Consider the following 144179-nt stretch of genomic DNA (forward strand, 5'->3'; position numbering starts at 1 on the left):
TAGATAGTACCTTAAACTGACCTTTAGAAAAGCATTCCTAGGTAACACACAATAAAGTGAACTGTTGGAAATTTCCTGTCTGAAACGCAAAAAAAATATGCTGGTCTCCAGTAGCTTCAAATCATTATTAAAAAAACACTCTGCAATTTTGTAAAACAGGGATAGCATTATCATTTAGCGTCATCTTTTTCAGCTTGTAGAAGGCAACGTTTAGAGAATGCAGATCCAGTTGAGTGGCTGGCTCAGAGGCAAAAGCACAATCTGTACCCTCCTGCTTATAGCAATAATCAATTCGAGATTGCCCATACCACATCCAAGCACTAAGGATCAGCGATCGCTTGTCAGTCATTACACACAGGAGAAAATGCGTATTCTCCGAGAGGACACTTGCATTTTAACATTATTCTTTCATCAGGAACACATCCTAACAGCCTCTTGGTTTTTCAATAGTTATTGCCTGTGTTCTGCAAAAAACACCCTGTCTCATTTAGGCAAACCTGCATTATGCACTAATAGAACAAATTATTAGTTTGATAAAATTATATTAAGCTGAGTAAGTCTAATCAATTTTTACAGCACATACAAAATCCACAGCATTCAAAAACATCATCATAATCTTGATATAAATTAAGATCCACAACTCTGTGCCATATGTGCTCAACTCACCAGTTTAAATAAGTTGAGTTCTATACAAGGATGAGACTCTTCCAAATTCTTCTCCTTCCTTGCATTTAAAAAAAAGTGCAGAGCTAGACATAACAGTGTCCTAAGGGGGAAGGTTTAAAAAAAACATGACAGAAACCTGCAGATCCTGTATCAAAAATAAATACTTAATTCTCATAAATATTCGCTTCCTAAACCTGTTCCAAAATTCACCAGAATTCATATTAGCTTTTTCTTGAGTTTAGACAGTGTGTTTAAAGGATTGTAGAATAGCTACCCAAGGAAATTAGTAAAATCCTGTTGTTTTAAAATGTAAAGCTGGATTTAAGTAGTGGAATCTGATTGCATACAACTCTTAACCTAGCCATTAAAAGTTAAAGAAAAGCCAGTGGGCATTTAAAATATTGCATTTCTCTCCTTCCCACAAGCACAACCCACAGCATGCCTACCAGCTCAGTGACCACTATCTCGGGGAGTGCTGCTTCCCAAGGTGTCCTTCCTGTGTGGGATTCTCCTCCTGCAAGCGCTTGTTCGCCCCCAATCCGCAGCTGTCTTTCGGCTGGCTGCTTTACACATCAGTGAGGCTCATGACCTCACATATGGCCACTTTCCTCTTTGACACTTTGACATCATCGTTCAAAGACTGGTGTTATCATGGCAGGTGCTTGAAAGCTGTAACAAAGAAACTGTATGTTTTTGCATTTTGAGATGAACTTTTACTAAACACGTTGCAACCAGTCAGCTCCTAGTCTGTGGAAATCAACTGTTCATGTTCTGGGAAAGGCAAAGGATTTGTGGTCAGTTACTGTACAAATCACGGAGAAGGAAAAAGCATCTATAGCTTGTTGCTGAAGCTAGCAGCAAGCACAATTAGAGATGAATGAAAGCAGCGATACAAAACAAGAATGATCAAAGAATGGTATCAAGTAAAAGGAAAAGTAAAATATGTCTTTACTTTTTTAGAGAAAAAAAAATGTATTCATAATACATTCAGCCCTCAGGCTGCTGGCAAGATGCCCCTACGAAAAGATTATATATTACTGAAAGCAACAGACTGGGAAATACAAATCTTAGCAATAAATACTGCACAGGCAACAACAGGCGAGCTCCCTTACAAGCCTACCCACCTTCGTAACAGACCAAGTAACTGTGACCAGTCACCTCCTGCCTCCAGCTGCCACCTGCAGAAGGAGAAATAGTTCGTGCTCCTGCTGCAACTCACACGAGCTCCAAGGATACAGCTGTGAGGTGCTGACCAGGTCTTGAAAAGCGACCAGCATCCAGAAGCCCCGATGAGGCGGATACCATCGCCTAAGCCCAAGACTGACTCTCCACACCCTCTCCTAGTGGCGCATGAATCTGCAGGTAAGGAGCTGACTATCTGATTACCAGGAAATCTCTAAATCTAGACTTTTTGTTCTGTGAATGCCCCGAACTACTGCCACTGGGTGATGGCAGCTGAGCAACCCCAGGCCTGTTGCGTGCTGAAACCCTGAGTTTGCTCTAGCAGGTGTGTTGCTACCATGTACTCGCTGCACCAAATTTAGCCTAAAACACAGCGGCAATGGCCATTTCCCTTTGAAGACAGAGATGAGGTGCCCACCATAAAATGAATTAAATTTTTGCCAGGCGCCAGAAGCAACAACATCACCAAAAAGCAAAAGAGAGTGGTTCGGATGCTACTGCCAGGCTCAGAGGACCGAACCAGCAGCTCCAGCTGCCCCGGGGATGCCCCGAGGCCCGGGGGGCCCATCGCCGAGCCCTGGGGAGCGCTGCGGCCGCGGAGGCACGCGCGGGGCAGCAGCTCGCCGCTCAGCCAGTGCCGCCAGGGCCGCGCCAGCCCGCGCCTCTTCAGTGACCCCCAGCCTCCTCCAGAGCCCGCCCGACCCGCGGCAGCTCAGCCTTCTAGTCTAGGGCCGATGGCGAGCAGAGGAGGTAAAGCAGGATACGGGAACGTAGCTGCTCGATTTCACGTTGAATGAGGAAGAGGTCCGCCACTGCTCCAACCCAGACTTCCTCTCCAAGCATGTCTCCCCCAATATTTTGGATTACATTTTCAATCAATTAAATCGACGACTGCATTTAAAAAATTGACTAACAGCTTTACCGGAGGCCTACAGTATAAAGTACGCCCTCCTAGTTAAGTCATGCTACTGTTTCCAGTTTTATTATTTTCAAAATATTAACGATTTGTATTAAGCTGAGAAAAGGATCAAGCTGCTAAAATAATTTTAAATACTTATTTTAAAAGGTAGCTGATGAAATTGATGCCACCTACCTTTCTTTTCTTTAAATCGAATTTGTGGGGAAAACATGATAAAAGGAGATTTCCTACAAAGAGTCTTCGGGAATTGTTCTGGCTCTTTCAAACGCAGTTTTAATGTTAAAATGTGTAAGGTATTCTGGCACGATTCAAATTTAACCTACACAAATTCTTGCTAAAATTAACCTCAGGAGTTATTATCAAGAACACAAACATTAATTTAGAAAAACAGCATTGACATATTTAGATTTTCAAAGTTATGTTTAGAAGCACAAGATATCCAAGCTCTACAAGGTATGCAAAACCATATTCATTCACAACCATGTTATTTCTAACAAGAATTGGTAACATAATTGTAAAATTGTGTTTTGAGATGAACGTTTAGCAAACATTCCTGCATTTAAGACCAAAATATATTTGCAAAAATATTTTCATTAAATTATATTCAAATTAATAATTAAAACATTTTCAGACATACGTTGTATTAGTCAAATTATTTTCAGGCACGCTGATACCAAAAGGAAGAAAGAAATATACATACAATGACTGATCGTCCTATTGCTCTTCACTGTTTTTACTACTTCATTTCTGAGTGCTGTCATGTACCTAGACATATAGGAGCTATGAAATGCACTTACAATTTATTGCCTATAATTAATTACACTCACGATCATTTACAAGGAAATAATTGTACCTATAAATGGAGACCTTTTAAAAAGAACTGCATATAACTTCAAAATTATATGCTTCGCTGAACACTTTCACTGTTTTACTTTCACTGAAAAGTTTCTTGTTCAAATAGTGAATTCTATGACTGGGCCTGTCCCAGGTCTCCGAGAGCTCCGACTTGAAACTTGCTGAAGAAGCTGCATTCTTCAATAACGCAATGTTAGCAACTCCCATGATTTTGTTGTGAGTCTTGAAACGTCTGTTGATTTTCTTAAAAGCCTCAGAACTTGGAACGAAGAGATTATGTGAAAAATTGAGCTTTCTTTTAACAAAATAAACATCCAACATCACAGTTCTGGAGAAAAGGATGAAAATGATTCTTGTGAAATCTTAGGGACTCAAAATGCAAAAGACAAAACATTTTCATGATAATGTTTAGGCTGATTGCTTGATTTTGTGGCCTATTTCATATTTTCAATTATGAACATTAATAATACTGTATTATTAATTATATTAATAGTGGAGGTTTATACAAAACATTAAACACTTAAAAATTTTGGCTTTATATATTCAGGCAAAACATAAAGCAAAGCAAAAAAGCAGTCATCCATCAGAATCAGAAGAATCCTTACAGGTTAGCAGAGCGGAATTTCTTCTGCATCCATATTAATAACCAGATGCAAATTCCATTGCTTATGCAAGTCACTGTGAAACAGAGAGATGATTAAATATAGGGAGGTGTTTGTTTAGGTGGATTTGTTCAGGAGAAAACAAAATGGCAGTTAGTATCAAATCCCCTTGTTCAAAAGAGTGAATTTGCTATTTTTTTCACATCTCCATGGACTGGGACAACAAAAAATCCCCTAAAGCAGGAAATCTGTTTCCCAAAGCTTTTTTTTTTTGTTCTTTTTTTTTTCCTTTTTTTTTTTTTTTTAATCTAAGGCTTCCATTTATTTTAAAACGTGATTTCTAACTTCCCTGGTGCAAAAACCTAGACAATGTCAACCCACACACTGTTGTCTTGTTGAGTCTGTAAACAGACAGAATTAAACAATAGTATTGCTAAGTGAGAACTTTCTCCATTCATCTTAATGGACTGTTAATTATGACCACTTAAATGCCCACAGTGTTAACCACTTCACTGCTGACTGGATTTCACCAAAAAGTGCAGTTTATATACTTTGATTTATTCAAATATAGGTAGATGTAAAACTCATAGTCAATATATATTTAAATGGACTAAACAATTAATAAAGCTGTGAATACAGATTATACAGCCAGTTGAAAAATCTAATAATCATCTTCTGAAGCTTCTTCTTATTCTTTTTAAGGATTTGGGCAAAGTAGTGTTTTCAGCGTCAATAATAAAGCGTTGTTGTTTGTAGGGTCCTAGAGATTAAAATAGAATGGTGTTGATTTTGTAGTATTTTCTTCGATCAGCAGAAAGGCCAGTAAAGTGTAGTTAACTAATTAATATTGCACATCTTAAGTGGTTTGGCAATATATAATGTTAGGATATTATTACGGCTAGCTGATTTTTTTTAATTTCAGAAATTTCTAAAGAGCTATATGAGAAACCAAACAGAATTCAGCTTAAAAAGTCCAGTAAATCTTACAAAAATTTCTGATAGCTTTTAATTACTCCTGCCTATAAGCAGATGCTATTAATGGAATTAACAGACAGAGTTACAAATGGAATCACTCCTCTGGACAGAAGTAGTACAGAAGCATTTGTTTTGGGAAAAAAAATCATAGTGGTTTTAAAATAATTAAATGGAATATACCAATGTTTGGAGTACAGTCCTGACAGGAAATACATTTTTAATATTTTATGTACCACATAAATAATAATTTCCAAAACTATTTGAATCAAATTAATTTTGTACCACTAATTTATACTTTTCAAAACCTCTAGGGCTAGCTTCTTCTCTCTTGAGCAAACGTATTTGGTGTTACATACATGGCCTTAAGATTTCATGACCTCTCTGTTTCCCCACACTCCCACTGGCTTCAGCGGCTTTTTTAAGGGATGCAATACAGCCAAAAGGGATGGAGGCCGTTTTTTCTGTCCACACCACAGGTTTTCAGTGCTGCCTTCAGTCAGACCCTATGCTGACTGCTTCCTGCTTGCGCAGACCCCAGACTGGGGACAGGTAGTAACACAATGCTTGCCCGTATTTTCATTTTAATACCTGTAATACAGCAACCACCTGCAAAGGTATGCTGCACTCTGGCTAGCAAAGGGAAAGGCAAGTGTTTGTAACATTTAAAATATGCAAACCTATGTTACATACTTTGTGATGATCCCAGTCTGTGCTAGTGGTTACAACCACTGCAATTACACTGCTCTTGGCCACCATTATAATGAAGATACTCATTTTTCCAGTGTTACTGTTGTTTCCAGAGGACATAAAACAGCCAACACACCAACATATTGTCTAATGGTTAAAAACCAACAACACATCTGCCAAGAAAAGCAGCTCTGAACACAAAACAATTTTTCAAAACCCTTAGAAGCCCCAAATTGTTTGCGCTCAAGCGTGTGGTCAATTTTCTCGGTTTAAGCTCTTTAAGGTAGCGATATATTTTTTTAAATAATAAGTAGTTTTAAAAGAGCAGTCAAGCCCATGCGGTCAGTATGCAATGTTAGCAAGAACGCAGTATGTGGGCCAGCGCATCGGGTCTACCACCACTCGGGAGACCCCCCTGATAGTTACCATAGAGATAGTAGGAGCCACAAAGAGCTTCGATCACATTACTGGCTGGGAGGGGGTCAATTTGTATGCGCGAGCCCTGCTGGGATTGAAAGAATGCAGAGGAGGACAGGAAAGATAATAGAGAGAAAAATAAGTGAAGAGTGAATACAAGAAAAGAGGGGAAAAAGAAGAAAGAAAAAGGAGAGAAGAGAGGGAGGGAAGAAACAAAGCGAGTCAGGGATCTCGGACGCCAAAGCCAGCAGAGAGACCACGGGAAAATGAAGAGAGAAGGAGGAGAGAGAAAGCGAGTGAGAAAATTCATCTTGCAAGAGACGGCGCTCTTGTCACTCACTGACAGGAAACGCTGCCTCCAGAAGAGCTAATTCACAGGCATTGAGAGCGGGCAGGAACAGCAGGGATGCCGGCACCACCTGACCTGCGCTGCAAAAACTCATCACGAAACGCACTGAACAGCAGCAAAGAAAGGCAATGGCCTCGCAGGCGGAAAGGTGCTTTTGTTGCACTACGCTGGTGGGTTAACAGGCGGCTGTATGCCGGGCACCGACGAAGCGCTCGCCACAAAAGCCAGCAGGTCTCGCTCTTCTTGGGGCTCATCAGGCAACAGTATTAAAAGCTTGGGGCTTGACGGGTTCTGCCTCTGACATCTGTGGATCCCTGATGCTCGAGGGGCTGCTCTTCCTTCTGCGTTTGGCAACCGATTCGGGTCTCTGGGAAAGCCAAGCCAGCCTCCGATTCCTCAGCTTGTGTGGGCTCGCCCACACTTCTTGATACCTTATTTTATATGCTCTCAAAGATACGGACAGACCTTTCTAAACTAATATGACATCTAGGTCCCTGCTTCAAAAAGGCCAAAGAGAACAATCTGAATTGTTGTCTAAAACAGCAGACTATCCAAAATCCCAAACCCCAGAAACACTCGCTGGTAGGGATGCACAAGGACTGCTGTATCATTCCAAAACACTGTTGTTCCTCCGTGGATTAGTAATGCCATGGCCAAAACCTGCTCATCTTTCAAAAGAATTTGAACAAACTCAGAGAGAGAGAGACAACAGGATTCAACTCATAACCATTAATGCTTAAAGAATGAAATGTGATTTTGTGGCATGTTCAGTGGGTCCTATGCCTCCCAAAAGGTAAAGGTGACAAGGAAAGTCCCGCTTTGGGGGTGTCAGCTATGCTGCAGCTTCTCCCGGTGCTTTGGCAGCAGACCTCCACGTGTGCCCAGGACAGGCAGAGCTTTGCAATCTTGCTCTGCTACTCAGATTCAGTATTCTCATTTCAATATTTATGCAGATCTCCTTCCAGCGCTAGAAGAAATAACCCCAAAGCTAGCAGAGTAGAAAACTGAGGTTGCAAACAGCAGCTTAATGGCTGAGTTACAAGTGATTTTTTCCTCAAGAGAATGATGATCTGCTTTTTTCTAAAATGCACCTCTTCTTCCTATAGGAAGTATCACAGTATTCCTCACCTTCAGGACTAGTCCATTCAGCTCCCTGAGACTAAGATAAAGTCTCCAAAATTTTCTCAAAGAGAAACAGATTCAAGTATGTTCACTGAAAAACAGCATAGATTTTGGAGAGCAACATTACTCACAACTTCCCTGCTGCACTATCATGTGTTCAGGGTATTACATAGACAAGACTAGAACTGACTATGCAGGGTTTTTTTATTATTATTATTAATTAATATTACTTTTGTATCATTCCACTTTTCAAGCCAACTGTCAAAACAACCATAAATTAGATTTGCCCCTCATATATTACCGCCAAAGTCAGCGGAGTTACCCTGAGTTCAACAGACTCGACCTCAAGTTAAAAGCACACAGATGTCTGAGTAACAGTAAAATTACTGATGTTTTAAAAGCCTCTAGAAATGCTGTAAAGCAGCATTTCCATGTATAACAGTTGTCACAATTTTAAGAAAAACGCATTATGCTTTTAGCTAAAAAAGCCCTCCAAAGCAACACAAAGAAAACCGAAAACAATTTTATTCAGGAATACAGTCTTAACATAAATGTGTAAACTATAGCAGGAAAATTGCATTTATAAAATTAGAAAGTGCCTTTGTAGGAAAACCTTAAGTCTCTTATGCATAATCCAAGCTCCCACAATCTCCTGTGCATTAGAACTACTTTTTCCCTTGCAATTTAGAATACAGAAACATTTGTAAAAGAGACAGCACCGACCCAGCCACAGATAGATGGAAAGATTTCAATTTGTTTCCAGCCCCCTGCCTCTTCACTTGCTGCCACACATGTTGTGGATCCTCCATTAAAGAAGCCTAGCAGCTTCCCTCCAATCCCAGCCCAGCCCCAATAGCCTCATCTAAGACTGCTGAAGTCATTAAGAATTTTATGAACAACTACTAGACAGATGAGTCTCCATTTCCACATCCCTTACAATTTTTTCCACTACAAAAAACATTCCAAAAGCTGGGTAATAGGCCCCAAATGGTTCTTTTAGCACTAATGTGAACTGGAAACTAAAAAAATCCTGTCCAACAGGTAATTTGTACAAGTCTCTTAAATCTTGAAAACTGGGCTATTCATTTTCTAATAATAAATCTTTACTGCAACTAATCTTATCTTCTTTCCACAATAAACTCCTAATTACTACCTTTCCAGCCAGCATATCTGTGATTTTAAAGTGTGTGACAGTAGTAAAAGAAAGTGCTAGGTCTTATGCCCAAAAAAAGGAAATATTTTGGTTAGGCATACAGAAGAGCCTTGTTTTTTAAGCTATGAAAAAAATTATATAACAGAACAAGTTACAAACTGGGAGTGAACTATTCATAACAGAGAAGTCAAGGCCAGTTGTGGCTGTTTCTGCATCCGACAGGCTGACCTCTGTGAGGAAGCTCCACCTTCTTCTTCAAGAGACGTAGATTGTCCAAAAGCAAATGAAAAAAACAAGTACTTTTCCTCTTTCATTTTAACTTAAAGCCGGTCAAAACCAGAATGCATTACCAAATACTAAAGCCAAATGAACAAAACTTTTTTTGCAAATATTCGTCTAAATACAAAATTCTGTACATCATTAATTACTTGCTTTATCTCCCATTTATTTTCAAAGTACCTAAGGGCCACCAACCATGTGAGGCCCAACAGTACCAAGCACAGTGTGTTTAATGGCACAGAACTTTTTTGTATCACTTCCACTCTGCTGATGCTAAGCAAATTATGGAAAATATTTAAGATAACTTTTGAGCTTCAGAATATTTATTTTGCCCAAGAAAAAACAATGTCAAATAAACTATGTCTCCTAGTAAAACTGAAGATCTGAATTGTGAATAGCAGCTACTTGTAACTGCCTATTCTCATCGAGCTATAGAACAAGAAATATTTAGAGAAATAATTCGGCAAGTAATCTAAACAATAAATGTCTGAAAAAATCAGAAATGTTTGCAGGTAATCTGTGAACAGAAAGGAGACCAAAACTGATCTCTGTAGGTTTTCTACCATTTTACCACACCACTTCACAATGACCTTTTTAGCAGTATCACCAATTTAACTACATTGATTTCTGAACAGACCTGGTTACAAACAGCCCTCAGCTTGTCGAACCAGCGATTCCTTACCAATACACGCACCATTCTGTTAAGCACTTAGGAGCTGTTTGCAGAGCCTGGTGCGGAAATGACCCAACAAGAAAACAAAATAATCAGACTACCCTGGCCATCCAGAATAATATATGAAACTGCTAATTCCTAAGGCTGCAGTTTCTTGCAAGCAGCCAGATTCTCCTTGCCCTTCTGGAAGTGGGGCTGGCAGTATTCCTGCACCCTTCGCTCTGCCTGTTTACCTGTGCGTAGCATGGCACAGTCCAGTTCTCACGTTTTATCACCAAAGCTTATGATGATGGTAAAGGAATGTAATATCTAAGAGAGGAAAAAAGTCTGAGCTTTTCTCATATAACAATGCTTTAGGTATATTCAATACATATTTATGAATAAAGCTTTATTTTACCAAAAATATTAATCCGCTTCTCTTTTCCTGTGAACACATTTATTTCAGGCAAATACATCTTCTGAGTCATCAATAAATTGACATTTGTAACTCACCTGCTTTGATCATATTTCTTTGTCCTTTGCATTTTACAAGCAAATTAAAAAGGTGTCTCTCTAGTCCTTCTTTGCAACACGTTTCATCTCTGGAATCCTACATTCCTTTCCCACATAAACCGGAGTTTTATGACATTTAAATGCAGTTCCTTAAGCTTTCAACAAATTTGATATGGCTTTCCTCTCTGGGCCCTACAGCAATCGCAAAATTCACAGGATTATTTAATCTAGTTGAGATCTTCCTGTTCCTTAGATAATACTAGCAATCTGAGCTAACAAAGTGTTGTTTTCATTCCTAGCATAAGAGATGTCCTTTAAGAAGTCAGTGTCAGCTTTTCAAGGCTATTGTTTCCAGTGTATATTTTTTTTTCTTACAAACCCAAATTTTTTATTTTTGCCTCTGATGGAGCTTGTCATTTGAATTTTAGTAATTTTGCTCTCTCTGCTTTTCAAAAATATTATTCTGTTGAGATTTCTACATTATAAAATGACTAGTAAGCTGCTTGACTTTATGGTGCCTTCTGATCCAAATGATCTCAAGAAATGCTGTACAGACATCATCACTCCTATGAAACAGATGATAAATACATATTTATGTATCAAGTCATAGGGGAAAGGATGGCACTGAGAAATTAAAGAATAAATGTTCAGATACACAAAGTAAATCTGTATTAAGGTATTGAAATAACCAGGAATTGTGTATGCAGCATGTGAAAATACAATAAAATTTAGAAACTTTTCTAAGAATAATACAGTTCCTAACAAGAACCTTATCATTAGCACCTAGGATTAGATATTTTGCCCAAATTGATATTTATCAGTAAATGAATAAAATCAAGCAGTTCCGCCTTGCAATTCTATCTCTTAATTTTTAGTTAATGCTCTCCAGCCATCTCTGCATTATTCTTATTAGTTGTCTTTGGCTTTTTTTTAATCAGAGTTGTTTCTGCTGAGCTTATCCGCAGAAGGAGTAGGTCCAAAGTAAGCGAACAGCAAAAAGAAAATAAATAAATAACCACATGGAGCAAGCCTGAGCCTGTGTATCTGAACCACTGACTTATTGTTTCTGCTTTTACCACACACACCCCTTCGTTGTTTGTTGGGGTTTTAATGATTTATTTTAAAATATGTAAAGGCCCGACCAGCATTAATGGCCTTAAAATTCTTAGTTTTAAAAAAAGCTATTTTGCAGTTATATGAAAACAAAGTGTCTGAAACCAGCATGTTGCATTTGTTTTCACCATCAGTCTGTTAAAAAAAAGGCAGCTGTTAATCCATTTCAGTAAAAGTGGAAAAAATCCTGCGGACTTTCTAAGCCTAATTTCAGCCTAGAGTGATTTTTATGGCCAATGAATCTTTAGACTAATAGTTCATATCATGAATACACAACTAACTCTCAACCCAGGGCCCGATCCAATTTCCAGGATAATCAGCAGGAATATCTCCCGTGACTTCAGTGACAGTAACAATGCAGCATAGCACTAAAAATAAAAAAATCTTTACAAACGTATTCTTGGTGAATACAGACCAATTGTTTATGTTGAATGAGCTCTAAAAGTGTTTTTACAGTACTACATGTGACTTATATTGATGCAAACAAATCAATATAAATCGTGGGTAAAAAAAGCACCCTCACTTAGAGAGGTACTAAATTTCCAGCCCACAGTGTTCCTGTTATGATTATTTATTACCACTGCGCGCAGATGAAAGGCTGGGGTGTTCCTTCCCCTTTCATTGCTTCGTGCCAGCTGAGTTCTGCGAGAGGGACGGTGTTGGAGAGGGAAGGCTACAGTAACGTTAACTATGCTGTTTCCCTCCAACATCCATTTTGTTCCAAAGAAACACTTGCCAGAGATTAAAATATTCAAGATGGCTGTTTTCTGCACCCTTTCTGCGAGCTCGTTTTCCCTGTTTCAGAGATCCCAGACCCGCATCCTTACCGAGAGCGAAAATACCCCATCCCACACCTAACCTGCCTCTCAGGCCATTAAATACTGGCGAAAGTTCCGGGGGGGGGGGGTGCTTAAACCCCGCCGCGCGCCCGGGTCAGGCACGGAGCCCCCTCGGGGCGCTGTGTCGGTGGGACGCCCCTCGCCTGCCCCGACCCGCGAGGCAGAGCCCGCGCAGGACGCGCGCGCCGCACCGCCACCCGCGGGGCGGGGCGGGGCGGGACGGGACGGGGCGGCGCGGCGCGGCGCGGCGCGGCCCCGGCGGCAGCGCCCGCGGCGGGCGGCGGCGGCTCCGCGGCTCCGGCGCGCGCACCTGGGCTTCCGCGCGGGCACCGCCGCCGCCGCCGAGCAGCTGCGGGGCGGGACGCGGCGGGCCATGGCCGCGGCCCCTCGCCCCCCGCGCCGCCGCCCCGCGCCGCCCTGCCCGCGCCCGGGGCGCCGCGGAGCCGGCGGCGGCGCGGCCGGGCCCTCCCGGCTGCCGAGCGCGGCGCGCCTCGCCCGCGCTGCTCCGTCGCGGGGGACGCGGGGGCCTGTTGCTTGGTTGGGGTTTTTCTCCAGCCCCCCCGGCAATTAGCCGAGTCAGAACAAACAGGGAGGTCAGGTTGGGGCGCGGGGCCCCGCAGCCACCCCCTGCCCTGCCCGTCCTCCGCCCCGCTCCGCTCCCCCCGGCGCTCCCGAGGGAGCAGCGCGGCAGGAACCAGCGCGCCCGGCCCGAGACGCGAGGGCAGCGCCGCCGCCGCGCAGCGCCGCCCCTGCGCGCTGCCCGCCGCCGCCGCCGCGCAGCGCCGCGCAGCGCAGCGCAGCGCGGAGGCTTCGCGCGGGGCCGGGGCGAGCGGAGCTGCCGCGGCAGCGGCGGGAGGGACGAGCCCTCGCGGGCGGCGGGCGCGGAGCTCCTGCCCGGCCACGGCGGTACCCGCTCTCCCTGCCCTCGGCTTCGGGGGCGGCTGCCCGGCCCGAGCCGCCGCTCTGTCCTCAGCCCAGTATCCGCGTCTGAACGCCAGCGCGAACAAAGAGCCGCCGCGCATCGCCTATTATTCTTATTTTCACATGTATTAATCGTACTGTGCACACAAACACCAGACTGTCTTGTTCTGACGGTTGTGTAATTCTTGTTTCTTTCGACCATTTCAACAGCATCTCTTAAATCTCCAGCTGCTTTACAAATTGATTGGTTTGGACAGATAAATATTAATGCTGGAATTCAGCTCGGTGTTTGTTAAGAGGTCTCTTTGAATGTGTCAACTTTTTCCTAAAAGTATAAAATTATGTAATCCCTTATTATACTAAACAGTATTTCCCCTAGATTGAATATAGATAAATGGATTAATTTAAGAATCAGACTGTATACATTACACAGCTATTAAAAGCTTTTCTCATGGCTGATAACTGAAATCTTCACTGACCTCTTTAAAAGAAATAAAAGAAAAAAAACACATTTGACTTAATACAAAACCTCGATTCCCTGTTTTCTCCCAAAAATGTATCAGGTTTCCCCTTTTCTGCAACCTTAATTGTAATTAGTTAGCGAGCAGATGGGATGAGGCGCTTTTCATGCACAGTCTTTCCACTTCTACAAAATGAGTTTATCAAGCACTGCCTGAACGTCTCTTTATATTATTGAACATAGGATGTGGCACTTGAAAAAGCGTCCTTCTGTATAGGTAACTCTCGAGCACAATGTGTATACTGTGTCTATTCTAACACTTTTGTGTGTGCACATTTACACAACACCATGCAACAACTGGAAGAAGCGTTAACAATCCTCGTGGTCAACAGTAATCACCTCTATAAAATCCATCCTGGGACTCGATAAAGAAAGTAAGACTGCTTTATGATTCCACAATCGGTTGTCTTTCCTCCCGCAGTATCAGTTTTGTAAATTTTAGCTCCTAAAATGCTACTAGCTTTCTAGCCATTGCTGCTTTACCCTTTTTTTTTTTTTTTGGGGGGGGGGGTTGTTACTATTAACTTTTAATGTCTACATGGTAGTGAGGCAATGCAAACAGAGACAGATACAGATTTTTTAATTTCTATCCTGCTACCATGCTTTTGCTAGCTGCAGCGAATGTAATGCTACCGGGTTTGATCCTTTTACTGCAAACAACATGTAAATAGCAAGAAAGAGATTTATTTAAATGACTCTGGTTAAAATAAAATTCCACTGTTTTGCAGGAAACATTTATGGGTTAAGTATTGGTAACGATACTAGGTGGGTCCTGCACTGAGCTACACCTACCCTGATGCTGGGCACTAGCTGCCCATTTTTCAAAATGTTTTACTGAAATGTAAAAGATTCAGATTATACAAAAATATGTCAGTGAACTGCTGCAGATACAACACGTTAACGATTTAGGGTTTATTACTTTAAAACGATTCTTCAGTATTTGTAAATAAATGTCTTTTCCCCTGTATCTTAGCTAGCAAGGGCCATATCTTGTCATCAATGGTAAATCAATGGCATAGCCTGACCTTTAAGAGGGCTATATCCTTTATTTAAAACAGGCGAGTTGAAAAGAGAGATCTGTGAAATACAACTTCACTGGGACAGGAGGGATTTTTAATATGAATTCTGTTTTCTATAAACTGTAAATAGATCCTAGCCGACTTTGCACGAGTTGGTCTGGAAGGCAGCCGTATTTTACACGACTGAAATGCTCATTTGAATCAGGTCACGGGCTCAGATATGGTGAAGGTGCCAACTTCTAATTGATACGTTTAGGCGAAGCTCCCAACGTAATTGCTTTTAACATTCATTTATGCAAAGCGGCTTCGCGCGGGCAGGGAGAGCCCGGAGAGGCAGCGCAGCCGGGAGCAGGAAACGGGCCTGAAAAGCCCTGCTGCTGCCGGCGCCAGGGGGGCCGCCCGCGGCCGCGCAGCGCAGTGCCGGGGCGCTCCGCGGCCAACCTGCCTGCAACCATCCAAGCAGCTGGAAGGGGGGGTGGCTCGCCTTTCCTATCGACTCCCTTACGTAAGATTGCTCCTTGGCGTCGTTTCCTCCCAACGATTTTAGCAGCAGTTGTGAAGGCTGTAAAATTGTGCTGCCTTCGTCCATCAGGAAGAGAGAGAGAGAGAAAGTTGTTTGTGCGTTTTAACTTCCAGGCTAATGAACAGTGACGATAACAACGATAATCACATAAAACAGTAATTACAATAATCTTTTTTGCAAATGGCCTTCCCCCCTGCCCCCCCGGAGCCTCGGCTCCAACCCCGGTTATCCGATGGTAATAGCTCAAGTAGCAGAGTGCCATAAAGCCATTGCCTCCTGAAGCAAATCCTAATTACTCCGCATCATCATTAATTATTGTTATGCAGTTCGAGTAAGATATTTGCCTTTGCATCTTCCGCTGCCGGAGGAAGGGGTAAACAAACTCCCAGGGACACCCCCTCGCAAGCCTCAGTTCAGAGCCGGCCACGGGGGACCAAAAGCAAGCTGCGGGGCTCACCGCTAAAGCGGCCCCTTTTCGCCTGCCCGGCGCGGGGGTCGGGTGACAAAACCCGGCCCTGGGGAGACGTGGGGCCCGGGGTGCCCACGGCACTGGGGAAACGAGCACCAGCGGCGAGGCATGAGGGCGGCGGGAGGCGGGACCCTCCCCCGCCAGCGGCGCAGCGCGCCCGGCCGCTCCCTCGCCGGGGCAGGGAGGGAGGGCCACGACCCCGCGGTGCCCGGGCCGGGGGAGGGCGGCGCACGCTGGGAACCACCTCGCCCCGCAAGCGCAGGGGCGTCGCAAGCGGCGAGATCGCTCACTGCCGGGGCGAGGCGCGGGCTGGAGCTGCTCCGCTGCAGCTGGGCCGCCGCTGCGGCGGCTCCCCTCGGGGGCCCCCCGCTCAGAAACACAAGGCGTCTGCACAGCCGCCAGCGCTAATCTCACATCCTCCCCCCGGCGCACACACAAAACGACGGCGGCTGCGAGGGGAAGTGGGGGAGCTAAAAGAAAGACCCGTCCCTGGGTGGGCTCGAACCACCAACCTTTCGGTTAACAGCCGAACGCGCTAACCGATTGCGCCACAGAGACTCCCATTAACAGTTCTCTCCACAGTGCAATTCACGTCCTCCCGCCTCGCCGCTGCATCCAGTGGCTAACTAAAACCTTAGGAGCTCTAGCTCAGCTAACTATGGGCCAAAATATAGCAAAACTAAACACATACAAAACATGACTCTTAAGTATTATCTGAATCTTCCAAATGTCATGGGAGGGGGGAGAAAATAGTGTAAGTGGCAGATTTTCTTCTCGCCACCCGATCTCAAAGATTAATTCCCAATTATTCATCGCTCATGGCAACTCATTTTCTGTGAAATAAATTCACAAATCAAAGAGTTAAAATAGCTTCTTCATGAGTGTTACTAATTCATCCATTATACATACAAGCCAAAATGTAATTCCCAAATATCACTCCAAAATTGCTCTATTAATGTATTTCAAAGTAATTTTAATTGACTGCAGGAAACTACTAGATTATTAAAACAGGCAGCATCTTACTGCATATATGTAGGTAAGTTATGTTTACTTTTCTAAGACTCTGACAACAGCAATGAAGAAAAGTTAACACTCCCATTACTTTACCAAAATTTACTTCAAATATTATTTTACAATGAACAAAGTTTTCACATTCAAACGTGAGCAAATATTCTCCCCTTTTCTGTCACAGACTATATCGTCTGAATCTTTCCGGAAGTCTTACATCAGCTGCTTCATTTTTTTTCCTTATAATTCCATGAAGCTTTACATGATGGCACTGCTGTCCACTAAAAGCTGTAACCTTTAGAGTCAAGCAGGCACATTATATCCATTATACAAGATGGGTGCTAACTCCTTTCCAAGCAGATACCAGTTACCACTGAGTTTCTGGCAGCCCAGGACTAAGAAGTTTCAACTCATCCCTGAAACCAAAGAGTCTTCACTGATATGAGTAAGAGCAAGAGCTTCTTATTCCAGCTCTCATATTCTGTATGTTACCTTGGTCAGGTTACCCACTCAGTAACTTTAGCTTGACCATGTAACATCCACACCTCAGCATTTCCAATTTTTTCCATATTCTTTCAGATTAAAAAAAGCTATCTAAATGTCAGTATTATCACATTACTACTCAAATCTTTACTGCGTATCCTTGGTACCCTTCGGAACAGCATCTTTTAAAAGGTGGAAGAGAAAGAAAAGATACTCAGACCCTCAACAGTAATTAAAATAATGTTTTAAAATGTTTTTTAGGGCATCATGCTCATGGTGGCATGCTTTCCTGCCTGGACTGCTGCTGTTCTCAGATTCAGGAGAATCAATCCGCAGGAACCCCTTCTATTTTCTTTGCGTAGAAGGACAGACAAACAGTTCTGTGCAGCATTCAAGTCTTATTTTATGCACAAGCAACATGGGCATTCAGTGGAAATACCAAGGAACTATGTTGAACAAAGGTCTGACCTGTAGACCAGGATAGTATTAAACATTTTACTTTATACACGTGAGTAGTCCCATTAGTATTAACACATGTAAACTGTTTCCAAAATCTGCATCTAGAGGCTACATCTAAAAAGGGATTTAGATATGTTGATACTGAGCAAAATAAGATCTAACTTTTAGGTTTCTGAGAGCAACACAGGAACTGGCATTAGACAACCAAAGCTGTGTATTCAATGCACAGGGACAGTGGCAGCGCAGCAGGTGAGGGTGCAGTGTCACATGCACCTTTCTTGTCAGCATTCTTCCTCAGCAAATCTTGGAGCCTTTCATTTAAAGTCTTATGAGGTATAAAAGAAAATAAAAAGAATATGCACGACAGTGAGTATTCTCTCTTCAGCTTGAAACCCACAGAGCAGAACAGGAAAAGAACTGAACATGGACAGCTTTGGATGACTACTAAAGCCCTAACCAATGAGCTATCACACAGAAGAGCAACAGTATCTATCACTACTCTGTAAATGGAAAAGATATAGCTATCTACCCTTAGGAGAAGGTTTCTGACTGCATTTTCAGAACAAAGGAGGAGGTCAAGTGATGTTAAAGGCACTCAGAGACCAGAAAGGTATGATACTTCAGACGAACCTTCATACCCACCAGTTCTTTATCGTTCCTTTCTAGGCAGCTTTCTCCCTTGATATGCTGTTTCTTGTGGATCACATCTGTAGTTGCTTAATTATTTCAGTATCTAGTATATGGGATCTAAATACCAAACTAGGGTTGGTATTTTATTATGGATTATTTATTTTTATAAAAATATTAATATATATATATTTATATTATATAGAAATATAGCACATGTTTAATTGTATAGTATATAATATTTAAATCCATTTCATATTTTATATTTAAATATTATTTTTATATTGTACAATCTTATTACTTGGGGATTCATGAATGTAAAAGTTCATTGCCATAGGACATCCAGGTCCTCCTTCAGCTACAGGCCTTGGTTCCTGCATGTCAGAGACAGCTAATATAGGGTAAAGGGAGAAACTGGATATTGGTTAGGAGTGTTATAAACATAACATGCACTCATCCTCTGCTCAGAAAAGTAAGTCCAGATATTCACCCAGAACAGTTCCACAAATCATTTCAACAAGCTATAACAGAAATAAAAGAAATTTTCCTCTTGCATTAACTCATTTACTCATTAACTATTATATTTCTATAGTAGCTCACAAGAAAGGATATTTTACCCCTACAAACACATGCTCCTACATTATCTATCATTCTATGCATCACTTTTTGTAAACTGTCAGCTTTCAATTTACAACTCAGCCTAAACTACAAAGATGCCTAGTCACTAAACGTTTCAGAATAGCTACTCAGTCTCTTCCCAGATATATTTTTACTTGCTTCTTTTGGAACTGAAGTCTGCAAATGCACAGCTTAAAACCAAAAGATTTCTTGTATCTTCCTCTGAAATAAATGATTTTAGTCCTTACCAGAACTAGGATATTAAATAAATGGATAACTAACAATCCAACATTGCTATTAAAATTATTAAAAGCAGAGTCATCACTAAGATTTCTATGACAAAAGTTTATTTTTTATGGAGCTGCAAGCAACAAACTATGGAAAATATTCCAGAAAAAAGACTGAAGAGGTAGATTGGAAGAACCAGGTATAGACAGTTTTTCTTGATCAGTTTTAAGATTTTTATTCTTTTCATTCCTCCAATAAAATGCATTTAGAGTTTTTATTATTCAGTTCTTTGTATAAAGCTTTACTGCTTTTTAAATACAAAGGTGGCTTACTATACTTTTTATGACCTTATTATGTTACTATTCCTATACACTTAACATAGACATACAGAAAACATAGAATGTATCTTATATTCTTGGGTCTGTTAGTAAAGTTGGAAAAGTGCTATGACTGAAAGAATATCTCTGCAAATAGGATCAGCTTACCTTAAAAGTAAAGAACAAGACTGAACAATGGTATTTTATTGACTTCTCCAGTTCAATTAGCTCTGACTTGTCTTATAACGCATGTCACACCAAAAAGGCTATATAACTAGATGAGAAAATCCAGAAATCTTGGGCTGTCGCTAACTGCAGACTGTTGGGTAACCTAAAAAGTCAGCCATTCTCCCAACCTCCATAAGCATGTTTACCAGAAAGGGAAATGGCATGGGCTGCCTGGTTCTGGATCATGAAATGTAGAGTTGCACTTATGTTCCAGAAAGACAAAAAGTTGTTTCAGCTTGACTTATGTCAAAATTACAAAACAGCCATCACTATTATCGCTGATTTGGAATCCAGTCTGCAGCTGTGGCAAAGGACCCAAAAACCAAATAGAGAGGACTACACTTGGAAGTGACCTTCAGATCTCACCTAACACACTATAAAGGGCATTGCAATTCCCTACAATCTAGTTGCTCTGAGTGACTACTGGGAAGTGTACAATCATTATGGCAGTCACTTTAACAGCTTTCACCAAAAAGATTCTTAATTTTAAGACAGCATTTGAAGAAAAAAAGTTAAAAGATAATTTTACTGGCACAAGAAGTGAGCATAACGTCAATGAGAGTAAAGTAATGGTTCTCATATAACACGTATTTCTCTCAAGCAATTAATTTCATCATGGTAAGAAAGGAAGAAGTTTCCTGTTCCTTGCAGGGTTTTTTTAGAATTGCACCTACCAAAAATGCTTAAGTGTTCTTAAAATAATAGTGAGTATCACGAAAATAAAAATGAAACTTATGCAACTGAACTTTGATGGAGTCTCTATGGAACACAGAGGAAAGAAGAAGAATTGTCGGAGTCTGTGTTTCCAGGAGCAGCAGTCTATTTTGATGTTCTCTGAAGTACAGGAATCAGATTCATGTTCTAAACATATGCCCCAGTTTAGGAAAGCAACTGTATTCAGAGCAACATTACAGCATATGTTAACTTCCAGTACAGTCTGATTACTAACACATTCTAGAAGTATTTTCTTAAACGGGATAAACTTAAGAAAAAAGTGAAGGGCAAACTTTATAGCAGACTCAAACCCACAATCCTTTAAATATCTCAAGAAGAATGCAGGTTTTGTATCCTTACCACAATTAATACATCTCTCTGAAATACACTAGTATACTACAGAAAACATCTACTTCAGTTCCAAAAATTATTTTGCAAGTGATCACACTAATCAGCTTTACATCTGTCCAAAGGCCGTAATTCAGCCAGAACACCAATGTTCTGAGTGGGAAAGAACAACCCAGGTAAGCTCTGTGAATCCACTACAGACACTTCCAGACAGGAATCTGGCATGTTCTGCCAGACAGCAATCTCAAGAAACCTGTGCTGACAGGTTTAATAGCAAAGACCATTTCTGGAAGCCTTTTCTTAATCAGACAGTTTCAAAGAGGAGACCAGCACTGAATTCAGTCATTAGTGCTCTTTTGGGGATGCATTTACAGCCTCAAAAGGTTCCTGCACTGCCTCCCAGGAGAGATCACTACAAAAGATGACACACATGATGACAAAGAACCATGGGGACCCAAGAGATTGCAGTTCTTCCAGTTATGTTTAATCAGTAACCTTGAGAAGGTTAGCAAAGTTCTCTAATTCTAGTATTCTATGGCCAAAATGGAGGACTTGGGAGGTTATGATCTCCCATCATGAAAACAAATATGAATTACCAAAGGTTGGCTATGGCACAATTCTAACTCTCTCAAATACTTCTTGTGCAAGGAAGCTTCTTCCAGCATTGTTCTCTGGTTGCCCCTTTTGATGCTAGCAACATCATGCAGAACCCCAGGACACCAGAAATTTTGGTCACCAGAACCTGCAAAAGAAAACCCTCTTTCCTGCAGTTATAAGAGGAATGATTTACAAGAGGTTTAGTTTGTTCCTTAAGAGGATTACATAAGAGACATTGGGAATATTCTTGGTAATATGTAGCAGAGAGAAAATAAGAGATACATCTCTTGCTCTCTCTCTTGATTATAACCACTCAATTTTCTTCATATGGTAATGGGAACTACATCAAAAATTAAAACTGGCGTTTCTCCTAGAATTCAGTTGGAGTGAGAAAAAAATCATGAGGTTTATCATCACCCCAGTTAAAAAAGGGAAAAGAGTATCTCCACTGTTTTATGAAACTTTATGATCGCTCAGCATAGATGGGAATTTATGTGGGAGCTTGAATATTTAAAGAGAGAATCATAAAAGAACAACCTTTAAGTTTGAAAATTAAATATACCTATCCTAATGCCAAATCCTGAGAAGTATGAGATAGAGAAAGATAATGGTATGGAGAGTAAAAGACAAAAAGAAAGGAGACACAGACTAGGAAGAAAAAAAAATTAACAAAGAAGAGTGGGAGAGAAACCATTTGACTGGTTAAGAAACCAGACAAATTAAGTCAGAATTAGCTTGTTTTTCAGATGGGCCATATTCCTGCTGCTTTCAGAGATTTTTACAGTGGAAAGGAACCAACATATTTTGCAGTTTCAACAGCTTGTGGTGAGACTGAAGGCAAAAGGAGACAAGAATGCAGAGGGAACTGACCTCCCTCCAGTCGCTCCTGTCCTAATGGACTATATAATCTCCACTATGGCAAAGGAACAGAGAAGGCACTTAGTGAGTTACTCACAGCTCCCTGTCCCCTCCTCCTCCTCTTGGCCCCCAGCTTCTCAGATCTTTCTATTAAACTTTTAATAGTGGGGACCCCCTCACTCAGGGCAGCACTGCAGTCATTCATTAGTGTCCACCTAGGGAACAAATAACTCCTTAGCTGCACTGTAGGTGTCCAGCTTGCTTTGTGCCTCGAGGGGGATTTGTAATCGAAACAGGGAAGTGCAGGAGCAAAGAGAAAAAATGGCCAGTAATAACCCGTGAACTCGCCTTTCATTCAGGTAACACAGAAGACACATGTTAATGATTTCAGCTTAAGTACCAGGCAGAGAACTAACTGTACACTAACCAGACAGAAAGCACCTGCATGTGCCAATGTAGCCAAGCAGGGACTTCATGGAGAAGGGACAGTGAGAGGTAACTTGCTCAATCTGCAGGGCATTGTTGTGTATCTCATTGTTACTCATTTGCAAAGTCCCTTTTCAGATTTCATCCAAATGGTTCAACAAGCTATGATTTTTCTCAGGTCTTGTGTTTCATCCTTTCTGCACAAGAGTATTTCTGTAACTGAATTAGAAGAACCTATGAATACAGAGACAGACTGTTATGGGCTACGTTATGTAAGACCTTTTTCAGACATGAAGGTTTAAATTGCCAGGAATGTCAAAATAATTTTTAAACACAAATTAATTAAAATATAAACAAAAAATAAATTAGTTTTACTTTCTATAATTTCTGCCCAAAGATATGTGGGTACAAAACCAATCAAACATTCCTCATCTAAACACTCCCCTTCTTTTGTCTCTTTTAGCTTTTTGATGACTACTGGCCCCAAAAGGGAGAGAACGCCATTTGCCCATCTTGCCAGTATCATCAGATGAACACATCAGCTTGCAGCATGTAACAGGCAGAAGACAGCAAGAGAAATATGAGAGAAGAAAGATCTCTTTAACAGAGAAAAGACAACTGTAAATACCTTCGAGGACAATGTTTCCTTTTTCATCCCTAAATATCTGCAATCAATACAGCTTCCGTATTTTGCAGGCTAATCAATAATGCAGTGACAGTGAAAGAGATGTGAGGGTCTTTTTAGCAGCTACAAACTGGCAATGATGCTTTGATGGCTCCTACCAAGGATTTATCATTTATTGGATAATCTCCTGCAGAACACTGTGGGGCCTGAGAATTTAATACATAAAATGGCTATAGGAAGGAAACTGGACAGATGATTACATTTTGTCTTAATGTCCTTATAGCATCATGTACCAAGAAAATCAAAGGTAAAACAAAAGCATGGTACCATGTCTAAAAGTATGAATACAGTATATGAAGACTGTTGTTTGGGCATTTAACAAAGCTAAGCAGGTCTGTAAGAGGTAAGAGTGGGCAAGGGTGTTACAAGGAACCACAATCCTGTTCTTCTGTTGACCTTCCCATGAGGGACTGCAGAGGGATTTTATTATTTTTTAACTATTATTATCAGGCTCTATTACAAACTATTTCAGAGCAACACACAAGCTAAATCTCTCTCCCTTTCCACACACATGCAATTCACTTACTTCAAGAGGGCCATTTCTGTGAATAAAATGAGAACAACTTGCCCCTAAGTAAAGAATCATGTACAGTGCTTAATGAGCGGGAACAAAAGAGGTCAATTTTCTGAAGTTTAATATGTTTTCATCAAAATCCAGACCTTGGCATCTGGCTCAAGTCACCAGAACATTTACTAAGATGTGCCATCTCTGGGGGAAAGGATGCTTCCATTCAGATGTCTCCACTGCTACACAGGACACTGCAGCTCGCACACAGCAGAATCCTCCCAGGAAATGAAATACAGGCTGTGCACGGCAGCATATTCTGACAATACCAAAGCCCTCCTCCTTCTCCTTAGAGGCCGTGATGTAGGGCGCTAATAATTAGCTCAACAGCAGTCAGACAACATGTAAAATCTCATCAGTTCACCTGCCCAGGAACCCTCTAGGCCTGAAAGGACTAAAATTATTCCTTACCACTTCTCCCTTCTCACTTTTCTTTCACTGCATAAAGCCTGTCTACATTTCCTGAGGTTTGTATTGTAATTATTTACTACTTCCAAGTAATTATTATACATATATGCAATTCTACTTTAATAAAAAAGGTATATTAATAAACACATACAACAACATATCCCAATTGCTACTGAAGAGACTTCTGAGCATCCTGCATTACATGTTACTAGTATGTATTTTTCCAAAGAACATATCTAGCATTTTCAGTTTTTCATACAGCCTAGCCATAATTGTGGCATCATTAACTTTTTTGGTTTTTTTCACACTACATGTTAAGACATTGTACATCTGCTCAATTTCCACAAGAAACTACCTAAGTGTAAATACAAAATACAAAAAACATATGATCATGTATGGCTTATCTTTAAGTGTTATAGCCCTTTACAGTCTGCCATTACAACATTAACTAGCTTTTAGAATACTATACTAAGAGCATGTTAACAATTGCTTTTGTTATGCATCCATGCATTCAGTATTTCCAGATTCTCAGATATTTAACCTTTTCTTCTTTGCAGTGTGCCCCCCCCCCCCAAAAAAAAGAGGTACACATGAGTCTATTCATGACTCTGGAAATCTTCATGTTAAATTAAAATAACACAATTGTACAGTTAAAATAGTCAATTCTCAATGAAATAGTCAAGCAACCTTAAAATAACTCATTTTCTGAATTTGTTCCATTTGTTTTTAACATACAATTTGTAAAGCTGGTTCAAAATATTGTGCCAAAAATATCTAGCCAAAACATGACAAAATTAATGATAAAATTAACAACAAAATTATGATCTTTTACAAATCACAGAACCCAGTTCAATGACACGTGCAGATTTACAACAAAGACAGTCTCACAAGACCACAGAACCCTTTAAAAACCAGTATTTCTGCCACCTTTAACAGGCTTTTGCAGCTTGGTAAGTAGAAATCATTCGTATTTCATACAGCCAATAGGCATTAAAGCCCCCCCCCCATATATTTCTCTTAAATTACATAAATTGGAAAATTGTTCATTTCCTCTTCTTCCAGTTCTGTTTTCATGTATGATGAATTTAGAGATGTTTTGATGAAAACGGGCAAGAGATTATGCTACATACAGATAAGCCTGCTGAAAACAATTCAGTGAATTAAAAATTACCACAGACTTCAAATGACCTTTTGTATAAACAATATATTCCCATATTTTTGACATGTCTTAATGATTATTAGAATTTGGATCAATGAAAACAACTGAAGAGTAAAATATTTAGCATTTGTTTTGTATTATTAACAATTTCAGTGTTCTATTTAGAGATGTTTATGATCCCAGTTCTGGAAATCTTACTCAGATGAATAATCCTCCCTTGTGCAAGTATTCCAAGTGAGAGCTGCAGCACTGATTCTTTCATTCTCATATGAACACTAAAACACACAGACAAACGATATGGATTAGCTTAGGTAGTGAATGCCTTGTAACTGGAGTCAATGTGTCTCCGTAGAGCGCTCACCCGATGAGTACAGTACTGCAAGGTTGAATCCAAAGCCCCGACAAGACCCAAGAGCTCTACAATACTTTTGATGTAAGCATATTACCATCAGTATTACACTGTTCGTACTAATTCCTCCCCGAAGACATAAATTTCACTGTCTCCAACAACATCATTATGTGCATAAATACATTTTCAATATTATGCTTCAACTGTTAATTCTAGTAAATACAAAGATCATAGAATGAAATGTATTAAATTTGGGGTTAGCTCTATGATGAGAAGACCTATAGATACATCATTTCCACCCTAAGCCCAGTTTTTAACTAAAATTGGCAAAGTAATGTCCAGGCTAGGAATTTTGTTCTTTATTTGTAAAATATGTTTTGTTCATTTTGATATGAAATAAATGGAGAATTACAACTGTCAATAATACTTTCATGGCTAGCAACTTGTTTGGTTTTGAAAATAAAATTCTGCAAACACATATAAAAATACCTTTCATAAGGATTTTTAAATAACACATGAAATAAGTATGAAGCATCATATAAATAACATTTGAAATAACATGCATTTCCAGTTCATAACAGATACAACTATTGCCAATCTTTCTCATGGGTACGCTTTCTCTTTAGTTCAAATATATTATGGTTTGCATACAAGCACATGGCTCTTCTGAAATTTTAAGGATCCAGCCCTACAAAAACCCATATAACTTTAATCACAGGTACAGTCCAACTCAGCTCCAAAGCTTCTCATCTCAGTAAAGCTATTTACATGTTTGTACAATCAAGCCCTAAAAAAAGGCACATATATACATAGAGAAATAAGATTTGTTTACCTATTTCACAATGTGGCATTTTATATTGGACAAAGCAACAAAGGAAAGATGACTTATTCTCATGTGTAAACTGAACATACCAACCATCCTACCATTTAATAGATTTATTTTATTAATAGCACATATTTAAAGTCTTCAATACAAGTTTCTTTTGAATGGTGAAAGGCTGGTAAGTTCTTAAAAGATAATAATCAGTACTGCAGCAGTTCTCTGATGGTCTGTAATTACCCAACTGTCCACTATTTGAATGACAGCAGCAAACTACCACTCACTGTTAGTTTATTTTTATTTATAACTTGTACCTTAGGTAAAATTCCATTAATTACAAGGAAAACAAATTGCTTATTCAACACACTTCCCATACAGGTTTATTTTTTTTAATGTATTAGTCTAGCTGAGATATACATGACATTTCAAATGGAGGTTAAACTGAAATAAATAAATGTAATTATGTGAAAGCAAACAGGATTCGATCACATTCATTTCTGTATAGCATTACATTTTCCTCTGGCATGTATCACGAATAAATACTGAACCACAGGAATGCCAGAAGGCTACAGATTTTAAAACTTCCTACTGACTTGAAATTCGACGATATAGCACTGTACTCTTAATTTTATACGATTTGCCTGAGGTAACATCTTGTGTAATTGTTCTTAAAATAATTACCTGTAGAACTGCTTAAAATGGAGGGATGGTAGAAGGTTTGAAGGTCACAGAGTTTCTGCTTTACTAATAAAAAGCTACAGAGGAAGCCCAGGTACTTTGGAGTGGCGGAAACATCAGACATGTCGAAGCTGCAGTTGGCGGCAGGACCGCGCCGACTGCCCCGCGGCGGGGGGCGCCCTCAGCGCCATGCCGCGGCGGAGCCGCCCCCGCCCCGCCTACCCGCTGCTCCTCGGCCCCCCGCGAGTGCGCAGCGCCCGCGGAACGCCCGCCCTTCCCGGCGGAGCCTCGCCCAGCCAGCCCCGGGAGCCCTCCTGCCCTCGACGGCCCAACGGCCGCGCTGCGGCACGCGCCCTGCCCGCGCCGCCTCACCTCACGCCGCTCTTCAGCCCCGCCGCCATTTGCTCCTCCTCCTGTCCTCACAGCACCTGCTCCGCCTGTCGACAGGTCCTTTCCTCGGTGCCCCTCCAGCCGCCATGTGCAGAGCCTGGCGCCCGCCAAGCCTTGCGGGCCGAGCCGTTCGGGGGGGACGCTTCCGCCCCGGCCCCTCCCGCCGGCGCCAAGGCCTCGAGCCGCCGAGGAGAGGAAATGGCGGCGACTGGAAGCGGCCGCTGAGGGGCTTCGGCGGCGGCGGGGCGGCCGCACGGCTGGCCGGGAGGGCAATGCGCCACCCGTTTGTGTCGAATAGTGACATGAAATCAAATACTTTTATATACATATATAATACACACACGCACACGCACACTACATGTATTAAACACCATTTCTTTGTATCTTTCTTACAAAAAAATACCAGTTCGTGTGTATGCAAAACCAGGCTGTTCCTGAGTAGCGCAAAACAAAGTTATCCTGATCTAAGGTCAGAGCAACTTCAAAAGCAATTATTAAAGGATAGGACACGCCAAAATTAATACCTGTAATTTCACAACCTTTTATAAAGGATTTAAATTTCAAAAAAAAAGTTATTTGTAAATGTTTTTGTATGCTTTTCTCATATTCTGCGCTGCTTTAATTTTACTACTGCACAGCAACCCTTATGTGCAGCTCTTTGAAATAAAGAAGAGGAAACAAATCATTGTACACCAGAAACGAGCCGAAGGAGCCACCAAATTTCTGTGCTGCAGACAAGGGATGTCAAACCCTAATCCTGCTTCCACCAGTGGCAAAAGCGGGGTGCCGCAGATCTCAGTGGCAGCAAGGGCAAGCTGTCTGTGGCAGCTGGGCTTCGTAAACCAATTACTTGGTGCGGTGCGGATTCTGGGACAAAATGAGCTCATTGCACTCAGCAGAAATTAAAAAAAAAAAAGTTTTGATGCACCAAACCATTTCAGCTATTTTTAGCTTTTGCTGTAGCACAGGTCTTCTAGAACTTATTTAAAATAATATATACATTTGAAATACAAAATAAGGCTTCATACTGCCAATTTTACACCCTACTGATTTCAACTAAAGTTCTATGCAAGGATCAAAAATTAACATTATTAGTATCTAATCAACAATATTAAAATACACAGCCAAATAACTAACCTCCTATGTGCTGACCAATAAGTAGTCTTGATCATGGTTATTTGAAATAACATAAGGTTGGAGTAATTACAAAAGGAACAAATTTTCTCTAAGCAAGCCAATACCAGGACATGGGCTGCTTACCTCTCCTTTAGGGAAGCACTGACCTTTCTTCCCGCTTTGTTATGAAAGTGTGTGGATCAGCCCGACCTGCCTGATTCGTGCCTCGGGTGGATGTTACCCGTAGGGATGCCAGCAGCAGTTTCCCGCAAGACGGGCTCCTCTCTGCATTTGCAGCAGCGTCTTGTGTACAGGCTAGTCGCAGTCGCAGTCTGGCCCATATAATCCATTAACCCAAACAGAGATCAGGTCCTGGGAGAAGTCTATCCCATTTTTTAAAAATGACTTTGTTGCCAGCATTGTAAATCTAGCAATAAACTGTTGGGAAACTCTATCCTCTCTCACATTTAAAAGAGCTTGGCAGAAATCAGATATTGGGGGATAGAGAGACACAGGGACATCTGTCTCCAAATAGTTTAGGTTGAGCTTTTCTACCTGGAAATAAGAATGTATTTTGTACTTTTGAATATTTATATAAATTGTATTTTTATAATGTTATTTTTACCATTATTTCTATACACTATATTTCTGTATGGTCACTTGGTCACTTCCATGTTACATGTCTTGCAGTTAGTAAGAACAAAAGAAGAACTACAAAGCAACAATACTCAAAATAATTTTAAGAACTGAAGCTGGAAACATACAAGATAAATGAACAGTCCTTCATTGGTAACAACAGCAAATTTGAAGGCAGGGAGCATGAGCTATGTTTTGCTTTCCTTACATTTATAAAGCAGTATGATTGATGTCATGTGAATGGGGAGAAAAGGATTTAAATCTACTGTTCTTTTTGTAAGTATATTTTATGTAGATAGACTAATTCAAAACCAGTCATCTTTACCTTTATAATAAAGTTCTAGTATGCAGGAGCTCTAGCCTTTCTTTTCTCCAGTCACATGAACCTTGTCAGGGTTACAGTTACATATACCCTGTCATATGGCACAAGGGTCAGTATCTACCACTTTCAGTGGTGTAACAGTGCTGTTACAATATTCAAGCACCAAAAGTTGCAGATCAGAAGTTGAAAATTTTGAGGCATTTATGAGTGAGAACAGAGGTTTCTAATTTGAAATGTGTGTGACCTTAATAGAGCATTTGGGGGTTCAGACTGCTCTGATGTATTTGCCTAGTACTAAAAGTTTACAATACTCCCTTACCTTCCAGTTGCAGAACTACAGATTGATTTAGCTTATCTGTAAATTTTAAAGAATATGATAGATCTCTGATAAAAGCAAAATTTCATGACTATTTGAACCAGTACCATGCAAAAGTCTTCCTTAATGCAAAAGCAGAATGAAAAGAACCTTCATCTAAACCCCTAATTCCAGTCATAAATTAGCATTTTTACATGTTTATATTTATTCAGAAAGCCCTATAAATCAGAATGATTCTATACTTGTCAATGATAACTTTGTTTATGTAAAATAATCTTATAACAGGACACCAGAATAATCTGTCTTAATCAAAGACAGATTTATATCCATACTGTCCACTCATTCAGGCTGTAAGAAACACATAAAAATGTAGATATGGCATTGTTATAAGACTTGCATACACATTTGCCTTCTTTATGTATGATGTAATCATGAAAACATCATCTGCTCCTGCTCCCATTGAAATCAGTGACACACTGTCATTTACATCACTCATAATTGGACCAGAACCTCTTAATCATAAAAGAGATATCAAAAATCGTGTCCAGCTTTTGAAAGATCCTTACAAATAGGTATCATATATATGGCTAACTCTGAATTCCACAATGTATATCACTTTTTTCTGCATAATTAACCCATCAGATTAGAAAAAAACTCAGAAAGTATGAACATACACAGGATTATCTAAAATAATCCATAATTAATGCTTAAAATAATACAACTCAGAAACCTGGAGCATCTAGCAAATTTTATCAGTAAATTACTTAATAAATGGCAGTATTAAATAGAAATGGAAGACCGGCATGCTGCAATATATCCCATTTTCTCTGGTGGGAGTTAGTATCTTACTGTTGAGCAGTATTTGGAGCAAAACACAGGTGCACTCTCTCTGAAGCCAAAACTGAAGCCAACCTACAATAATATAATTACAAAAAACAGTTTGGCCAAATATAATCAAATCTTCAACCCTTATCCAGAAAAAATATCCATGATACACATGATGATGTTGTTGATGGCTCTGAGTCTTAACATTTCATCAGCCCTTTTAATTGAAGCAATATTAATAAATGAACTGACAAGGAAACATTGAAGAAACAACATAATATATTTTAATAGCAATATTATATAATTCAATGCAAAAGTTTAATACATATAGCATAGTTATCTAGTTATGTTTTTGTACCAGCATCAATGCATTATAGAAGGTAAAGTCAAGAGCAACTTGAATTCTGTATATGGGTTCTGCTTCAAATAAAAAGTCAAATTTTATTCAAAGTATAAAAAACAACAGTATAGTTTTACTGAGGCAGAATAGTGCCATAACTCAAGAAAATTAATGCCATGAGCAATTTTTCCTCTCATTTTGACTGCAACAGTCAACAAAATAAATGAAGAACAACAAAAGAGAATCAGTGCAAAGGCCTAGAGAGTAACTCCCATTTTTTAAGCTATTAATTTTGTGGTTGGTGTCAAAGGCAATGACAGTAAGCACTGAATAAATACAAAACTTCTTTGGGATTGCTATTTTTTTCAAGATGAAAAATGCACTGGCTTGGAATGTTTATTTGAACCAGCTGCATGGTATTACTATAGAGAGTCAGGAAGTTAATATATTCTTTGGAAGTCCAGTATCATAATAAGTTATTCTAGCAGCCATACAGAATGAAGAGAGGACATACAATGTGATTTGGCTGCCCAAGTGCAGACGCTGCATATCCACTCCTAAATTCAAGCTACACAGCAGCTATAGGCTATCAGCCCTGGGTCCTGCAATAAGTAGAAGAGTGGGGGGTAGAAAGATGGGAGAACTCGAATCAATATTGACACTTACTAATACATGTAATGGGACTGATCCTCTCTAAGATCAACAGGATGAAATCCTCTGACATCCCTCATGGGACAGGATCAGGCTCACCATGTACTACGCTTCTTTTAACTCATTACAGTATTTTATTCTGGGCATTTGTCCCCTGCATTTTATGCAACCATGACCAATGTCCTTACTGGTATAATGCTGGCGATATAGCAAGATGTTGTGATATGAAGCACTGGAAAGTCAAAGAAATCTCTGTTTTGACAGAAATTTCCATGACAAACTAATGTGGAGGGTTGTGGGGTAGGAAGGGATTCCCCTCAGATATTCTGGTTAAGAATGGCCATGAAATCTGTTTATAGTCTGAATCTCTCTCATAAAACCATTAATGGTGAAATCCTTCATACCACTACAATCAATCTCTCTGTAACTGTTTAATAGCTATGCTGAGGCAAATCAAATTGTTCTCATAATCAAGGATAAAATACAACACATTTTGCAATCTATCAAGTAGAAGACCACTTACTGGTACTATTAGTATCTAAAAATGAACTGCCATGCTTCAGTAATATTAATTTTATGATATGATGTTTAAAGCAAATTAATTTAAAGTTACTGCTGAATTTCAAGGCTAGATGTGTATTCTTACGGAAAGATAATGCAGGAATGTAAGTTATGACACTGCAACATGTAGGCATAATAGGGTAAGTTAAAGTTACCATACAGATGTTTTGATTTTAAGACTGCATTCCCTTACCCTGGCTAATATTGTCACAATCTTCTGGTTGCCTAAATATGGATTATTGTTATCAGCCATATCCTATCATCCTTAGGCAACTTTCCCAAAAAGGCAAAGGGGAATTTTCTTTGAGTGACAGATGTAGAATAGTGACAGATGCAGAATTCACCATTATTTATCCTTTCTCTGCCATGTAAAGTACATTATAGAACAGCTATGGAACTTCTTTCTAAATAAGGGCAAAAGCCTCTTCTCCAAAATCCTACTTTTACCTAATTTTTCCATCTTCATAGAGCAGTATAGACATTAACAATCAGCTGAAATCTAAGAATGAGTAAAGATTTTGTCTGAATTTATTTATACCTTAAAATGTCTTACACTTTAAACTAGTGCACCTTTACTTTCTTTAAATTATATAAACAGTTTATTTTCCAAGATGTCAACATGAGCTATAACATAGCTTTGTTAATTTAAATAGTCTATCTGTTAAATATATAAAAATGCAAAATGAAGTTATTTGCTAGTATAATTGGCACAGCTACATAAATCCCAAGCAGCTTTACCAGCTTGCGCTAAAAGATATTTTGGCCCATAATATTAGTCTAATACATTTTTCCATAAATAATAGTTTAGGTGAACAAGTACTCTGGTATGTGCTTACATTTCTAAACAAGTATTATCTACCTGATATGACAACTCTTTTTAAGTTATTCAGGTATTGTGCTACACTCACAGACTATTTAAAAACTGTACTAGATAACACTCTTTTGGGCACAGTACAACATATTCTAAATTCTGCCCATTTTTTTCAAAGTACTGTAATGATAATATATACTGTAACACCTATACAATTATATTAGGTTACTATCATAAAATGGATGTTTGACTCCCTTTCTGCATGCAAAATCCTCATGGCATTATTCCAGCAGCGAATGGCACTGTGATTCTAATGATGTGCCTGGATGGTGGGAAGCACAAAGAAGGACCTTACCTACCTCCGCGCCGGCCCAGCAGGGCCAGCACAACTATCCCAGCCCAAGGAGCTTGGTAACTTTGGTGGCACAAGCAATTTATAACATTGGGAAGTTCCAACGTACAAGTAGTAAAACTTACCAGTCACCCAACCCCAGCATTGTTCTTTTCTCCTGCTTTACAGCCACATTCAAGAAATTCTGGACTTCCTGCGAAATGATGGGCTCCAGTTGTACTCTGTCCCAAGAGATGCGGGGGAAAACAGACCAATCCCACTGTTAATGGCTTCTTTGCACTTAGGATCAGGCCAGGGGCTGGGAAATGAAGGCCACTGTGAAACAGGGCAGAGGAGAAAGGTTTCTGCCAGTTCTCCCTGATGCTGGGAGAACTCCACAGATGAATGCACTCTTTTTAGCATACAGCATGAGAGAAAATCCTACCACAGAACCTCCCAGGGTTTCCAGTCTCTTAAATGGGCTTTGCCTCAGAGAGGATGCCTTGACAGGAGCAGATGTGATAACAAATGACCTTTACAATTGCACCCTGAGAGCTGTTGACTATTTCCTGAAAGCTGTTCATCCTCCTAGCTCCTGACTTCAGTTTGGAAACCTTGATACCCTGGCATACAACTAAAAACAGGTCAAAATCAAGAAAAGCAGTAGAACATAAAACTTACCACCAAAAGAAAGAGGGGTAAAAAAAGAATACAAACATGTTTTAAGAGTCTTTCTTTGCATTTAAAGGTAAAAATCATAAATCTAAATGCAATGCCAAAACTCAGTATTATATTTTCTTCATCCAAAAGTCAGGAAAAAAATTCTGAGATAAACAAAAGTCTATCAAATGATAATACAATAAAAATTAGGTTCAAAGCCAATTAGTCTTTATTCCAATCCAAATTAATTCAAATCTATAATTTTAGATAACGTAATCCTTGCACATTCCTATCAGTGTGCTCAGATTTGTTGTGCAACATGACAAAATAAAGAGACTCCTTCCAAATTACAGCTTACAGGGTAATTGATGCACACACGAAGCAGTGCACCTAGGGAAATGCAGAGCAGAGGCTATGGGTGCACACGTGTGGCTGTGAGCATGACAGAGGAAGATGGGAGATTGTTTATTTGTTCCTCTTTGACTTCATCAACTACAGTGAAAACTTTCTCAGCGCTAACTTCTTGTAAAGCTCCTTGAAATCAAGACTGTGACCATATCCCATGACTAGCATGGAGCGAAAGTCACATTTCCCCCATATGCTCACTTAGGTTTATGTTGATGACTTCAGGCTGTCTCAACTAAGTCTTCTCAGAAAAAAAGGCTGAAAGAATAACAACACACTCACTGGCATTCCATTTTTAAGGCAAGGTTGGAAAAAAAACTGGCCCTGTTAATACAATGATATGCTACATCTCATTCATTGCCTGTGAGAGACAGAGAAGAGAAAAAGGGGAGGGGGAAGCAGGAGACAGAATGAGACAGAAAGCAGAAGCAGAAACAAAGATGCGGTATCTGGAGACAGAAAATGAAAGGAGGGATGACATCGGGGAATGTGCAAAACATGCCTCTTCCTACATTTGTTAAAACTAAACACACAAACTATCTTAAAAGCTGAAATAAAAAGCACAGACACATTTGATTTTTTTCTTTCTAGCAATGAGATGATTTGCTCAATGATTTTTTTCCCTGACAATTCCTGTGCTTTCCCTGCCATGCCTTCTCTTCTATCGTCTTTTCTCTATGTCTCCTACCATACTCTTTTGTTCCTTTTTCTTTGCTTCTCTAGGTCTGCTTCTTTCTTCCTCTTCTTTTCTTCTCTTGCTCTCCCTTGCCTTTTTTTTTTTTCCTATTCTTGCTCTCCCATGTGTTCCCTGAACACATGAAGAACATGAGCACAAATAGTGGAAAAGCATTTTTTCTCTGATGCTCCTTTTCTATCCCCGTGTGTTTTTCACTGCTGTAGCTCTGTTAGGTTTAAAATACACATAGGGAAGCCACTTGTACTCCCATGTGTTTTAGAACTATCTACAGTAGCACACTGCAGGAAAAACATGTGGGAAGGGAATGTGTCGGAAAAGTTGCTTGTACTCCCTCCAACACGTGGGCCACATTTAACAAGGTCAAGGGACAAGTGTGGCTCACAGGCATTAGTTTGACCGGTACTATAAAAAGGATCACGCATTCTTCTTTCTTTTACCTAGATACACTTTGCAGTTAATCACTCACCAAAATACAGCTTACAAAGTTTCAAGTGAGTTACTTTTATGTTTAGACTAGATGACCGGCTTATATTTTAGGAACAGATTAATAGATTTTTTTTCCCTGATTTGAAAATTCCAAGATAATGAAGGATATAAATGTAACAGGAGGAAATCCTTTTCTTTTTTTCCTTTGCCTTTCATCCTGTGTGAGGGCATCACACACGTTGTTGTTGACCAGCCAAGGGGATGCCCATTAAACTGGTTGTGTTTCTAAGACAGATTCTTTCAGTGGAGTGTCCCTTCCAAATTTTTCTGCTATGAGACCAAATTCACACAAAATGTCTGTGAACTGTTGGTTCATGTTATACATATTTTGACACCTTTCAGCTGGCTTTCACAGCTTTTCAAAGCACCTGTTCCAATATAACCTGTCTTACTGGCAGCAGCCAATACCAGTAAGACCCTGGTTTTCTTTCCTCCTTCATGTAACTATTTCTAACAACATACATGTCAAAAATATAATACGGTGAAAGGAGGCAAATGGTGCACAGTTCTCCTTGATACTGGACCACACTTTCTGCAGAAGAAATTATATTCGCATTGTTATAGAGACCAACTAAACTGCTCTTGCCTGTCACTTACCTCCTAGGGGAAGTGGTCCAGCTAACTTGCAAGTGGGCCGTTTGCCATGTGAACAGATGGGCATAGGGATCCACAGCCAAGAAATGATGGATCAAATTTTGAAATTTGTTGCTCACTCTTCACTCTAGTAGTGCCTAATTGGCCTCAGTGGAACTTTATCTCTGTAAAAATGGTATAATGGCAACAACATTTGACTGTACAAATACATATCACATATAGGTGCTGCAAGCAGGACTCCCGACTGACAGGATCAGAATGACCCATCAGTGAATATCTGTTACAAGCTTATGCAGCTCTCTGAGGTTAACATGCTGTTATGGGAGGATACAGTGGAATTCAAGGGCACTATCTAATACGTATTTTGAACAGTGGTCTAAGATAAAATCTTTTGTCTAAAAAGATCCTTTTAATAAATAACATAACCATTTAAACAAAGAACTGGTTCACTTATGTTTTATAATAAGCATACAGTAAGAGGAAGTAAGATAAGTTTTTCCATGATGTACTGTTTCTAATATATTGTTTAAAACTGTTCTATCATATATATAACAAATCTTACTTATGATTTAACATATGCAAATTGACAAATGTTAAATACTACTTAACTGGTTTTAATAAAATAGGAAGAAAAACTTTTTTTTAGAAGAACATTGTTTCTCAGCTTTCTAAGTAGTGCTGTGGCAGCATACATTCATCTCAAATTCCTGTGTACTCAATAAAAATATACAATGTGAAAACAATGTAGTTTTATCCTTGCATCTCATCGATGTGCTCATTTAGTTCTGTTTTGGTATCCTCAGCACTTTGAATTATTACCAAAGAAGAAGCATTCACTTTACCTCCAAAATTTAGGACCCTTTGTAAATATAGGATAGCTTTGTAAATTTAATTCTGACTTTCTGTTAGCATTTCTGCCATATCAACATTGTCTTACATTAGCTAATTCCAGCAGTTGCAAGCCAGGATCTTAACATTTTTGTTTATACTGTAATGAGAATCTCTTGCCTTACGTCTCTTTTTAGTGTACATTTTGATAGGTTACTGACAAATTTGCAAAAAATATTTCAACAAGAGCTGAAGAGCTCTATGAATGTATCAGTAAGAAGTGACGATGATAGTGTTAAAATGTAACCTCTGAAAATACATTGTATTTGTTATAAAATGATACATACAATAAAAGTAGATAAAATACTTTTATAAGTAGCTACACAACCACATTTCATTAAATATCTCAGGAAAAAAAGCAATTTCCCAGGGTCTCTTCCAATTTTTTTCCATCACCTCAGGCCCAGTGCTATTTTGTACAGGCAGATTAGGGTAGCTGATGATTCCTATTGATTTAAATGTCGTGCTAGGAAGCCTAAATCCCCAAGAGCAATAGAATCTCCCCTATCACTATCCTACTGCTTATTGACCTAATTCACTAACCAACCATCATGGCTTTCTCTCACAACAAATAAATCTTGCATGAAACAGACAGTACATGGACACTTGTAGTTTTCCGTCATGTTACCAACATAATAAATTTAAGGTCACCAGAGCATTCCTCTTTGTTTTGCAATATTGACCATGTCATTTGCCATTAAAAAGTGGGCAAGAAATCACAACTGTATTTTTACGTCAAAACTATTTCTACAATCTGAAATAAACTTGTTGTTGTATAAACAGTGCACACTACTCAGCATGTGTAAAATGCCATTTATTTTAATGCTGCGATTTGCCTGTGAGTTACTGTTAGCTTTGCTGCTGAACCGTTCCAACGGTTGCAGTGTTATACCCACTAGTTGAGGTACTACATATACTAAATGTTTACTGCTCAAAATTCTAATAATTAGTGAAATTGCTCTTTCATTACTTGAGTCAAACAAATAAAGAATGAAACCAGGTTTGCTCTGTTATTCTGTTTCTCACAGGGCAATATTTTAAATTAAGCCTTTTAACTTGGACATTGTAGATACTTGCATCTGAGCTTAACTCTCGAGTGATTTGACTGGGTCGACTAATACTTTTGTTTGTAAAAGCCAGGCATTTAAACTTGGTGGCTCTGTAGAATGTGTTCGTCACTAGATATGAAATATGTTCTAAAAGAGAACACAAAAAATATAATATACTTTTTAACAAAACTACATACTACTTTGATAGACAGAATTTTTTCAGAGAACAGGCCTAATTCTGCTCCCAGAAAAGTCAATTAGAGGAACAGAAAGGTCCTAAGTTACTAGTTCCTCATCAATATCAATTTAAGCTTTTATCAATGTAATTATAAGCAGTTAAAAAAAGTGATAAATACTAATTTATAATTGTTGATATTATCAAACTAAAATCATTTGTAACCACACATAAGTGTGCCAGATTTTTATCACATTATAAAGCTTAACATAGGTGTTACAAGAAACATCAATGAGCTACGCAAACTACGTTTGCTTCTGGTTAGATAAGTATGCTTTGTAGTAGTTGATACTCCCTCTAGATAATGGATATGGGCCAGATTCTCTGCTGATACAAAGCAATATAAGAAACTTGAAGGGAGATGTGCTGATTTACATGAGCTGCAGATCTAGCCCTAATATCTTTAGATGCAATAAACCGTCTTATATAACTCTATTTCCTAAATATTACTCAGCCATTCCTTACTATTGCCAAAAGGGAACTGCAGTTGCCAACGTCTGCCGGATTTTATTTATCAAAGCTTCTTTTAAGGCATCTATCATTTTGGCATGCAAGCCCTGCTCTAACACCAGAATCAAACATTTTCATAAAAAGCAGGATTAATTCTAACAACAACAACAAAAAATAGCACTTAGCGCTCTCTCTTGCTATAGTATTTGTTACATCTTTTTTAGAAAACTGCACATTTTCTTATTAGATTTAAATACTTTTTCTGCCTGATACTGCTGAACCATACAAATGGAATTAAAAGTATTATACCATTCATCTCTCTGAATACTGGATTACTGATAACTCATTCTGTTTATATATTTGTATTTATCTACTTCGATAAGGAACTAACTAAATGCAGAGCTAAGAAAAACACATTTCTGTTTCTTATATAAACACAAAATTATTTTACCAGCTAGGTCCTATGCTAAATAACATTTTAGTGTCCTGACGTTAAACATCTGGACACAAATAGTATGTAAAACATACAGGCTAATTTTCCTTTGAGGTTTATCTATTTTTACTTACATTTGCTGGATGTCAGCTTATAATAATTGCTCTTCTATACACATCTCTAGCACTAATGTGACAGACTGTGAATGCCTCTTGAAAATAGAGCGTAATATCCTCCATACAAGCTTCCAGCAGTGAGACTACGATCTTTTCCCTAAGTATATGAACATGTAAAAAAGTCTTACTTAAAACACTGTCAAGTTTCAAATGTATTTGGCTTACGCTTTAAAAGCACATAGAGATTAGACATTTCTCAATAAACCTAAAAAATAAGGCTAAATGTAAAGGAACTTTGAGTAGTGTGTGTGATGTTTGCATCTGAGTGCTGCCTGAATAGCATGAAAACAGCGCATACAACTTTGAAATATCCGTAAATTATGTCAGATGATCTGAAGGGTAGAAAAAATATCAATCTAAAATCTACTACAAATAGATGTTGCTTACAAAGAAAGAATACAAATGTAATCATTAAAAAAAGCATTTCCTAGCATTTTGTTGTGAGCATGATAAAATATATTAATCTGTGACACAGGACTAGACATAGAAGTATATCAGCAGTTCTGCTCAAGCAGCAGGAATCTTTTTGTATTTCTCCATTCACCATTAAAGGTGTGCATCTTTTATGTAGGCCTCATTTATAATTCTCCATAAATTTAGTCAGACACTATAGTTTTACCTTAAGGAAGAGCAAATACATTATGAACTATATAGCTTTATTTCCCTATAGGAGACCAAAATAAAATGATTGAAAATTTAGTAAATACAGCAGTTTCACTTAATTTATAGGATTAAAAATGTGTTAAAACTCACAAAAAGATAAAACTATCTGAGAGGATGTATTATGTAGTACATCATAACAAAGCTTGCTTACACGCCTATTTATTAATAATTTTTTTGCAACCTTAGACATACAGGTGTACAAAATCTCAGTAGGATTTTATTTGGCATATAAGATATAAATACAAATACATTTAAAGACATTTTTGATTTAAAATGATCTGATTTTTTTTCAGTAAAATTAAGGAAAAATTGAACTTTTAAGGAATGTAAGATTTTCCTGTATTGTTACAAATCAGAAGAGCTATGATGTTTTAAACAAGTTCTTCTCTGATTACCTCTGGAACCAATCTCACCTCAGTACTTAAATAAAGACTGAAACATTAATAGCTTAATAGTATATAATTTAAATGTGAAAACTGTAAGTTTTTTTTAAAAGATTTTTTATAGCTTAAGAATATATGCCCATTTTCATGTATGAAGGAAAAACAAAAGATTTTAAGTTTTGACAAACAGAACATACAAACAAATCAGAATGAAGCTAAACAAAATGTTAATAGGTAAGTCCTTCTTGCCTTTTTTAAATTAATATAACTTAATTCCAAAAATACTACCTAGCCATCAAATATGTTTTCAGGTTAAACCTGGAATAAAAATGTCAAATACCTGATCAAAAGCATATTCAGCTACCATAGTTTTTATGTTAATGAAATAAATCAAGTGCTTTCATATATTTAATTAAAAAGTTAATCTGCTGATCTGTTAATCAGTATTATTTGTGAGTAAAGGAAGTATGTTTTATTGAAATAAACCTTATCCATAGCCAAACAATGCATTTATTGGAATTATATTTACAAAAAAAAATCTGGAAGTATGAATTTTTTTTTTTTTTAATATGTGACAAGTACTGCACTTTCACCAGATATGAGGACTGTCTACAAGAATCATACCAAATTAATAATCCAGGCATGCCTTGGTTCAAGGCAGTATTTTGTGTGCTATATTTAATTTTTGTGTCAGTGACAGCAGAGAAATCTTCCTCGGCCTTTTGGGGTGTGCATATTCTTTTTCTTTGATGTCAGTGACTGATGCATGCATATCAAGTTTTTTTTTCAGATAGGAATCAAGTAAAAAATAAATTTGTCATAAATAGTTACTTATTATTTACTGTTCTTACCTATTTCAAAATTTTTTTCAGTAAAATATACTTTATAATAAGGCTCACTATTTACTTAAAAGAAAGACTCTAGGGGCATTCCATTAACCTGTGGATGAAACTCATATTGAAGTCAATAATAATTTTGCATAAAAGCAATGCTAGAAATCTCATTTTAGGTTATAATCTGCTAACCCAGTGGAGAACAATACATAGAAGACAAAATGCTATTCTGAGGCATTTCAAAATACTTATCCAACTCTTAAATTTTATGAATTAGTGCTCTGGACATGCTAAGTGATTTGCCCCTTCATTTTGAATGGTGTTGCATTATTTTGTTTTGACAAAGCATATGGTGTTAAAAAATACTAGCCTGAGTGGACTGCGGTAGTTCATTTCACTGATTAATTAATATTCAGATGTTAATGCATTTCTTTTGTACTTTCTTTCTTCAATATACAGCTTAGCTTCCTCTTGGAAATCATAATGAAAAGGGTGTACGTACTATGCGCAAGCAGCAAAACAAAGCTAATGTCAATTTGTCAATCTGAAAACCAGTCTCACCCCCTATTTGTGGGGGAAAAAAAGAGAGAGAAAAAAAAAGAAAAGTCAGGCTGACAGGCCGGGCAGGGGAACTGAATATATAAATTTTGTGATGAAAATTACTAAAGGACTTAAAAGAACCATGTAACCCTGCAATGAATCTTTAGCAGTTGCTTTGCCTTTAAGCTAGATTTTAAATTATAAATTTCAAAATGCTATAATTGTGGAGGGAACTTTAAAGAATAAATTTCTGTAACATGCAACTATGCCATATCTGTAGATTTCTAACTTTCTTAAAATAACTATTCTTTTTTATAGCTCTGGTCTCTTTACATTTGTAATTCTGCAGTTCAGAGTTTTGTCCTCTCCTCCATTTTATGTTTTTCTTCTCCTCCATTTTATGCTTTCTTTTTTTTATGTATAGTGTCTATATTTTAAAACTATATAAAAACATAGCCTTATTTTGTCTACCCACCTTTCTGTTGTAATGCCCTTCTCATTTCTGGCAAAATTAAAATTACCAGCAATTCTGTTGCCCATAGCTCTGAAGCTCAGAGTTCACCAATTCAGTGCTATTAATTTTTATGTCAAAGTATCAGACCAGGAATATTACTTCAGAACATACAGTAACAATCTATGTGTTCTTCATCAAATCATGAGGCCTAATTGTGTATATAAAGAGTGTATTAGGATTAGGGCCTGATCCTGCAGTCAGTGTAATTTTCTTTTTACTTCAATTGGGGCATGATTGAGACCTAAGCATAAAAACTCCTGTTTTTACAACAGAGTGACTGGACAACCCAGAGTGCCAGGAAATCCAGAGGTCAGAATGACCTGATTACCCATGTACTGCATCAGTACTGAAGAATAATCATACACTGCCATGTAGACAGTTGATCTTACATAAAACAATTATAATACCACAAAATGAGAAAAATAAAAAATTCCAATGATGAACTCATGTGATTCAAATATTGATAAAACCTGATTTTATCACTCCTACTGGAACAAAAATTTAACAGGCTTCAACAGCAGGACTGAGTTCTTAGATGACTGTTTATAATTAGTCAGAAGTATGAATATGAATATAAATACCAATACAAAATTCTTAACAGCTTTTCAATTAAATCTGCTACCAGTCAATTACCTTGAATAGCTCGGATGAAATGAAAATTGTAAATTCAAAGCTCTTTTCTAGTAAGGAGTCCAGTCCTCTGATAGCATTGTCATCAACCTACAAATGGATTGCAGCATAGGTCAGCAGATGATCAAAGCAGCAGACTATAGTCACTATTTTTAATTAAATGACTATGGAATATCTGACCTATTCTTATTACCAATACTATTTAAGACAAATAGCATTAAAAATAAAGAGGGAAAATGCTCTTCTCTGTTTTTCTATTATTTTACATATTTGGAAATAAGGTCAGTTGTTTTTGCACTGTCTTGTGTTTTCTGATATATATCATTAACTTCCTCTGATACATATCTTTTTATAGAAAAAAGGAGCATCTTTTTAACTTTATAAAATGTGATTTCAAAATCACAAAAACTGGAAGGGGCCTTCAGCTTTTACTATTTTTTTAAGCTGAGCAGATTTCAATATTGAGTTGCCCTTTAAGAAATGTTCTGCAGAGAAGTTTGTTCAGTGAAGGCTAAATTATATATTAATGCTGTTGTCCATTCAGAATAGCAAAGCACAAAGGAAAATATGATATCCAAAACATTTGGTACACTTCAAATTGGTTTTATTCAAAGGTTTTATACATCACAATTCATGTAATATCATAAGGCCTTTACCTAAAAGTTATTAGATCAATCACCTAATTTGATCCACTCCATTTAATTTTTTACATGTAAAATATTAAATTAAAAATGTTTGGGGGATTATGACAATTTTTAAATATATAAATAAATATTAAGAGGATAATGCCTCACCTCAGGAATTTGATAGCTTAACACAGAGATGTCTTTAGAAAATCTCTGTATGTCTCTACTAAATCATCAGTAAAGACTACATTATCTTAGTCCACACCAATATTTATATGTCAGAATGTGCAATGCCTTTAAAAAAATGATATAGGAGTCTTAGTTAAAGAATTATCTCGAGTCTATGCTCCCATGTCAGCTAGTCATAGCTATGGAAAAAAATTAAACAAAATACCATTTGATACACATATCTAATGGTAGACATATCTAAAAAAAAAAAAAAAAAAACTTCCTGGGAAACTGATGCAATTCTATTCATGGCTTTCTGAGTTACTAGACAGTAGGTCTACTACTTAAGAAACATAGCTTTGTTTTGTAGACTCTTGCCTAAGTTGAAAAGCTTCGCACGTCTTTAACAAGAAACATAAGCACTGTTGAGAATTACTGAGAAATAAAGTACTGATGAGTTAAAGGAATTTGCTGTAATAAACCCTTCTCTTTACTGTAATAAGAGCCAAATCCTTCATAAAATTAAGTCAGAAACAACATCGTCTCTGACTTAAAAAAAAAAAAAAAAAAAAAAGACTAATGGGAAAGCCTTCAGCAACGCAGGCACAATTTGCTTTTCCATGGGTACGCGAACACTGTTCCGTGACAACCCCGAAAAGCTCAGTGCAGCCATACGGGGTGCCCATTTGCGATCACCGGGAGATAACGCACCTACAAATGCATGAAAACTCCTTCCGCCAGCGCTTGGGTTTGAAGGCAGAGAGGTGAAAGACGCTAACGCGGCGCGCTGAGCAAGGCGCTGCAGGGAGGCAGCGCGAGCAGGACCCACGGCGCGAGCCGCCGCGGCGGGCCGAGACCTCCCGGGCGCGCGAGGCGCAGCGGCCCCGGCGCGGGGCGGGGGGCGCGGGGCGGGGGGCAGCCGGCGCGACCCCCGCCAGCCTTCCGGGGGGCTGGCAGGATCCTCGCGTTACTCCCGCCGCCGCCGCCCCGCGGGGGGCCCGGCCCGGCCCGCGGCCTCCCGCTCCCCGGGGCCGCGCAGGGGCCCGCCAAGCCCGGCGGGGAGGCAGCGGCCGCCGGAGGGGGGGGGGGTGGCTCGCCGCCTGCCTCGCTAGCGCAGTTCGGAAGCGGCTTGGCTCCTACCCCGGCGACGGAGACCCGCAGCCCCTGGGGAGCCGGGGGCGGCTCCGGGGCGCGCCCGGCGCGGAGCCCCGCCGTGGCGGTGCCCGGCGGCGGCGGCGGCGGCGCCGCCTCCTCCCGCCCGGCGGCGGCGGCGGCGGCCCCGCCTCGCGCGGCGATCAGCTGCGCGCGCGTCACGTGCCCGTGTCAAAGGTCACGGCGCTCACAATGGAGCTGTCGCAGTACGCGCAGGGCGGCTGGCGGCTCCTGGGCGACCCGCGCCGCGTCCCCCGCCGCGCCTACGCCGCGCTGCTCCGCGCCGCCTTCCGCAGCCTCCTCGGCCCCGCCGCCGGCCTCGGTAAGCGCCGCCGCCCCGCCCGCCCGCGGGGGCGCGAGGCGGCGCACGGGGGCTGCCGCCCGCGGAGCGTTGCGCGCCCGCGGAGCGCCACGCCGGGGCCACCTGCGCCGCGGCGGCGCGGGCCGGGCGCTGCCCCCGCCGACACCGGGCTCGTGGCCTGCGGGGCCGCGCGGGCGCCGGCGGCCGCGATCCGCGGGCGGCCGCGGGCCGGGGCTGCCGCTGTGCGGCGGCGCTGGGCGTCCTCCCCTGGCGGCGCGCCGCGTGCAGACGGGTCCCCTACGGATACACGCGTCCTTATGTACACACATAAATATATATGTGCCCCCCGTACGCGCGTGTGCATGTGCCGCGGGAGGCGGCTCCGCGCAGAGCCCCGGGCCGCGCGGCGGGACGGCGTCGCTGAGCGCGTGTCATCGCGCGCGCGCGCTTAATTAGGTGAATTTTAAAGCAATTAAAGCAGGGTGCCCGCCGGGACAGCCGCGCCGTGCCGTGCCGCGCTGCGCTGCGCCGCGCTGCGCCGCGCCGGCTGCTGCGCCGGCTGCTGCTGCTGCTGCGCGGTGCTTGCGCTGCCCGGCGCTGCGCGGGCGCCGCCGCCGCCTCCGCCCGCGGGGCCGGTGCGCGGCGACGGCGGGGGCAGCGCGCGCCGCCTGCGCGGGCGCCCGGTCCGTGTCGGGGCAGCGCGCTCGGTGCTCGATGCCGGCGGGGAAAGCGAGGTTTCCTTGCGACGCCTTTCTTTCTTTCTTTTTTCTTCTTTTTTGCATGGGAAGGCGACGCGATGCACTCAGGCATGTGTGGGTGAATCAGAGCGTCGTGGCACGGTTTTCGCGGTGTCCGTAACCCTTTCCTTCCCTTTGTCTGCTCTGCCCCTGACGCCTTACCTACGCGCTCGGCGCTTTCGCTCTGAAGCATCGCACGTGCGTCGCTTTGAAGTTTGGAGAAAAGACCTCGTTCAAAGGGCGAGAAGAAGCCCTTAGTAGCATGTACTGGGACCTCGTAAAAGAGTGTGTCATCAGTAACTCATTTATTCTAGACGATCCAGACCTGAAAGATATTGACCCTATGGTATTAAAACATTGCCATGCAGCAGCTGCGACGTGTATACTGGAGGCAGGAAAACAGAAAGCCGACAAATCTGCTATAAGGTACTAAGACTTTGAAGCTACCTCATTTCTCTAGTGGCTGTTACTTACTGTAAACTATACTGCTGACTTAATGTTAACAAAAAACTCATAAAATCTTTTTCTCTGTAGCACATGTCTAGAAGACTGTAAATTGGATAGAGAAAGAATAGAAGAATTTTGCACCGAATATCAGGTTTTTAAACCAATTTTACCGTACTTGTTTTTTTCCCCCTCTGGTAACAATTTATTTGAATCTAGCAGATATGTGTTGTTGTTTTTTTTTTTTTTTCCAGAAAAACAAGGATACATTGGAAATCATATTGGGAAGGTAGGTCAGTCTCTCAGCACAGATAGTTTCAGTTACAACTACTTTAAAAGTGTCCTGAAAAACATACGTAGGTACTTTAAGTGATGAAAGCAAGAAACACTGCTTACAGATTTTTTCTTTAAATTTTTTACAGACTTTAGAAAACAACTGTTGAAACTTTCTTCTCTCCTTTCAGTAGTCTGCTCTTAAGTAACTTTTTGAACTTTTTATTAAACATTACAAATATCAGAAAAGGGTTCTTGACTTTACTGATGGACAGCTTTAGGAAATTGACTTTTTCTTTTAGTGTGGGGTACATATAACTATTGTGCTTTTCAGCATAGGCAGATCTCCTCTCCATATAACTGATGTGTCTTGGTGCTTGGAATATCAGATCAAGGTAATCTTAACACATCGGGGTGTTTTCTTAGTCTATTTTGGTTCTGAAACCTGACTTTCTGTATATTATTTGTTTTTAATTTAGACCAATCAACTTCATAAAACTTACCAACCATCATATTTGGTGACCTTAAATGTAGAGGTACTGTCTATCTACCTTTCCCAGTACCCTCAAAGGAAAAAAATGCAATCTCCTGTCATTTTTTAATAAAACAGGTATTGTTTTTTTTCTCTTCAGAACAGTGATTCAGGATCACACCCAGATGTTAGCTTTAGTTGCACGATGGAGCAATTACAGGTACTTCTTTCCATCATCATTGTTTGGCTCCAGTTGTGAATATATATATATATTACTGTCAATCAAAATGAAAGTTTATAAACTGCTCTTAGAAAAATATCCAGGATTGGGAGGGTAGGAGAGAATCTTCTACAAAACATTGTCTGAATGTAGTCATCTTGCCTTCTCAAATAAAGTTGTGTAGTAGCTGATTTTAGTTGCATGGAAATAGCTCTCTCTACCTGTATAAATATTTTATCTGTTTTCGTAGTTGTAATATTTATTTGGAAGGAAAATGGTCAGTTTTATGAAACTCTCTTTTCCTGTGGTGCAGGGAAATTGTTAAGCAAAATGGATCAATGATTTAAATATATATGGTGATTAAAAATAGTGAATGAACTGAAGGCTCTTCGGTGATGTTAATGACATGTAAGAAATGTACTGAAACAAGCGTTGATCTTCACTTAACGATTTAAATGTGTAACTGAACAATAGAGGTATTGTAATGCTTGAAAGTGACCAAACTGTGGAAGACTGGGAAGAGGGATTGGGGATAGAGAAAAGGAGATATTAAAACTTCAGATTTACACTGCTTTTAACGTGTTTCTCCAAATTCCTCTTTTACTTAGAAATAAGTGTTTTGATTTGGTTTGCTCACTTGGCGGAATCTGACATAGTTTGACTGGAGAATGGTCCTAGTATAAAATTGCACTCAAAATGATTTCAGTATTTTTAGAAATGCATGTAGGACTTAAATGCCTCAACCAAATGTTAGCATGAAGCATCATAATGGTGCTGATAAAATCTTCATGTTAAAAATAGTGATGTTTTAGTCAGTTTTACATATTAAAAGGTGTTTTCCTTCAATTCCTACTTTTTTACTATGTTGTAAAATGTGAGGTTATTTTAATTGTCTTTCTAGCATTGTACATCAGTTGCAAGATTTGTTTGTGGTATAGCGCTGCTATCCCTTGGCCTGCTGTGTAAAAGAATGTTAGGTTCTACTGCTAGCTAACTTTCTACAAAATGTTTTTATTCTGATACAATATTTCATCCCTTAGGATTTAGTTGGAAAACTAAAAGATGCTGCAAAAAGTCTTGAAAGAGCGACTCAGATGTGATGGAAGGAAGGTGTCAGCCTGTGGAGTTGAAGTACTCTGATTCCTAAGAGTGGCTTCTAAATGACAAATGTCTTTCATCTCTATTTACATCTCGCGATGTAAACCTTTTTATGAGTTCTTGGATGTGAATTAAGTAAAATCACTATTTTCATGAAGGCAGATGCTATTCCTTGTTCATGTCATGTTTTCGTGAAAATTAACTCATGGTAGAAATTGAGTTAGCTGTAGTGTCTTCAAAGCATTCCTTCTATTTTATTTTGTGTGCTTTAAGTATTTATCACTGATTATTTTTCTCCGGGATCTAATAAAGTTGATTCGCTCTTGTTCTGCGTTTTTTTTTCCTTTTTTTCTTTTTTTTTTGAGTGAATTGCCTGTACCCCGCACTACGCCGCTAAAGGTAGCACCAGCTCCGCGGGAGGGCAGAGCCCCCTCCTCCCGCGCCGCCGCCACGGCGCGCTGGCCGAACTGCCTGCGGCGCTTTGCTAGTCACTGCACCGCTCCTGCGGCCCGCGCGCGCTTACAGGTCGCCGCCGCCGCGGGCACGGGAACAGCTTTCACGTAACCGTGCGGCGTCGGGTCGCGCCCGCGGGGCCGAGCGGAGCCGCGCGCCGGCTCCTGCGCGCCGGCGGCCGCGCCCTGGCGGTCTCGCTGCGCGCCCGCGCTGCGGCCGCGCCGGCCCCTCTCCCGCGGCCCGGCCCGGGCGCCGCGGAGCCGCCCGCACCTGCCGGCGGGGAGGGCGGCGGCGCGTGGCCCCGGCAGGCCCGGCGCGGCCCCCGCCCCTTGCGCGGGCGCAGCGCTCCGCGGGCGCGGCGCAGCGCCGCTGTCCCGGCCCGGGCGGAGGGCGACACGTTGTCCCCCGCGCCCCGCCGCGGACCACTCGGCCCCGTGTCGCGGCCGCCCGAGGGAGCCGGTGCGGGCGGGCGCCGGGAGCCGCCGGCGCTGCGCGGCGCTGCGCGGGAAAGCGGCGGCGCGCGGCCCCTGAGGGGGGCGCGTCGCCCCCGGCGCCAACGGTCCCCGCGCGAGGCGAGGCGCGGCGCGGCCCGCGGCCACGTGCGCGAGGCGGGTGGCGGGCACGAGGCGGCGAGGGCGTGAGGCGGCCGGGGGTGGTGCCCGGCGGGAGGCGCGGCGCGGCCGCCCGCCGGCGGGGGGGAGCTGCGGGAGGCCGCGGGCCTCGAGGCCGCGCGTGGGGAGCGAGCAACAAGTGCGTGGCGGGGGGCGAGAGCGCGGCGGGCGGCGCGTGAGGCCGCCGTGAAGGTGGAGCGGCGGGGACGAGGGGAGCGGGGGCAGCGGGGAGGCGGTGCGCGGAGCGGGCGCGCGCGGGAGTGGGGCGAGGGGCCGCGCGTGGGGCGGGGGCGGCCAGCGGCGGCGAGAAGCGGGGCCGGGGGGCGCGCGCGGGGGAGGCGGAAAGTCGGGAGCGGAGGGAATGAAAGAAAGAACGGGAATGGGCAGAGCGAGCGCGGCGCGGGAGGGGGGCGGGCGGGGGAGAAAAGGCGGAATCGGGATGTTGCGCGGGGCGAGGGGAAGGGAAGCGGCCGAGTCGGAGCGGCGGGGGGGAGAGCGGCGGGGCCGCGCGCGGGAGCGGGCGGGCAGGGCCGGGCCGGGTCGGGGAGGCGGCGGGGAGCGTGGCGAGGCGGGGAGGCGGGACGGGCGGCGAGTGCGCGGCGGGGAAAAGGAGGCGACTGCCGCGTGCGGGGCGCGCGCGCGCGGCGGCGGGGGCGCGCGGCGGCGCGCGCGGCGCGGCGCGGGGGGAGGGGAGGGAGGGGAGGTGGCGCGGGCGGGGAGGGGGCGGCGGCGGGCGGGTGCGGGGCTGGGTCACGGCGGGGCTGACGGGCTCCGGCTGCACCGACGCTAATTCCCAGGCCACCCTTAAGGAATGAGGAGCCCCACGTGATGCTGGCGGGGCGGGCGAACTCCGAGCCATTTTGGGGACGGTGTCAGTTTCCACTGTGTGCCTTCAGCGTTGCATTTTTCCCTCCTCCACCCGCCCTCCCCCGTTCCCCCCACCAACAACTATGAAATAATAATAATAAAAAAAGAGACCGAGAGGCAGAGCAGGGGGAAGAGGGAGAGACAATGGGCTGGTGGAGAGAGAACCCATCCGGATTAGAAAGACTTTCAGCTCCCAGCTCCTAAGCCACCCAAAACGCAAACTCAGAGGGAGAGAGAGGGAGTGAGAAGGGTCGGTGGAAGAGAGGAGAAAACCCGGGTGTTTTGTAACTAAAATGAGCAGAGTGCAGCAGCAGCAGCAGCAGCAATAAGCTTATTGCAATTGACAGCGTCTGCAGTTCATTTCAAGATGGCCGCTTGGCTCACATTCATTTTCTGCTGAACGACTTTTAACTTTCATTGTCTTTTTTGGCCGCTCCGATCATCACCCACCGGCTCCTTTTTCCGGGTATGTATAAAGCGAGGTGTCTCCTTACCAAGGGCGGGGGGCTGAGGGGGCTTCGCGGCGGTTTTCGGCTGGTTTGGGGGCTGCAAAGGGGAGCCTAGGTGTCCCCCAAGCTCTCCGTATGGGAAAAGCGCTGACAGTCTGCTCCAACCACACACACACACACACACATATAGACACGCAGCAGCAGCAGCAGCAGCAGCAGCCTGTGTACTCGCTTTCGGTACGCACCCACATTTGCAAATTTTAGTTCCTTTCTTTCTCCAGATGCCCCCTAAAATGTTTCTGTGCACATGGTCCCCGAGGAGAATATTTATATTTCCAGCCCCTGGTGCCATCCCGGCCTGAGCGCCCTTTGTTTAAAGGCAGATTTTGATTAAACAGGGACGTTCATGAAATCTGGAGCTGCCTGGGTCAAGTGATTTCAGTCCTCTCCGAAATAAATGTGTCTGGGGGAGGTTAAAATGCCAGATAACGCACCCATTTTATAGATATAGGGCCAGTGGGGGGTAGCGATCCCCTTGGAGGGGTTGTTAGGCTTCGGGGCAGCCAACAGAAAATGTTATTAACTTAAGTTGGACAAGTACTTGTGTGAAATTTGATGGTTTGTAAGATGGCGGTTCCCAGTTGTTTCCAGTGTCTCCTCTTACATTTGTGCTTAAAATGCTAAAGTTTTTAGGTTTATACCTTCTGGGAGAGGACAGGGGTGACCAAATTTGAGAAATAACTTGTTTGCAGAGATAGCAATTTGACTGTGATCCTTGGGAATTGGGGTGTGCAATTTGCTAGAGCCTTTGGAGCAAAGGTGATATGCCTGTAGCACATAGTGGTTTTTTTGAATTTCTTTTCTCTGACTGGTATTTTTTCTCCTGAGCCCGGGAAGGGTAAATTAACGTGAAATCCTTTGTCGAGTCTTAAACGTGTCACGAGTTGGCTCGTCATGCTGTTTAGAGGTAGCACTAGAAAGTTGATTGTGTGTGTTTGTGTAATTGTATGGCCTTGGTAGTATATAACCTGCGTCGTTTCTATGTGTTTACTGCAAATATTTGCAAATAAAGAGGTAAAAAAGAGCAGAAAAATCGCATTTCTGCAAAAGTGAGATAGTCACTTTTCAGCATCTAGAAACTTTGATTCACTCCTCCACCCTCCAAAAAAGTTCAAGAAAATCTAGGCATGTGTACCCAGCTGCCAGCTGAGCATCAAATGGATTTTTGCATAGTCTGTAGTGGTCAGAGTAGCTTATTTTATGGGACTGTCCCAAAGACCAGGGGGGTTCTGGAAGTGCAGTCTCTTGAATGTACTGAGAGTACCTAGTTACAGCACGTCCGGTAAACTAGCAAGGCAGGCTCTTTTTTGCAGTTTGCCAGAGATACGAAGCGTTGACCTACCTGATCAGGCAGATAGCTACAAAATTATCATTTTAATATTTTTTGGAGTAGACGGATTGTGTAGTTCAGATAGTGAGTTTTAGGGAGGTGATTTAAAGGCTTGGGGTCTTTTTACACTCTGTTGCCATTATTCAGGTCTTTCCTTGCTGCAGGATGCTGGGCAAAGATATTTGAGCTACACATGCGTTCTTTGAAAGAAACACTATCCCTCCTTTAAAACATATGTGGACATTCTTAAGTGAGAGAGTAATAATAGACTTCATAGGAAAGTAAATCTTATTGATAATAGGTGAAGATGTAGCATGACAGCTTCTTTATAACTGATGAGAGAGTTTTCCGAGTGGATATAGGTGCAAAGTACACAAACCTATCTGAATGATCTTTCTATATTTTTTGTGTATTTTCTCTCAGAGACCTGTCAAACCAGGTTTGATAGCTGATTGCATTTATAGATTTTTAATAATGTAGCTGATTCTTAGCAGGGGAATGTACTTCTGCTTTTCTTCATTTTGACATAACCCATTTAAGGCCTCTAAATAATCAGTTGGCTGGCGCTGTTTACTTCTAGCGAGTATTATCTTCATATATTTTACGTTGAGTTGTTCCGTGTGTCAGTGTGTAAATATATATTACCCTGGTGAAGAGGCTGTTTGCACTGCCTGTGTGAAGTGTTGGTACGCCCCGTGCTACCACCGCGAGCTGAAGAGTCTGCAAGGCTTTGCCTCGTCCCCAGTACTGCCTTCAGGTTGCTGCAGCGGGACGCACTGCTGCGTGTGTGTGGCAGGCGCACAGAGCCCCCCCGCACGCGTGGGTCTGCGCGGGTGGCTTTGGGGAGAGGTTAGGCTTTTGGGTAAAATCACTGATTTCAAAGATAACTCATCGCTTGTTGAAAATGTGCTAACTTTGGGCAATAAATAACCCGCGTTTAGGGGTTGCTTCGACAAAACAAGTTTCACGGTTGAATTTAATCCTCCTCCTTTTAGGAAGGGGCTACGCTTGCGTGAAATAAAACGTGTTAATGTCTTAAAAGGTTTGTGCCAGGATGTCAGGGCTGGGAGGGAATTCGAAATTAGGCGGCTTGTGTGACCTCGGTCACTGCTGGGTTTTTAGTTTACGTAGTTATGAACGATAAGGTATTGCTTTTAACAAATAAAACACAGAACCGTGAAAGCAGTCTGTCCATATCTGAGTACCTAAAGAGACCTCAGAGTCGCTGGCTTCACAGTCCTGTACTCTTCAGAGACTGAGGCACAGCAGCCTTTTCTGGGAAAAGCAAACCGTCGGTATCAGTTTAAAAGTAAAAAGTGGAGGGTCAGAGACCCTGGAAGCGACATTTAAATCGCAGTACAATGAAGTGTGGGTCTTGCTTTCCTGCGCGGGGCTAGGAGCAGCTTTGGGGATCTGGTCTCACTTGGTGCTTTTGCACTTTGCTTTTCTGTTTGTTTGCTTGCTATCATTTGATATTGGGGGGTTTTATCTGCTGCTCGTTCAAAGCTTCTCCCGCAGCAGCAAGAGAAGTTTCCTTGCTAAGGTCGCTCGTTGGCGCTGTGTACACTTCTTGAGAAATATTGTACCCCTGTCCTGGGCAGTTTGGCCGAAATTCAAGGCTTTTAGAAACCTTGGTATATTGTCTTATTTCGCTGCCTAACATCGAAGTTTGCGAGTAGCTGGGAGAACCTCAGGCAGCGTTGTGTCTCGAGACTGCCTCAAAGCACACGTTGCAGTAAGAGGTGACTCGTAAGCTCTGTCTCGGGCAGAGTGGGACCAGGAAAATTAGCTGGTGTGCTGCGAGCACTGACATGGGAGAATGAATACTTTGCATTTGAGTAACATTGTTACATTAATTTTTTCAGGATCTGTTTGACAGAAAATAATTTACTGTGCAGTTGGCGTAGCTGATAGTTTTTTTCCCGCCCTGTGGGGTTTCCCGTCTTATTCCCTCTTATTTTAAGTTGTATGCGTGCATATAACGTTAGTGCCACTGCCTCCGATGGGGGTTTATGGGTTGCAGACTGTGAAAATGACATTTGTTTTTCACTCTTGTCGCTGCATTGTGTTGACAAGGTGTTGATTTAGCTTTAGGAATGATCTGGTCACATGGTCCTTTGCATGTTGTCACTAATGTACCGTTTAAAGTCGGTTTGGGCTTTTTTCTTTTTTTTCCTCTGTGCGTTTCATTGCTGGAAAGGAGGTTTATTAAAGGATCCAGAGTTTTGTTTTCCCCCACCCAAACACCTTACCCTGGTGCTGCAAATCTGTTTCCACCTCTTGCAAAAGTTTGCAGCGCTCTCGCTTCGTCCGCGGGAGGCTTTTCAAATGAGACTCGAAAGAGGGGGGGGAAGGAAAGAAAGAAAGAAAGACAGAAAGAAAGAGTGGGAGGGGGAGAGAAAGGAGGGACGGGAGGAGAGGAGGCAGGGGAGCGGGGGGACGGGGATCCCGGGGCGCGGGCAGGAGCCGGCTCGGCGCCCCGGCGGCGGTGCGGGGGGCTCGGTGCGCGGAGCGCGGCGCGGCGGCGGGAGGCGGGAGGCGGCGGGGAGGGAGAGCCGCGGTCTCAGCGCAGCTCCGCGCACCGAGTCGACGTGGAGAGAGGCCCCTGCGAGGATCCGAAATGGCCGAGGCTCGGGAGGAGCCTCCCGCGCTCGCCTCCGCCAGGCTGAGACCCCGAGCCCGGCGCGGCCCGGCGGCGCCCGCGGCCGCCCCCGCCCCGCCGCGGCACCCTGCGGGCGGCGGCACCCCAACGCCGCCCGGGCCGCCCCCCGCCCCGCCCCGCCGCGCCGCCCCTCCCCTGGCGACCGGGCTCCCAGACCCCCGCGGGCTCCTCGGCTCCTCCACCCCCTTCGCCAGCCCCCGGGCCCCGCGTCCCACCCCCTGGCCCGGCTCGGCTCGGCCCGGCCCGCCCCCGGCCGCCCCCCCGCCCGGCTCTCGTGTGTTCCCAGCGGTGGCAGGATGCCAAGTGTAAGTGTAAGTTGCTATAGCAACCCCCTCGGAGAGCGGAGCAGATCCGGATCGGCACCGAGCCGCCGCGGCAGCCGCCCGGACCCCTCGCGGGCCGGCCCCGCCGCCCGGTGCCCGGCCCCGCTCCGAGGTGCGTGTCCCCCCCGCCTCCCGCCGCCCCTCCCCGCGCTCCGGAAATGCCAGGGCAGCCGCACCGGGAGGCGCTGGTTCCCCTTTGTGCTGCTCGCCAGCAGCCCAGTGCCCGGCCGGCCCCGCCGCCCGCCCGCCCGCCCGCCCGCCGCGCCGAGGATCCGCCGGCCCCGCCGCGCACGGCGCCCCGGCCCGCCGCCGCCGCCGCCGCCGCCTCGCCTCGCCTCGCCTCGCCTCGCCTCGCCCCGCGCCGCGCCGCGCCGCCCCGCGGGAAGAGCCGGTGCGCGGCCGGCGGGCGCGGGGTGCCGCGGCCAGCCGCGCCTCGGCGGGGCGGCCGGGCGGCGGGGGCTGCGCGGCGGCCTGCGGCTGCGGCTGCGGCAGCCGCTCCGCTCCGCTCCTCGGAGCCGCGCCGCTGCTCGGGGCCGCGCCGCGCCGCCGCACCTGGGGCCCCGGCTCGTCCCCCCTCACTGGTCTCCGCGTGTCTTTCAGAGCCGCCCTGCGCCACGCCAAAATGCACCGAACAACCAGGATCAAAATCACCGAGCTAAACCCCCATCTCATGTGCGTGCTCTGCGGCGGCTACTTCATCGATGCCACGACCATCATCGAGTGTCTCCACTCCTGTAAGTACCGGCGGGCGCGGGGCGCTGCCCCGGCCGCCTCGCACCTCGCCCCAGCGCAGCGCGGCGCAGCGCGCAGCACCCGCGGCGCGGGCGGCAAGCGCCCCGGCGGCTCCCCAGCCCTGGGAAGGGGGGGACCTGGCCGCCTGAGAGTGTTTTTTGACAACGGCCCTACGGTCTTTGTTAAAGTAATAATATATGTACTCCAAGTGTCTCCTTTTCATGTTAATTGCAGCTTATTTGAGTATTTGTTTAGCTTAAGCAGCGCACTTCTGACAATGGACGATTTACTAGCTTGCATAGCCTAGAAAATCGCACCTCTATCTATGCATATTTGAGTATCACCTAGAACTATTACTAAAAGCCTTACGTGTTTGACTTCCAGTCTGTAAGACGTGTATCGTGCGTTACTTGGAGACAAGCAAGTATTGTCCTATTTGTGATGTCCAAGTGCACAAAACTCGACCGCTTTTGAATATAAGGTAGGAGAAAGATGTAATGTATATCACGTATGTCTTATTTTACTTTATAAGTGGAGACTAGCAGTAATTGTGTTGACGTTATCTCTTCATCTCTGATTTAAATCTGAAAGGACTTGTCAATTTACAAGCTAACCTGTGCCTATGCTCTCTCTTTGGAGTTTTGTCATTGATTGAAATAGAAGATTTCACTGGATGTGAGACTGAAAGTTTTTGTTGGTCTTTTTCTCTATTTTTGCCTATGCTAACCATTGATACAACGCCTTTTCCCTCTCTTCTATTCTCATGTACTCCAATCCAACAGTTTTTATCTCCACTTTCTATTTCTCACAGACATGCTTCAGTCAAGCCATAGACTGTAGTTGTGAAAACTGTTGCTGAAACTTTTGAAGCTAAAAGTCGAACCCTCTTAAAGCATACTTCTTGTTTCAGAAGTATTTTTTTCAGTGTCACTTTGTGGTGTTCTGTCTCTCCTTTTTGGGGGGAGAAACATGTTTTTTAAGGCCTTCCTTCAATGTGGGAGAATTGTTTTTCAATTGCTGTGTCACAACTAAGGGGTTTTTTTTGTTTTATAGCAGTATTTTAAACAGTGTTAGTTTGATTATTAAGTCTGTCAGTTAACTTTTTAGGAGTAGCATTCCACTTTGTAGAAGATGTCTCATTGTTGTGAAAGATTACAAATGAGGAGCAGCCACTTGGATTAAAATATTGCTTCATCTGCTTAATTTTATGTTTTGGATTTTTTTTTTCAGATCAGATAAAACTCTGCAAGATATTGTATACAAGCTAGTACCAGGCCTTTTCAAAAGTAAGTAGTTAAATCGTTTTTATTCTTAAGAGCAGAAAAACAAAGCCAGAACCGCTATCCTGTATCCTTACCTGGAGTTACAGTGTATACACTAAAAGAAAAAAATATGCTTTTCCATTTAGATGAAATGAAAAGAAGAAGGGATTTTTATGCTGCTCATCCGTCAGCTGATGGTAATAGCTTCTTGTTCACAACTTTAATAAAATAGCACAAACCTAGATGCTCTGCTGTTTCCTTTTTAACTTAAAAATTAAGTACTACCATGAATGAATTTTAAGAAGTAAATTCAGCGTAATAAAAGTTTATTGTTTTAACAGCTAGGTGGATTTAATTCATAATCTTAGCATGGAGATTTTTTTCTTGTTACTGAGAATTGCCATTCTTCCTGATTTGAATTTCAAAATGTAAATTATTGTGGAAATTTCTGCGCAGCTGCCAATGGCTCTAATGAAGACAGGGGAGAAGTGGCTGACGAAGACAAAAGAATTATAACAGACGACGAGATAATAAGCTTATCCATTGAATTCTTTGACCAGAATAGGCAAGTTCCAGAATGGCAATATTTTATGTTTATCTGACTGTTAGCAGCTATGTTTATTGTTTGTTGTAAGTGTTTCATTCCTTTTCACAGGCTGGAACGAAAAGGAAATAAGGAGAAAGAAAAATCAAAGGAAGAGGTAACTAACTTTCCTTTACTTAGAGGAAACATAGCACACACAAACATCTTTTGAGCAGGTTTGTGGTTGAACGTGATATATAGATATTTGTATCCAGAACAAAAGAAGCACACATGCTATTATGGTACTAGGTACAGAAGAGGTAGAATAGCTTCTTACAGCTATATATGTAAACAACTTTGAGAAATAAAAAAACACCTGCAGTGTTACTTTTAAAGTTGAATCTGATTTTTTTTGCATTCTGAAAAAAAAATTAATATGCAATAAATACATATTCTGAAAAGAGATTTAGTATGAGTTATAAATCTGTTTATGTATAAAATTACTTGCTTTTTTATTACTTTCTCTGGAACTGTAATTTTACTTCTGATGTTCTTTAAACGGACCTCAAAATCATTACACGATAGTTCATAACTTAATAACTTGTGTGCATTTAAAAAAATCACATAGAATATTAGAATATAACTTTGGTGGAAAGAGTTGCTTGTTCTCAATAGACTGATTTTCTTTAATGTGTCATTAGGTGAATGACAAAAGATACTTACGCTGCCCAGCAGCAATGACTGTGATGCATCTAAGGAAGTTCCTGCGGAGTAAAATGGATATACCTAATACTTTCCAGGTACCTAAGAGAAAAGAGAGATTTTTTTTTTTTAATAGTCTTGATATTCTGAATCTGCTAATGCTGGTTAACACTCTTCTTAAATTAGTTTACATTTTTGTTTGCTTGTTTGAGTGAGTTCCAGGAAACAGTAACCACAGAGTCTTTCCAGAGTGTGCAATATGTTGACAGGATTAAGAGCATATTTTAAAATATCTCACAGAAGAGTTTGGTGACCCTCTAACTTTTTTATGCTGTAAATACTGAGGTATCAAGAAATTGTTCTGTAACATATTTAAAAAATAGCTAATATTTACAAAAATCCCCTCTGCCCTTCCATTTTTTGGTATAGCAAATTTTAAAGTTTCTGATCTGCTGCTTTGGGGCTCCTTTCACCTCAAAAAAGCATGTGTTACTGGTAAATACCTGTACGCTTCTTAATGCGAGGATTAATGTCTTAAATAGATCGATGTGATGTATGAAGAGGAGCCTTTGAAGGACTACTACACACTAATGGATATTGCCTACATTTATACTTGGAGACGGGTAATTAGCAGCGTGCCTGCTCTTCGGTGGCGCCCGGCCGCGGCCCGCGAGGGTGCTTACGGGTCTTCTCTTTGCCTTGCAGAACGGGCCGCTCCCCCTCAAGTACCGAGTGCGACCTACTTGCAAGAGAATGAAGATCAGTCACCAGCGGGAAGGCTTGAATAATAGCGGGGAACTGGAAAGTGACTCTGGGAGCGACAAGGCGAGCAGCCCGGCGGGAGGCATCCCCTCCACCTCCTCGTGCTTGCCCAGCCCCAGCACCCCGGTGCAGTCTCCTCACCCGCAGTTCCCGCACATCTCCAGCACCATGAATGGCACCAGCAGCAGCCCCAGCAGTAACCACCAGTCCTCCTTCACCAACAGAGCGCGGAAAACCTCCATAAATGGCTCCTCGGCTACTTCGTCTGGTTGACTCGCCAATGAGACTACCATCCCCACCCCTCATTTATATAGATCTCTCCATGCCATTACAGCTTTATAGATGCTAATACATGTGACTATCGTCCAAATTGCTTTCTTTTGTAGTGACACTGAACTTGGCTATAAAAGGCGGACTAGGTGACATTCAATATGGACGTTAATTAAAACGCAAGATTGATATGTAAATTGTTTTCAAAGGACTGGGAAGCAAACAAAAGTTACACCTTCACGTGTTTGGAATGATGTGGAGTTGTTTCCGTCCCCATCACCTGGACCTGGGACTCTCCAGAAGTTGATATAAATCCTGGGAAGTAGTTTGTTAATCCAGACTAACTCCTCCATTGCGTTCTCTTCAATTGTTATTGTTATTATGCTGTTTTGTGAACCTGTAGAAAGCAAGTGCTTTTTCATCTTGAAATTCAACAAAATGGAAAGAATATGCATAGAATAATGCATATATGTAGCCATGTCACTGTGAATAACAATTTTTGCGTATTAGCCATTTTGATTCTTATGTTGCATCTTTAATTCTCTGTTGCTGTGCAGAACCGATCAAAAGAAAAGTAAACTTCAGTTTTACAATCTGTATGCCTAAAAGCGGGTATTACCGTTTTATTTACTAACTTGTTTAAATGATTCGCTTTTGTAAGAATCAGATGGCATTATGCTTATTGTACAATGCCATATTGGTATATGACATAACAGGAAACAGTATTGTATGATATATTTATAAATACTATAAAGAAAATATTGTGTCTCATGCACTCATGATATGGTTGTTAAATTTCTGGTTCGACCCTTGCAGATACCGCTTGTTTGAGCTTTGCTCGTACTGCGAGAAACACTTTTGTGTGTGACAGCTACAGTATTGGGAAAGCACATTCAAGTCTCTGATAACCTGGAGGCAATTGGCAATCTTAAAAGTTTTTTATTGGCTTTGTCTTTTTTCAAGTGATATATTTTTACTTTACCAAATGTGTTGAAGTGATGCAGTGAAGAAAAGAAATTAAGGGACATGGAAGTAATTGACCTGTTTGATTACATTTTTATTATTTTGTGTGGTGGGGTTGTGTTTTTAAAAGCACATGGGATCATTATAGAAGCCATAAACTATTTGGTATAAATTTTAAGGAGCCAGCAATTCGCTGGATGAAGGCATTTTATCTAAATTTGTTTTAATATATATGTATATGGTACAGTACTAACTTCATTAAAATTTAACAGGTACTTTAATATTTCCAATAAATTGTGGAGAATGCCTCTTCTTTAATGGCCTGCACATAGGAGCATTTTATTAGAGGCTTCTAAGGGTATTTTTTTTTTAAGTAGAAGGAACTTTTCCAACATAAAATATGAACAGCCCAGAACACTTTTCAGTTTGTGCTTTGCTTTGGTCGAACTTCGTGTGTGTTCATCACCCATCAGTTATACATTTGTGAGGGTGTTTATTCTATATGGATATTGTTTCATGTTTGTACGGGAAAATTGTAGTTAAACATTTCATTGTCTCCAGTCTGCAAAAGAAGCACAATTCTATTGCTTTGTCTTGCTTATAGTCATTAAATCATTACTTTTGCATATAAATTGCTGTTATTTGTCCTGCTTGTTTTTATAGACCAGGTAATTGCAAATCCTCCACAAGGTTATTGCTTATTGATGTATAATGTCTTGTTAAACAAGAGTTGATATTTTTTTCCTGTAGTAAACATGTACAGTTCAATTTCAACAGTAAAAACTTCAGTTTTATATACACGAATAACTTTCATTTATAGTTGATCAAAGAAATAAACAAATAAAAGGGATAATTCATTGAAAAATAGCAAATGAGCTTTGTTGATAATGTGGTATTAAAGGACAAACATCTTGTTCTCATTGAAAGTCTTTCGGGGTCTATAAAAGATTTTAGTGAGCAGAACAGTATAGTATTAACACAAAAAATGTCTAAAAATCGCCATGTTTTGTTTTGGATGCCTACCTAGAAAACGTTTGCTCTTCTTTATTTGACCTCGCATAATTCATGGAAATGAGTAAATGGTACATTCTCACAGTCCGGGCAGCCACGCATTTTACCTCCTATCTGCCCAAACTGAGCCCATGCTGGACTGCGGTGGGTGAGAAGGGAAGCGCAGGATTTCTGGGCTGGCAAGTGCCACGCTGTGCCCGTCCTGCTCTGGATTACTTTTTAAAGCATCAGTGGAACTAAATACATTATAATGTAAAGATACCTCTCCATGCGACTGAATGTGTATCTTGGCAGGATTCCCTCAACTATATGAGTTATTTATAATGTACTGTGCGAATTAATTCACACAAAGACCAACACTGAACCTAAAACAGGATTGTACACACTAATCAAACTACACTTATTTATTCTGGAAGTAGCTGATAATGTCAGCTCTTAGCCTTAAAACGGAACTGCTGCTGGCCCTTGCAAAGTGTCCACGAAGAATAGGGAATGAAATAGGAGCTGGTTGAGTCCCTTCGAGGTTTATTAAGTTCCTCCAGCCCGTTCAGCTTCTTCCAGGTCGCCAGGAAAAGAACAAACGTCTTCAGCATCTCTCTCGCCGAGCCGCAGGAGCCGCTGGGGATGTTTGTGCTGCCGTGTGAAACTGCGGGCTTGCTGCTGGCCCTGGGCAGATGGCATTGCGATGCGGGTGTTTCGCTGAGCGCATTTGGGAAGCCGATCAAAGATAACATCTTGATGGTCTACTCGCGGAGCTGTGCTGAACCGACCTTCCCGGTTTCACAGTAGCGTGGTTTTTTTGTTTTTTTGTTTTTTTTTGGCAGCTATATAGCGAACGGTTTTCATTAGAAATACAGGCAAATACTTATTATTTGGAAAGAATTGAATTCAGTTAGGAATAGAGCATAAGAATCTTCTAATTATCCGACACTGCATTTATTTAAATCGGATAGCAGAGCCAAAGTCTGCTGCGTTATTACGAGCTTGTTCAACACTCAATCTGTCCTATATGTGGACGAAGGTAGAGGCAGGCGTGTTTTGCACCCACTGGAGAAGTATGATTGTGTCTGTCCGTCCGTCCCAGGCTGAGCCGCCCGCGGTTCAGGCTCCGCTCCGGTGCCCGGCCGGGCGGGGGGAGGCGGGCGGCGGTCGCCGCCGGGAGCGGGGGGACAGGGGACACGCGGAGCTCCGCAGGCGCCGGGAAGGCAGGCAGAAAGAGGGGAAAGGAAAGCAGAAATCCAGAAAGAGAAGAGGAAGGAGGAGTGCGAGGAGCTTCCCCAGCTGGGCTGTTTGCCCTCGAGCACGCAGTGTTGCCCCAAACGAGCCGCGCCGTTGTCTCCGGCGGGTCGGTACCGGAGCGGCCGCGGGAAGCCGGTCGCGTCCCGCGAGGGGCGGCGGCGGCGGCGGCGGCGGCGGCGGCGGCGGCTCCCCGCGGCCGGGCCGCCGGCGGCGGCGGCAGCACTGCCGGAGAGCCTTATTTCGGGGAGCTCCCCGCCGGTTCGTGCCGGTGAGCGGGGCACCGGAGTGCAACGGCAGGGACGAACCAAGCGCCGGCGGAACTTCCACTGAAATGGCGTTTCCCGGCCGCTGCCCCCGCCGCGCCGCGCCGCAGAGCATCAGCACCGGGAGGCGCCGGCGCCGAGCGCGGCCCCGCGGCCGGGCCGGGGCCGCGGAGCCGGGGGCGCCACCTTTCCGCGCCGAGCCGCGGTGCCCGCGCCCGGCAGCCCCCAGCCGCGGCCGGGCCCCGCGCGGGGACTCCTGCAGTTCCCGGCTTTGCCACCAAACCGCTCCGCGAGGGTCGCGCTGCCGCGCCGCATCGCAGCCTCGGCGCGGGGCGGCCCGCGGCACCGCGCCCGCGGCAGGTAGCGCACCTCGACGCGGCAGCGCCAGCCTGCCCGAGCACCTTGCGCCCTCCCGATTTTCATATGGTGAAATTCTGAAGCAGTGTTTACACAGATAAGTGTTTCCTGTTTCCGCTGTTAATTTTTAACGTTCTTGCTTCTAGTCTGGGTACTTGAAACGGATTTCCTTTATTTTACTATAAAGAGTTTCTTTTTCATGTCTTCTGAACATCTCCCGTCGGAAGGCCGCCCCCAGCAGAAGGTGCTCTCCCGTCGGAGGGGCCGCGGCGCCTCGCGCGCCCCGCTGCCGGCACCCGCGGGCGGCGCAGCGCGCCCCGTCCCGCGCCGCCGCCGCCGCCGCTCCCCGCAGCCGGCCCCGCCGTCCCAGCGGCGCAAACGCCAGCCCGAGGGCCCAGGGCGGGCTCGGGCAACGCTGGCTCTCACCGTCGGTCCGGGTGGAGATAGCTGTGTTTATTTAACACCGACGCGCGTTAAAAAAGAGAAAGTCCGTAACGGGTACAGCGGGAAGGACACGCAACGCCAGCCGCAAACGGAGCGTTTCCCCGGGGCCGGGACGGGAGGAGCCCGCCGCCCTCCCGCGCGCCCCGCCGGGCCCCGCCGCGCCGCTCCGCGGCCTCCCCCGCGCGGGGCCGCGGAAACTCCGCGGGGGGCCCCGAAGCGACACCGCGCCTCGCCTCGCCCCGCCGCCCGCGGGCTGGGGGTGCGACCGGCGCGGCCCCCCCGCCGCTCCGCCGTTCGGCTCCGCGGGTGTCACAGGAAACGTGCGGCGGCCCCGGGCGCCGCCGCCCCCGCGCAGCGCCGCGCTGCCCCGCGCCGGGCGGGCGGGCGGGCGCGACTCCGCTCCGCGCCCCGCCGCCGCCGCCGCCGCCGCCGCCGCCGCCGCCCGCAGAGGCCATCTTGCGCCTGCGCAGCTCGGCCGCCTCGCGCCCGCGGAACTTCCCCCGCGCCGCCGCCCGGTTCGGACGGGCCGCGCGTGGGCTCCCCGCGCCGCCCCGCCCCGCGCGCGGCCGCAGCGCCCCGCCGCGCCGCCCCGGCCCCGGGCGGACCCCTCCGTCCTGGCCCCGGGGTGCTCCAGCCAGCCCGAAAATTTGGGGACGGGCGCGCCGGGGAAGGGGGACCGCGACGTGACTCTGCGGCCCCCCGGCGCACGGCCCTGTGTCCCCGTCCGCCGTGGCACCGGGACCCCGCGGTGCCGCCGAGGCCGGCGCAGCCCTGCCCACGGACGGCCCGGCCCCGGGGCGCCCCGGCCTCCCCGAGCGAGGGGAGGGGGCCGCCGCCGCCATTTGGCGCTTGTACTTTCATGGTCCGCAGCTGAATATCGCACCGCGGCCGCGGAGACAAAGGGCTGGACGTGGCCGCTCGCGGGTGCGGGTGCTGCGCGGGCCGGCGCTCGCAGCGCTGCGCCGGGGCAGGCTCCCCAGAAAGGCCCTCGGGGAAGTCTCCCCGATGACAGAGGCACTTCTAAAATAAGAGCAGCCAGCAGCGGCACTGAGCCCTTCCCCCTCCGCTGCCGCGCCGGCTCCGCGCCGCGGTGCCTCCTGCCCGCGCCGCGTCCCCGGTGCGGCGCGTCCGGGAGCGGGAGGCGCCGCGCTGCAGCCGGGCCTCCGCCAGGCCCGGCCTCCCTCGCCGCTCCCGCTAGACGTGGGGCAGATGCTCGCTCGGCACCTCCTCGACGAGGCTCCTTCTGCTCCGTGAGAAAACACCGTGCAAAAGATCCTGCGGCCGTAAGAGGCCTCCAAAACGGGCCGATACTAAAAAAAAAAAAGGAAAAAGAAAACCAACCCCCCCCTCCCCGGTACATCCCTCCCTCCAATAACCAAAGTAGCAAACAGCGACACGAGCACGGTGCTGCGGGGGAAGGTGCCGGCGCGGCCGGGGGCACGGCGGGCCCCGGCGCGGTGCGGGAGCGGTGCCCGGCCGAGGCAGCGGCGGCGCCGCGGCGCGGAGGGGCTGCAGCCCCGCGGCGGCCTTTTCGGCGAGCCGGGCCGTGCGGGGCCGGGGCCGTGCGGGGCTGTGCGGGGCCGGCGAGGGGCGGCTCTGCCCGGAGGGACGGGACCTCCGCGCGGGCCCCGCGGCGGCGGGGCTGCGAGCAGAGGAGCGGGCGCTGCTGCTCCGTGGGGAGGCGCCGGGAGCCCCCCGCACCTGGGGGCTGGCGGCGGGGGGCACCGGCGGCGGCGGCGGCGGCGCTCAGCGCTCGGAGGGATGCCTGCAAGCCACGAGCTGCCATTTTGTCTCTTTTAAGTGGGCTGCCTTCCCCTTCCTGGGGCCTGGGAGCACCGCGGTGGCAGCGGCGTCCCCGGCCGGCCGGCGCGGCCGCTCTCCGCGGCAGCGCGGGGGCAGCGGCCCCGCGGCGGAGCGCCGCAGCCCCGGCCTCCCGGTCCCGCCGCTCTCCTCGCCACCTCCGCGCTAGGTGCTGGGGGTTTGCAGGCTGTTCAGCTGATTTGTTGCTAATAGCAACCACACGACAGCGATTTGCAGCCTTTGCCGCTGCTGGTGCCTCTCGTTGCACCTTGTTCTGCAGAGCGGGGCATCGCCGCGGCTGCTGCGCGTCCCCGCCCGGCGGCCGCGGCCGCAGCGACCAGGACCGCGCCGGGACGGGGGGAGGCGGCGGCGCGGGGCGCCGCGCAGGTTTGCTCTTCCCAGATCCGGAGCGGAATATTGGCCGGGCACCGCCGCCTCAGCAGCCCGCGCTCCGCGTATTTCGCATTGTCTGGGCGCATTGTTATGAACTGCCAGCGCCCGCAATCGCATCAGCATGGGTGGGTAAATCGCTCGTGTTTTACATATGTAGATAGGGGCAGCGCTCAGCGCCAAGGAGGCACACACCCTCCCCCGGAGCAACAGACACAAAGGAACCTCATTACTTTCAACTCCCCAGAATAAATTCAGCTCCGGCTTTCAGTTTTGGAACGTCCCAAAATATTTGTCTTTTTTTCTGGTACTGCACAAGCGCTGACGGTTCCGCAGGAAACCAGAGGTATAACCATATGCACGTGGTAAAAAGGGCTCAGCCCTGCCGGCTTATGTTTCCTGGTCCCATCCTGCAACTCAGCCTGAAATGTTTCGCCCCTTTCCAGTTTAATTATCCCTTCTTATTTTAATTCTACCCTTGCCTAGTGTAATGGCGACGCAGTAATCTCTACTAGCCAAATCTGTACGATTTACACGTCTACGAGTTACAGATGCTTGTTGAACTGCCAGCGTCGTCCGCTTAGGTGAAGAATAAGAACTCCTCTTTCTAGTGCGTTTGAAATGCCTCCGCGCTTCTGTCATCGCCTCACAGAACTAATTTACTCCATAGCAAGGTTTGATAAATTAAACTCATTATCAAAAACCCGAAGAGGGGACCCAGCATATCGTGATTTCCTGGAGACCCGAGCCAAAGCTCGGGGAAAAAGAGAGGGAACACCCGACTGCTATGATCTCTCTGATGGGGTCTTTGCTAAAATCTGGTAATGGCAAAGCCAAATTTAAATTTGAAAATTAAATTATTCTCTTCAGTGATTCAAATATTATGTTTTAATATAGGTATACACGGAGTTGGGGATCCCTCACTCAAAAAAAAAAAAAAGTATCTTCTAGAAAGCGCTTCAGTTTTCTAGATCCCATTCACTCTTACTGACCTTTCCACCCTTAAGCTCACCGCTTTCCAAAAGTCAAGCACTTTAAACTCTGAATCGCTGATGAGTGTGCGCATTGCTCTTCCCACCAAACATGCTTAGTCGGGCATGCCCGGAATTAAAAACTCATTTTTGCAAACCTGTTAATAGCCCTTTTGAGCACCGCTAAACACTTGCCTCGCAAGTGCAAGTGGTCAGCATAAAGCGCTACGGGAGCCAGCGAAGGGGACTGAGGCGCGGTGGGGCAGCGCTTCGCGGTGCCGGGGGACGCGGCGGGGCGGCTCGGGTCCGCCCGCTGCGGGGTCAGCGCGGCCGCGGAGCCCCGCCGCGGGCGGGCAGGGAGGCGTCCCCGCGCCCCCGGGGATGCCGCGGGGACCCCACCGCCCCCGTCGCGGAAACCCCTCACCTCCTCATGCCCGTCGCTCGGTCTCGGGCCGTCTTCACGCGTTTGCCGTCCACAAGCAGCCGCGCACGGGGGAGCCGTGCGAGCACCTGAGCGCGGTGCGCGGGCGCGGAGCTGAGGCGCCGCGCGTCCAGCCCGCCCCCGCCCGCGGAGCCGGTGTCGGGGGCGGCGGCGGCGGCTCCGACGGGGCGGGCGGCGGGAGCCCGCGGGACGCTGCCCCCAGCCCGCAGCGCCCGAAACGCCGGCAGCCCTGCCTGGCACCCGCCTGGGGAAAACGGTGTTTCCGGCTGAATCAAAGGCTAAGCTTGAAGAACATCACCAGAAAGCGAATATATATCATTAATTTAGAGAATTGTTGACTTTTTCCCGGCGTCTGGTTTATTTTTTAAGCTGAAGTGTGCGGTGGTGCAGTCGTTACCAACGCGACCCGCTTAAGGATACAGGTTTCCTATTAATAAGCACCCAAGCAGCAGGCAATGAAGTCTCACAACTACGTCATTTCCATAAATGATTTTCCGTCTTCAGTACTTTTGCGAGAGCCGGTGACATTTCCGTAGACCGTATTTGCATGGTGTTTGTTCGTCATTATTATTATTAACTATGTGAGCAGACTCTCAGTATCAAGGAAAGAAATATAACAGCAAGCTTTGGAGGTGTTCAAGGTGCGTTTGACTGCTTCACTCACCCGAACATTAGACTTAATTATACAGATAAATCAATTTATCTGTAATCGACACATCTGCTTTTTTTAAAAAAACTCTGGAAGTAATTCATCACCGTTTGTTTATTTTTTTATTTAACTTAAGAACAGAAATAAGTATAAAGAAATGTGTTTAACAGCTGTTCCCTTCTCAAGTACACATGGTGATAATTTCCCAAAATATTTTCTGTGACAAACGACCTTCTCACCAATCTGATTTAATTTGTCTTATTTATTTGTAAAGAACAACACATCACCAGTTTTGTTTGTTTGCTTAAAGAGAGATTTTTTTCGCATTAAATACTCCTGGAAACACGTGGCTCATTTTAGACTATAATATTGTTTGTGTTAGCTCACCTTGTTTTCAACTGAGCAAATACAGGGATTATTTATTAGAATTACATGTCTTTTTTACACTTTTTCAAACTTTTAAAATGTGGCTGAAATAATTTCTCCCCTCAAATTTAAGGTATGAGAAAAAAACTTTTTATTACCTATCAAATAATACGTTTGTGTCGTGTGGGTCATCTGGTTTTGTACATTCAGACTTTTGCAGAACCAAGTACCAGCCTATGAAATCATGAAGATACTATGGGTTAGAGGGTGGGTGCAGAAAGGAACATTTTTTATTGAATGGTAACTCTGGCTGTGAATCATAATTTCACTCAGAGCAGCTTGATCGATAGCAGAGTTAACTAGCAACTTCATTCACAAATATCCGGCGTCTTGGGAATCGCCCTCAGAAGGCACAGGAGCAGATGTGGAGTCTCTTTGTATTCCAGTCCTGATAACCTTGATTTTATTTTTCATTCCCACCGTCTGAATTGGCTGCTGTAAGGACCGCCAGGGTTACGTTTGCTCGTGGAGGCAACCGTCCTCTGGCTGCCCGGTTATGAAAGTTACTATTCGTAAGTGGTCCTCGGAGAGGGAGCCCCGATCTGCGGAAAGTGGAAGCCGGTCCCCAGGTTGTCTGTTAGAGTGGTACCGTTCGGGAAAAGAGCTGCCTGAGACCCAGGAGCAGCTGGCGCCGGTGCCCGGCAGAGCCAGGCGGCTGCTGGCTGCGCGTCCTGCCCAGCGCCGGTGTCCGCGCTCCCGCCGCGCCGAGGCGTCGGGACTTGTGAGAGCCCACGGCGCCGCCGCCGGAGCCGCAGGACGGCGCCGGCCCCGGGGCGGCTGCGGGGGGCGCCCGGGCCCTGCGGGACCCCCCCCGCCCCGCCCCGCGCCGCTGCGCGCCCCGGCCGGGCTTGCTCCCGCGCAGCGCGGAGCCCCGGGGCAGCAGTGCGGTGCCGTAGCGGAGATCCCCGAGCAGGAACCGGAGCGGTGGTAAGAAAAAAGAAAAAAAGAAAAAAAAAGGAAAAAAAGACCCCCCCCTCCCAGAAGAACAGAGCATCGCGGGGGCAGCTCGGTGCGCCGCGGCCGCCCTTATTTTCTTTTCCTTTTTTCCCCCGTGACTTGAGTGACAGCGGGAGCCGGGCAGGGGCATCCCGGAGGCGCGGAGGGCGATGCTATGACTCAGCCCGCGCAGCGGCGGGGAGTCCCCGCCCGCGGGAGGGCTGCGTTTCCCTGCCTGCCGCCCTCCCCCCGCCCCCGGCCCCGCGGAAGTTGCGCGGTCCCAGCCGGGGCGGCCGGAGCGCGGCCCGCGGAGAGGAGCACCGCCTCCCCCGCGCCCGCGCAGCCCCCGCGCCCGCGCAGCGGCGGGAGCAGCTCTCCGCGCGCCGGCCGGGCTGCGGGAGCCCCCGCCCGCGCCCCGCGGAAGCGGCGCCGCCGCGCTCCCGCTCCGCGCTCGCCGCCTTTCCCTCGCCTCCGACCTCATGACGTGTAGGAAAAACCTCTCAATTTTGCGAGCGAACAGCGCTTGAGGTGCGACCGCAAACGCCGCTGCTAAATGTCAGCGGTGCGGCGCCGCGGCCCCCGCCCGCCCTGTCCCGGCTCCCCCCAGCCCGCGCAGCGCTGTGCGCGGCGCCGCGGAGCCACTGGCCCGGCCCGCTGCCCGCCGCGGAGGCGAGAGGCGGCGCCGGGGCCGAGCGCAGCGCCCGGCGGTGGGGCCGGAGCCCCGCTGCCGCCAAGCCCCGCACCGCGGCCCCGACCCCGGCCAGCCCTGCCCCTCCCTATCCTTATCCTTATCCCGTTTCCCTGCCCTTCCTTATCCCATCCCCATCCCCATCCCCTGCCTTTTCCTATTCCTATACTTATCCCCTTCCCCTGCCTTTCCTTATCTCATCCCTATCCGTATCCCCATCCCCTACCCTGCTCCTTCTCCTGCCCTTCCCTATCCTATCCTTATTCTCTTCCCCTGCCTATCCCCTGCCCTGCCCTTTTCTATCCCATCCCTATTCCTATCCTCATCCCCTGCCCCTTCTCCTGTCCTGCCCTTCCCAATCTCATCCCTATCCCTATCCCCATCCTCTGCCCTGCTCCTTCTCCTGCCCTGTGCTTACCTATCCCATCCCTATCCCTATCCCCTGTCCCTTCCCTGTCCTATCCTTATCCCCTTCCCTTGCCCTTGCCCTTCCCCTGCCTTCAGTTATCCCATCCCTTCCCCATCCCTTCCCTTCCCTTCTCCTGTCCTTCCCTTTAGCCTCTCGCTCCCACCCCATCCCTATCCTCATCCCCTTCTCCTTCCCTTCCCTATCCCATCCCTACCCTCCCGTCCCCTCCGCTTTCTCCTTCCCCATCCCGTTTCCTCTCTCCAGAGCTCCCCAGGCGGAGCGGCACACGCACAGCTGCTGCACACACCCCCGCGCACCCCCGCGCTCATGCAGGCGTCTCCTCCCGCCCGTGTGCGCGCTGGTGACACGCGCGGAAACGCCCGCGCCGACACCGCTCTACACGGGCATGTGCCCTGCAGACATGTCCCGCCGCGGCACGCGCACGCCGCCCCTCTCTGCAGGCGCCGCCTCCCTGCAGCCACCGCACACCGCGCAGCGCCGCGCACGCCGCGCACACCGCGCACACCGCGGGCGGGCCGGGCCGGGTCGGGCCGGGCTGCGCGGGGCGCGCGGCAGCGTGATGTCACCAGGCGGCGGCGGTGGCGGCGGCGGCGGCGGCGGCGGCGCCCGCCCCGCCCCGCCCCGCCCCGCCCCGCCCCCGCGCGGCGCGGCTTCCGCCCGGTTGCCGGGGAGACGGGTACACAGCGCGGCCCTGCGCGGGGTGCGCAGCCCGCCGCGTCCGCGCCGCCGCCATGAGCCAGAGGCAGGTTCTGCAAGGTAGGCCGGGGCCGGGGCCGGGGCGGGCTCGGGCTCGGGCTCGGGCTCGGGCTCGGGCTCGGGCTCGGGCCGGGCCGGGCCGGGCGCTGACGCGGCTCCCGCCCGCCCGCAGTGTTCGAGCAGTACCAGCGCGCCCGGACGCAGTTCGTGCAGGCCGTGGCCGAGCTCGCCTCCCGCTCGCAGAACATCGAGACCCTCCAAAACGCAGGTACGCGCCGTCCCCCCCCCCCCCCCCCGCCCCGCTCCGCGGCTCCCCGCGCTGCCGCCCCCCGTGCTGGGCGCCGCCGGCGGGGCCGGCAGGTCGCCTCGGGCTTTTCCTTGTTTTCCCCCGCGGTGTTTGCGCGCGGAGCCTGCCGGCGCCGCGGGGCCGGGGCACCTTTGCCGAGCCTCGGCGGCGAGATGTGGAAGCTAATTATAGTCGTCGATGCCGCGTGCAAATTGCCTTACTTGTCTGCGGTTTTAGTTCTGTTCTTGTTTAAAAGTGTGACTGTCCCTGGCAGTGGTCCCCTAAGAAATCTGACTTATTTTTACTTCAAGGAAAACTTGTCAGCATAATTCATTTCTTAATGTACTTCCCTGCACCTCCAGTGCCGTTTTATGGACCGGTTACAAAGCAGAACTCGTAGTGAAGCTAGCACTGATTTGCGAAGGAAGCTGTACTTATACTAGCTTCACAAGTTATTCATCAATTCTTCAGTGCTTTTCACCATCAGCTGGCTCAGCTCACAAGAGATTCCCCTTTGCCGTATTGCTGGGGGGGGATGTCATGAACCAAACTGAGAATTGGTAGCATTAGGAGCCGGTGGAGCACTCCCACGGGCCGCTGTGCTGCTGGCACCCGGCTCACCTGCTCCTCTCCTTCGAGCTTCCTGAGCTCTTTAGCACAAAGAGGAAAAAGAAGAGCCACTGAGTAACTGACATCTGAAAGACAGTTTGAAAAAGTGCTATAAAACTGGGCTTGGTTTACCATATGGTATTCATGAATTGATTGTGTTTTGATTTGTCTTGATTTTGTTTTTAATACTTGTTTCCCAGATCTTTTAAAGTTGGCAGTCTTTTTTGAGATACAATGGAAACAAGCAAACAAACAAACAAACAAAACCCCAAGAAGAAAACCAGTTCTTTAAAATTGCAACTTTGTGTTAAAATAGTTTTGTTGAAAATTGATCACTTAAATTCTTGTTATAGACTTATTTACTTTCATTATGGGTGTGACACACTGATGCCAGGCCTTTTATATTGCCTTACTGTGTTTCTTGATTTTTTTCTTTTTTTTTTAATTTTCAGTGAGTTATTGCTACTGCTTTAATTTATACGAATTATCTTCATTTATCAAATGTGACCTTTTGGTGACAGGAGTAGCTTATATTTTATTTGTGAGAAAAGACCCCATATGTCCACTTACAGTTCTGGATCTATTAGCTGCCCACAGAGAGAGAGAGAGAGAGAGTTCCCATTAAAGCTGAGTTCTTGTGCTTAATTACTTAAAAAAAATGCGGAAAGTTTCTATTTTAAGAATGTAAACAAAATGCCAGGCTAACTTTAATTGCATTGTATTTCTTGTCCTTAAAATAATTTTTCAATGTAATCTGCATGATAGCTTTTCCTCAGAATTGGTCTGGTGCTTGTGTAGAGGAAATAATCAGTTCAGAGACATGAAACTTTATTCTGTGTGTAGCTGATATTTGACCTGAGGGTTAAGTGTATAAGGAACGCAGAATCAGGTCCTGGGGTACTAGTATGGAAAAGTGCATTTGTGTAGCATATGATCCTTCTTGGCTCGTTCTGGTACTGAGCTGCTTTTTCACAAGCTTTAAATATTTTCTGAGATGCTAGAAAAGAGGGCAATGTTTACAAATGTAATGTTTTCTTTCACAAATTATTTGAATTACTGAGGCCCACAAATATTTAACTCCCCTCTGCCAACTCCTGTCTTTAAAATCAGTTCATAATTATAAAATTTTAACAATAGTTGTTAGTTTTGACATTTTCTGGATATGCCAGCCACAGGTTTTAACTACATTTCATATAGGGCGAGGTTTTAACTGCTTTAAAAAAAGTACCAGTACAAATATTCTGAGACATAGCTGTCTAGCAGACAACTGGCATGCCTTTTATGGTGCTGAGCTAGTGAGTTGCCTCTAATAAAATTTGAGAGCAATGATCTGAGAAACAAAGATATCTGTCTATATATGTATCTTTATATAAATCTATATTTAAAAGGATGGGGGCTATTTGCTTATTCTGGTAAGGAAAGTTAATTATTCCTTAAGGAGATCACTTTTTAAAGAAGATACAGAAAGTCTTTGCCTGCTGTCGTTTTCCATTAGTGTTAGGAGTCAAGGGCACTTGGCAAGGTTCTTCTATTGGATCTCAAAGGTTGCCAGGGTTCAGTCTTTTTCCAGCTGAAAGAGAAGGCAAGATTACTTTGACTTGAATTAGTGCAAAACTGAGCCCTTAAAGTGTACTGTGGTGTACTCTTGCATTACTGGCCTTGGTTAATGTTCCCAGAATATCCAAAATTCAGACTGGCAACAGTGAAAGATCAAAGTGCTCAAGGAATAAAACATTTGATCCCATTTGTAGAAGTCCTTTTGATAAAGTCTTAATGTCATATTAAAATTAAATAATAGTTTGAGACCTTCTTGTTCTTTGTGAAAGTGTCTTTGGACCTGCTAACATTTGCAAGGTGGAAATGTGCTTAAAAAATAATTGTTGACTACACTATAAGCAGTGCTTACGCAGCATCAAAACAGATAAACACAGCTGTATTGCTGCAGGTTAGGAGATGGCAAACTACAGCGTGGAAGGGGATTGAGTGGCTGGGATCAGAGGTGAGAGTTTCTTATGCTGGTTTTGTTGCTGAGAAACCTTAATGTCCTGCTACTGTGGGATACTGTGGGGACTCCTGTGTAATCCGCAGGGACACTAGTGGGGCTGGCAAGCTGAAAAGAAGGTCGGGCAGAGGAAGCGGGATACCCACCTTTTCCCAGTGCATCTTCCTTCTGAGGCTTCTCTAGCCAATCACACTAGCTCTTGGAGCTGCCTTTCCCACTGAGCAGAAATCCTGAATTTGGTTGTAACCAGGGAGCTAGAATCTGGCCCTGGACTTTTGCTGAGCCCCTTACATGGCCCTGGCTCTGTCACAGTCAGGAATGTCCTGGGGTTTTAGTCCTTTGGAGCACAGCTGCTTTCAGGGACAGACAGATCATTGCAAGAAGCAATCAGATAAATTCTATTTTCAGAACTTCTTCCTGTATCTTTTCCAGCTCTCTGTGCTGCTTTGGTGAGTTTTGATAAGGTAGTTCCTTATGATTAAATTCTACCATGAATAATAATTGCAGGATCTGTCCTTTGAATGTTTAATTAATGCAGGTACTCAGGGAAAAAAATCCTTCTCCAAATATCCTAAGCCTTTTTCATCTGATAAATATACGCTTGGAACAGTGACAGACAATTCATTTATCAAATCTCATTTCTAGAGGGCTCTTGACTAATGGGAGAAGCTACTTTGACAGTAACAGTTTTAAACATATTCTTTAAAAATAAATCTGTTCCTCTGGCAGCTAGAGCTCATGAAGTCTGGCACTGGAAGGCATTACTGAGCCCCACAGCCCCTCCTTCTTCCAAGTTTTCAGATCCTAGAAATAGACCATTTTCAATTATAACTCCAGATAACTTGAGCCCTCTTCCTTGCGCTGAGAGTCAGGCAGCTTTTTATCTTTTAGAAAATTTAGGAGAAAACCTAAACTGGCTCCAGTACATTTCTAAGAGTGATAGTCATTGAGGGCCAGTTCTGCTTTCTTCTTATGCTTTGTGAAGTGCAGCACTCTGTAAATAGTCTCTTTGAAAAAGAACTTTTTGCTGAGGAATTTACAATTCAGTATGAATAAATATGTCAGAATAAGGCCTGTATTAATTCTGGGTATTCATATTTGTATTCTCCTGCAGCATGAATTAAATTTTTGTACTTCTTTTCCCACTACAGCTTGTGGTGATGGCATTGCTGTTTTTAATTTTTAAGTTATTTAAGGGTATCATTAGGTATCCCCCATACAAGCTGCACCCACCTGCAGGACCGAGTCCTCTCCACCCCTTGCACCTTTGGGTATATTTTCCTGTATCTGTTCCTCACAATCCATGCTGGCAAGAGGCTGTAGCTTGGGGGCCAGGCTGGCCTCCTTGTAACTAGGGCTCCATCACAAATGCTTGTGGCATGGCAGCTTTTCTCCTGCTTCATGGTCGGTCTCTCTCTCTCTCTCTCTCTTTTTTTTTTTTCCCCAGCTAAAGATGATGTCATGAGGAGTAGTTCTCTCCTGGCTCCAGAGCTATTCCATTGGTCTCAGTCTTTAAAAGCTGTATTCCCAAATCTTTGGAGTGGTTTCAGGAATCTTTATTTTTGAGAAAAGGCTGTTTAGATTTATTTCTCCCATGCAATTACATAAACTTTTTTTTTCCTCATACTTTTTTCAGACTCCTCCTTTTAGCATACATATTTTAAAGGTACCTATTTTAAATGTACCAGTTGGACACTTGGCCCTGTGTAAGGAGGATCAGGTTCTGGGAAAGGATTTCAGGATGCAGTTCTGCATTTTAAAGAATATGAAAGAATGTGCTCTGATCACACAGTGCTTTGTAAAAAGCCTGCTGGGAGCATGGGATGTAGAGGGAGGAGGGCTGTTGAGTCGGCTGCACAGAAAAAGAGCTGCTCCCTTAAAAAAATCTGTGTTCTTGCACTATCTGGATCTTGCAAGGGGGACAGACTCCAGTGCTCCCATGTGGCTCATTTCAACATTTGGGTTTCTGCACCTCATCTTGTGGAGGATGCACTTACCTTTTTTTAAGGTAAAAACTTTGCTGAGCCTTAGTGGATGGGAAATAGGAGAAGAAGTGGGAGAGAATTGTGCAACGGGGGATGGAAGGCAAAAGGTCATCTTTGGAGATGTAGTAGGAGAAGTGAGGAGAGTGGCTGTTTCCCCAAGGCTTGATGGTGTGGTACCTGATGAAAGAAAGGAAACTGTGTTAAGGAAAGTACCAGAGAGATGATGGGAGGAGAAAGAAAATGTTACCAAAGCCAGAGGACTGTCTTCTTCTGAAAGTCAATGAGCTCAGCTGCTCTCAGCTGCTTCACGATTCCTTCTCTTCTCTGCCTCCTGGCCTGTTTAGAGGAGATGTTATGGAAAATTAGGCTCGCTGGCCTCCATAACAGGGTCCGACCCTAGGTTCCTGCTGAGGCAGAAGTTCGAAGTCAGATTGGAGAGAAATAAAATTTAATGATACACGTGTGGTAATTACAGCTCAAAGTGGGTGCCTCTGAAGAGGGACCCTGAACAAAGAAATCCCTGGGCAATTATACCCTTACAATCTAAATTCCCCACCCCTTAAGCGATAGTTTGGACCAACAGTAATAGTTAGGTCTGGGTTCTTCCCCTTCTTCCTTGGGCCCCTTCATTGTCTCTAGGAAGGCTGCTGCTTTTCTTATCTTCAAGGTCTGCTACTCCTGCTGTCCATGTAACTTCTTTATCCCTCCAGCTTGAACCGGCTCTGCGGCCCCCTTTCTTATCTAAGTAAAAGTTCACAGCCTGAGGCCTAAGGCTTCAGCAAATTTAGCTACTAATGCTAAGCAAGTTATGCTAAGCAATTAATTCTAGACAGCTTCAGTCCAATATTCTCTAACAGAGATTTGCAGGTAGAAAATTCAAAGGTATAGCTTCTTGGCAACATCTGTTTCATCTCAGAAAGTGGCCTTTGGAAGGAAACAGCTCCTTGTGACCACCTTGGTTTTGGTGTGTCTGTGAAGAATAGTGTGGAAATTTTGCTGGTGGCCACTAGCTAGCCCTATAAAGGGCATTTTCGGAAACTCAGTCATCTCGGAACAGGATCAGTCTTGTTCCATTAATGTGGAAACAGGGTCTGGGAAATGATTGTCCAGATCAGCTTTTAAGGAGGGAGAAACTTACTGCTCCTTGTTCCCTCAAAATTCTCTAGCCCTGCTGTCAAACTGAATCTGTGTTATGTTCCCCACCATCTGGTAATTGTGTTACAAATTACTTGATTACCCGGAGTCTCTGTTACCAAACTGCATTTATGTTCTCTTTGATATTTGAAGGATTCTAGTTGTATTCTGCATGGAAGAGTCACAGCGCAGAGTCTTTTCTCAAGGTGAGTCATGCTGGAGGGATACGTACTGGAGACACAGGTACCGGGCAGTCTCTGGAAGAGGCAGCCTCAAGACAAGTGAAGGAAAGTTCTCTTTCTCACTCTTCCTCTGGGAAATGTCTTAAGTCCCCTCCTTAAATCTCGCTGCTGTACTGTTTCTAGGAAAAAGTCGTTTAAGACAGGGAGCTGGGGTAAGATAGAAATAATTTTGCACTTTATTTCCTTGTCAAGTCATTGAATCTGACACCAGGACTCCTGAAAAATCAAGGTTATATGATGAATGCTTGAGCATTATTGTTAGTTCAGTGAATGTTCTTAGTGTAACAGGTAGCACATAAAAACGAGAAGGCAACATTACATTAGATTCAAGGGATAAATTAGAAGGACAGCATCTTCAAGGTAAGAGTATAACAAAGAGACAACACAACTAGCAAAGAATTGCTTTTATTTCCATTTATTTTTAATTTTAAAATTTAAATGCCAAATTCCTATTTTTAAGGAAGGAGAATAGGGGAGAGAAGTGGTCATCTTTAGGTGCAGAAATGGAGGGAATTTGAAACCTAGAGTGACATTTCTTTGACTTGTGACTACTGAAAAGTTTTTTTTTGTGTTTTTTTTTGGGGGGGGGTGGAATTTTGCCGGACTTTCAGGTGTTTTTCCCTAAGCAATTGAAATAACCAAAGAAAGGCTGCTATCTCCAGCATAGTTACTGTTTGTTTGGCCGAAGAAACTTGGAATGAAAAACTTGGAACCTGTTGCTGCCCTGATTTTTTTCCAGATAAAGATAGGCAGCAGCCAGCACTTGCTTGCTAAAAGGAAGTGAATCAGGCCTGTGCACAACAGCTCCACTTGAGAAGTGTGTGCTAAGGGTGATTCACCTTTGAAAGTGTGTCATTCTTCACAACAACTGAGTGGGAAACTGAGGATAGAAAGGGGAATCATTCCTTATCCAGGGTCAGTCAAGGTTATGTGATGCGAAAAAGAATATTTGGCAGTAATTCTTTGTTACCCTGTTTCTGAGTTGCTTGTGGGAACTCTTCCAAAACAAATCTAGTCTAATGGTCTAAATGCCTTATTTTGTGCTTCTTTACTTTCTATGTAGCTGCCTCTGAATTAGTGAATTTCCCACTTCTATCAGAAGAAACTCATTTAGAAGAAGACCAAAGAGTTCCCCTAAAGGTTTAGGCAAGGCACTGCTGCACTCTGGTCTGTATGGCCTTATTTGTTTAAGTGAACAGCAGAGGTAAGAGGAAATTGTTGGAAGTTTCTTATCTATTTTTCTGCCTTAAGGAATTGTTAAAGTAGTTTGATTTTTAATTCAAAATGCTGATAGGAATCCTGGCTGGGACTTCTGTGGGGAGGAAGGGTAGACTGCTCTAGATAGAACGTCAAAGAAAGGAAAAAATCAAGTAGAGGAGCTCACCAAAGAGAAAATAACTGGGTTGGGCCCTGGACAGGAAAGCTTCCTTCTGTGTCAGGGACATCTGTCCTTTCCAGTGGTGTCCGCAAAGCTTGCGGAAGGAAAGGTGGACATCTTTGCTCTCCTATGGGTGTTTTAGTGGAGAACATATAACCTCTGAGCAGCAGAGGTTATACACACTCAGAATTAATGTTTATTTATCCTAAGCACTATTAAGAGAGAAATACTCTGTTTACTGAAGATGTGACAACATTGAAAATGATGAAAACTTCTCAAGCAGTTGGTCTTGCAGAGGGGTCAGAGATGATGGATAGAATCTCGATGCAGAGAAAACAGACTGATTTTTAGATGATGTAGGAAAGGGAGACAGAGGCTTTTAATTACTTTCAATGTGCAGGCATAATCTAGGACTACACACTGCTCTCAATTCTCAGTTAATTTGATGTCAATATAAAGCTTGTACAGCAACAAGAATTGATTTTTTTTTTTTTCCCTTTTCTTGTACCACCAAAGCGCTTGTCATGATAATTATTTGTTCACTATCTTTTCTCACATTCAGGCATCACTTTGGGAAAATACCCTCTCCTTGAGGGTCAGCACAGTTTCTATTAATTTCTAACCTTTTTCATCTGTTCCTGTGTGTGTGTGTTTTTTTTTTTTTTTAATCCTGTTTTAGCATCTTGTATCTTTTTCCAAACAGTTATTCTAATTTCACTTTTCATCTCTTTCCTCACCTTCACTTATATTAGCTAAAATAATTTGCAGTGGACCATTTTGTGCTGACACTTAAATGTCATCACCATGCTTTACATGCTTTATACTACAGTGAAATAAATGGTGTTGGTCATAGGGAGACATGCTGCCTGGCAATATTGTTTCAGGCTCAAGGTTTTTAGCATGTTCTGGAAGTGAAATCTGTATCAGCTAATCTTGAAAATACAAATCATGCAAGTGTCATATTTGGATCAACTTGAAGTGTATGCGTAGGTAAACTTTTCAAAATCTGGTTTTACATTTTGCAGTGGCTGGGTATCTCGTGCAGGCCAGAAACATGCTTCATGGTCTGGATCTAGCTCATGGTTTCCTCCAATCTACAGTAATTCTAGTCTGTTAAAATATTTGCTGAATTTCGAGGACATCACCCTTTGTGCTTAAAGGATGGAAGAGAAAATGTACAATTACTATCTTTTTCTCTTTTGGGTGACTTAGCATGCAAATGTTGCAGCATGTCTTTGAGTGGAGATGCATACTTCCTTCTGAGACCAGGTGAGTTAGGTGTCAAACTGGCTAGAAATATTTGGCTGAAGCATTTCTTTGCCATAAAACAGCAATTTCTTCAAACAAACTTGTTCTGGAAATGTAGTAATACAGAGAAAACTTTTGAGAGAGGAAGGTTCTTCAGTTTAGAATGGAATTATCAATCAAAATAGCACAGTCTGACTGCCTCACCTCCTTGGTAGGGCCAGTTATGCAGTAGCTTAGTACTTACTTCATTTCTGATGTAAAAAACTTGAGTTTGAGTTTCTGATTCAGTGTGGGGTTTGAACTGTCTCCCACATCCTGGGTGAACGTGCCAGCCAGCAGGCTGTTGGCTTCCTAGGGACAGAACATTGCACATTGAAGCATTCCCTTTTTTCCAACCATTTTTAATAGTCTCTTTTGTATCAATAAAACTCAGGGTTTCTTCACAAAACAAAAATTTCAGTTCTGTATCCTTTCAGCTTACAAGTCTCAAATGAATATCTGTACACTAAACACAAGCATCCTACTTTTGACTGTTCCTGCTTAAATATCTTCAGCATAAAGAGTCAGAACAGCAGGAGGTCCCTGTAGGAATTTCAGCAAATGTTTGACCATGCGACTTGTGTTAGAGGGGAAGAACAAGAAAATGATCTCCTGTAGAGGGTGCAGGTGACTTACTGGAAGATAAGCTGACAGTAGAAGGTATATGGTGTTGGCATTAAGTCATGTGTTTTTTTTTCTCTCTTTTAATTTATCCTATAAAGTACTTAACACATTTTGATATGAAGCATGATTTACTAATGAGACCGCACATACCATTTGAAGGAGTTTGTGAGAAGATGGCAATCTGTTGGCCACATCCTGAAGTAGTAAGTGATTCCTCCAAAGTGCTGAGTGAACTCCCATTGATCTTGCAATGCTGGAGTATCTAGACCTTGACTGTTATTATGCAGGATGCCTGTTTCACCTCCCATTGACTGTGATAGGAGTGTGAACAGGCCCCAGCTATACCACAGAGCTATTTACGTTGGCTCTACATATACATGTTAAAATGATGCATGCTGCAGAGCCATTTTTAGTGCTTCTGGAGTGCTATTTAGACATCACAATTTCATCTCACTTTTCTCCTTTTATTGTGTGTCCCCATGAGGCCTGTGTTCTTTTGGCTTGTGAACCTCCTGGAAAGTTGTACCCATCATGGCTGTGTAGCCTCTGTTTGCAGGAGTGACCTTCCCAGAAGAACATCATTAATGGTCTGCATGGTCTCCGTGGTTGTTTTTTTTTTTTTCCTTATTCAGAGCCATCTATAGATTATTAGGGTGTTTTCTCCTTACCGAGAGCAATTTGATTTTTAAGTTAAAATAGTAAGTGTTTTCTATGAGAATTTCACTGTTGCTCAACCTGATTTTGTCTTTCTAGGGTGTCCTTCTGCACAGGCTGTGGGAATACCTTGATATAGTCTCCATCCTTTTGGACTATTCCAGTCTCCATCCTTTTGGATTATTTCTAGGCCCTCAGCTTTTCCTTTCTTCTTGTCATGATGCATCTGCTCAACATATCCTGGATGTTATCTGCAAGTAGGCAGTGATTTCACCATTGTAGGTCTGTTGCACCAAAAGACCTTTGTTTGGAGCACACACAGCCCTTGAGAAAGGAATTCTTATTTTCTTCTTGTGACTATGGTCAATCAGCTGAATCTTTATCTGATGCAAACGAATCTAGTGGAAAACTCAGACAACTGGTAGAAAAAATTCTAATCGTAGCTTTGAATGTTCAGTATTCCGGTATAGCACTTCTGCAGCTCCAGAGGGCATTGCTTTCCAGCTGAGGTACTAAAGCTTGGAAGTATTAATTCATGTAACTGGCTGGTATAGGGGCAGTGCTTTCAAAGAACTACAGTACAAGTAATTTCCTCGCCCCAGTCCTTATAAATCATATTCTTCATGCAAGCATGTTCTTATTTTCAATTTTTTGTTTGCAGTTCCATTCTGGCTATATTAGAGTTTTCTCCATTATCAAAGATAAAACTAATTCAGAACTGCTCCCTATTAAGCTATAAATCTCCCTGCATAGTCTAAGGATCATGAAAAGTTGCCATGTCTGTCAACCAGAGATCAGAGCAGCTCTTATGTTCTAGCCCACTGTTCTGCCTCCGACAGGAGACATACCCAGATGCTTAGGAAAGACTATAAGAACAGGACAAGAGTACTTGCTCAGCCTCCAACTGTTACTAGCTCAGGGACTCCCGAAAGTATATATGGTTTCTATGTATCTAGTAACATGCAATGGACTTATGTTCTGGGAACTTGCGCAGTCTTCTCTTGAACGTGTGTGAACTGCTTTGGCAAGAACTTCCATCAGCTCTACTGCCTTTTTTTGTGAAAAATCATCTCTTTCTGAATTGGGCTTCTACTAGCTTCATATATTATTCCCTAGTATTGGAAGAGACAGTGTTTGATCCCTAGCTGCCTGTTCCATGCTAAACCAGATTCTATGGACCTTGCTTATACTCCTACTGAAGAGTCTTAGTTTGACTGTGGGAATAGCTTCCATACACAGAGTGGTCATCTTTGATTGTCCTTGTTGCCTTTCACTGAACCTTCTCCAGTTCTATTGTAGGGGAAGGGATTAGATGCAAAATATATTTATACAATAGTAGAGTGATGGTCTCCATTATGTTTTCTACTCCTTTCCCTAGCGCTCTGTATGCTTGTGTGTGCATACTTTCTTTTCTGCTACTGAGTACTGAGCTGATATTTCCATGGAACTGTCTGTCATAACCTTGGGGTTATGACAGATCCTTGGGGATCTTTCTCCTGAATACCAGTGATCAGTTTGGGGTCCATCACTGTATGTGTGAAGTTAAGATTGGCTTTCCCATCTGTATTGCTTTGCATTTATCTACTTGAAATATCACTTGCCATTTTATCATTCAGTCATTCAGTCTCTGTAGTTTCTCATAGTTGCCCTTGTTGGTACCACCTTGAATAACTTTGAATCACCAGCAAATATTCTCACTGCACTATTCCTGCGCTTTTCCTGATCATTTATGAATATCAGTATATTCAACAGCATGTGCCCCAGCACAGACTCTTGAGGAACTGCATTGTGACCTCCTCTTGCAAGAATGGAATGTTTTCTCCTATCATTTCCTATTTTTAGCCAAATGTTTATCCATGTGAGGACTTTCCTGTGCCATGACTGCTTATGGTTCATGTCATGGCTGCTTACCTTACCTGTAATTTCAACAGCTTATGTGTATGTGTAAGAACTCCTTCGAGAAAGGACTTCATCTTCTTTCATATTTAGCTGATACACTGTGGACTGTAGTATAAACACATCATAAATAATGATGTGGTAATAAAGCCTTTAATTCTTCTGTCTGGGCTGCAATGTATTATGGCTATTGGTCCCCAGATCAGTCACTGTTAATAATAGATGGAATTATTAGTAATTTGGTGTAATTGCATGTAGAGGTTCTGTTGGCAGACTGAATAATGAGTGACATATCAGTGTTAGCTCACCAGAACCTCCAGATGGAGTTTCCTGTGCATATTTACTTTGTTAACACATGTATTTTATATATGCTTAAATATAGCTTATTTCTCCTTCTGAAATTTTTATATTTCAGAAGTGTTTTGTACCTATGAAAAATGCGCGGGAAGATTGTTACGCGTCAGCAGTGCTATCCAAGTGCCAACTTCATTTCAGGGGAACTCCTCTGAATTTCCTACAAGCTCCTATTATTTTGAAGAGTAATTTAACAGATTTTTATGAATAAAGGAAAATGTTTAGAAAAATTTCCTCTTATTGGGTGGGTTTTTCTCTTTCTGATATAACTCAGGTGTGATGGCTTTGCTGAGACCTCTTTTGCTGGATGTGGTCCCAACTATTCAACAGACTGCTGCTTTGGCTCTTGGGAGACTTGCCAATTATAATGATGAGCTGGCAGAGGCAGTTGTGAAGGGAGACATTCTTCCTCAGCTCGTGTGCTCATTGTCCGAGCAGAATGTAAGGCATTGTTTTTCTTAAGTAATCTTTTTTTTTTTTTAATATGAGGAAGAGGAAATCTTTCCTTTTCAGCTATCTGCTGTTATTCCTAATGCAGTAATAAATGTTCTGAAGTCAGAGAAAACATGTATGGTTGAAATCCTGAGAGATCAGTGTGTATTGTGTGCATAATTTTGACTTTAAGTTTGACTTTAAAATATTATATTATCTTTTAGCTCATTATATGAAAAATATCCATGGCACTGTTGTTTTCAAAATGTTGAGTGATACTTCGTAAAAGGTTCCTCTTTAAAAATGAGACAATTTGAAAGCTGTGGTGGTAATTGACTGGGATTTGTCATTAATACCAAACACTTGTAAAATATATATTAAATATTCTACTACAGAAGTACAGTTTATATCTCCAAACATAGCCATTTGAAAAATCTGTAGCATACAAAATATCAAACTAGTGGCACAGGAAAATATACTGAAATGTTTTGATCTTCATATTTGTCAAAAAAAAAAAAAAAAAAAGTAGTGTAGTCCAGTGCAGATAAATCTGATGGTCCCTGTTTTTTTCCCTTGCCATTTTTCTTCAGTTTTTGCATATATTCTAGTGTTTGGATCCTAACCTAGATTAACAGAAATGCTTTCAAATACTGTTCCTAATGACTGGAAAAAGAAAGAAAGCTGAGAGTTAATTGTATTGAAATCACAGCCATACTTGGTTTGTATTTTTGATTTATTGGATTTAGGAAAAGTAGGATTTCAATGGAAATGTAGCTTGAAAATGATATATTTTCATTTCGGTCTTTTTGAGGAAAACATAAATACAAGTACTTATTGCATGTTTTCATTGTTGCATATCTGGTCAATGCCTATACAGTTTATCTTAAAAATATGTCAAAGAAAAACATTAATGTCCAGACACTGGTATAGCAGGGGAAGAAAATTAAGGTTTTAGTTAGACACATTTATAACTATTTTGGTTAATTTATTTGTATTTTAAAGGGAGGAGGGGAACAGAAGTCTTTATCCTCTATTTATTTTTTATTTGTGGAAAAAATCCCCAACAACTGAGCCCTGACTAAGTTAGCCTGAGTACCCTGATTTATCTCTTCCACATTGCTGCCTGTGCTGTCATTACATCTGTGAGATGGCTGTGATTCAGAATCACTTGGGGCAGCAGCAAGATTAGTGTGAGGTCGTGGAAGGCCTCCTCTGCCTTGGTGACTGAGGGCAGGCGAAGGAAACTCATTATCCAGTTCATGCAGAGTTTAGCAATGCATGCAGTTTGTTACTTCCCATAGGCAAAAAAAGGATGCATTTCCATTCCGCTCACTTCTCGTGTATCAACATCTATACTTAAAGGGCAGATTCTTTGAGCACACAGTAAATAGTGATTCCACTGATTTATGAAGAATAGTCACAGGATCACATCCTGGCTCAATTTTTTGTCAATTAAACTGAGCAAAATACACAGCTTTATAATGCATTTTAACTGTGCCTGTGAATATGACTTGTTTGTAAATAAATGTGTTTTGAATAATAACAAAAACCCAGAAGTATTTTTCTTTGCTCGGAGCATAGTTACTTAGCGGGAATAACATACCCACATTTGCACAAACACAGACTGGCGTGGACTATCATAGCTTTACTGAGTTTGGCGAGACTTATGGTAACTTACACTAGCTAGAGGTCTGTCCCTCTGTCCGTGCTGTGTCCCCAGCTTTTGTTCCCCCTAAATAATGTTTAATGTTTTGCTTGTAAATTATGTTCAATATATTAGCTTGTAGAACTTGAACTTACAGCACTGGATTTTTGGCATTAAGGAATTACATCTATACTGGTAAACTTAGCAGGGCCATGGCAGAGGATCGAGCACTGGAACATGACTATTCATGCTCTTTAATTGTTAATACGCTTCCTGACATGGTTTTGGCCCAAGCTCACTAGGAAGCTAGCAAACTCCCAGGCAATGCCCAGTTGTGGTTTAGGGGATAGTACAAGTCAGGGACTGTTGCCAGTAGTATAGATGAGACCACTGTTCTTTGGGAGAAGTTTGGCTGTATAAACACGGTGTGCTATGTTACTTCCCTGTAGGGCTGGTGGACGAGCCTGAGTCCATTTTATTTTGCAGATACCTCTCTACTGTCGTACCTCACTGCTTTGGGGGCAGATTTTCAAGGGTGTTTGGGCATCTTGCAGGATGCACAAAAACACTCATAGTTCTTTGTTTCTCTGGACTTGATCCAAAACGGTTGTGGGCTTTGCAATATTTAAGTCTTAGGTACCTTGGCAGTAGGTATCTAGCACTGTAAAGTGCCCAGGCTCCCTGCAGAGAGCAGGGGAGAATCAAGCGTTTTAGAATGGGGGTAAAACCAGCTGTGATGCAGAGGGAGAGCCCTCTTAAGCTAGGCCACGGGGCTGATCTGTCAACCGCCAGGCTGCAGAGCCCACTCTGGGCACATGGTCGTGGCAGGCGATTATTTGTGGCCCAATGAATTGTGCACTCATTGCTGCACAGTGGCTTCAAGAGGGAGTTGAACTGTTTTCCCCCAACACAGTTGTCTGTGGCCAGAGTGCTTTGCTTGGAGCCTGAGTGTTGAAACTTTAAGACAGGGGAGGAAATTTAACCTTCATCTTCCATATCCCAATGATAGCTAGAAAACTGTAGAAAGAGAATGTGAAACGTGAATTTTCTGGGGAAAGCTTGTTTTGAATTGTGCTTTTGAAAGAAGCCAGAGCCACCAGTGCAGTTTATGTGGAACCCCGTGATGTGTGCAGCATGATACACAGTGTATGTGCTGAAAACATGTGTTTGGTCCAGCACTGGGGGAAATAGGTAGAAGAAGCTAGACATGCGCTTGGATCTTGCTTGAAACTGCATGACAGAGGTGCCAGGCTGCTCGGTGCTGTCAGAAGGGAGCTGGATTTGGACACATGCAGGAGTAGAACCGCAGGTTGCCCGGTTGGAAGGGAGGGGAGTCCAGTGTCTGGTAGGCTGGGTTTTTGGGATTTCAGCTGTGGGCTTAGGCACTATTTAAGCATTTCAGGATTCAGATCTTAAACCCTTTTTGTTGGATCTGATTCTCTGTGTTTATTTCCTGCTGGCAAATGTAAACAATGTTTTCTCATAGGGGTGATATGATGGTGTATACACATTAGAAATTGTGGAGCCTTGCGAACGTCACAGATGGGTAGAATTATTCTACATGGTTGCCCTGCGTAACCTGTGTAATCTAGTTAAATATGCTAAGAGGTATTGTTTTTGCAGCTCTTATCACTCACTACTCACTTAAGCAAACAGATTTATCTAGACTATTATCTTTTCCCCATATCCTCTTAGCCCTCTCATTTTTTCTATTTGTTTATGCACTTACTGCAAATTTTAGATCATGGGCTGTTTCAGACAAGGACCGTAGGTTCATTGTTTGTGTGATGTCTGGTGATCCTGATTTGTATCTGTATGAGATATTGCTACTACTAAAAAAAGTCTAATTTATGCATGTCTGTACTGTATTATGTTTTGAACTACTTAACATTAGTAACAACTTTTTTTTTTTTCTGGTTTGTGTAGCGTTTCTACAAGAAAGCAGCAGCATTTGTGCTAAGAGCAGTTGGTAAACATTCCCCACAGCTAGCCCAGGCAATAGTTCAGTGTGGAGCACTGGAAACGCTTGTGATCTGTTTGGAAGATTTTGACCCTGGTGTGAAAGAAGCTGCAGCTTGGGCACTTGGTTATATTGCCCGACACAATTCAGGTAATAGGTTTCGTATGTGTTATCTTTCATCTTAATACTATGTGAAAGTTGTAATAAGTTGCATTTTTGTAATTTTCATTGTTCAGAATGTGATGCTTTTTCTTCTGCACTGTTATGAAATTTTAAATTTGGAATAAGAAGCTGCTGTAAGTTTACAAATTTGCCAGTGCTGCACCATTAGTGGGAAAATGGTATATCTGACACGAACGGTGCCAGATTGTGTGGGAGATCCTCTGAGAGGAGATGCGCTGGACCTGCATCCCAGAAGTTACATTCTAGTTTATTCTGCTTCATGAAGAAATTTCAGAATCTTTATACATTATATAACTGCTACTGTGGAACAAAGTTCCTTTTGCTCCAACGTTAGTTCTTCTCATTTTATATATATAGTAAAAAAGAGAGGCCTAGGCAGAACCAAGTTTCATCCAGTTGACAGCACTGCCTGCAGGATTAACGTGCCAAATTCATTGCGCTCTTGTAGCCAGTAGACAACACTCTTTGAGAGTCAGGAATAGATCCTAGGAATCTGATATTGAGCAGCTTACTGCTGTCTCAGATAGTTATATAACTCACTGGTAGTGTCATGTTCCTGTTCAAAAGCTGATCCACACAGCAGATAATTCCTTTACTAGCTGCTTATATAGTTCAAGTAAAAGAGTTTTGAGCTAAGAATCAAAGAACTGAGGGAAGAAAATGCCGGATGGGAAGGGTAGGAGGAATGACTTTTGTTCACGTAGTTTAAAGTTAAAATTACTCCAGGATCACAACATTAGCTGATATATTTATGTTTGGTTTTAGTTTTAAAATATACTTAGAGTGGATTTGGAAGTGATTTTTTTTTTTTTTTTAAATCTGTGTGATGTGTTGGACTGTAGAAGGTATGGGGGATTTCCCCTTCCCACTTAGAGAGGTAATTTGCAGGAACGGACTCCAAAGTTGTCAACATTTGTCCTAATGGGCTTCTTTTTCCAGAAAACAAAGCTCATTTTTGGGGCACCTCTATGTGCTAAAGATCTTTTACTTTTTGATTGTTAGGTCTGAATCCCAACCTTGGTAGAAAATAAGTGTTGCTTCCATCTGAAGGATATTTGTTTAAGTGTCGTTTGAAAGTGTTCACTTGTGTAAACGTATGTAGTGTAAGTAAGTGTCTGTGTTACTCTTAACAAAACTACAGAACTGTTTATGTTATGTCAGTAAATCAATATTGACTTGCCTCAATTGCCCTTTATGCTATTCATTGCCTGAATGCTGGCTGATCTTTAGGGTGATCCAGTTCACTCTGTGACGGCATTGTCTGCAAAGATGGAGATGATGAAGGGGTGCTGAAGACAACAAAGTTCTACAAAATGTTATTCCATGGTTGCAAATTATTTATTCACTGACAGTGAGTGGGTGTGTCTCTCATGTTAATTTACGCTAGCAATAGGAACAGCAGTTTCCAAAATGAGGTTGAAATTGCAAGTGCTACCATGCTGCAAGCTTCAGGGCATAGACAGATCACTAGATGTAATCCGTTAAAAAAAGTTCTTCTCCTGCTGCCCAACTAAAAGTCACTTTGGGGGATTTACCTTCCTCTAAAATGCAGCCACAGGAAGTCTCTAAACTGATGATTACTGGGGGTAAGGAAGGTATATTGGGGAAAAATCACTCTGTGCATGGTAAGTTTGTTATATGTTTCTTATACTCCTACATGCATGCCTTTGTAACGGGATACTGTTGGAGATGGGATACAAAGATAGATGGACCTGTTCTTATCAACATCTGGTGTTTACTGTTGAAGAAACTCTGGATTAGACTCACGTGCTTGTGTTGATACAGTCTGGCAGTTATGATTTTCTCTCATTGACTGTCTGTGGATATATATTGCAGTTTAAACTCTAAAAATAGAGTTGGATGTGAAATGGTTTTCCCCACCTACAAAAGGTTTTTCAGTTTCAAAAATTGTTTCTGTTCCAAAGCGGGACAAGATTAAGACACGATTTTTTTTTTTTTTTCCTTCCTGAAAAAAAAAGCGTGTGGGGGATGTTGCTTCTTTGTCCCTAGCAGGAATAGTTCAATGATTAGGACACTTGCCTGGGATGCTGGAGACGGATTAAAGTCCCAACCTGTTTTAGGCAGGATGTGAACCTCTGTCTCCCTGAAGGCAAGCAAAGGCTCTCAGCGCTAGGCGATAACTGTTCTGCAGTGGGAGGGTCTCTCTTTGCTTTTTATCAGAAATTCCATCCATGACCTAGTAAAGCTGCTCTGAGATCTGTGGTGTACATTCCTATTAGAAAAAGACTTTCATTTTGAGAAATTGTGATTTTTTTTTTTTTTCTGATGAAAGTTTTCTGGTTAGAAAATACCATACTATCTTCATACTGCAAGCACTTAAAATGCAGTAGTTCTGTGAACAGATGTCTTCAGAAATCATTGGATTCCTATGAGATTTTAGGTCAAGACAGATGTCTCGTGAGATTACAAAACATTAGAAATCCTGCCAGGTTCCAGAATTTAGCAATAGCTCGTGCAGTTGTGTGGCTCACTTGCAGGTCCCCTTGAGCTGAATCTCAGACACTGATGTAACTCCAACATATACAGATCAGTGTGCTGTAATTTTGCCATTCATCGTTTCTACTATATATGTAACTGAAAAGAAGTGCAAAGTGTTTGAAATACCATTAACTGTGTTAAAGTTGTTTTGTAAATTTCTGCTAATACCGTATTCAGTGAGGATTTTAAAGTGCAGAGTTCTTAGGTTTGAGAGTCATGCAAATAACTTATCTTTCCATTTGCTTTGCCTATGTGAAATGTATAATTTATTCATGCTCTCTTACCTGCTAGAGCATATTGCAAATGGGTAGGAAAACTAAACAACACTCTATTTGCTTACACTCAAGCATGTTTCTGAGAGAGGAGTTATACTGATTTTCTGTCATACTGTGGTGCCCTCAGGACTACGGGATAATTCAGGAAAGGACTTCAGGAGGCCTCTAGTCCAACCTCCTGCTCAAAGCAGAGTCAGCCATGAGGTCAGACCAGGTTGCTCAGATAGTCAATTTGAGTCTAGTTATTTTGTCCTATTCAAGAATCTAATTATGGGAGCAAGTTTAATGACCTTCGTTCCTCTACTGAGGAAAGTTTTCCCCCCCCCCCCCCACTGGTTTCGATGTAATCTTTAGTGCTGTGCTTGTACTGGCCTGCATAAAACTGTGATTTTGAGGTGGTAGTGGTGATTGTAGTCTTCATATGATCATACAGTCCTCAGAAAAATACAGTGTTGGTGGTTGTTTTGGTCAAAAGCTGTTATCTCTGGTGGATACACCTGTCACCACAGCAGGGTCCCGAGGACCTTGGTCTAGACGGAAAATGTGTTCGCTTCCAAGCGGAGGTTTGTCTGCTACCTGACACTCTGTGTGAACGTGATGTTGGTTCTCAGCTGAGTTCCCTTCCCTGGGGTCTCTTTGCACATTTACTTCCTCACCTTTGTCTTTTCTTCCCAAACATTTTTTATCCATTCTATTATTGCTAGCATGAAGGGAAGTTTTTTAGTAACACTTTAGGCCACTTCAGATCAATCTTGTAAGACTTCCCATTGACTTCAGAGGGAATTTAGTCAGATTGCTTACTTTTTGTTGACTTTCTGCTCTTCCTGATCAAGGAAGCTCATGACTAGGCCTCAACATCCTTTGAATTAATTTTTTTGTCCCTGATGAGCACACCTGAATTGAGAAGACCCCTCTGGTAGAACTCCTAGCCAAACTGGTGACTCCTTAAGCTCTTTTTATCAGTCTTTCTCATACCTCCATGTCAGTCTGTCTGTTATATCTGCAATATCTCCCTCTCCTAGAATTCTCCTTATTTTTTTTTCTGGACAGAAGCAACTAATTTGTGGTGGTTTTTGAGTCCAAGCTCTCTTGTCTCCGTGCATATGTAGAATAACACTTGCTACTTGCTCTCGTGTAGGGAGAAGTTCTACTTTATCACCATGTACTTAGAAGGTCTCTTGATCTGTACCTCAAATTGCAGTCCAAAGCCATGAGTTTTCATAACCTTTTGTGGACTTATGCAAGTTTCATAAACTAGTTTTTCTTTGCTGTCTTTCTCCTGTTTTTCAACTACTGGTCTTTGTCCACAGATGAAGGCATAGACTTGGCGTAGTGTTCAAAAAAGTCTTTTTTGTGACTTCTTCCATCTCACTTGATTTCTTTGACTTTTTTTTTTTAATTGGAAAAATGTATTTTCTCCTTTAACTCTTTCTCAACCTGCATTTTTTTTCCACATATATCTGTGTTCTGTAACTGAATAGCAAAGTTTGAGTCCTTTGGTGTATAGTTAGAATTAAAGACATCCTGCCAAGTGGGAAGGTCAATTGAGTCTCCTTTTGAGAAAAAAAAAATTGCAATTATCATAGAATCATTAATTCTTAGAAACACAGTTTTGGGATGAGGTTGTGGCAGGGGGTGGTGGTGGTAGTGGTGGTGATGGGAAAATATATATTTTCTTTTGTCCCTGCCTCAGCTTTCCTGTTTTTCTGTCAGTCCATTTACTGCTTGTCTGTCTTTTGCCACATGATCCAAGCCTACATGTGGTAAGTTATTAGCCATGTGTCTTATAAACATCACTGGAAGAACAGACATTTGATTAAACATGACCAACAGTAACCATCAGCATTTCTATGATATCAGACTTCTAAGAAGTGATTTAAATAGAATCAGATTTAGTTTGCCCTTTAAAAGAATTTTGTATGGATATTTTTACATGCCTGGGCTTAGCTGTGACCTTAAGGTGTTGCTCTTTCTCTTGCTACTTGCCCTTCATGATTTCAGATGATAAGGAATCGGAGAGACCCATTCTTCTAGTACAATCTTGTACCTCTTGACATCATTTTCCTGATATTAGCATCTCCTTGGCAGACTATAGGCGGTTGCAATGGTTGCTTTGAAGTTGCCCGTGAGGCATGGTCCATAACTGGGTACTCAGGTGGGCTATCCGTTGTTACAATCTTTCATATCCTCTAGCTGTCCTTTGGTCAGTACTTCTCTTGGTCAGTGTACAGCATCAAAATACATTTTTGAAGAGATCAAGTATGTTTTTTTTCCATGGAAAATTGAATGTAGCTTATACCACTGATACTGTTTAGCTATTTGTCAGATACATCTGCAGATATGTTTTCAGGTAAATTTTCTTTCAAATTTGTAAAATTGCAGGTAAAGGTTTTTGTTGAAATCCTATGATTTGTGTGAGTTTGGAAGGTGCACACTCTACATTTTCAGCCAAGTAGTTCTTTGAGAAGTGAACCTTGAAGGGCTAATTTTCTGTTAGTTTATTAAAAATTACTTTGTTATTTATTAAAGGTTTGTAAAGTAATATTTATACTTTGCTTAAAATATATCATGTAAAATAACATACAGTGTAAATATTTGACTTATTACATGTATTGGAGTGTGTGGCTATAATTCACTAATTGAAAAAAAATCTGGTCAGGAACTTTATTTGGATATTAACAGCCTAATAATGACATGACTTACAGATTTCATGAAAAACTGTATTAGTCTATGTATATTTAATGAAGTATTCTCTATTTTTCTTAGTATGAAAATCTCTTTATTGATGAACTATAAATCAAAAGCTAAGTTAGAGTCTTAAAATACAATAGCCATATGTTGCCATGGTACTGTAAGTCAAGATAAATGTTGAAGATAATAATGGATATGCATAATAAGGTGTAGCAAAACTGTATGAAGAACCTAATAGATTATTGAATCTTACATGATTTTTACCACTTTTTAACACTATTTTAAAATAGCACAGATTGGCTATAGTATGAATTTTTCTTGTGATATCCAGTAATTTCTTTTTTTCAGACTGTGATTAATGCTGCATATAATGAAGAGAGCTAATGAATTTCTAATAGTGTAATTTTTGTCCATGTCAGCTAATCATATGTTCAGGTTTTTTTTGCTTCTTTTAGTTAAGGTGCAGATAGTTAAGGATATTGTACTAATCTCGGACATACAATATCCCACTGATGATATTTCTCATTTGTCTAAGTGTGCATGATAACATTTTCATGTCATTAAAGTATAAATTCTGTCTTTTCCCATGTATGCTGGCAAAGCCTAGTTTTGGTCAACAAGCTCCATGTTTTCCAGTCTTTTATGTAAGAGAAATCTTTTATGTATGTTTTTTTGAATTTCTGTTTTTGGCATTTGATCTATGCTAATATCTGCTTATCATTTAAAGAGGGTAAAATGCTCTCTAATTAGGTGGTTGGTAAAATTTTGGTACTTTGGCTTACTCTGTTGTTGTTAGCCATGCATAAAATGCTTTCCTATTGATCAGTGTAGAATAGCCAGGGTTTAAACAGCTGACATCTGCTTACTTTAAAAAAAGAAAAAGAAAACAGAATAACAAACCATTTCAGCCTAATCTACCTCAAATGTGTGCATGTAAATGGGGGTCCGTCTATTGACCTGCATTCTTTTCAGTTGTGGATTGGTCCACACGGTTTATGAAACCAGGAGGGCTGATTTGAAATGCAGATGTCGAGACAGTGAACTACACCCTCCCCTTTTTCCTTTGCTGTATCTGTCAGGGTGAAAAATGGCTTGCACAAGGGTCAGTCACCCATACTCACTTAATTACTTTCCTTGGACCTACAGAACTGTCACAAGCTGTGGTGGATGCAGGAGCTGTTCCTCTTTTAGTGCTCTGTATCCAGGAGCCAGAAATTGCTTTGAAAAGGATTGCTGCTTCAACTCTCAGTGATATTTCAAAGCATTCTCCAGAGTTAGCACAGACAGTAGTGGATGCAGGAGCTATCGCTCACTTAGCTCAGATGATCCTGAACCCTGATGCTAAACTGAAGGTACATTTCAAAATTATTTTTTTATCTCAGTTATGCCAGTCATTACTTGATACTGAATCAAAGACACTGATCTGCGTATTTATTTAGAAAGCTCTTGTTTCAGTCATTATCAAAATGTAACTACACAGTTAGTGACAGAGAGTTCTGAACATATTCACAGTTGGCTATTGGATAAAAACTGCTGCTCCGTGAGAAGCAACTAACCTAATCTTTAAAATGTATAGAATTTACAGTGAATTTTTTAGAATTATATAGTACCATATGAGGACTGTGGTCTGATGCATAAAAACTTGTCCTTTAACATTATCTAACATATTTCAAATAGATGTAATTTGCACAATCCGGTTACAAAAATGGGTTTTACACACTTAAGATTATACTATAAAATCGTTAATATTAAATGTGTTATTATGTTTTAGAATGCACTGGCTGATAGCCCTTGTTGAAGATTTTATCACTAGTTTAATTGACAAAAAATTTGTTTAATATGTTTTTTCCTGTCTTACTCTAACAGAAACCGATGACAACATAAAAATGCCACTTCTAAAAAGTAAATAAAAATTCTTTAATATAAGGTCTGACGGATCAAATTTATGCTATGCAACTAAGTGTAATTTCAGTAGATTTCACTAAATTCTTTTAAATTATAGTTTTAAATGTTATATAATTTTTTTTTTATTACATAGCAAGCTTGAATGGGATAAAACAAAGGAGAAACTTTTATTCAGGAACCAGTGAATGTTCTGTGCCATTATATTTGTGCATGAATTGACTCAGTGAATTGTAAAATAGCTGTAATTGTTTTCCCTATCCTGCTTTGTTTTCCTTGAGGCAATAGATTCTTGTGTGCAGGAGGAGTGTGTGTTGCAGGCTGTTTGTATGTTGTTCATTTTATAACAATTTTTATTTACTAGCGTCAGGTGCTGTCAGCTCTAAGCCAAATAGCAAAGCATTCAGTGGATCTTGCAGAGTTGGTGGTTGAAGCAGAAATTTTCCCAGTTGTGCTCACATGCCTGAAGGACTCAGATGAATATGTCAAGAAAAATGGTGCAACTTTAACTAGAGAGATAGCAAAGCATACGCCTGAGGTAAAACTTTGAAAATGCAAATACAAGGTCATATCATTAGATTTTATACTTTAAACAAAATACAGGATTATTCTGTCATTTGCTTTTTGAAAGGGAGGGCAAATAGCTGTTTGGCTTATTTATTGGAAAAATGTGGAAATGATTGCTGATGTTATGAGATGTGTATTGACTGAATTGGGTTGGGAAACTGGGAATCATATCATGTAAACCTGGATACTTCATTCTATCAGATATCAGTGCAGAGAAGGAGTTCTAGGCTGACAGTACTGTCTGCCCTAGACATTTAAAAAAATCATGAGTAAAGCCTCACAGAAGTCCTGATACCGACTTACAGATCACAACATGTTTTAACAATAATACATTATGTGTATCTTTTTTTAATGTTTTGGGCTGCAGGGATCATGCTTTCATTATTTTTTCAATGACAATGAGAGTCAAAAACTCACTTTTTTATTATAAAACTGGTGGTAATTTCTTGTATTAGCTTGACTGTGTGATCTGGGTCCCAACATTTGCATCTTTTTGACAATAAGAGATATGGGAAGGGGGGATGTTTACCAAGTGAATAGGAAATAAACAGGAAAAACTTAAATAATTACAACTATGTGAATCTGTCAGATTGTAGAATCAATTAAAAGGCTCTAAATGAAACTTTGGAATGAAATAGAAACAGCTTAATTTTATAGAACACACTAATGCTGAACACAACCCTTCCAAAATCATGCTTCTAGCTTAACAATTGAGAAGTGTGTTTAAACATGAAGATTGTGCTGCTGTTTTCTTCAGCCTGTTGGTTATTAAGCTGTTGGTTGTTAAGGGTTACGCTCTTGTCACATTTTCTACTTTCTCTCTGCACCTCACATGGGGGAAATTTTACTTTCTCAGACAAGTGAAGAGATGATGATTTCCAAAGGCAGGCACCAGAGTTAGAAGCTAGAGGCCAAACGCACACGGCTCCAGACAGTCACAAGAACTATTTGCACGGGATCCTCTGTGCAAGGGGAACAGCCACTCTCGCAGCTCCCTAAGGAGCTGCAGAAAGCATCTGGATGACTCTCCTTTGAAAGTCTCAGTCCATGTGTTCGACTTCAGAATGAGAGTGAGCCCCGTGCCTCTTGGGACAGCTCTGCTGGAGCAACACACATTACAGCAAAGACAAATTGACAACTGATATCTGTACAGTAGTTGGCTGTGTCTGGCCTTTGAACATTCTGGCTTTTGGGTCTCTGCTCTCCAGCTGCATAGGCAGTAAAATTCATGTGAAGGTCAGGATCTGGGGGACTTGCAGAGGGGTGTGAGACTCACAGCAGCAGGGACTGTGTCCACGCAGGAGCTCTATGTGTTGAAGTGCACATGGCTGCGGGCAGATGTGGGACGTGGCCTTCAGCAGCTGCAGTTGGCAGTCATGTGAACAGTTTTTCCTAAGTAATAGCTTTAAATTTCATCTAGCTGTTTCATGAATAAAACAATCCTGTTTTAGTGGCTTCAAGGCTACAGTGGATTTCGTGTTCATAGAAGTCAACTGGATTGGAACTCCAAACGGCTAAGCTTTGTGCATTTAATTCTAACTTTTAAGAATGTGTTTCTTTTGCTTTGAAAACTTTGTAAAAAACATGATTATACCTAGAAATAATAACAATATAAATCATGTTAATTTTTATGCATTGTTGATATCATGTGTACTCTACTACTGTCCCTCAAGTGATGTGAGAAGTGATACAATTTAGAAAAACACATGTAGCATAGCTTTATCTATACAGTAGGCATCAAAGACTGATTTGATAGATAGATATAGACCTGATTATCATTTATAGCAAAGCTATAATTTGTCATTCTGGGGCAAGCTCCATTGCCCATCGAGTATGTTCCCTGGACACCTCTTTTAGGGTGCTATAACATGGCAGAAGGGTGTAATCCCAGCTGGTTTTGAGCAGCTATGACAGTTGCTTTTGGCTTCATGCCTCAGTGGGGGGATCCACAAGGGCTGTTAGGCAGCAGCAGAGGTTATCCAGTGTGCAGGTGCCCAAAGGAATGGGCTGTTCCCTCTGTCCCTCCACAGGTAATCTGATGTTGGCTCAGAAAATAAGTGGGCACTGGTATAAAAGAATATGTGGCTCAGTAGGTGTGTCTTTAAAGTCATTCATGTATAGGCTTTCATTGCACGATTCTTTGGTGTATACTCATGGAGTTGAGAATATATTATCCTGTGCTATTTGGCATCAGGAATTCAGAATCCTGGTTTCCTTGTCATAAAGTCAATCACAAACAGTGTAGCGAAACAGTTTCATTGCTGTGAACTTCATGGTGCACTCAGTGTCCAACAATGAGTGTGATGCATCGGTCTTATTCCGGCTTTATTTTGTAAATCAGGGGTGATACAGTTAAAGACTGCTCTAATGTAATGCTTTATGCCAGTAGATACTTCACAGTATCTAATCTCTTTCATTTATCTTTTCAGCTTTCACAGCTTATAGTAAATGCAGGTGGAGTTGCTGCTGTGATTGATTGTATTGGCAGCTGCAGAGGGACTGTCAGACTGCCTGGCATCATGATGCTTGGCTATGTAGCAGCTCATTCGGAGAACCTGTCAATGGCAGTGATCGTCTCCAAGGTTAGCTATCTCTTTGTCTTCTTCCTGTAATTCTTCAGTGGTATTCTGAGAAAGAGACACAAATTCACATAGGCAGAGCATGTATTCGGAGACAGAATTATACACTTGCTGTTGATGAATGCACTTTTTAATAATATCGTCACTTGCCATGTCTGAAAATATGTGGCACCTGGTCAAACTGGGTCCTTATGAAGTTTAAACTTTTGTAAAATGTTGTGATGGATTAGTTTGTGAACATCCATTTGTACTCCAGTAAATGATTTATCTGTGTTGCAATTGCCCAAGTACAGAAAATAAGTCAGTGAATTTCTATGATCTGTTTTCTCTTAAAATGAATATTTGTGGCTACATCTAAACCCGTTTTGAAAGAAGAATATTTAATGGCACATTTTTCATTGCACTAGCATGACTTTGCTAGTACTGCTAGAATATCCTTGCAACAGAAATCTTCAGACCTGTAAAGATCTTAGTTTCTGAAATGTAGCATAGTTTCAGTTGTGCAAGTGATATTTCAAATGAGATAAGCTTGGTGCTATACATTTTCAGGTTTAAATAAATTCTGCTGGGCAATAATATAGAAGGGTGAGAATCTGTAATATCTGCAATAGGTGAAATTAGTGCCTGACATAATATTATGGTGTGAATAATGTTAACTATAAAATGGCAGGAGGAAGGAAGTAATTTCAGTGGGCATTGTTGGCCCATTCTTACACTATGTCAGTCATTTTAAATTTACTGTCTGGATGGAAACAATGAAACAATAAAAACTGAGGAACAGAAATGTTGTCTAATAGGAATGCAAGGTAAGAAATAGAAATTGCTACAATGTAACATTACTAATTATGCACAAAGGGTAGAATTGCTCAAAAATAGTTCTCTTCTGCATTTGAAAAGCTGAAGAGCGACACTTCTGACTCACCCCACTCTGGAGGCCCCTCTTCTCTGGAGGTGTCTGTGTCTCTCCACTGACACTAGATAGGGATGCCTAGAGCAAATATGCTTCTGCTGTGAAGTGCTTAATGTTACGTGGAATGAATCTAGGATTAAGTTGATAAGGAAGCACCTAAACTGACAAAATTTGAAGAGTGTTAATGGTTGCAGCCAGAACTGAATGGACATGCAGTGAGAGATTTGTAGGCCTGCATGCAAACTCTCCTGACGTTAAAGATTTTCATTAATGATCCTCGAAACCCTCCAAACAAATCCAAAACCCAATTTTTAAAAATTTTGTTCCAGATGAAGCCAAGCTTTGTGGAGTGGTACATAATGCTGAGGGCATGGCTTGGTGAACTGGGACTTTTTGAAAGGAATGCACTATGGCATAACTAGGTGCAGTTACACATCTAAGATGATATGATTTAAAGACATGCTTGATATGGTGTAAAAACATACTGAAGGACTGTATCCTGGAAAGGATGAATTCAGAAAAATGTTTTTTTGGGATCAAAACAGACAAACACTTCAGTGTGGTCTTCTGCTGCAGTGCTGTGGCAAAAATGACAGGTCAGTCCTTTGAGGTATTAAAGAGAGGAAGATGAAGCATTACTGGAAGAGAGAGGTTAATCTATCTGTAGTACTAGTGATACCACGCTGGAGTACTGCGTACAGTTCTCTTGTTTGCATTTGAAAAGAATCCTGAAAAAACTGAAGCGGGTGCAGAAAAGACTCAAAAATGATTCAGGAGATGAAAAAGGTCTTCTAGTTAGAGTTACTGTGCCTAAAGTATCGTGAATGACTCCTGTTTAAGTACTTCCTGGACATAAAATACCAGCCACTGAATGGCTCCATAATCCTGTGGAGAAAGGATAAAGACTGTGACATGGAACCAGAGGAACTTCAGTTACAGCTGAATGGAAGTGAGGTATTTTCCATCCCTTGATGTCATCAAATCAAACCTTTCTGGAAGTTATTGAATGAGCCAACATGAGCTAGTGGGTTCAAGAAAGGGTTTATGAGGTGAAATTTAGTGCTGTGGATAGTGGCATAAAAAAAGGTAGATGATTTTATGATTGAGCCCTTCCAATCTTAAACTTCTTTCATAGATTCATAAGCCCTAGAATCTGTGTATTTTCTGTGTGACAAAACCAAAACCTTTACTCTTAGTACAGCCTGAATTGCGTCATGTATTCTTTTGATCCTTTAAAGTTGATGTGTTAGCTCAAACTGCCTTGTGACAGTTTTTTTTGAATTTGTCTTTCAACAGTCTTTCAACCTGTCTTTCGACTAGATTTGTAAAGATTATTAGAAATTCTTGCTGGTCATGATGTTTTTAAAAAAAATGACAGCACTAGCATATGATCTGTTATAGGTTATTCTAGAAGAAGAGTGTTAATAGAGAAACATTTTCTAATGATCTGTATCAGTTTAAGTTGTCCTTCCCTGGTCTAGATTTGTGAAGGCTGTGCTTTTGATGAATACTACAGGGAATACCACCACTGTGCACCTGCTTGATAGAAGAAAATGAAGATCATATTAAGGCAGCAGCTGCTTGGGCCTTGGGACAGGTTGGAAGACATACTCCTGAGCATGCACGTGCTGTGGCAGTAGCAAATGTGTTACCCACACTGCTTTCTATGTATATGGACACACACAGTTCAGAAGATCTTCAAGTGAAAGCAAGTATATTCACCATGTCTGCAATATGAGATATTTATTGTAACCAACAGGTATAAGTGGTTGAAAACTGCTGAATGGTATACAATTTACTGATGTTTGCTGAGACAAATTTCCTGGGTGGAAGGTGCCTGAGAGGTTTCGGATCATTTGTTAGGCCTGGCTGGTCCTAATGCGTGTGCATGTTGCCAAATCATATGATACAGCCACAGCTGCATAGTCTCTCAATTCCTTCTTCACAGTTTAGGTCAGACCTGCTTTCTCCCAGAAATGCTATAATTTCTCATAATTGTCCAATTTTTAAAAATCTGCCTTTTTGGGAGGTATAGTCTTTTGTACAAAGTGTTGTACTACTTGTAGATTTATTCACATTTTTACTATCGTAATAAAACAGTAACAAAAACTCAAGGCCCTGCTCTTGGAAACATAGAACTGCTCACATTTAGGGCCTTCCTAGCATAGGAGCTAGTAGAGTTGGAATTTGTTATTTTTGTGCGACAGTAAATGAACTGACTTAAGAGTGTAATATGACAGGATATGGTGTCCCATATTGTACTGTGCCCTTTTACATTCCACTGGGGTATAATAAATTCCAGAGCTGTAAAATAAGAAGACAACTTTTGCACAGTCATATTCAGTGGTCACCAAAATATCAAGGCTGAACTGATAATCCTACAGTAGCCAGCATCATGTCTCTTGTTCAGAAACTAGGCACCGATATACAGCTGCTTCTCTCTCTCTTTCTCTCTCTGCCTGGATGGCAGTGCACTGTGTTGCTATCCCAGACCAGCAGGCTCTCCCAATAAGCCACTTCTAAAATACAATCTTTTAAAATGTGGTTTGATTTAGCTTTCTTATTATATTACAGTACTTCAATTTACTTAAAGGGCCTGCTCCTGCTTCCATTGTAGTAAAAGGAAAATTGCCATTACTTTGACCGTAGATAACATAATAAGTATATGATGCACTGTAGGCTTGGAGGTTTAATAAATCTAAGTAGAAAATTGATTCTTCATTAAGTAACCTGATGGATATCATAGTTTTTATTCAGAAAAAGCTCTTTGAGAATTCTGATCAATTTGCTTTTCAGATCAGACTTCAGTGATATGTATCATGAATTCTTGTTGTTTCATTGATGTCTTACCAGCAAAATTTTATTTTGCATTTCAATAGGCTAAAAAAGCCTTAAAGAACATCCTGCAGAAATGCACGTATCTTCCAGCACTTGAACCTTTGCTGCATGATGCCCCTCCCAATATTCTGAAGCATATTGTTGGGCAGTTCAGCAAGGTAAGAAAGAGCTCTACTTGATGGGTGATAGGTTAATTGTTTTCCATTTAGCAAGGAAGTTACCATTGCAAACATGAAGTATCCATTCTTTTCTCAGGATCCTCAAGCATCCCTTTCAGAAACTGCTTGGAGCATCCTGCTCTTTTGTCTGAAAAAGCCAGATACTTTTTTATCTGGAACCTGTCATAATTCATTCTAGACAGAGGCAAAACAGTTGTTTATAAGCAAGGTGGGTTTTTTTTCTCCTTGCCTCTGGGATTAAGTAGAATATTAGCCCTTGTGCAAATATTTTTGCTGAGCCAATATATCATATAAATCCAAGTCACATCTGTGTTAGACAAAGTGCAAATGATCTGTACAGGAGTGACTTAAATTATTCTATAATGATGTAAGGTAAAGGCTTTCCCATTTCTGTCCTTACTAATTTTCGGTTCCAGTAATTAAGGAAATGCAAGAATCTCAAATCTTTTCTCATCCCTCTCAAAAATTGAAACTGTTTATTATTAATTAAATTGCTGATTTGAGTGCAGCATGTAGAAAGTGACACAATTTAATCAAAATATTTCAAATTATGAAAGTAATTGCTGACTAATCAGGAGATTTCCAGTGTTTGCTATGTTTACCAGCTGTTGGGAATCCTGCTCAACTATAGACCTTTCTTTTGTGAAATACTGTACGGTATAATCTATTAGCAGGGGGTACGAGACTCTCTTGGTGAGGTGTTCTTTCTGGAAATGACCGGATGAAATGCTAGATATTATTCAGTTCTGATTATCACAGATCTGAAAGCAATACTTGTTTATATTCCTGACTAGATTGCTACAGTTAGGTTTGTCTGGTCGTCTTATTAGTCCGTAGAAAGAGATTTGTTCAGAATCCAATGCATTTTGCTTCTGTGTGCTGTCTGGAGCTATTAATGAGTTGAGTGCATAGTAATTGGTTACCCAGGGTATAGATTTGAATGTCATTCAGTGTTGAAGTGGCTTTGCACCCTTTGTATTAGCTGATGTTTTGTTTTGTTTCATTTTTCTTCTTCTCCTACATTGCATTAAGCAAACTATACCTGTCTGGCATTTGCTCTTCTAATGTATACATTTAAAATTATTTGCAGCAAAAGCATTTGTGTCTCCTGCACCATAACTTAGAAATTTCCTATTCTTAGACCTGAGAAGTGCTGCTTCTGTCAGCTTATTTATAGCACAGTAAAAGCCTTATTTTCTGAACTGCCCTTCAGAGGGGGAAGCTATCCGTTCTTGGTGCTGCATGGTGTCATTTGAACATTACCCCCCTCAGGGTCTTTGCAGTGCTCTGCTGTCTCAGTTCGGACCGGCAGAAGGGTTTGTGTCTCAGAGGTGCTGTCTGTCTTTAGGGCCTCTTCCAAGAGAGTTTTCTGCTCTCTTACCCAGCCTGGGAGTCCCAGTGTGGAGGAGGAAGGCCAGGGAAGGGCCGTATCCTGTCTCACTGCTAGTCCCTCCTTGGCAGCTCTTGCTGTGGGAGGTACATGGAAACAGCTGGTTTTCCAGTTCCCAGAGTGAAAGGATCCCAGTTTTTCCTGACCCTTGTGTGGAGCATGCCGCAGGGAGAGGGCTCGGTGCTTCCCTGTTTTTCTTTACCTGCTTGTTGATTTTGTACAGCCTAGAGTGACTGGAGAAATTAAGGCTGGCCGATATGCATGACAGAAATCTCATCCTTCCTCCATCCTTTTAGGCAGTCGCATCAACCTTGAAGGCTCTGTTTTACACAGAGATACAGTCAAATCTATGGCTTAATTTGTCCATCCAGTCTGAATGCTTACAAAGTGTTTTTGCATACGCACTACATAACTCTCAGAGTTGGTTTTAAACCCATCTATGTTTTTGTTGTGGATACAGCTGGTATCTTGCATTATCTTTTTTATGTTACTGCAGCCCTGTGGGCCTATGGACTACATGTTGTCACTCTCCCTCGCGTGGCCCAGCCCCTGCCTCCCCCCCTCTGTCCTCTGGACAAAACTGCATATTGGCATCACTCCGGGAGTGCAGGATGTATTGTCTGATCATTTCTGCTTCTCATCCCCTTTGGCTGCAGAAACTTAACATTTTTGCTTTGTGTGTGTGTATGTGTGTGTTTGTAAAAGGCTTCCATGACTACACAGTGTGCTATGTGATTTTAATATCTAGGAATTTAATAGTAGCATGTAATGCCTCAAGGCTGCATTGTTCACTTGCAAGAATTCTCAGTATTGTTTTCATGCAATAATCTATACTAGATCATTACAATGATATAAAATTCTGCTCTGCAATTAAACTGTGGGAATTGACATAAAAGACCTGAATAACTTGGTTTAAGTGGAACAGATGCTGTTGTTATTCTATGTTAGTATTCTGTTTTTATTATCTATTTAATCTCCACAATCATATTTTCTTTGTAAGAATAATTTAAGAAATATTATTTACATAAAGATAAATATTCAATTCAATATTTTTATATATGTTATGTATTAAAGTACATGTTAAATTATGTTATAACCATAAAGGGCTGGTTTATGATTTCATTTTTCCTGTCCAACTGCATGTTAAAATATAGTAGTCATTACAGAAGTTGCACCTTCGATGTGTTCCACTTTATCTGTCCTCTGAATTAAAAACAAATAAACAATATTTGAATCTAGTAGCACAAAGATTCCTTTTAAAAAAATCATGTTTTTATTATGTACTTCTTTGTGTGTAGGTGCTGCCACATGACAGCAAAGCACGTCGTCTCTTTGTAACCACTGGTGGCCTTAAAAAGGTTCAAGAGATAAAAGCAGAGCCTGGGTCACTTCTTCAGGAGTACATCAACACTATTAACAATTGCTATCCAGAGGAAATAGTAAGGTATGGAAAATCTGAACAATTCATATTTACAACATTGTTAGATGTTCTTCACAGGAACGACAGAAAGCAAGGATTTAAAATAAGAGTTTAACTCCTATGTGAATTTTGCTTTTATTAAACAACATAACCTTTGATTTGCTGCCCCACCAATAACTGCAGCACTAACCACAAAAGTTAGATATGTACTTTTGAACACTTTCTCTTTCTTAATTGTTTTGGGGGTCAAATTTCTTTGTCTCTAAACAAAGCCCAAATAATCAGGCACTTGCAGGGAGCTAGGAAGAGAAGTCAGTCCCACTCCATCCAGACAAAATGTGAGGCTTCAGCACAACCTTGCTCATAGCTGTGAATGTTTGGGGGAAGTTTACTTTGTCGCAGTAACTTATCTGTGGGTTTCTCAGGCCACAAAATACAGGTACTAGTGGATCTTTGGTTGTATCCTTGACCTCCCCAAGAGCCTGTACAAACTAGCATATTCAGAGGCTCTTCCTGTACAGAGGATCCAGGGGCTCTGCTGCGCAATTGCTCTGCCCCAGCTGCCCTTCCTCCCCCCGCCCCCAACCTCATCATGAGGCTTAAGTGTTATATAAAAGGACCATACACCAGCTGTCTGCACCAAGGTGAACTTTGCCCTTAATGAATACAGAAACACTATTAAATAGCTTACAGTCAAAATGTCACCATTCTAAATTGTAATAATGAGAGAAATGTCCTCCTGGATTCTAGATATCCATTTACCAGTCCTTCCCTCCATCAGCACATCAAAAGGATGTTGTACTCTTGCACTCCCTCTACAGGCTCTGAAAATCTGCATTATCATTTTTAATTATAGCAACAGAGTTCTTTAGCTAATAGTAGCTACAAACTAAGTCATGCAAAATGAAGCCCTATTTGTCTCCATGAGGAAAAAGTCAGTCAAGGCTGTCAAATGGACAAAAGCAAAATCATAAAGAAACTTTATTCTGCAGCTGCAAATATGGATACTTCAGAGGGAAAAGGGACATTTGCTTACATTTTTCTGGATATAATTAATGTTTATCTGTGTTACAAATGCTTTTTTTTCTGTAAACAAAACAAGGTTACTCAAGTAGGCTGTGTTGTAATAAAAAAAAAAAAAAGGCCACTTCAAGCATCTCCCGCTTGCCTCTTTGTGCGGTAGAATGATGTTGGTTCCACTCCCTGAGGCACGGCCGCTGTAATAAACTCCAGCTCTGGATTTGTCCTGGAGAGCTGTTATTTCAGCCTGTTTGCAGACTCAAGATGATAAGAATGCATTGAAAAGTTAGCTTTACAATCAGAAAACTATTAGTAGTTTTAAAAAGAATTACATTATGCAGAAGTCATAATCATCCAGAAAATGAAAATCAGCAAGAAGAATGGATCTTCCTTAATGTGAAGACATCGGGGATTTCTGCTTAAATACATTTTAGGCATGCATTTCACGGAAGTGTGTTCCTCTCTCCTTATAGTTAAAGCTTCCAGCATTCAGAGATGACAACTTACATGCCTGCAAAACCAGAAATATACTGTGGTGTATATTTTTAGAATAAAACAGCAATAAATTTCAGATACTCTGTTTAACCTGGAAAACAAAAACTAAATACAGCTTTGCTGACACTTGTGTGTTGGAAGCCCACAGCTGGTCCATTTTGAAACCCAGCTGGATGGCAGCTGGTCAGTAATGGCACCATAGGGTTCTGCCCTAGAGAAAATCTATTGGATAATCTCCACAATGAGTTGGAGTCAGAGAAAGAAGGTGGTTGTGACAAAATTTTGTTCCAGAATCAATGTCATGTGCATCAATGTGGGCTTCGTGTTTGTTTTTGGGATGTGTGGCTGTGTTTCATGGACAATGGGAGAATACTCTCCTCTGGCAGCCTATCATTCTGTGTAAACTCATGCTATTATGTTAAAGCCCATAATTTCACAAGAAGTTAACATCTACATTTCCCAATAAAGGCAATGCTGTTGGCTGCTGAGCCTATCTAAAAACTATACATTTATCTACATGCCCTAAAGAAGCTAAGCATTTTTTTGAAAACTCGACTTCTAGCTATAAATGATAACATAAATTGATCAAGGAATTCTGTACTTATTCCTTGACAGTGCTTAAGAATCTGCTTTTCAATGTTTAATGCTAGGACTTTTCCTAATCAACAGAAGTATGAATAGAGTTTCATTACTTAGCACAGAACATGCTTTGTAGTCTAATGCACAAAAAAAATGTTTCTCTTTCAGGTATTATTCCCCTGGATATTCTGAGATTCTTCTGGAAAGGGTGGAAAATTACCACCCAGTTTTATAAACTTCAATTTTTTTATTAGAGCTGTATTTCACATTTATGCTTTTATGACTGCAATTCAAATATAACTGTTGAAACTCTTCCTAGATTGTGAAATCTTATTCTACTGTTTGAACCACTGAAAGAACTCAGCACTTCCAGAAAGTTGTATTTTGTTTTTTATACAATTATTGCAAATTTTTTGTTCCTTTTTGTTTTCCTCTAACTTCACTACCAGTTAATGCAGCATGTATCTGGAATTTCAGGCAGGGGTGATGATTTATCACAGAAGCTGTGTAGAATCAGTCATTTCCTTCTCCTTCCACAAGAAATGTTTGTGATTATCTGATTCAAATTTAGGCTTCTCAATACTTTATCCATTTTCCCCTTTTGCCTTTGTATATTGTTTAGAGTTTCCCCAGCTTGAAGAGGGGGGAAAAAGCGCTTTTGCTAACCATGGAATTCGAAATGCACTGAGATATCTCCTACCACTACCTTTGGGAAAATGATTTGATTTTGCATCTCCAAACATGTTCTTAACTACAAAATAAAGAAGCAATGAGATCTGATTATGATGAAAAGGCCGTATTCTGCACGATACAGTGGCATTATGGTCCATGCACTGGATAGTACATCTGCAAAAGTCCTCATCATTAAGGCAGGATTCACTGTAGAGGGATGGAGCAATGCATGGTTGGGTGTTCCTCTTAGAAGGGACAGAGTGAACTTGGGACTTCCACTGGCCCCACGGGAAGGACCCTGCGAGGTGCCGCCCCACTTGGCTCATCAGGGCTTGAGGGGCTCAGGAAGAGCTGAGAATTGCTCAGCTGCAGGAACACTGTTAGCAAAGTTTTGAGCACATTGAAAGGAAAGCTGAGGATACTTGATTCCCACTGATTTGAGTGATGGGACTAAGGTTGCTCTGTACTTACTCTTCAAGAAGAGGAATTGCTGCAGAGTTGAGTTCAAACACATTTGGAACTTGGACAGTTTTGAACTTACAGACCACATCCACCTGGAGGGTATTGGAGGTATTAGCTCTTGCCTCTCTGTAGGACATTCTGGGAATATTTTTGTCCTGTTATATAGTGTGAAAAGAATTCTACATTCTGATTACGCCTCTGGTGTACCATAGTAGCAGGGAGCAGCAGACAGTCTGTATTCATTAATTAATATGGTATTGTCATTTACCTTTTTTTGTTGTTGTTGTTCTTCTTCTAACCATTTTTCTCTTCCTAGTATGTGGCATTTTTTCCCCAAGAGTAATAAACAATGTTTCTGGAATGGGATGTTGAAATCCTGGCAACTGCAGAGGGAAGACAATATTTGAAAACCCCTGCAGGAGAGAAACTTGTCTTACTTTCTTAAACGTATTCAATGAGTAAGGTTATAAAACAGGGATAGTCTCTTCTAATACTTGTAAAACAGGAGCAAAGGCTTACTGCAGTTGGAAATGATTTAGAGTGGGTTTTCTCTGCCAAATTCTAAATTACTATTTTCTTTTATTCTTGTCAGCGTCGTCTTCAACAGTTTATAAAAGCCTTGATGGGCTATCTTGTGTTAAGGTTTAATTCTACAAAGGGCTGAGCTCCTGGTGTGAGGTCCTTGGTGCTCTCCAGTCCTGTTCAGGAGGCGCAGGGGATGCACAGTGCCTTGCTGTGTGGAGTCCTAACTGAGATGGAGACTGGTGGTGTCATGAATGCTGATATATAAACCACACCTGCTGGGTTCTTCCCTTAGCCCACAACAGAATGAACTCTTGGAACTGAACTCTTTTCCTTTTTGGTATTTATATTCTGACACTATTAATGCTAGGGCACTAGTGGAAGAACATTACAGCAATCTTTTCACCAGACTTAATACCCAACAAATTTTTGCACAGGCATTATGGATATTTAAAAATCAAATCCTGTACAATTTCTAACAGAGAATGTAATGCAAGGGCTTCCAGAGAATCTCGAAGGATCTTAAGCCTTTATTTCCCCTAATAGAGCAGAAACACTGTACAGGCCTGGGGGCAGTTGTGGTGCAGATGGGAGGCAGGGTAGGGCACATAGCTGTGTACTCACAACTGCATCATGCGCTCGGGAGCACATGCCCCACCACACAATGCTAGCGTACACATTTTGTGTGGAAAGAACAAAGAGGCTGCAGTCCCCTGACAGATGTGCTCCTGCAGTGTCAAACTGCGATACACTGTAAGGATTCCACAGGGTTAAATTTCAGTGTCTAAACAATTTGTTCACAGTCTTTTCAACCTTTTTCTGACTCCTGGCAAAGGAAATGATTGCACAAGGCAAAACTTCAAAGTGATCTGATTGTGCAGCACGCCATCTAAATCAGACCTAGCATAAATATGTCTTTATAGCAGTTATGCAGTTTAATTCTAGGCCAGTGGAAGCATTTGGCCTCCTGTTGCAGGACCCTCTCTGGGAGGGTGCCACATCCCGTCAGGCAGCAGCAGTGAAGTGCAAAGTCCTCTCACCCACGCTCAGAGACTCCCTTGGCTCTCCTTTGCGGGCAAGCTTCTGTACTGTATCGTACACGCACCTTGTGGCTGGAGGCTTCCCTGGAGTCTGCACAAGGCCTTAGCAGCAGCTTTATCACTGATTTGTATTTTAGACTTAGGTTACTAGGGCAAGTATTGCTTTTTTCTCTGTAGTGTTTCACTAGCTCTGATGTAGAGTGTTCCTATCTCATCCTCTCATTTGGCTTAAGCCATCGTCTAAAACTAGATTAATGTTTGTGATTGCTACTCTGGCAAGCTTCACCTATGTGTCATTTGTCTCAATTTCATAGAATAAAATATAGATTTGCATTTTAATTCATTGTGTAAATGCTGTTTTCATGCTAATTTGTGAGTGTGGTGCTACGGATAATGAAGAACAGACTCATTTTGGAGCTGAACCTGACACACCTTTGGATGTCTGTCTCACCTTACCACTCAGCAGTGCCTGGATTTCTCCCTCTTAGCTCAGGGACATAGAAGAGTTTCAAGTTAGAGTCTCTCTCACAGAGTTGGCTTATTAAGACAGACAAACAAAAAGTAAGCCAGGACTTTGACCTTGTAAGCAGAAGTAGATTTAAGCAGAGAGAGTCCTTTAATCATTTTACCTGTTCCTTTGACTCTAGCATGGGGACTTTTTCATCCAAGTCTTTGCAGATCTTCTCTGATGGCCCAAGCCAAGATTTTCGTCTATGTTACTTCATATGTTATTATATCTACAGGTGTAAGCTAGGGCCTTGAAAGAACAAGTGAATGTATAAATATTCCATTCAGTGGATGGATTAACTGTCATACAAAAGCTCCCTTCTTTATCTGAGCCACCAGAAACCAAGAGGATCTGCAAAGGGGAAATACAAAGAGTTCAACTGTGACATGTTTGATCTGTTCTGTGTTTCCAGAGGGATTTACCAAGGGATTGCTTTGTCTCATCTGAAGCAATCAATCTGCTGGAGACCTTCATTTGAACAAACAAACAAAATGTAGAAGCAAGTGAATGGAACTGGTGAAGGACGAAATGAATCTCATTTTATGAAGTAAAGCATGAAGTTACTGTAATTAGAAGGTGGATGGGGTGCTGGTAGATCTTCAGTGTTCCTGATTTGGTCTAGGGGGTTGTGAACTAGCTTGGCCAGAAGGAAGTTTGAATTCTACAGACATGGAGGATGCCATGGGACAGCCTACAGCTTCTGGTATTAATTAGAGTCCTCTGGTTTCTGAGCGTATAGAGGTGGCTGACTGCTGTCCCTTCATGTGAGGGTTCTGTGAAAGTATGCTTGCCTCTGTCTTCCTTAAGGGCTGCTTAGTGTCTAGTATCTCACTTGCTTCAGTTTTAGATCTCACTATGTGAACAGGGTAGCAAGGAAATACGGACTAGCACTAGATTGTAAAGCCAGTGATTTGCACTGACATTCCCTTGCACTGAAGATTCCCTTTATGGGCTTGGGTAATCATTTCATCACCGTGTATATTCTCTTCTTAGCTGTGAGTTATTTGTTATACTCCTCTATTAACTTGCAGAAGTGTTGGGAGGCTTAATTCATATGAGAGAGGCAGATACAGCAGGTTTTCACTTCTTTATAACTAATATCATGTTCAGAAATGAAAATTATTCAAGAACCTTCAAAAATTTACCTTTTTATGGTAAGATTTATGAAATCTTTGAGCTGCTGATTTTTATAATTTGAATTGAACTAACAGCCAGTGGATTCTGTGAGTTGCCTCATCTGATACAATTTGAAGGAATCCTAGAGAAAGAGGAAATTACAATGTCTCTCATGACTATACTAAAACTATTGATGTCATTTTTGTCTAATGCTTAACTGTTAATATTGATGTTACTATGCTATATTCTGCAGTCAGCTCTATAATTTAGCTAGTGAAAATACTAATTACGGTATTACTGCTGTACTATAGTTCAAGATACTGCATAAAAGATTGAATTAGAAAATACATATAAGCAATACTAAAACATATTTTGGTGATGAGAATGCCTTTTACACCAAGAAAACTATTACTGTGTTGTGCTGTCTTTCACAGGGAGCTACTCTCACTTGGGTTAAACATGTTCCTTAGTTTTCTGTGTTCTCTCCCACACAGAGGTCTGATCACAAGGTAGCTGAGTGCTTTGTGAAGAGCTGAGCACCATCAAATTTGTTGTCTGTAGTAGAAACCAGTTGTGTTCAGTGTCGCTCATTAGCAGGCTGTGGATAGGAACAATGTGAATGTACTAAAGTCGTCATCTTAACAGATTTCCACAGAGATTTTGACAGCTTTCTCTTTCTCAATAAGAACATGTTTGTTCTGACTAATTCCTATCTCCAATTTGAGTTGAAGCATAGGTACTCAGTTTAACTTTGGCAGTTCTATATTTTGTCCCTTTCATCACAAAAATCAAATTTTGTGGGGGAGACAGCCTGTTAGAGGTCTTCCTTTAAATCAAAGTTCTTGATTATTTTTGCATCAAAATCAGTGACAAAACTCTTCATAATCTTGTGGCAAGATTTGTGCCCTTTGTTCCTGCCCAAAAGTTTTGTCTTCATTGATACAGACTAGTGATGTGTTTTATCACTATTGTCGTATTTATAATTAGGTCTGATGTTCTCTGTGCATGTTCACCTTTATATATTAGGCCAGTGTTAAAGCCATTGTCAACCTGCAAGGTTGGATTGCTACCAAGATTCAGCTTTTGTTGCCCAACAGTGCTACAATTATATTATAGTCTATTGAAAAAAAAGGCAACATAGAGGTCTCATGGAATTATGTTTATGAGAAGACTGAAGCTTCATTTACTTGCAATATCATTAGAGCTCTGAGACAGATTTATAGCCTTGTGCACAGTGTACTTGTGTTGGTTTAGACACAGTATTTATTTGGTCACACCCAGCCAAATGTTTCCTTACTAAATTAAAATAAATGCTGGTTAGTTCAATGAATTACAAAGCTATATAGCATAATTTCAGGTCCTCAAGTCACAGAAAATGAGCCCCAACAATGGAAATCAGTAGAGGATCAAAAATGATGGATATGCTAGAGTGAATATGAACAAAGAAGGAAGGTAGTTTACTGAGTTAAGTTAAATTTTTATGGCTCAAGCAATGTATAAAATTTGGAAAGAACAACTCCTATTTGTAGTCTGTTCTGACATTCATGTAACCTCTCCCCATATGTACACACAGATGCCCTTGCAAGCATGGTCAATTGAGATGTAAACATAATGTTTTCTATCCTTACTTTCACAAGACTTTCCCCTGTAAAGCATCTTTAATGCCTCTTGGCTGTGGCAGAGCAGGTCATTGGCAGGTCCTCTGCCCATTAATGCCAGTTTTATGTTACTAATTTACATGAGAGTGAGCCAAATCCCACCTAATTCCCATTGCAGTGAGAATCAGGCCCTAGATCGACGTCACCTCTGCTCCTTTGTGCCAGGAACAGCCCTGCTTCTTGCTGGAAACAAAACAGAAGTGATAAAATGACTTTTTTTTTTTTTTCCTTCCCCAGCAGTGCTTTAAATGGGAGGATAGTAGGAAATATTTCCAGAACTTTGGGGGAATGGCTCAAGCTCTGCATGTGCAGAAGTCTGCATCTCCTGCTGTGCAGGGAATGAGTCAGAAAGGGGAATTAGAAGAACTGGTGACACACTGGTGGTGCAGCAGTTACCTGCTTTAGGAAGTGAATATGTAGGGAATTTGCAAGTTATCTGTCTCAGTGTTGAGTAATGCCTCCTTGTTGTAGGGATCTTCCAGAGCTGGTTGGGGCTTGTTGTTGTGTTTGCTCCTGCCCTGGGGCCAGGCACTTGTGCCTGGTCTGTGCCATGGCGGCGGTGCTGCTCATGCCAGCATGACGCTACCCTGTGATTCCTACAGACATTTTTGGTCAATGGAACTGAAAGGAGGATAACTTCAACAATTCTGTCAGTCGTTTAGCAGTATGAAATTCTCTTCTGTTCAGTCACTCCAGAGCAAATCCTACCCCAGCTTATCTGTGAGTTCTGCGAGGGCTTGGGGCACACCGGAAAACAGGGCAGCGTGAGGCTGGGCAGGCTTTCAGGAGACCAGGCGTCAGACCTGTGCTCCTCGCCCGCACACATGGCCATGGAGATGGACCTGATGTCGGTCTGGCCTTAACTGCAGAGGTGGGGAGCCAGCCCTGCCCAGCCTACGCGTCCAGGGCTGTGGGAGCCACGGTCCCATTCAGCCACGGTGCACCAGCCTTGTTTGTTTGGGCCCAGTGTGGGGAGGACCTCTCCCTCCTGCGTACGTCTCAGGGGGGCTGTGGGAGGCTTCATTAGTGCTTTGAAGCTGAAAACTGCCATATGAGTGCTAAGTGTTATTACTGTTTACTGAGCTGATCAATGCGTGGCTGACCTTAATTCATTTTCTTGTGGTAATTCCCTTGGTTAAATTGAAGAAAATGAAACATTTTGATGACAGTGTTTTAAGAAACTGCCATTTCAGAAGTTATAGCTGTGCCTGTGATGCATTGCCACATCTGACAGCAAGGGTGTGAAACTTGGCTTTCACTCTGTGGTGTGGAGTTGCCATTTGGATCATTTCCCCTTATTTATCCATCTTTTTATCCAGGCATGACCTACTAGTTACAAAATCTGTTAAAATTTTGCCATTGATTCCAGTGAACGTGAGGTCATGCATCACTATCTTAGGCCTAAAAAAAAAAATCTCCTCACAAAATGTTTTTCAAAATCCTGATTTTATGTTCATGCTAGTGTAGCTGTGCAATGGGAATGTCTGATAAATTTGATGTTTCATTTATAATAGAAGATTGCTCTAGCAGCTGTCTTATAACAGTTTAACTACTCTGACCTAAGTGACAGTTCTTAAGAGATTAAAGACTTAAAGATGAAAAAAGTCCAGCATTGTCCTCTCTGTTTTTGCATTTCATGTGTTTATTTTTTAAACTGACTTTGAAACTGCTTTATAAGCAATTTGAGTTCATCTGCATAATGTAGATGAGAGAGGAATGAATGCTGGTCTACTGCAGCTTGTTCTGTGACCACCTGAGAAAAAAAGAGTCTTTTACCCTCTTGAACATCTGGAGTTATAACAAAATGTGTTCTCAGCTGGATTCCTTCTATGTGAAATGAAACAGAGCTGCATCTGTACACACCTAAAAAGAGGATACAGAACTACAAAGGAAATCCAAAATCTGTAACTCTCTATTTTGTTGGCTCCCTGGAGAATTTTCAGTAATCTTAATGAAAATTATTTGAATCTTGAAGGATGGACATACCTTTCCCTTCCTCCAACCTGAGCAGTCCAAAGGACCAGACCTGGAGATCTTTTTATATATTGCCAGGTCACCTGACAAGATTCTAGTGTGAAAAACCCTAGCAATAGCTAATGAAGGAACTAAAAAAAAGCTGTAAAAAGTAATTTAAGAAAATTCAATAGTAGGATCATATTTAAAAAAAAAGCTAATTAAACTTCAGTTGAATTTTCAGTCCAATCTGTTGCAGATGAATGAAATGTGGTGCTAGTGTGTTTGAATCCTGGGGTGATAGACATGTGAAGAATGCATAAAAGGTGGATGTGAGTTGAACAGTACTGCAGCCGAGCCATACTGCTTGGATGAGGACCTGCAAACCCTCATTCAGGCCAAAACTTTTGTTAATTTGTGGGTGACGTGCACAGGAGAGGTGCCCAGGCCTGGGCACATGGTGGTCAGATGGCAACAGCACAGTTCCTGTGCCATGCTCTGAACGGGGGTGATAGTGACATGACAAAACTCTGCAACTGAACAGAAGTGCGAGGTAACTTGAAGCCATACTGCAGGGAGACTGGAGAAACTGTAGGCAGCAAGTAACATTTTTAAGCTTGATATAAATTTCATCCTATTTAACTGCTATCTACTACTGTAGATTAGCAAACCAAGTGAAAGAACAAAACAGTGGAGAGATTTGATCTTATTTTATAATGCAATGGAAACACTCCTCACTAGAAGAGCATTTTCTTTAGTTCCAAAAGCACTTAGGTCTTAACTGTCTTATGTTGCCATATTGTTGTGCCCTGAGGGGGCAAAATAGGAAATGATTACAAAATGCAACATTTCCAAACTGAGGAGCACACACGCTTGAGATGAGCCACACAGTGTAGCTTTATCAGCTGTTGTGTAAAATCTCAAAGAAAATCTCTAGCAGTGAAAGGCTTCAAGAGGAGAGGAAAACATTCTGGACCCCGTGGTGTCCTGTGCACAGGAAATGTGGCATGTGGGAGCCTGCAGAATTGCTTCTGGTTTGTATCCCAGTAGAGGATTCAGGAAGCAAATGCAGCTTCACTTACCCAGCAAGAAAGGGTATTCTTATTTTGCAGAATTTGTTCATTGCTTCAGATAAACAGAATTTGTTCATTGCTTCAGTTTATCAGATAACTTCATCATGATCCATCTGTGCATGTATTTTAATGACTGCTTTGTTTCAAAGCTGTGTGGAGTAAGCTATTGCCTTTATCTTTTTCTCTCTTCTCTCTGTACCTCTCCACCATCTTTCCTTTAACCCTCCTGTTACTGCTGGATACGTACTAGGAGGTGTGTCTGGTGGTGGGTATTACTTTCACCAGCTTTTCTTTATAGTGGTGTGGCTATAAATGGCAGAGAGCATCGTTCCCAATTACATGTTGCCCCCAGATGCTGCAGGGGCGATGCTGATGGATGGCTGTGTGGGTGGTGTTGAAGGGCCTGGGGGAGGAGATCCGGGAGGCAGCTCCTCTAAGCAGTAGCAGAAGTCTCTCTTTGGGCTGGGCTTACCGCTCCTCCCCTAGCACAGTGAGCCCAGGAGTCTCAGAGATCTTGCATCTGGGCATTGGCAAGGGGGAGATAAGGCAGGAAGGGCTTAAAGATACAAACCAAACAAAAAAGGGAAGCAGGAGCAGCTGGGAAAGATGGAGAATTTACCCATTACCTACCACTGCAGAAACTAGGTGGCATGGAGAGATGAGAGGCTGCCACAGAGTACACTAGCTGCTAAATCTCTTTGCTCTCTGGATTGCAGTCCTCCCCCCTGCCCCAGTGTCTGGTTCCTGCCTACCTGCCTGCCCTGTGCAGCACTGTGAGGCAGAGCCTTCCCACCGCTGGCTGCAGCAGGCACAGGCCCGTCCAGCTGTGCGGGCTCTGTTTCATGTCATTAATGATATTTCTGACAGTGACCTTCTGCATGGATTAAGACATCTGCATTATGGTAGGAGGCAGACTGTGCTTTGGAACTGGAACAGGCCATTTTTGGCTACCAACGGGGTGGCTGTGGAGCCGGCAGGCTGAGCTGCCACCTTCTACCAGTCATCGCTCCAACAGCAGGATGGTGGAAAATGCAGGCAGAAGAGAGGCAGAAACCTGCCTGTACCAGCACACTGAAGAGGAATAACAGAAAGCTGAGTGATCCTGGGCCATAAAAGGATGCTTTCCCAGACCCACAGAAATCCAAGGAAAGGTGAGGAGGTGAAAGCAGAGATTTAATCAAGGTTTGTCATTTTTACATAGACCTTTACTCCTCAAGGGCTGCCAATGGAGAAGGAGGAGGTGAGTGTGTGTGTGTATGTGCGTGTGTGTGTGAAAGCTCACTTGCACGTTCTGGTCCCTCCCCACTTTAGCTGTCCTGTGGTCATTGAAGCAACGTCTGGCAGGTGAGCCTCCTGGCAGGTAAGCTACTAGGAAGACATGGAGGGAGGTGAGCATTATGGGCTTTGGAGACTGAATATGTTTTTTTACATAGCAAGCTTAGTGCCAGCCTGGGAATTTGGCGCTCAGAGTGTGCACTGGAAATAGAAAGTGTTTTGGGTCAGTGCGTGAAAATACACATAAGAACCGAAGACATTAACAACTGCATCAGACCAGTGGTCCATCCAGCCCTGTCATCTGTCTCCAACAGAGGCAGTAGGTGGTGCTGGTTACAGAGGGCGTGTGAGCCTGGCCATGTCCTGAGGCCCGTCCTCTTTGTACCCCACAACATCCCCAACTGTTGGATTAGGATGTTGGAGTATCTGCTTATTAGGGTGTTTCAGTATCTGCTTATGGATTCATTGCTTACCCACTCAAATCTGAGAGGTCCTACTGGAGTAGTTTCTCACCTGAAAAAGCTTAATATCATGTACAAACTTGGAGATTTCGCTGCATGCTCCTCTCTTTATTTTCTTATTGAAAATATTGAATAAGCCAGTCCCATCATCAATCCTATAGCCAGATACTTTTCTACTGCCTGCTCTTCATCCTGAAAAGTGACCGTTAAACCTTACCTTTTGCTTCCTGTCCTGCCTCCAGTTTTCAATCCGTGAGACTCTTTCCTCCTTCTGTGGCAACTTAGTTTCTTTAATAACCTTTGCTGTGGAACCTTGTCAGAAGCTATTTCAAAATTGGAATATACTGTGCCTACTGGACCCCCTTTCTGCATATCCTTACAGCTGCACTCGCAGGACCCCAGTGGGTTAGTGCAGCAGGGCTTCTCTTCGCAGAAGCTGTGCTGCCTCTTCCCAATAGACCACGTTTATCCCTGTCCTTAGTGACTTTATAGACCCACTGCCTTTCCCAAGGATGGACATCAGACTTACCAGTCTGTAATTCCCCAGATGCCTTTTTAGGTCCTTTTAGTGGATGGGAGTTGCACTGGCAGCTTGCTGGCCCTGTTTGCGGGGCTGGGTGCCCACCTTGGCTGGCAGCTCTCCAGGCTGCAGGGCCAGGGCGAGCTGCTGTCAGGGACAGCCTGGAGCTTTCCTCAGGAGCAGAAACCCCTGTCAGGAGGGAGGTTGGTAACACTTTTTTTTTTTTTTTAACTGCAGAATGCGTTTGCTCAACTTCTGAAGTGAGTACTTGGGTATCAGTTATTCTTGCCAACCTTTCCTTTCATACGGATAAGGCATTTTTACATGGCTCATCATACTGTAGTCTGCAAAATACAGAGCAGCTGCATAGAGATAAGGTTATCACATCATTTCTGTGATAGATGTCATACCTGCTGTTTATATGTAATTGGAAATTGGTGGGATGTTTCCTATAGCATGACTGGAATATCTGCATTGACAACTTATTGGAGTTAAAGGAGAGAGAAAGAGAGAGAGAGAGAAGGACAAACTGGCACAAAAAAAGGGACAGTCTGTACGAGCAGCACTTGCAAAATACTGAAAATCAAAAGAGAATGGAGAACTCTAACCCTACACTGAAATCATATGGATTAGGATTTAACAGAAGAAATGCGCACAAAACTGAACAACATATCTGAATACAGAATCGTTGGGCTGGGGAAACGTAACAATGAAAAGTTTTTGGACCATCTAGCAAATGCAGATGACTGTTCTTATGTGACACCTGATGAGTGACAAATGCTGCTATGGAGACTCTGAGAGGATCTGGCTCAGGAAAGAGGCTGGAAGGCAACTGAGCCTCATCTTGTGCCTGCTCACACACAGCCCAGCTTTCCAGGTAATGTTCTTTGCTCATCATCACCACCATGGTGAGAAATGCAAATGCGAAAGCAAAATCTAATAGTGCGCAGTAAATAAAAATAGAGGAGGCATCAGCAAAAGATGTAAGGTTTTCTTTGGGCTCGAAGTGGCTGCAGGGACAGCGTTGTGCTGGGAGGCAAAAGCACCGCAGCACGGCGCGAATGCTTGGCTTGGGCAGTCCGTCATATCTGTCATCATTACAAGCACGGACAGATGATGATGATCTCTCCATTCTGTTTCTGTTTTTTCTCTGTCTCCAGAGATGCTCATCCAACTGTTCTCACCATAAATTTATTCAGCTAATTTTTCTATTTTCCCTTCCCTTCCCTTTTTTGTGCAATCTTCACTGCCTTAGGGTCTTCATTTTGTCATCAAGTCGGTGGTCTCTTTTCCATACTCACTGCTACTTTCTGCCTCCACTGTGTAGGGGGCTGTTGACTGCTTTCCAGTGCTCTTTGGTGTATTACTGTCATTCTCCTGCATCGATTTTCCGCTTGTCTTTCCCACCAAATGCAGTGTGCTGCACTGCGTGAGGTGGGGGGCAGAGGCAGCACTGCGGCACGGACCAGGGGCTCCTTACGCCGGTCACTTTGCATAAGTACAGGCTGTTTCCTGAAGCAACTTTTCTCCTCATATGGCTCCCTCTCTGCACCCATCCCTCAGGTACTGAACCCATTTATTTTCTAGACTGACTGCAGCAGCAGCGTGTCTAAAACCAGCCAGCTGATAGCACAGCTCGTTCAACTGCTGCTACAAGATTTTGAAGACAAGCTGTTTTCATAAAGCTGCAGCTCAGGGGAAAGGATTTCGAGAAGCTGCTTCCTTTCGAGAGTTTTCCAGGAAGATATGTACATTGCTCACAAATGCTTCCCATTCTCAGGTTTTGGTAAGGGACACAACAAAGATATTCAAGTACTTTTTTTCAAATGACATGACTGGGATATAGAGCGATCGTACCCAGTTGTGCCACCCTCTGTACCCCGCATGTCGCAGCCTGGTGCAGGATGAGATTTGTACGCAAGCGTTTGGTATAATTTGAAACAGACTGAAGCTTAGTGTCCAGGCATTTGTGACATGCACAGGCTTAAAATTATGATAGAAGTCATCTGGGGTGTTGCATGGGCAGTGTGCTGCCTGTCTCGCTGGGATCGCCCTTACCTGCTCACCGCAGCCTGCAAAATAAACAGCCAAGAACGCGATCACGGCATGAAGAAAATGCCTCTGTGATGGACGATTTCCAGGTGTGACCTTTCACCGATTACGGTAGCCAAAAATCTTTGTAGGAAGAGGGCACGAGGGAAGATTACGGGATAATAATAATAATAAAAAAAAGATCCATCAGGTGAAGGATCTGTTAAGAAAGTATCAACTATTTTTAAAATACACAGCCATCTGACAGGCCAGACCACACCTACGAGGGCTAGCGATAAAGCCACAGTTGGCTGAAATGGTTCAGTTCAAAGGGCAGGTTGGTTTGCTCATGTATGCAGAGCCTATCTTGGGTAAGCTGTTATACTGTGTACGAGAAGCTGAGCACACAATCTCATATCACATGCACAGTGGAAACGTCATTTCAGCAATGTAATACACTTGTTATTTTAGTGGCATGGGGCTAATATAACCCTTTTCTGTACTTGACACAGCGTCATCACATCTGACCAGAATAAAAGCGGAAGAACATCATTTTGATATCTATTTTTTGGCATCACTAATTTTACCACCACTAAGGAGAGATTCCTTTTTTCTCTTTTTTTTTTTAAAGAAAATGTAAAAAAGCATGTGAGTCTGAGAATAAAAATCATTGCAAAAGGCAACATTACTACTGTTTCTTTGATGCTGGCACTTTGATAAGTGCTATACATCCCTTATATTGTCTGGAACTAAAAGCAGCCATCAAACTCTGACACACTGGCATTAGGAAATCTTTCTAGCTACTCTGAACCCCCAAAGCAAACCATGTTTTATGTAGCTGAAACAAATATATAATGAACATGAATGAAAGCTTCTCAGTTCATCCCCATCAGTACAAAAGATTACTTCTCTAGTCTAATTTCTATGCTGCATGCAAGAGGTTTTGAATCACAATTTTGGAATCAGTCGCCAGTTTCCATTTTGTAACGCTACCTTCTATAGACAGGGGAGTTCATAAAATGTAGATCCACATACTGAGGAAAAATGGTGGAGAAAGGGTTGTGCTTGTGATTTTTTTTGCTTCCAGTGCTACCTTCTCTGAAATGCACACAGCCGTAGTTCTTGCTCCTGTGCTATAGCTACTGTTATGTGCTTTGCACCTTTAAATGTGCGAAGCATCGTGCCTGTCTGCCAGGACTGCGAGGATTCAAGATGGGAGAGAGACAGGCTTTGTTTTCTCTCTCATGGAGATTTTGTATTTCTTCTTCCTTTACCGCTATGTTGGCTTGCAGAGAGGGTTAGTAAACAAACCCCTCCCGCTTGCCATTTTCTTTATATTTTCTGTATACAAAGAGCAAAATGCACATTTTTTTTTTCCCTCTGCACAGGAAAATTACAAGGAAAGGAAAACATACAAAATCTCAGGGAGGGAAAGCAGAACGTCTCCTCTGCTGCACAGTCTCAGATTCAGTCTTCCCACAGCGGACAAGCAGGCTCAAGCCTCGTATTTAAAACTGCAATACAAAGAAGCTAGATTAACAGCCACATATTCTTTAATGCCTAATTACTATTTCCGTTCTTCGCTGACCTGTTTGGAGCCAGTACAATAACAAACGTGCACCACTGAGCAGAGGCCCTGTACACATGATTGCATTTTACAAATTAGGCATTTTATATCAGTTTGTTTCATTTTCCTGCACAGTTCGTTCATATTCTAGAGGAAACAAAAGTAAAAATCTTAATGAAGGTCATTCTTTACCTGTAGTAGGTTACTAGTTAAATTAGTTAAGGAATGATCTGATTATGTAACTCATTTCACATGAGCAAAGAAAAGCAACTTCAGTGCATAAGGGCTGCAGGATTGCATCTGGCTCAGCTCTACAAACCTGTGATGAGTTTCTCTGCGGAGCAAGTAGTTTGGAAGACTGAACCTTGCGTTTCTAAAAGGAGAGTTTCATTTCCCCCACTCTGACACAGGTTTGTGATTCATTTCGGAGAGGAGGTGAGTGTTGTACGTACAGTCCAAGGCTGAGGCAAGCCAAAGCGAGTGAAGCCGTGTTAGTATGGTCAGAGGTTTGTGTACACTGTCAGGCCAATGAATTCACGAAGATGCTGTGAATATTTGTGGAGAGGCCTCCAGGTCTTCAGACGAGGCGTGGACTGAATGTGGTCAAAGCTATAGTCTTCTCTTCCACAACACAATAGTGACCTCCTGGGGGGGGGACCCCAAACAACTTATGTCAGAACCGTATTCTACATTTGTTAATTAAAGCTGCAACTGTCGTGCGTGTGGCTGTGTGTGTACCTGTGTGTGCAGAACAGCAATGGTTGCACCAACAGCCTCCTGCAAGAGTTCGGTTGTGGGAGGACAGTTATAAATAACGCTTTGGCCACCAGAATTGTTCAGCCAGTAGCAGCTGCCAGCGGAATACACTGACTCAGCAAGAGCCTTTCCCGGCAGCACCTCCCACTACAGAAACTTCCCCGTGAAGTTGCAGGTGCCTGGGGGGCAGCAAGCCCTGTCCGGGTGCTGCTGCTGCTGCTGCTGCTGCTGCTGCTGCTGCTGCTGCTGCTGCTGCTGCTGCTGCTGGGAGCTGCCCTGAGCCAGGGCCAGGCCAAATTAGTGTTTGTAAAACACGCTGAAGATAAAAGGCACTGCTTATGCACTGCATATTATTTTTCTCAGTACTCCTAGTTATATTCTTACTCTTGGTCCAAGAAGTGCACGTGCATTTCCCCACAGCAGTGCTCTGGGGGTTTCCCATGGAGAGCTGCCCGCTCGCCGGCTGCTCGCACAGCCCTGCCCTGCTGTCCTCGCCCACCCAAGCAAAGCCGTCGTGCATCTGGGGCACGCTCACCGACGAGCGGAAAAAGGTCGTCTTGTTCCCAAATAAGTCTGCTGCTATGATAGTTTTTATACGCCCTCTGACTGCTATAGTCTTATCAGGAAAAACCCTTGGCCCAGTACCTCATAGAAGGCTACAGCCCAAATTTTGCTGCTATTCCTCCAAAAAATGTATATTTTTTTGATAATTACATGGGAGATTTCTTTCTTATTTTAAAAATTACCTTAAAAACAATAATTAGGAAGCCGTTGTTATTATTTTCTCCACAGGGAATAAAGAACCTAAGATGTGATTTGCTTTTTATCACTTACAGCATTAAAATGGCTATAAATGAATTCAAATGTAATTTTCTTGAGAAAATAATTTCTCTGTTATACAGACCTTATTTGCTGTACTTCTCAGAGCCTGTTTTACCTGTGTAATTTGAAATTGTTTAGAAAAATATCCACCTTTTTTCATTTTGCAAATCCCACTTCTACCTTTTTCTAATTCTCAGCCTCCGTGACTACTTTTTCTACTATTATTCATTCCTACAAGTAATTGGAAAAGGCTTATATCTTCAGACTATCTGTCTATAACTTTCCAAAAACCTGTTTGCACATATACAGTGTATTCCTTTAACTACATGGCTTCACTTAAAGCAGTACAATCTCTTGGTAGCTATGCAGGTATATGATTATTCTGTTACTACATTGTGTATCTCTTCCCTGAAATGGAGACAGAATAATGTATACTAATGTGTAGAGTGTAGTAGTGTGCGTGTGGTGTATGTATAGTGTATTAGTGTATACTAACACCTTTATGTGAGTAAAACTGCATCTGCAGTAAATGTTTTACCAGTATAACTACCTTGGTAAAATAAAATTACACCTCTACTTAATCATAATGAAATAAAAACAGGGTGTAGAAGACCAAGATGCACTGGTTGTTCCTTTATTACAGTATGTTTCCAGCTGCAACAGAATTTAACTATCACATTTTCCCATATGTGTTCTTTTATTTTTTTCCATCATGTCAAGGATTTATTATTTCTAAATGCAATCACAACATCAGTTATAATGGGAACATTTTTAACTTTGCCCTGTGTTCTGTATAGACAAACCTATATAAGTCAAATAGTGGGCTTTCAAAAATGAGCTTATCTCTAAAGTTAAACAAGGTGTGGCAACACTGACATAGGTTGCCTGAATCAAGAAAATATGTTGTTTTCCCAGCCCCTGATAATGGTCCTCATTCTATAATGTGAAGAAAGTTTAATATCTATTTACGTATTTTTAGCACTGTCATATACTTTGTTTTCAATGAACATGTTATATTTAGAAGTTGCTCAAAATGTGGAGCATGTGTTAAATTTCTTTTGCGTAATTTGTCAAGACTAATTTGATTTGAGCCCAATGCCTTTTTTTCCCCATCTGTTTGGAAAAGTGCAGTTGTAGAGACATCAGTCATGTAACACTTTCTGTGAAACAGCTTTACTGACAGTTGGGAGTTGTCAGTAACCATGTGGATTTCAAGCTCTCAGTCTGGCTGGGAAGGAAAAAAACCCTCTGACACATAATTTCCACAGAGCCGTAGAATTTAAAGCCGGAAGGAACCAGAGTGATCATCTAAGTGACCTCCCGCTTAACTGAACCTATAGTATTTCCACGACATAAGTCATGTTTCAAGCCCAAGAGCTGCAGAAAACACTGGCTTTTAGAATAAACATACACTTTTAATTTAAAAGCGTTCACGCAGTGCAGTCAGGGTAATTTATTTCAATAGTTAATTACCATTTATTCAGTTCATATATATGCTGCATACATAATTGTGTCTTATTTCCTGTTTAAACTGATCTAGCTTCAACTTCCAACCTTCGTGAAAGCCTTATGAGCTGTCAAATCTCTGCTCCTCGTCCAAGCACGCACAGACCCCGGCCTGCTCCAGGCAAGCAGGAGAGGCAGATGCCCATGGCACCAAGTCATCGGAAGCAGCAAAACAGATTCACCTCTGGAAGGCCATGGCTGTCCGTGGCGCCGGCGCAGGAGCCAGCAGCAGAGGCTCGCGAGCCTCCACACGGGCTCAGGGCTCCTGGCTGCGCCTGAGTGTGGGAGGTGGAGGAAGACTCCCTGAGGTGGTCCTAAAAGCTATCTTGTTTCCCGTTAGGAAGCAGCAACATCCAGCCTTGCCCCTATGCTGCTGAGAAATTTGGAATCGTCTCTCTCAGAAACAATGAAGAAATCACCATTAAATTAACCTTTGAAAAGCTAACACACTGAGATGCTTCAGTCTCTCGCAATAAGACATTTTCCGTCCTATAGGACTCCTTGGGGTTCATTCGTATTCTCCTCTGGACATGGCCATCAGAATGGCTCATGAGGGCTGATGTCAGAGGTGATGCAACCCACCATGTCTTACTTGCCATTTCCTTCTGTCTGTGCGGGTGTGCACAAATCTTTATATATTAGCTCCTTTTCTGACAGCAATGTGCCCTGCAAATTCAAATTCATTTACTGTGGACTCCCAGTCTTTTTCCCAATCTCTGCTGATCAGCATAGCATCTCTTCTACTGTAAATCTTTAACCTTTGCAAATGTCTGAGCTTGCCTTTGGCTGCCTTGAAAAGCTTTGGGTTTCACTATGCCCATGCACAATGATCAAAGTGACTCTGTGTGTGTGCAGTCTTTCCTTCTCGATATTTACCTCTTCCCCATCTCCGAGTTTTCTGAAAAGTTGCTCAGAAATCATTGTGTAGTTTCTTCCAGAGCAGTATAAAAATATGAAATTCTCCAACCTCTCTGGGCAACCTGTTCCAGGGTTACACTACACTCCTGGTGAAATTTTTTTTCTAATATCCAGACCTCACCTTGTGGCCACTGGCCACCGTTTAAGCCTCTGGCACTAACCAGGAGAGTTTGGCTCTGTCATCCATGTAACCACCCACAGCCTCTCTCACGCTGCTCCAGGCCACTGACCATCTTGGTAACCTTCCACCAGACCTTTTCCAGTTTCTCCACACCCCTCTTGAACTGCCAGATCCAAATCCAGATGCAAAACTGGATAGAGGGGGATAATAACTTCCCTCTGTCTGATGGCCACTGTCCTCCTCCTGTAGGCCAGGACGTGGTTTGCGTTATTCACCATGAGAGCACAGTGGTGATTCATATTTAACCTGGTGTGTGCTGTAAACCCCAGTTCCTTTTCACCAGGACTACTCTTCTGTGATGTGCTTCCCAGCCTGTGCTGATGCATGGGATTATTCTGCTCAAGATGTAAAGTTTGCATTTTTCCTTATTGAACCTCAAGAGGTACCTGTTGGCCTAGTTCCCCTGTTTATTATGGTCCCTCTGCACTGAAGCTTTGACATTTGTCTTGTCAGTCCAGATAGTTGAGTGTCATCAACAAACCTGACTGTGTCACCATCAAGGTTGTTGATGAAGGTGCTGACCAATATGGATCTCAGTACTGACCCCTCGGGTGCTCCTCAGGTTACTGGTCATCTGCCAGACATTGAGCCACTGATCACTGCTCTTGGAGTCTGTTTTTTCTGCCAATTTTTAAACCCCTCTTACAGTCTGTTCTTCCAGTCCATACCTTCTTGGCTTCAAAATGACAGTGCTGTGGGAGATGGTGTCAAAAGCCTTACTATAGTCGAGGTAGATTACATCCAACACTTTCACCTTGTTCAAACATTCAGTCATTCCATCCCAGAATGCAAGCAGGCTGGTCAAGCTCCATTTGCCACCAGTAAATCCATGCTGACTGTCCCAAATATGTTCTCGTCCTTTATGGCCTCAGAAATGGATTCCATGCTCCATGGTCTTTCCAGTGACTGCGATGTTGCTGACCAGCAGATAGTTTCCTGGATTCCTTTCTTGTCATTTTAAAGACAGATGAAGTGTTAGACTTCTTCCAGTCAGCAGGGACTTCCCCAGTCACCACAGTTCTCACGGACAGTAGACAGCAATCTCACAATCACATTGGCCAGCTCCTTCAGGACACTCAGGTGAATCCCACTTGGCCCCATGGATTTGAATACATCCAGCTTCTCTAAGTAGTTTCCGCCCTGTTACTTTCCTACTGTTGTCTGCACCTCTCCTTCCTGAATGATACTAATACACACAAAGGTTGGGAACAGGCTTTGCCTATGAAGACATTGAGCATGTCAGTGTCTTCTATAGCATCCATCACCAAGTTGTCTTCCCCTTTCATCAGCAGACCTACTTTTCCTCTGAACTTCTAGCTGCTTGTAGCGTATCTGTAGAAGCCCTTTTCAGCTTCTTGGGTTTGGACCAGATGATCTCTAGAGGTCCCTTCCAGTCCCAGCTATTCTGTGATCCTTGTTACTATTACTGCCCCTTGCTAGTCTTAGCTCCATCTGGGCTTTGGTTTTTCCGATTTTGTCCTTAAATACTGAAACAATGCTTTCACACCCTTCTCTTCCAGCTTTCCCTTATTTCCACTTATTGTATGCTCCCTTTTGCATTTTGTTTCATCAAGAAGATGCTCACTTTGCCTATCAGGTCTTCTGCTGGAATTCTATCTATCTTCCTATACACAAGGATTGTTTTGTCTGAGCTCTAAGTTCTCTTTAAAAATCATCCAGATCTTCTAGGCATACTTCCACTTCATGGTTGTATCCCAGGGGATTTTATTTAGCAATTCCTTGAGCAAGCTGAAGTCTGCTCTCCTAAGAGAGTTGGGACTCTGGACTTACCTTCCCAGTCTGCTTCTAGATCCTGAATTCAGTTACCTTATGGTCACGCAAAAAGTAAGCCTAAGATGACACTGTGAACACATTCACCACCAGCAGTTCAAGTAGAGCATAACCCCTGGCTGGTCCCTCCAGCATTCACATTAAGAAATTGTCACTAGCGCAGTGTAAGAAGCTCCTGGATTGCCTGCCCAATGCTGTGTTGCCCTTCCAGTAGATGCCTGGGTAGTTGAAATCCTCCATAATGATGAGGGCTTGCAAGCGGGAGACCTCTGCTAGTTGTCTGTAGAAAGCCCCATTCACCATCTCCTCTCAGTCAGGTGCTGTGACAGACTGCCCCATCTCCAGCGTTACTTCCCCCTCTGCTCTTGACCCAGGGGCTCCCAGTGTCTCTGGTTTCATACTGAGCTTTGCACAGTCAGGGAGCTCTTTAACACAGAGCACAGTTTATATCATTCTCATTTGATTCACGGTGATTCATACCGTCTTGAATCATTCTGCCATACCACTCTTGTTTCCCCATCAAGGTGTTGCTGATCTCTGACCTTACAGTCAAATGCCGCTGAATCTAAGAACTCTAATTCCTTTTTGTTCTTATCCAGGCTTTATAGAACTGTAGTAATAATAATAAAATATATTTCTTTATCCTCAAGCTCTGTGGACCTCATCCTCACGGTATTTAGCATGCTCCAAGTCAAGACATTTGCACATGATGACATTGGAAGATAGCTGTATTTGCCATCGATAGCTGTATTTGCACCCCAGCACACTGTGGTTGTGAAGATGGATTGGAGGGGGTTGTGAGCAAACCTTTGCACTAAGGGAAGCACCACACCAACATTAACACCAGGCTGAACAAGCAGAACCCTGTTCTTCATTGGTTAATCCCCCAAAGCCCCAAACAATCACGCAAAGAATAGACTATTTTGAATGAAAGTCACACATTAACTTTATGTTTATATTTTGCTTCCACTACAGTTGAAGGTTTTTTTCCCCTCCCTCTCCCACTCGTTCATTCGACCAGGTTTTATATAAAAGAAGAACAGAAGTGAAGACTGTAATTCTTTTTTTAAAGCAAAAAGCTTGACACAAAACTTTGGCTGTTCCTGTTGCCAGAAGGTAAAGCAGCCTGGCTGTATGGTAGCTCATGGCCTAGTGCCACAACACAAATAATGCTCTTATTAATCTCTCCATGCTTTGTCCTGGCCCCCTCCTACTGGTGTCTGATTTCATGGTGTGGCATAGCCAAAGGTCAGATAAACTACATGATGTCCAGAGTTGCTACTGAAGAAGAAAATTGGAAATGCCTCTCCCAGCATTTCAGCAACAGGGATGGAGAGAAAAATCATTTATTTTACTAAGAACCTGCCTGATTTGCCATGTCTTGTTGCGGTTTCAGTAAAGGAAAGCTCTGGTACACCAGGAATCAGGGGAAGCGACCTAGCCCAGCTCTGTTACAAACGCTTCTGGATCTAGTTGGCTCAGTACATTTTTCAGCAAAATGTTCTCTCTTTAAGTGTTTGAACATTTGCGATAAATGACAGTCCCAGGCTAAAAAAGATGTGGAGCTTTGTCTCTAGCTGAGCTGAGGTCACTGACTGATTCACTAATTACCCTCTTTTCCCCAGATTTGATTCAACACACTGTTCACAAAAAGATAACCAGTCACAAATTAGTCAAGCTGAAGTCTGATGTGCTCCACTACAGGGGTGGTTTTTTTTTTTTTTTGGTTATCGGTTTCAGATGACTGATTACTCTTGTGAAAGTAGCAAGTGGCTCTCGCGAGTAGTTTCTTTTCCTCCATGGCTACCAAAAGTGTTTTTATTCAAATGGGCTGGAACCCATATGCACCGTACTTGAGCACTTGAGAGCAGCTAGCATAGACAGATCAAATATGTATGTTTACTGTAAACTTATACAGCTTTCCTCGCTTTCCTTTGAACCAAGCTGTCTCGTGGTTTCTGATGACTACTGTCTCTGTATCATACGCTCTGGGTAATGCTGACACATATAGGACTTATCTGGAAAAAGAGAGAGGAGCACAAGACAAAAGTCACTTCCTGTACACACAGTCTTGTCTTTTTCTATAAAATGTTGAGGACTTTCAAAGTTCCTTTCAAGAGTGACTCCCTGGATCACGTTTGAATGGTTTCAGGGGCTAGAGAAGCTGTCTGTGGCTGTGTAGATGAGGGACCGCCTAGATTTTCTTTCAGTAAGCTCATTCTTCAGAAGCTTTATAATGTCATGGACGGACATTTCAACTCAAACCTCACATTACGATCTTCAAAAATCACATCTTCTTGCGCTATCACAGGAGGCCCCACTGCTCTGTTCCGGCATGGGGGGTTTCTGCAGCAAGGCTCTCGCTGTCCACGCAGGTACAGAGCTGCTCTCGGCCAGATCTAGAAGTGTTTAATTCCGGTCTTGAGCAGGCATAAGTGATTGCACAACGTACACAACTGGGGCGAGACGGATCCGAGCGGTCTGTGTCAGACTTGGTCTCAGCGGCAGCCCGGACGAGGCAAGGCTTTGCAGCGAGCAGATGTGGGGCTTGTGGGGCCTGCCGGCTGCTCTCGAGGGGACTTTCCCTGAGCTCACTGCCAGGTTTCCCACCCCGCCAGCGTGGCCCGGGGCCCTGGGCCGAGGCGCTGTGGTCCGGGGGGCCGAGGCGCTGTGGGGCCCCACGGCCCACGTGCCTCACCCCATTGCCCATGCAGGGGCCCCGGGAGGTGACAGCCAGGGCCAGCCCCTGCCTTAGCCCCGGCGACCCCTCGTCACAGTGGCCCCGGACACTCTCCCGTCAGCCCTACGGCTGGGTGGTGGCAAACTGCAAACTGTCTCTGGTTAGCTGACCCAGGAGGGTTTACTTCGCGGAGAGTGATTACTGCTGGTCTGCTTCGTTCCTTCCCATTGGTTCTGCCTTATTTTTATGCGGATTAACTGTTCATAATAATGTGAAGTGTTAAGCTGTGGCAGCCAGCTGAGCGCTGTGCAAATCCAAGGAAAACGCGGCCAGTGGCACACGGTGCCTGCGGCTGCGGCAGCAGCCCCAACGAGCGGAGCGTGTGGCCCTCATCCGGCGCGGGCGGCCGGTTCGCACCGAGGCCGGGATGGCAAGCGGGAGGCGTTGGTGCGGAGAGGACGGCCGAGTGCGCGGCCAGCTCCGAAATCAGTGCAAACCGCTCTCAAAAAAGGCCGACTCCTGCTTAGCGTGAGGGAAGGAGGGAGGCACGGAGGGGGACGAGAGCTGGTTTTACTCACAGATGCTGCTGCAGAGAGGGGCACCCACACAGGAATGCAGACCGACAGGCAGAGGTCATTAATAGTGATACATATTATTTTAATGGAGTCATGTTTGGCTTCTCGCTTTTGTCAGCACTCTATTTTTTGCTATTGTTATGGTGTGAATTTGGAATTAATGTGAAGTAGAATAAGAATCTCTCAGCTGGCAAACACAACCAAGACTGAAAATTAAAATTCTATGTAAATCTCACAAGATTAGGGCATAAACTGCAGCAGGAGGTGGAATGGCTGAAGCTTGAAGGTGCTGGAAAGCCTCTCTCCACATTATTCCTGATAATACAAAATCAATTTACATTGAATGCATTTTTTTCAAATAACCATCCACCACGTTATTTGATATTACTAATGAATGCAGGAATTGGATCTTAATATGTTCCATGCAAATATTCTGCAGTGGTTTTATTAGTTCTAAAAATACTTTGTGCAATCACAGTACTTTGTCATTAAAATTGCCAGGTTTTGTGATACAAATATACTGGAATCGTAATTAAAATGCTGCAGTGCTGGCTGCTGCAGCAGCATTTCGTTTTGAAATCCCGGGTCCTTTCCAAGGGCTTTTGAACCACAGTTTTATGAGATCCTACTGCTCTCCCGCCTTGGCCCCCTTTGTATTTATTAAAGTGAGAAATACAGTAGACAATAGAGCACTGTAAGGCAGAGTGGCAATGGTACGCAGGAAAGAATAAGGAAAGTGTCAGTCAGATTCATACATGGCACTGGATTAATACACAATATTCTTCCTCCGGGCTACCTCTTGCTTTCCTGATGTCCCTGAAGAAAAGTCCACAACAGCCAATTAAACAAGTTTCTGCCTCTTAGGATACGGACCAGGTTCAAGGCTGTGAACGTTACAGTCAAAAAACGGGTCTCAGATGTGAGCAAGGTAGCTCACCTCGTGCTTTGGGTAGCTGCCTTGGAAAACAGCCGCCAGCCTCACCCCCCCGGCCGCCCCAGGAGCTCCGGCGGGCCTGCGCTTCCCATGCACCTCAGGCTAAAGGGAAATAGCCATAAGTCAGGCTGGTGGTTTGGGATGCTCCCCCCAGAAATCTCGCAGAAAAAGGCGGGGAGCTAACATTCGCCTCGATAAAACGTGAATGGTCTGAAATCTTAAAGGGCCTGATGACTAGATAAAACCCCCGGCGCCGTAGCGTGCCTACAGCTCACCATCTTTGTGACAGTCTAGATGGCTGCTGAGATTAAAACATTCTGGCAGTAGAACTAGATTGCACAGGAGTTCAGTAAAATGATACAGAGCCCTCTGCTTGTAGGTCACCGGCTTAAATCTGCCTTAAGTTAAGAGTAGGTGGAAGTCACTGCACTTTGACGGTTGCTTGGAGCTCCATCTGCAGCACTGTTGGGGGAAATATCAGTTCTCTTCAGCGCTGAAGTGAGCCGGGAACTCCTCTGGGACACCGGAGAAGTGCTCGGCAGCTCTGCAGAGCGCGGGAACCCTGCTGCCTCCCGGGCAGCCCAAACAGGGGGCTCCTGCTCGGAGCAGGGCTATATAAAGCAAGGGCTATTTTTGACTTGCCAAAAGGTGCTTTTTATCTCTGCAGATTATAGCGAGCCTGAACACGGATGCTTCCCTGAAACTAGGCCTCTCTGCGCAATCTTGGGCAGTCGTGTAGTGCCCTCCCTTTCCCTCCCGTGACTCAGCTTCCTCAGCTCTGCAGTTAGGATAATAGTCTCTGCCTATAGTATCTTTACAAGTTCCAGTTAATGGCTAAGATCAGCAAACACAGTGACAGAAAAGTGCCACATATTGTTAGATTTCCCATCAGGATTCAATAAAAAACTAGGTGAATTGAAACTAAGACACCTTCTCTGAATAGGGCTTTATTTGTATGAAGACTGCTACTGTTATTAAATATTTTGGTGTGCATGTAGGCAAGCAGCATGGGTTCTGGCCCAAATGAAGGTTAAGACCCCTGAAATGAAGACTAATGGAAGAAAAATGGGGAGATGAGTTACAACAGCAGTATTAATATTTTTCAAATCCTTTTCAGCCATGGTTAACGCTTTCATCTACTCTGTCACTGATTAATTTGATCAAACATTGTGAACAAATAACTTGTATTAAAAATCATGCAAGTCCCACCCTTCATGTAGTTTGCTTCAAGCAGGTATTTATTGGATAACATAGTCTCTGACTAGTGAATGTTGACATTTAATTAATATGGAAGCTTACCATTGTGAATATGAAGAAGAGAAAAAGGCCCAAGAAAATCCTGTGATAATGAAAGAGATGACAACTACGTTCTGTTAGTCAGACATTTCTGTTGACATTGAAGGGTCAAATGTAGATATCTGGTGAAGGGCTGCAAATAACACACTGCAGGTCAGGGTTTGCATGTACAAATAGCTTTGTACGGTGCCTGACGTATACCTGCTTGAGCTGTTTGCACTTATATTGGATTGCAATGTTGGATATTTTTGTCATGCCTATATTAGGAAGATGCTTCCAAAATAGGGATATTGGTATAACATACCGATAAAGTGCTATGGCTGTGAAAGTGTGCCCACAGCTATGGAATCACTTCCCACAAATTATACTGGGAAAAAAAGCAAAATTTGGCTAGTAATACTGCATCTACATCAGGGGCTTAGCAATCATGACCTACATACCTATGCCAGCAGAACTCTGTAGCAGCTCATAAGCACTTGTGTGCTGTCTAAATTGTGACGGGTAACATCCACCCACACAAAAAGTGAAGAAACTGAAAGAACTTGGTTGCAATAAAAAGGAAAACACTTTATCATAGAAATCTAGGGGAACCATTTCTCTTGCCATGCACAAAGCAGGAGCGTGAGGTTGTGTGAATTTTCCATTCCATTAACTCCGTAGTTCTTGAGCTTAGATGAAAATAGTTTCAGGGAAAGGATACAGAAAGAGCTATTCTGTGTTGTGCAGTGGTGATATAAGAAGATATGCTAAATTGCCTAGTCACGTTGTTGGTCATAAACCTACAACAATGTCCTGTTCATTCTTTTGCTTACACTACACAAGGAATTGTGTTCTGAATAGTTTATCATAGGTGCAGAGGGATACTATTTTTTCCTGATATTATTGGGCTTTATAACTAAAACCCTATACTTTCCTTTATTTCACACTGAAATTTGACAAAAGAGAGACAGAGTCTTTCTTTTTCTCTATTTCACATTGAGATTTGACAGAGAAGTTTCTACTGAATGGAAACAGATATTCCATTAAAAGTCCACTGTTGCTGTATAGTTTAAATGCTTTTTCAACACCGCAAACTACCTCAAGCCAAACAGCTGGTGTTGACTAAGAACAGTATTTCAGACTGTTACATGCTGTGATTATTACTTCCCAAACAAGAGTTTATACCTCATTTTCAGTGAAGATTAAATTAATTAGGGTGGCAATGTGATATGGGAATAAGGAGACGAGTGAAATTAACAGTTTTCACCTACCCTGAGGTTTGTTTAATTAACTATTTCCATTTGGAAATGTTTTGCTGGGGCTGTATTTTGGCACTAATACTTCTTTTTGAGCAAATGTTATACTTTGCAGGTGATACACAAAACCACAAACTCATCAGAAAGAGTTACTTCCATTTTGACTATATGTGACATACTAAAAGAAAAAAAAATCACATCAAACAGACTTAAAAACACTATCTTCCGTAGCACATACTGAAAATTAGTAGTTTGTTCATAATAAGTAGGAAGAATTGTATAAAGAAATTGTATTGTGTTCCTTGGTTATATGTGACAAAACTCTTTTCTCGTGTTTCAGGAAAATTGTCACATTAGAGAAAGCCATTAATTCCTTTTTTTTCTCATTAAAATATACTGAACATTCTCCTAAATCATCAGTATTATTAGGAATGCTTATCTCTCCAGCTATCAGGGATTATTCATCTATCATCAATAATAAAGTTTAATATTTAAAAATTTAGATCTGCATTCATAATGCACTATTGATATAAAAAAATCTTCACTATTCTTACAGCTGTCTTAGTATTTCATAGTCATTTATAAATGAAATAAAAATGAAAAACATCTGTTTTAGAGCCCCACACTTAAGAATCTGATTCTACAAAAACGTTGGTTGCCCTCACACGCCCTTAATGACCACTTATTGGCAGTAACATAACTAAGGTTTTAATTGATGCTTTAGCCAGGCTTTTGACTTGACAATTGTATTTGTAAAAATTCTAATTATCATGAAACAGTAGAAATTAGAAGGCAATTATGTAAATGTTTACATCAGTGTGATTAATACAGTAACACTACAGCAGCCAAAACATGTATATAGCTTTACTGATGTGAGCAGTCCACACTTACAAGTGAACTATCTAAAAATAACTGCAGATTCAGGTCTTAACAGATAAAGCAGCATTAGTCTGACCAGGTTTTCATTACCACAGAAATAGGCATATAATTTGTATTCTATCAGTTATATGAATAAAATTAGTCTCTTTTCCTCTTTGAATGTTAACTGTGAATATATGTGGAAAGAACTAAATCTATTTGTTATTTAAGATTATTTAAATAGTACAGAACAAGTAAATGCAGTTTACAGTTTGTTCACAAGAGGTTCCTAATGAGCATGTAGACATCTGAGCTATTTTGACTGGACCCCAAGGTCCCCTGGAATGTTTCTTTTCCCTGAAACAACCCGAGTTTCCAGCATTTCACAGCAGTAAACTCCAAATTCACTTTCTGTGTATATTCTTCTACTTTTGATTAAAATTACTGTATCAGTGCCTGTCCTACAGAAACTGGACAATATTTTGTCCTGCCGAAGCACATTTGAAAACACTGGATACAAAAGGAATGCAAACAGAATGAAAACAAATTAATTAAACATTAGCAGAAACGTTTTAGTAGTATCATTCTAGTGTGGCAGCCTTCTGTACTCCCAGGGTCCTGCTTTAATGCTCACCTTTTAAAAAGAGCAATTTAGAGGATGCATTTGCTATTCCAAACAAGTTAAAAACTGTTTAACTGCACAGTAGCCAAAGATGTACAGTACAGTTCCTTAAAAAACTGTCACCTAACATTTACTGACCCAGGTATTTTGGCTGTTTGTATGCAGAAGCCAGGCATTCACTGCCTGCGGCAGCGAAGGACCAGTGTTTAAAGAGTCAGCCTTTTCCATAGAATTCTTTTCAAAATTAGTCTCCTTTTGTGATTTTGCTATAACCTGAGCCACCTATATTTCATAGCGGCAGAGAGGACAGAAGCATTTTGTTTCTGCGCAGCACGGAGTACCTGGTTTGAGTTAGCTCTTGCTTGTCTGCCTCCCCTGAATGATTCTATTGATTTCAAGGGCTCTGCTTTCATGAGAAAAGTGAGCAGCAGAGACTGGATGCTAGTTTTATTGTTTCATCCAGCACAGATTCATTTTCTAGGATCAGTTATTCTGTGTGATGAATGGGAAGTATAACTAAAAAATTGAGCCTAGAAATCTAATGTTAGCAGAAACCATATGAAAGTCTGATTGTGAAATATGATCCAGAATGCATTTACTAACAGACAAAACTTGGGAATCATTTCTCACACAGGCAAGACTGTTAAAGCCAGCAATACTTTGCTTTTCCATTACAGGCAACAGGAATTCTGCTGCACAAAGGCTAAGCATGGCAAAGGGAGAAAGATCTGGTACTTGGGGCAGCAATACTTTCATTTACCAAAACCTTGTGCGTGCAGAAGGTAAAATTAATTTAATTGCAAATGTCAAGAAATAAATAAATGAAACAATACTAAATTTTGCAACAAAAATATGTTATGGGTAAGATAGTCTTTTATGTCAGTCTTCTTAAAGAGAGAGAGAGTGAGCAAGAGAGAGACAAAGGAAATAGGTTAGAAAAAAAAGGCTATACTGAAAGCACATACAGAAATCAAACACAGGAAAACTGTTGGGGACTTAATAATGCTAGAGGTAAATTGGCCACTATTCTTTCTATTGGAAAGAGACCAGAGTATTTGATTAAGTTAAACAAGAGCCATTTCTTTGTTCCTGAGAATAGAGAAAGCAGCATTTCAACCAGACAACTGAGACAGAGAATCCGGGGAAAAAAAATCTGTTAAAGAGATAACAAAAGAGAAAAGCACTTACACTAATTCTGTCAAAAATCAGGAAGCATCCTGAGAGGTTTATAAAGGTGATATTCTTCTAAAGACCAGACTATAGTAGAATATTTGAGGTGAGTCCAAAGGATTGGTGATTTCTTGGCATTTTTAAACGTTAAAGGCCCAGTAATGCCTACGAAGTAAGCTAAACAACTAAATCTACAAGGACCAATAAAACAGCACAGCTGTGTGGATTTGAAATTAAATGTTATAAAGAAAAAAGCACTCAGCCTCTATAGCATTGAAATTATTTCAAGAGGTGCTGTAGAAAGGCAGGCCAAAAGATCTGATGAATATTTTATCTATTTTACCTACAATAGGCAAATTAATGAATGTATACATATGCATGATTCTTAATACAATGGCTCCAACACTCTAATGAAGGGACAGGCACTAGTATTGTTATAAATAAGAGGGTAAAAATCTGATTTCTTCAAATCAGTCATGTCAAATTAGTATGTTTCTACCCTTTTACCTCCTCAATAATTTAAAATATTTACCAATCAGATTGTAAAGAAAAAGCAACCCTTGCCTGCAACTATATTCACTTAAACCACTTTTTACCTTCAAGGAAAAAATCTCTAGCCATCTGCTGTTATTTATTCTTTAGAATTCCACTTATGAATAAACAATCAGTTATACTTTGAAAAAAAACTTTAATTCTTCTATTTCTCATAAATTCATACAGAATGTATTTTACAACAGTCTGTATACTGAGCACATTTGGTGCAAATACCTCGATCTTACTTTGATCAGTTTTTGGTGGACACTGTTTTCAGAGCAAAATATGGCCCAGCAGGTTCCATATTTAGGTTAATACAAAGATTTATTAGTCCTCTAGGTAAACATTGACCTTGGCTTCACCTTGGTCAATATTTACTTCTCAGGTTAATAAATCTTTACATTAACTGCAATTGAAATCACTCTCTGCTTAAGAGATAAAGACCAAACAGGACCTCATATGAAGACCACATTCATCAGATAAACTCTGCAGCTTGATTTATTTTCTTGCCCACTTGTCTTTTACTAAAAAATGGTAATCCATAGATAGTGAAATAGTTTCTCTCCGTACGGGAAAGTTTTTTTACCTGCAGTGTTGTGCATTTCATCTGCTTCTTAGAGTAATGGCAAAACTGGCATCTCTCATGCTTAGGCATGGTCTGAATTTCCAGGATGTTATTCTAAAAGAATGTTACATCACTAATTGTATATTTACCTATGGGCAAATTTGTAGAGTACTTTACTCAGTGAACGGCCCTCCTAGTTACAGAGTAGGCTGCTATTCAGCTTGCCTAACGTGACAGATCTGACTTTTTGGAATACATAGCTGTTTTGGAGAAAAGTGCTGACTAGGAGTGATGAGAATGACACTGCAATAAAACAACAATAATAAACAAACCAACTAACATATGGTGACCTTGAAAACAGTAAACATTGAACTTATCAAAAGAGAAGAGACATCAAAGACTTGACTTAACCCCACTGCTGGGAAGGGGAATCTCTGCATTACTGTAAAGGAAACTGTCATGAGAAGCAGGGTGATAAGTAGAGGATGAAATTACAAATAGAAATTTCCTTCAAATCAACTGTAACAAGGAAAGGCAGAAAGAACAGGTTTATACATATCTTCCCTTTCCACAATTTCAAAATTGATTAAAATCTTCCCATGCAGTTTTTTCCACATCTAAGTTGTGCTTTTAAAAAACAAAACAAACAGCATATGCTTTGCCCATAGCGCTCTCTGATTCAGCTGAATAATATGAGGTATTTCTGCTTAATGGTTATCCAAAAATTGAAGACCTGTGGAAAGATAAATACTCAGACTACAGAGTAATTAAAAATTGGACTTTCTGAGGAACAGAATCAAAGCAGCATTAACCTTAGAAACTAGACAGCAAAGCTTTTTCATTTTTTAAAACATATTTAAGATCTCACTTAAATAAACATAACCACTTTACTCATGTAAGCTTTCCCTTTGAAGTCAATGGGATTAGCCATGGATAAAATTCATCCTAAATTCTTTGCAGAAAGACAGGTACAAACTCAGTGAATCATTTAAATCCCCCAGATTCTCAGCATTAGGCTTCAAAGATGCAGAGGTCTCTTGTTAGCCCTTTGGACTGGAGTGTTTCATCATCTGGAAATCTGGGGGGCAGGATTTGTCCTCACTGAAATACACTCTGAAGTAAGGATTCCCATCCACGATCCTCTCTTCCACTGAGCTGTAGCTTCAGGATCTTATTTTTTTCCACCAAGCAGCACTGATGAGTTTACAATGAGGTCTTGATGTCTTTCTGCACGCAGTGCAAGGAAATGTCATGCAAACTCCATCAGTAAATCATTCTATTGGCAGAAAATATTTGAATGGCACAGCCAGCTCTGCTAGCAAGACAACATAGTTGCATGGTTATGTGTGGGTGTGCACATGTGAGCATAGGTATAGCTATACATATATGTGTATATACTCATCTTTTGAACCCCAATTAAACTGATCTGCATGTCCTCCGCCCCTTTTTTTTAACTGAGAAGAGCAGCTTATTTCACCAAATGACAAGTATACAAAAGGCTGCAAGTTGTATAAAGACGATGGAGGCTGGTATCCTTCTGCCTTTAAGTGTAAATAAGGGAATGCTCACTGTTCACAGCTTTACTGCTCTCCACACTATCTTGTTTTAGTTCTTGGAAAAAAAACCAGTATTGCAACATGCTTACCAAATCAGCTAATATTTTTTAAAAATTTAAAGGATAAACATAAATAAATAAATAAATAAATATGGTTTTCTTAATTTCCTGGCATATGAACTAAGGGATGGGACTTTAACTGTCTGAAGGCTGTACTGCAAGCAAATGGAGGTCCTGCGGGGGGAAAGCAAATGACGACCGCTGCCTCCCGCTATTCCACTTTAATCGGTGGGAGCTGTCTTCGAGAAAGGCACGTGGCCCTTTCCCAGGGGCAATGTGGTTTTGGCACCTACAAATCTGGGGGAGCACGGACGTGCCCGAGCGGCTTTATGCGGACCCTTGCGATGAGCAGCTGGCCTGGGTGCGCACGTGCGGAGCTCGCGGAGGGACGCGGGCAGCACCTCCAGCCGCACCGGCGCCGCAGGAAACCTTCTCCCCGGCTTCGCCGCTGGGCTGGTGCTGCCCCGCGCAGCGCCGCCGCGCAGCGGGCGCGGCCCGGCCTCGCCGTTGCCATGGGAGCCGCGCGCCCCGCGGACCGCCGGTTTGTGGCGTCACAGCGGGGGGCGCGGCGGGGCGCGCGGCATCCGCCCTGCGGCCGCCGGGAGGAGCGCGGCTGCCGGCGCGGCGTGGGGGGCGCGCGGTCGCCCTTCGCCGCTTCGCCTTTCGGGGAGGGGGGCGAGGGCTTGGGGACGCGCGTGTTTATTTTGTAAAGCTCCTCTTCCCTCTTAAAGCAGCGCAAATCGCGCTGGGAATCCCAGCTTCCCCCAGCTCCAGGTCTCGCCTTTGTTTTGCTTAGTCCGGCACCGGCGAAGGCGTTGCTAGAGCAAAAGTAAATGTCTTTAAAAGCCGCTGGCAGGTGATCGCACATCCATGGCGATGTGACGGCAGGAGACGGCCAGAGCCGTGGCGCAACAGAAAGAAGAGGCGCGTTGGGGAGGGTTTAAACCCCTTTCTTTCCCCATTTAATACACTTCCCCTCCTAATGTGACTACTACTCGAACATATTGTGTGCCTAGGGAGCCGGACACACAAGGTAGTCAAGGGCGCATTTGTGTAATTAATAAAGTAAATTAAAGGGTTTTAAAAATTAATTCTACTCATTTAGACACCAATCTGTTAATGAGGCATGGAAACCCCCGGAGATCGATAGTCGGGAGTAAAAACGAACTAGGTGAATGAGGTGGCTGGCGAACGGTAAAAGGTTTATAGAGGAAGTATCCTTATCTTAGGCGATGTAAATATATAAAAGAGGATATGCGTAACTCTTCCCCTGCGCTGCAGGGTCTGGATCCCCTCAGCGGTCCCGGGCAGTCCCGTGTCCCTGCGTTACGGAGCTGCGAACTTTCCCTCCGACCGCCACGGGCTGCAGCCGCGGCTCGGCTGCAGCCTCTCGGCGAGGGGAACCGCCGGCTTCTACCCTACATATTAATACTCTGTGCTAGTGCGAGGCATAATTATCTTCCCTTAATTGCAAATTCAACCAAAAATTGAGCCTGCTGTCATTCACGCACCTCTAAATTATTGTAATTAGGGATTTTTTTTATGTCAAGCGAATCCCTGGGCTGAATGTTAGTCCTTGTATTCAGTAGAGCAACATGTAAACCATATGCTGTGTGCTGCTGCTTGGGAAACCCCAGCGCCAGCAGAACCGCGCTCCCCCTCTCGCACGAGAAGGCGCGGCTGGAAGCAAAGCCGGTGCGGGGCTCCGCGCGCTCCGCGGCGCTTCGGTTTCGCCCGCGGAGCAGCGGCCGCCGGCGGCGCGGCGCGAAGGCAGGTCCCAGCTGCTCCGCGGGCGGAGCCTTTTCGCCGGCGACCGCGAGCCCTGCGCCGCCACCGCGGCTATCCGGAAGGGCAATTAGCATACGACAGCACCCCCCCCAGGAGGACATCGCGGGGATGTGGCCATCGGGAGAAAGCCGTGCCGCTGGCAGAGGCAACCGCCGCCCGCCCCGGCGCTGCGCTGCCGCCGCCGCCCCTCCGCGCCGCGGGGAGCGAGGCCGGGGGGGAGGGGCTGCCCCGCGGCGCGGGGGCTCCGGCTGCCGCGGGGAGCTGCGCCGACAACTGTCGTCCCCCGCGACGTCAGGAGAGCAAGTTATGTCGTCATCAGGCCTCTGTCCCCCGAGGCCGCTTGCGACGCTTCCTTCGGGAAAGGCCCGCCCGCCCCCGCCGCGGGGCCTTTGTCTGCCGCGCTCCGGCGGCAGCGCCCCCACCGGGCACGGCTCCCGGCGGCGACGGCCCGGCTGGGCCTCGCTCCCCAGCCGCAACGGCCCGGCGAGCCGACCGCGCCTCCGCGGGGCGCCCCCTGCCGCCGGCGGCGCCGCGGGCTCGCCCCGCCCCGCCCTAACGGACATAACGGCGCGGGGGCTCGGCGGGCCCGAATCGGGGGGTTTGAAACTGTGCAGCCGCCCCGGCTCCGCCGCCCGCGGCCCCTCCCCTCCCCGCCGCTCCCGCGCGCGGGACGCTCCCGCGGCCGTTGCGGCCGCGCGTGAGGTAACGGCTCGTGGCGGGGCAGCAGCGGGCCGGCGCCGGGCGGGGTTTGCTCGGGGCCGCCGCGGCGCCTTTGTGCGCGGCGCCGTGGGGAGCGGCGCGGGGCGGGCGGGGGCGCCCTCGCCCCCAGCGCGGCCCCCGGCCCGGGACGGAGCCGGAGAGCGGCCGGGCGAGGCGCAGCGCTGTGGGGAGCGGGCTGGGCCCCCCGGAGCCGTCCTGGGGTCTCTCGGTGCCTCGAAGAGGCGGACCTCAGGGTCAGAGTCGGAAGAGTTGTTAGTGCTTGAGTTTAGGTGGGCCTGAGGTCTCTGAGCCAGGGAGGACAGAGTGCAGAAGCACCAGTTGAGTAGCTGGGTACCTAACCGTGGCCAGTTCTTAGCGCTGATGCTAAAGCTAACATCTGCAGGTGCTGCCATCTTGCCCAGGCTCTCTGTGCTTTGGGCCCATGGTCTTTTGGGGGTGAGAAAATTAATCAGTTCCCTAAATCCTCTGAATTGCCTGATGCTGTGTAGTTGAGTCATCCTGGGGGCTAACATAAAACACAGCAGTGCAAAGCAACAATCACTGTAGTCAGGCTTCTTTCCTCAACAGTGCTGTTTGAGAAGTGGGCAGTGTGCAATTTCCTGAGGACTGCGGCTTTTGCCAACAGAGTGGGGCACCTGGGCTCTAGGTCCTTCTTCAGGCCAGTGGAGTTAAACATGGTCTTTCATGCTAAGCTGGGACTAGCTGGGTGTGCTGTTCCTACTGAAGCATGTACATTCCTATGTTGAAGCTGGGACACTTTGGAAAAGAAGGACTAGCAGGACAGTACATAAGAAGGGAGCCCAGAGCCCATGTTGAGGGCCTTCTGCCAGAAACGGAGGGAGTCTGGGATTCCGGTCTCTGTCCCCAAGGAGATCTCTGCAATTTGTCCCGTGATTCTCAAATACAAAATACATAAGCCGTCTTTATGTCAGATGCTAGAACATGTCTGGTAACGGAGGTGCAGTCTGCCATTGCTGCTGTTCATATATAGTTCTCCATGAAGTCTTAATCCAGTCTACAGTGTTCCAAGCTGAAAGTGAGAGAACTAATGTTTTGTATTGGGGTACTGTTTCTGCACAGGAAATGCAGCATCAAGGTTTCAGAAAACTGCTTAAAAAGCACAAGGTTATTTTTTAAATAAGTGCCAAGGAAGTGATCTGCCACAGCACCAAATGCAAAAGCCATGTGAGCACACGGTCTCATTAGCCAGAAAGGAGAGGCAGCTCACTCTGGTTGTGATCTCACATTTGGTG

The 144179-nt window shown here is 43.2% G+C and overlaps 2 protein-coding genes, 2 long non-coding RNA genes and 1 other non-coding gene across 6 annotated transcripts; 2 read left to right on the plus strand and 3 right to left on the minus strand.

Moving 5' to 3' along the window:
* Nucleotides 1–16259: 16259 nt before the first annotated feature.
* TRNAN-GUU (transfer RNA asparagine (anticodon GUU)) lies at nt 16260–16333 on the minus strand. Its single transcript has one exon. It is a non-coding gene; the product is annotated as a tRNA-Asn (tRNA).
* A 14578-nt stretch (nt 16334–30911) lies between these two features.
* On the minus strand, nt 30912–44910 carry LOC106490020 (uncharacterized). Its single transcript, XR_001293524.2, has 5 exons — nt 44791–44910; nt 43289–43375; nt 36495–36655; nt 33796–33985; nt 30912–31042 (listed from the first exon to the last, which is right to left on the minus strand). It is a non-coding gene; the product is annotated as an uncharacterized lncRNA (long non-coding RNA).
* Nucleotides 44911–45402: 492 nt separating this feature from the next.
* BMI1 (BMI1 proto-oncogene, polycomb ring finger) lies at nt 45403–61575 on the plus strand. Its single transcript, XM_067291781.1, has 14 exons — nt 45403–45553; nt 46584–46695; nt 46804–46867; nt 46968–47002; nt 47619–47699; nt 56132–56265; nt 56648–56744; nt 57494–57549; nt 57672–57722; nt 57982–58090; nt 58181–58226; nt 58750–58848; nt 59293–59373; nt 59456–61575. The coding sequence occupies exons 1-14, from the start codon at nt 45424–45426 to the stop codon at nt 59783–59785; spliced, it is 1425 nt and encodes a 474-aa protein (XP_067147882.1). The 5' UTR covers nt 45403–45423; the 3' UTR covers nt 59786–61575.
* Nucleotides 61576–71468: 9893 nt separating this feature from the next.
* On the plus strand, nt 71469–108282 carry SPAG6 (sperm associated antigen 6). Of its 2 annotated transcripts, XM_067291782.1 has the most exons (11): nt 71469–71547; nt 71660–71755; nt 84213–84379; nt 87942–88125; nt 94770–94975; nt 95890–96063; nt 98522–98674; nt 101098–101289; nt 102461–102577; nt 105287–105432; nt 107671–108282. In XM_067291782.1, exons 1-11 carry the CDS (start codon nt 71523–71525, stop codon nt 107735–107737), a joined length of 1527 nt encoding a protein of 508 aa, XP_067147883.1. In that variant the 5' UTR covers nt 71469–71522; the 3' UTR covers nt 107738–108282. The 2 variants fall into 2 exon arrangements, with proteins under 2 accessions (XP_067147883.1, XP_067147884.1); XM_067291783.1 differs by lacking the exon at nt 71660–71755 and having other exon boundaries at nt 71479–71547.
* LOC136991299 (uncharacterized) lies at nt 105607–120988 on the minus strand. Its single transcript, XR_010883510.1, has 3 exons — nt 120821–120988; nt 108905–109049; nt 105607–106939 (listed from the first exon to the last, which is right to left on the minus strand). It is a non-coding gene; the product is annotated as an uncharacterized lncRNA (long non-coding RNA).
* Nucleotides 120989–144179: the final 23191 nt, after the last annotated feature.

Source organism: Apteryx mantelli, chromosome 2, assembly GCF_036417845.1.
Source record: "Apteryx mantelli isolate bAptMan1 chromosome 2, bAptMan1.hap1, whole genome shotgun sequence".
Taxonomy (NCBI): Eukaryota; Metazoa; Chordata; class Aves; order Apterygiformes; family Apterygidae; genus Apteryx; species Apteryx mantelli.

What these genes read in the sequence shown, in the direction of transcription:
- BMI1 (XM_067291781.1), top strand. Translation starts at nt 45,424, where the DNA reads ATGGAGCTGTCGCAGTACGCGCAGGGCGGCTGGCGGCTCCTGGGCGAC. An exon ending in CGGCCCCGCCGCCGGCCTCG is followed by an intron (nt 45,554 to 46,583) that starts GTAAGCGCCGCC and finishes CATTTATTCTAG; the next exon opens with ACGATCCAGACCTGAAAGAT. An exon ending in TACTTCTTTCCATCATCATT is followed by an intron (nt 47,700 to 56,131) that starts GTTTGGCTCCAG and finishes CGTGTCTTTCAG; the next exon opens with AGCCGCCCTGCGCCACGCCA.
- SPAG6 (XM_067291782.1), top strand. Translation starts at nt 71,523, where the DNA reads ATGAGCCAGAGGCAGGTTCTGCAAG. An exon ending in CCAGAGGCAGGTTCTGCAAG is followed by an intron (nt 71,548 to 71,659) that starts GTAGGCCGGGGC and finishes GCCCGCCCGCAG; the next exon opens with TGTTCGAGCAGTACCAGCGC. An exon ending in TTGTTGGGCAGTTCAGCAAG is followed by an intron (nt 102,578 to 105,286) that starts GTAAGAAAGAGC and finishes CTTTGTGTGTAG; the next exon opens with GTGCTGCCACATGACAGCAA.